This window comes from Schistocerca nitens, chromosome 3 (assembly GCF_023898315.1).
Source record: "Schistocerca nitens isolate TAMUIC-IGC-003100 chromosome 3, iqSchNite1.1, whole genome shotgun sequence".
Taxonomy (NCBI): domain Eukaryota; kingdom Metazoa; phylum Arthropoda; class Insecta; order Orthoptera; family Acrididae; genus Schistocerca; species Schistocerca nitens.
In genome coordinates, this window is record NC_064616.1 from 508,389,872 (window position 1) to 508,534,050 (window position 144,179).

Sequence of the window (144,179 nt, forward strand, 5' to 3'; positions counted from 1 at the left end):
GAACTGTTCCATTGTTAGTAAAATATACATTACTCAAAAATTATCATTAGAAATGCGCGACAAGAATTTTTATAAAATATTTCATACTAGCTAATTAAAGTTCCGTTTGATGGAAGTTACTTGTAATATTACATGATACAGTGTCTTTATTTTGTCTCCGTTGCCAGTCACTTGTATAACAACAATTTAGCGATCGATTTGAACAGCAGATTATTCAAAAAATTAATGATATGAGACATTTTGGTATGATTTATGTGTTCCGAATCCGTGTGTGTACACTTTGAATGTCGCGCTACGTTCTCTTGTCACGACTGTATTTGCTTGTTTCCCAGATAGTACGCTAGGCAGGAAGGGCTGTGCAAACCGCTGTTATCAGTGGATCTTTGTGAGGCAAAACTAACTTTATTTTTTATAAATACTTACAATGAATATTACCAGCTAAAATTCTGAGAGTGCGTTTCTTTCTTTGTATTCTACTATGCGAAAAATTTCAGTGTAGGTTTCGACGTGTTAGATTGGACCATTCCCTCGTGAGACAGAGAGCATCCCAGAGTTCTCTTTCCAGACTTCCATTTGCGTTGACGACAATTGTATACATGTAGGTAAAGAGGGAGAATTTTTCTGTCTTGTCATTTCAAATTTAGTCATCTCATTGCTGGTAAAAAAAAGGTCGATCTCTAACTTCTTACTGTGCTTAGTTAACGATTAGATTAGGCGATGGGTTTGAATTCCCGCCCAACTCAAATATTACGTCACATCATTTCAAATTTAACGTGTGTACAGTTGGTTACTTTTGACTGAAACAGGGTTTAAGATATTTCGTAATACGCTGATAGGAGCAACAGTTGCTCAATAGTAGTCCCAGAACCCAGTCGAGTACAAGAATTTTCGCTTTGTAATTTCATTTGTAATTCAATTTTTGAAATGTCATTTACTGTAATATACGTGAGTTTACAAGTGTTAAAGACTGTCATCTCAAATACCATGTTTACTGATATTTACAATGACGTGTACGCACACGGTAGCTGACTGGTCAGCGCGACAGAATGTCCCTCCTAAGGACCCGGGTTCGATTCCCGGCTGGGCCGGAGATTTTCTCCGCTTAGGGCCTGGGTGTTGTGTTGTCCTAATCATCATTAATTACTCTCCATCGACGCGCAAGTCACCGAAGTGGCGTCAAATCGAAAGACTTGCACCCGGCGAACGGTCTACCCGACGGGAGGCCACAGTCACACGACATTTACATTTTATTTTGCAATAACGTCGTACTAATTTGCATTTGGACTGATAGCCATAGAGAACAGTTTTCACTTATGATAGCCAATTTCTATAGTCAATAGACTGTACCGAAGAGAGATTAGACCAAGGTATAAAGAAAAAGGAGGAAGTCCAGTCTGGCTCCTGGCGAACAAAAAATTCCCAGCCGCCCTTGCGCGCCTTGGCCTCACTTTGACGATTCCGTGGCTGTGCATTTCGCAGAACATGGAAGTCGTGGTGCCCATCCAAAGAGAATAACTCGTTTCGTGTCAGCAATGAGGAAAGGTCACTGTGCCGGCCGAAGTGGCCGTGCGGTTAAAGGCGCTGCAGTCTGGAACCGCGACACCGCTACGGTCGCAGGTTCGAATCCTGCCTCGGGCATGGATGTTTTTGATGTCCTTAGGTTAGTTAGGTTTAACTAGTTCTAGGGGACTAATGACCTCAGCAGTTGAGTCCCATAGTGCTCAGAGCCATTTGAACCATTTGAAAGGTCACTGTAATTACGCTGTGGTACAATGCATTGACATCGCTCGAAATACAACAAACGTTATTTATCATGGTTTTCCCACCAAAAACACTGCAAGCCGGAAGCAGGGATGCAACCGGAAAGATCAGAAATCAGTACATAGATAACACTCAGAATAATTAGTACTCAAATATTACATTAAAATAAATTAATTCACATAAATTTGATACTTTTTTCCCGCAGTGCTGGAGTGCTCAACGACAGTGAATGACTCGCTATATTGTGTAGGAAATAAATAACTTATGTTGCTCAGGTTTACTTGTATTAGCTTTTGCTCCTGGGTAATACAACTTCCTTTCGCGTGGAAATAGCCGATGATTTTTTTGTTTTCTCAAGATGTGTTAACTAGTTCAGTATAAGACTACAGTACAACTTGCGACCGAACTCATCTAACTGCACTTTTCCCGTGCTCTCTAAGGCCTAACAATACGAACGTATGTAACAGCGGCTGCGTAGCTCAGTTCATCTTGATAAACGACCTGGTATCAGCTTCTCGAATTGCATTGCTGATTATGAAGAACATTCCCCCACCATTTCATCATATCAGAGATTTTTTTCCTTGAATATAGCTACGTTATGACAGATCTATCGGCTAATAAACCGGCGACAGTGAGCGACACTTATCGAATACTCACGGGATAGCGCCCCGCCAAACCTGTGGAATCACGGCATCCTACAGTCCACTGATATGGTGTACAATTCACCATACCAACCGTGACACAGAAACACGAACAACGTGGTACCTAGCAGTCAACGGTAAACAAGTCCACGCCATCACCGCGCTGTACTCACAGTTACGCCGTGTGTCAGGTTAGAGACGACGACGCGCAACGTCTTTTGCGCGGCCTCTCTTCGAAAATGTGGCATCTAGTGACGAAGATGCTTTCCTTCCTTCTTCGCGTACGACAACACGCCATTGACACTACAATTTTTCTTTTTTCCGGAAAGAACGCACTACCCGCGAGCGAAGACGAACGCGGTGACATGGATAAGAGCCGAAGCGATGCATTATCTTCTTCACGACGGCCCGAAAACTATTCTGGACTTCTGGAACCACTTGCATGAACGACATACAGAGATTGTGTGCAGCCCGAAATACCAACGATAGTTTTCTAATTTCCTGGTAGGGCGCTGCGAGATCCTCCGAGCAGCTGGAACGTCCCGGGTATGAGAAGCTGAGATTGAACACGATGAAGAGCCATACAGTGACCATGACGAAACTACTATCTCCTTCAGTTCTACGAGACGACATACCCAGAGGCAAAAGCGCTGGGAGTACCAGTCTTATCCAACAGCCGCAATTTTCTTTTCTTCTCTCTCTTCTTCTTAGTTATTCGAGAACACGTATCACTATCTCAGTGAACAGAGCCCGGTGGATAATATCATAAATAAAAAAGGTGTATTTTGTTTACTTTGAGTTATTTTATTTACAGAGTGTTTTGATTCCCTTCCTACTTTTAAAATTCGAAGACGTGCCCCATGGGATACAACAGGATAGGCGAGCGCAGCCACGAAGATGGATAAGCGCAGTTATTGTTTTGTCCCAAAAAAAGTTAATGTTTACTATCAATAAAAAAAGAAAAACAGAAAGTTCATTAAATGTGTGTATGACACGTTAAAGGTCGTGAGTTCGAAACTGTTGATTGCTTGAATTTCTATTTTTAAATTTCATCAAAGTATGCTACATTGACATTTTATCGGTTTTGTCTATTATTTATTCATTAATAATGAGAAATTAATGTAGTTGTATAGAACTTAATAAATAATTTCAGGAATAATAAAAGAAAATTCATTCCTTAGAGATCTTGAAGTCGTGCACAACGATACCGAGTAAGAAGTTTGCAAAAACGAGCTCTGACGACTTTAGAAAAAGAGAAACTCTGCGAGACAACAGCTAATAATTCGGTTCATGATTTCACTGAATTAGTGAGTAAGGATTCTATGTTTATTGAATGCTAAGTCAAACACTTCTACAGCCGAAGAGAGACTAGGAGTTTTGACATACAGCGAAATGAATGTTGATGTCGTTATACGTTACGATTTGTCGGGGGACATAGTAGTCGATCCACATTCCAATGATCAAACCTGCGTGATCCGAGCATTGTATTTTATTATGACAACACAATTATGACTAATATTTTGCTTCAGAGTATCATTAATGCAGTTGAGAAATTGGGGATAAACGTTACAATGCTACACGTGACACAGGTGCAGAAAATATAAAAGTTCGAAATAACTTTGTGTTCATACTAATAAAACATATTTCGTAAATACGGCGGAGCTACTAGCAATGCATGTGTTTTCTTCGATATTTCACATCTGTGAAAGTTACTGTGGAACCACTTCAATACGCTCCCAATGGATTCAAAATACCTAGGGCGGCTATACAAGTTTTTTAAATATAAAAAGGTAAACTAACGCTAACACACGCCATTACCGAAGCGCACTTAGATGTAACTGGGCGAGCGCACGCCTATTTTCACGACTAACAGCTTAAGCCTTGAAATATGTTCTTCACAAAGACACTGAAAATAATTTTGTTGAACTCGGTAACGACGTCTTTGATGTATTGAATTCTAGAGTTCCAAAAGATGAATGTTCATGTGGATTTGGAATGAATCTCACAATTCAGGAGAATACAATAAAGAAACTCCTAGACATTCGTTCGGCGGTGCCAGTTGGTGATAGACAGAGCTTTGACATACCTAAACCTTTTCATTTAGTGAATATAATCACTCCTTGGTCTTCTCGAACGCCTAAAACGTATGAAAGTTGTAATGTTGTTGCATTAATTTGTTATGAAAGCGGTGCTGATAGACAATAAAAGCGGGTTAAAAGCTGTGAGCTTCTGGGGGAGTTAACCTTGCATTACTGCGCAACTGTTTCACCAGGTATCCAGTCTAGCTTACCAAATTCCCAACCAGACTAACATTAATTATAATCTTTTAATAGTCATACGATAACCGGTGATATATATACACTCCTGGAAACTGAAATAAGAACACCGTGAATTCATTGTCCCAGGAAGGGGAAACTTTATTGACACATTCCTGAGGTCAGATACATCACATGATCACACTGACAGAACCACAGGCACATAGACACAGGCAACAGAGCATGCACAATGTCGGCACTAGTACAGTGTATATCCACCTTTCGCAGCAATGCAGGCTGCTATTCTCCCATGGAGACGATCGTAGAGATGCTGGATGTAGTCCTGTGGAACGGCTTGCCATGCCATTTCCACCTGGCGCCTCAGTTGGACCAGCGTTCGTGCTGGACGTGCAGACCGCGTGAGACGACGCTTCATCCAGTCCCAAACATGCTCAATGGGGGACAGATCCGGAGATCTTGCTGGCCAGGGTAGTTGACTTACACCTTCTAGAGCACGTTGGGTGGCACGGAATACATGCGGACGTGCATTGTCCTGTTGGAACAGCAAGTTCCCTTGCCTGTCTAGGAATGGTAGACCGATGGGTACGATGACAGTTTGGATGTACCGTGCACTATTCAGTGTCCCCTCGACGATCACCAGTGGTGTACGGCCAGTGTAGGAGATCGCTCCCCACACCATGATGCCGGGTGTTGGCCCTGTGTGCCTCGGTCGTATGCATTCCTGATAGTGGCGCTCACCTGCACGGCGCCAAACACGCATACGACCATCATTGGCACCAAGGCAGAAGCGACTCTCATCGCTGAAGACGACACGTCTCCATTCGTCCCTCCATTCACGCCTGTCGCGACACCACTGGAGGCGGGCTGCACGATGTTGGGGCGTGAGCGGAAGACGGCCTAACGGTGTGCGGGACCGTAGCCCAGCTTCATGGAGACGGTTGCGAATGGTCCTCGCCGATACCCCAGGAGCAACAGTGTCCCTAATTTGCTGGGAAGTGGCGGTGCGGTCCCCTACGGCACTGCGTAGGATCCTACGGTCTTGGCGTGCATCCGTGCGTCGCTGCGGTCCGGTCCCAGGTCGACGGGCACGTGCACCTTCCGCCGACCACTGGCGACAACATCGATGTACTGTGGAGACCTCACGCCCCACGTGTTGAGCAATTCGGCGGTACGTCCACCCGGCCTCCCGCATGCCCACTATACGCCCTCGCTCAAAGTCCGTCAACTGCACATACGGTTCACGTCCACGCTGTCGCGGCATGCTACCAGTGTTAAAGACTGCGATGGAGCTCCGTATGCCACGGCAAACTGGCTGACACTGACGGCGGCGGTGCACAAATGCTGCGCAGCTAGCGCCATTCGACGGCCAACACCGCGGTTCCTGGTGTGTCCGCTGTGCCGTGCGTGTGATCATTGCTTGTACAGCCCTCTCGCAGTGTCCGGAGCAAGTATGGTGGGTCTGACACACCGGTGTCAATGTGTTCTTTTTTCCATTTCCAGGAGTATATATATATATATATATATATATATATATATATATATATATATATATATATATATAATAAGAAGAAATAAATCAGCTTATATTTGGAAATTTATTTTAACGTTGATCATTGAAATTTCAGCATATTAAACTTGATTCATAACTAAACTGGTGAATTATTTAGGATTGTGAAAATGTGAGATTGTAATCTTACGGAACACATCAAATATGGAGCCAAGATTGGGAGACTGCATACAACACTGCATTCATAAAATAACACACGAAGAATGTTGAAACATATGCAAGAGGAAATTAACCACAACCAACCGATTCAATTTTCACCCTAAGAAGTTACGTTCATAGCACAATCCTGTCCGTCATGTAATTACCACACACTGGTATACTAAATTCATACTAACTCTCTGTGAAATCTTCCCGAAAAGAATAGCTGAGGGCTACTTTGATGATTACACCACATGCTTCACTTGGTCAACTTGGTTTACACAAAGAGTGTAACTCCACAATAATTTTGATAATTAAAATAAATTAGATCGAAAAGAAATTTACAAAAGAAAAACCTCGAACTGGTTACTATCGTCTTACTATTAACCTCATGGGTCAAACAATTGTATAAGCACGTGGTACTGGTCTCACAAAGGACACCCCACGTGGGTTGAACATAAAGAAAAGTAGCTATATTGAAAAATATTGTCAAGACGAGACGTTATAATCTCACGCACATTCGCATTTAAGATTGATGATCTTAGTTAGAGTTACTGATCAACATGTGGTTCCACTTTACTCACAAAGCAGTGACAAAGCAACTACTGGAAGATATTCTGAACTGTGACTCGAATTACACTGCGTTGCAATTTAAGATAACATTAGATATTTTAGAGCTAAACCTGAAATAAAGGTGATTAAATTTTCAGTTAGGCTGAACTTAAGAAATCCATTGTCCTACGGACTTAGCAGACACGCGCTTAGACGGAGATCTTACCACTTCAGACACTCGCCGCGGACAGACTGACATGGTCCCTTCCTGAGGGTGCCTCACAAATACAAACGGAAGTAGCCAGAGAGGCAGCTTCCTATACCAACATGACAAGGGATGGACAGGACAATACTAAGAATAGAAACCTCTCTGCTTTTAGAAAGCATAGCTACCTGTTCCGAAGTTGGTCCTACTGTTCTCTAGCAGACAGGCTTGTCTGCTACCCTCAAGCATGCAACTAGAAATACATTCGCTCATTCATCCTCTCACACAGAAGGGAAGGGGGATTACAGTATTTTCTCATATACAGTATATAAAAGAAAGCGGATGTAGGTTTCGTATGAGACTGTGTGACATGAATTACATATAAACTGTGTTTTAAAGTGTAGTAGTATGACAGATCGTTCTTGTTTAGGTGTAAAAGTAACACATTTCACTGCTCAGTCTCCTCCCAGATAGTCAGAAACACCACAGTGAATTTAGAAGAGGAATTTATGCCGTAAATGAAAACAGATTTAAGAAATTAACATGAAAGGAATCCAACAGAGACCTTTCATAACCCCAACGCTCCGGGAAAAGACTGTGCAGGGAATTTTCTGGCCATGCTAGGACATTCCCAAGCAGTCTTCTCACACCCAACTTAAATCAAAAATGTAAAGAAAAGGCAAAAGGTCACCAGCTACTTGCTAAAACACAATAATTTCAACAGATCTTTAGAATTTACCAATCTCAAAGAGAAAAAGAAAACAATCTGTGACACCTATTTAAAAGATAGTGTAGACCCAATTCGGTCAGCAAGTAAAAACAATGGTTCCTGTGTCATTAATATGAAAACAATTTCTGGTTGTTACCCTTATGGAGTTCAGAAGTATTTGCTTATTGCAAGAGCCAACTGATCACAGGAAAATTTATGACTGTTTATTAACAAGTAAAATTTATGAAAATAGCAAAGGTGCCACAGCAATTAAAAAAACATGAAAATAATATCAGTATTATAAAGCAGAACACTGCAATGCACAATCCGCAAAGGCAAAAAAAAAGGTAAGAGAGAAAACATGTTTTACAAAGAGGTTATCGCAAAAAAATTCTATATCTTATAAAACTAATAATTTATAGAATTAAAATAACTTTGTGGCACTAATTTAATCAATCTACTATATTTCAGTTAGTTAGCAAACAATGATCACTGTGTCATTATACTGAAACTACAATTAATTATGTGATTGTCACCCATATGGGGTTCCTCACTATAAATATGCCCCATGCAAAGGCTAATCGATCACATTCCAATGACAATAAATAGGTATCTCACTGATAAACTTAGCAATGCCACAGGAATGAATTTACGAAACAATCACAAATCTAATACATCACACAAGAACAAACATTGATCAATAAAACAGCTCTGAAAGTACAATAGTCAACGTCTAAAAAAAAACACCAATAAATAAAACACCTGCAAAATACAAGAGTCAAAGTCTAAAAACAAAACAATAAATAGAACACCTGCAAAATACAAGAGTCATTCTAATAAACACCAATAAATCGGACCCCTGCAAAACACACGAGTCAAAGTTTCTCTGACAGAAACACACATATATGCATTGGACTAAGAACCGTATAATCACTGTTCACTGACACACTCAGTAGTTCCACTGGTCCAAGGCACAAAATAAGGGGAGGGGGGGGGGGGGTTCATCGCCGCAGCTGTCAGTAGGGATTTTTTTGTCCATCTGTTGCGTGCAATCCCGCCGTCTCTGCCCTCTCATGAAGATTTTCTTGGTGGCCCGTGTCACATACATCTCGATTTGGTTCCATGTTTGTGTTGTCAAATTCGTGCGGTACCCTCGTTTGACACGCCAGGTTGATATTCCTGGGCAAGGATGACACTTAATGGCTCTTCTTTGTGCCACCCTTAGCTACCAGAGAACATCAAACTATGATTTACTGTCGCTTGACAGTGGGCATCCGCCAGGAAATGTTGATAGGCGTCGTTGAAGTCTGCCAGTTTCTGTGGACAGTATGTGTCAAAAGGCTCCACGCCCCTTGTGTTGTTACATTCTTGAGTTATCCTCAATTGGCTCGCCGGTTTGATATTCCTGGGCAAGGATGACACTTAATGGCTCTTCTTTGTGCCACCCTTATCGACCAGAGAACATCGAAACATGATTTACTGTCGCTTGACAGTGGGCATCCGTCAGGAAATGTTGATAGGCGTCGTTGCAGTCTGCCATTTTCTCTGGACAGTACGTGTCAAAAGGCTCCACGCCCCTTTATCCCCTGTCTTCTGTTGTTTCACCGCGGCCGTCTCGTCACGGTCGCGTGCGTGTGGTGCGTTGCCAGCAGATGGATTTCCGCACGGTGGACCGCTCGGCCATCTCAGGTCATCGCCTCCACGAAGGGTCGCACTGGTGCGGCCGGCCATTAGCTCCGCGTGCAAGGGAAAGTGTTTGTCCCGTCCCCTTCTTTTGTTGACGAGCGTGCTGCAGAAGTAGCCCGGCTGACAGTGTGTCCTGCTGGGAAACCCGCCAGTTTACAACTGGCCCTCCTCCTCGCTGCTCCCGCTGTCTCGTAAAAGTTTAGCCGGTTCGCTTTCACGTTCTCAACTGCATTCACAGAAATTGTTCATCATAGCTATGTGATTACAAAATGTCATACATAATACCACTTAGTATTTCCTTTCACAATTTTTAAGAACAAAAGTGAGACTTAATTTTTTTAATAAAGAAGTTAGATGAATCGACAATATAAAAATAAAAGTTAAATGACATGACAATATAAAAAAATAAAATTGAAATGACTTGACAGTATAAAAATAAAAATTAAATGAACTGACAATATAATACCTAAATCCACATCACTAATGTGGTTCACTTGCGTTGTAAGAAATCAAATGCTACTTATTAATTCACTAAAATGAATAGGATTATGCAGTGTAGGCGTATAGGTCAGGACAGCATAGGGTTCAAATGTTAGTTACACACACACATGCACACCTGTTGACTATTCTACAAACTAACTACCCATAAACATGAATTACTCAAAATTCTACTTCTATCCACTACTAGTTAATCCAACAAGCTACTTCAATGCTACTTCAACAAAGTGTTTACACCACTACAACATTGTTCTAATTCGTCCTCTTCCTGACGCTCGCCGCGTATGTCTTGTCACATGATAAATATGGAGAAACTTTCCTTAAACATGCACAATAAAAAGAACAATGGTTGAAACTTCCTGGCAGATTAAAACTGTGTGCCCGACCGAGTCTCGGTCGGGCACACAGTTTTAATCTGCCAGGAAGTTTCATATCAGCGCACACTCCGCTGCAGAGTGAAAATCTCATTCTGAGAACAATGGTTATTTACACGCCAAAACATTTCTACCAGTTGACACACCTGATAAGAGACTCGCAATTATACATTTATCATACTCATATATTCACACATAAAACAGTAAGAAAATTTCATCTAAAATTACGTTATCACAAGAATTAATCACATAGATGACTCTGAGCGGGGTAAAAATATTTTCCTTATACAGGTTATACCACATTTTCTTACCCTTTTCGTTCCTTCTTTAAATTACCTTTCGCTTCCAAATCAGTTATTTCGCCTGTGGTGGTTATTCTGGATTCATTTCTCATGAATGGCAAAATTGTGGTCTCCTCTATTCTGTAAAACCGTTTCATCTTAACATATTGAACTTACAACAGACACAAAAGATCCGAATCCTCCTGTAGTTTAAATGACAAATGTTTTGCTTCATCCCTATTACCTTAAACCAAGCTTTCCTTCGGTCCCATAACCAAAATTATTTAATCTCCCTCTACCTTCAAGAGGAAAATTCCCTCAGTACAAATCATATAGGCTGCAGTGCATCCCGCACCAGCGAAAACAGTAAGCTGTAATGCTCACAGTATCAGCAAAACACATAAACGTCGCTTTTCTAGTATTAACGCAGAATAATTTTTCAGGCTTTGGCTCAACATCAATCAAGACTACAGAAAGGATCCATATTTCTGTTCCATTCTCCATTTGCTGAAAAACTGCTCGTATTTGACTACCACAATAATATTTCAGGGCCACGTAAATTACACAAACTACAATTCTTCTTTCACCTTGAAGGTAATCGATATACTGACGAAATCCACAGACAGCACTTTACATACTCAGCTATAAAGAACAAAAAAGACATATATCATCAATATTAACATATCATCGCATCTTGGGAAGACAATGGTTAAACAATCGTATTATTGCATCCTGTTTTCAAGATTCTAAACTTACTGATTCCTTTCTCAGAGTTCTCCTATCTTAAAATATTCATACAGCATGCATACTATAGTAAGAGATCCTCATTTATACTGACAGATATAGAATAGTAATAGACAGATAGTAGCACTGAAAGCAGAAAATCGGAAACAAGGCTACTAACAGCTGGGGACCTGGGTTTGCCAGACCCATAATACCCACAGATCGGATATTCCCCTGGGTTTTGCATTAATTCAACACAGATCTTGCTTCTCTCAGGAGCGACTCTTTTCAATTTACACCAAAAAAACCATACACAGCATTTCACTCGTTCACAAAGAAACCTTTTATCTTCACATTATGAACCAACCTAAATCCTAATTGCACAAGGAAAGAAAAAAAAAACTCAAAACATCACATAGAAACATCTTTATCATTATTTTTACCAACATATTATTCAAAATGCATTTATTACAAATTAAACTAATCAATTGTTTCTCTTCACCGTCCTCTCTACTCCTCACTGTCCTTTCTACTCATTTGCCATGTAGCATATTTGTTCCGATTGGGCGCCTTCTGCGTTGATCGTTTGTCATTGCCGGTTTTGTTCATTTCCATTTGTTGGATTATGTCTAGGGTTAGCCGGCCAAATTTCAACATCATGGGGTGCTCCGCCTACAGTCCTATTCCCACCGTGTTCACCGTAGTATCGATTCTGGTTGCCCTACCTGTAGCGTTCACGATCTTGTCCACGTCCTCGATCATTTCCGTTGTTCCACCTGTGCTCACGAGTGTTACCCCAGTTTCTATACAGCCGGTCCCGATTATTGTTCCGTCCGCGTCGCGACGACCAGTTACGCCGTTGATTAGTACTACGGCCACGACTTTGGTCGCGCTGCTGTGCCCCGTAATAACTTTGTGCCTGATTAGGCGGGCATTCTGCTGTATTATATTCCAACTCCTGGAGAAGTGTCTCAAACGTTTCCACGTCCTCTTTGCATCGTCCCGCAAGAATGACGTGGCGCAAGTGCATCGGCAATTTGGTGATGCATATCCTAATTCGTTCCGCAGGCCCGTATGGGTCGTATATAAATTTATTTGCCTGCAGCATGTGGTCGAATAGGCGTGCTGGGCTGCCGAAACCAGACTGGTTCAAATTGGGCAGCATAATTATGCCATGCTTGACCATATCTTGTGCTGCTTCCGACCAATAGGCGGACAGAAAGGCTTGTCGAAACTCCCGAGTGGAGTTGCAGTGACGTGCTGCCGACCTCATGCGAATTGTCGGTTCGCCTTCCAAATAGCCACACATATATTCTATCTTATGTGAACTTGCCCAGTCGGGGGGAAGACTGAACTCAAATTGCTCGAGCCATGCTCGTGGATGTATTCCTTTTTGTGAATTTCGAAATATCTCAAACTTTCTCACCGTAAGGAAATGTTTGAAATCAAATCCCCACATTTCCTCCCGGCGAGGCCCTTGTATGTTTCTATTTTTCTCATGTCTGCCCCTCAAAATACATTCTTCCCTGTCGCCAAAATCTCCCTCGTGGCCGGAGTCCCTCTCTGCACTGTTCGTATGGCTATTTTTAGTGCTATTGGCGAGTTCGGAATCACACCCAATGCGGCTTTCCAGATGCGCCACGCGTTCTTGTAATTCGCCTGTTACAGCTTTGTGCCGCCTGTTCAATTCAAACTGTCCGTTCTGAAATCTAAGAAGCGAACGCACTTCTTCGGTCTCTGCGACCGCTACCTGTGTTGTATTGTTATCGCTCTCCATCACCTTCATCGTGCCTACGATGTCCGCTAATGCCGCAATCTTATCATGTATTTGTCTGTTGTCCTCCGCCCCAGTGTCCTTCAATTGTTCTACTTGCTGTTCGAGTGCGTGAATCGCTTGACTGTTGTCCGCTACTGTGTTGCTAACGGACGCGGGACAATGCGTTTCCGCCTCCTGGACCCTAGAGAGTACCTGCTGGCGTTCCCTTTGGCATTCTTCTCTCAGCGCTTGGAAATTCCTCTCTCTTTCGATTCTGCATCGCGACTCCGCTTGCCCTGTTCTAAGGCTTGCAGACGGTCATCGATTTGTTCAAATGTATGGCCTAATTCTTTCATAATATCACTTTTTATTTCACTTGCCAGATTGTTTATTCTTTGTGAGATATCATCGGACACTCTCTGCATCGAGTTGTCAACTTTATTTGTCTGCTGGATTAGTTTTTCGTCTATTTGTTCGCCTAGCTCACGGATCGATTTTTCAGATTTCTCTGCGTTTTCTTTATTTTGTTGCAATAAGGCTTTCATGAGTTCTGCCAAATCAGTTTGGTTAGTAGGAGGCTAATTAATTTCTGGCTCTGCTGTGAGCCCGTTCGTCCTGTTTTGCATTTCGTCTGAAGTGTTCCCCATTGCATTTTCCGAACCGTCCGACGCGTTAATATTCGAAATCAAATTATCCCCTTGGTCCATGTTGCTTAAGTTGTTGGAGCGCCTACTTTTAGCTTGGTTACGTGTCTGCATTAGTGCAATTTATACCCGGTACGCAACACACTAATCACAATAAATGTATCCCCGAAAAATTACGATAGTTACACGAAAGGTACCCAACCTAGTACGCACTTTTTCACACGCAAAACAAACTTTTACCTTTGATCGAAGCAGTGCAATTTACAAGCGAGAAAAAAAACACACACACATATAAAACACACAAATATAGAAAACAAAAGAACAAGGCAAACAACACAATGCCTCTCAACAACGCCGAGAATCATTTGAAAGTCTGCTCAGAAACAACGCAGAAGTTGTTTGAGCGCTGCAGGGAAAAAAAAATTAAGATTATACAACACTCGCAATCTAACGTTTCAGAGATTCCAGAGTCTAGCGGAATCACAGAACAGGGTCGCCATGTGCAATGTTGTTGCATTAATTTGTTATGAAAGCGGTGCTGATAGACAATAAAAGCGGGTTAAAAGCTGTAAGCTGTCTGGGGGAGTTAACCTTGCATTACTGCGCAACTGTTTCACCAGGTATCCAGTCTAGCTTACCAAATTTCCAACCAGACTAACATTAATTATAATATTTTAATAGTCATACGATAACCGGTGATATATATATATATATATATATATATATATAGGAAACCCGTCAGCAACTTTTTTGACCCCCAAGAAAATCACAGAAGGAAATGATTCCGTGTGACTCGCAAGATAGGAAATAATGTATTTGTATTTGTGTAAATTTTTTTATATGTTTCATTCCTGAAGCGACAGCAAGTGTAACTGTATTTCATTAACATTTGTGTTTAGAATAGTTAGTGTTTTTTTGTTTGTTCTGGGTTATCAAGTACATGTAACATGTTTATTAGAATATTTGGTACAATGATGCTTTAATTATTAGCCAGTGGCGTAATACTAACGCAGCGGCTCTTGTTGCATTGGTCAGTAAGGTTGTCAGAGGGGACAAGAGTTTGCATTGCACAACAAATATCGGAATTAACTGATGCATTTTGATGTCGTGGACAGTAATGATCTTGTTGGTGTGTTGACTGAAGCCACTTATTTTTATTATCACCGTGGTGATATTTCACATAAAAGTGTAACGAAGGCTAGTCGAAATGCAAGTTCTTGTCGTCTAAATGTGTGACAACAGAGAAATGAGCAGTAGAGTAAGATACGAGAGCTACTGGTGGATTCAAGCACTATTGCTAAACTATTTACTGCGTGTATTGATCAAAGTTGATGGACTGACTGGTTCAGCAGCAGGTATTTGTACTGGTGGACAAGGATAAGCTTAAACCCACAGTCGAGTAGTGGTGGCAATTGCTTAAGTGATGATAGTTAATGAGGTATGACATGATGTCTTAGGTTGACTATATTACGTAACCAGTATGTAACTTGTGGTATATTTCATTGTTTTTCTTCTCAGTTTTATTTCTCTCTAGGTTTAATGTATATTTTAGAGTACTGATATGGAGCCTGACTTCTATGTGTAACTAGTGTACGCAATTTTTTCTTTTGTTGATTTTGTTTTGTATTTAGACATTGCCGTGTAAAGATTATTACAACGCAATTTATGAATGTCAGATTACTTGTTCTGTGTTTGGACGGTGAGCTATTTAAAATTAGTATTTTTTTTATTTGTCATAGAATTAGTGAGGTTTGGATTACTCATAAAAATAACGAAGATCCCAGTAACTAAGATAATTTTTATCTCAACATTATTTTTTATTTGTATGATGTAAGGTTTTATTTGTCACGTGGATTGTTGTAAATTTGTATGTGTACGTTACTCCGGATTGTAGAGAGTACAATAATGCAACAACTGTGTCAATAATTTGGTAAAGTAACAGCATTTGGTCGTCTATTTGAGGTCACCAGGGGCTAAGGTCTCCTCCTGGTTATTTTGATGACTTGCTACGTTTGTTCTAATACAGCTTTCTTAAAAAAATGTTCAGAACTACCCTCGCATTGCAAGGATAGTACCGTGCCATTTTTTTCTGCATGGGTAGCCGGTGGTGAAAGGTTACAGTACCGCCCGACATTGAAAATAGGTACAACATACTTCATTATTTTTGTCATAACAACAGATTTTTTTCTAATAATAACTCAATTTCAATTAATACAGCGAAGCCGGATACCAGTGTGGGAAAGAATGACAATTTATTTATTTAATTGATCACATGTGCATTCCCACAAAATAAATCCCTACATCCAGTTTGGTGAGATCTGTGAAATGAATGAATGTATGGTCGTCTGCTAACCGTAGATAGTGAATGTGAATATATGATCATCTTTGAGACGATCCTTTCGCCACCTTTGGTGGGACCAAAGAGATGAAATTTACCTGAGCTTTGAGCGCCTGAAATGTGGCTGACCAATACGGTAGCAAGGTGCTCCCCCACTTCAGCAGAGGGGCGAGAGGACCTAAAGAACGGCCATGTTTCGGCACTCTGCCGCTGGATCTTGTACTGTTAAGACCTGTCTTAGGTGTACTCCGTAAAGACAAAAGAGTGGAGACATGGTATGCATGTGGAATATTTAAGAGTAGTTTGAAATAATAATTTCTCTATTTCAGGAACTTTTGTGGGGAGAATTAAATGTCAGGCAGATAATATTAATGGGATCGTAGTAATCTTCGGAAGTGACCAATGGTCACAATGAAACCACGTGTAGCAATAAGTTCAAATACTTCCGTGTGCTTAAGTTAAGCTGAATTACTAGCGTGTGTACTATAAGTTGAAATATTTAAGAAATGGCGTGTGCAGGACTTGAAATTAGAGGCGAGTACTTCCACGTGGTGAGTACTGTGTGAGTCTCAATCTGTGTATGAGACAAAGGATAAAGAGAAGTACTCGCCCATGGTATCAGTTGAGGACTCGTGTGTGTGATGAATATGTTCTTAATATTACTTTGCGAGATATGTTTCCGTGTGACGCTTGATTCAAACTATAATACTCTGAGAGAGAAACAAGGTGAGTCAGCCGTCTATCCAGCAACGCTACTTGGCTTGCATTGCACAGGAAGACGTGCATATATCTCCAGAGTTCATAGTAGGAAAGTAGAATTACGAAGTGGGGCAGTGTCGTGTGAAACTGGGATAAATATTAATTGAAGTGGGAAAGCTGAAAGTGATAATGTTGTGACTATTCTCTGTGTTGTATTTCATGTTGTAGTGTGGTGTATGTCATGTAATTTAAGTATGTGTTGTTTGCATGGGAGAGTAGCAAGGTGGTTTCAGAGGTAGTGGGTTATGCGTGTTCCTTTTGTACTGCTCGGTCTGGAGGAAAGTTTCGTGATGATGATTGTGAGAGTCGAAGTGTGAGAAATAATAAAAGATCCACCATCCTATCCAGAAAGTGCACTGTAGCGTTAAATAATTACGAGAACATAAGATAGAGATTCACCAATGTAAAGCCATGCCCACTGGGCGGAATGTGTCATGTGTTATTGTTGTAGGTTATAGAATTTTTGTGTTTAGGTTATAGAATTTATCGGAATAGTGAAAAGAAAAAGATTGGTGGCCTTTTCCTTCGAATTGTATGTTGTCATGATATCCAGAATTTATAATGTGTGCGCAATCATATTCGGTGCGATGGCCACGTGTTGATGAAAGCCGTTAAATAAAAAAAAAAAAATAAAAAAAAAGAAATGTGGTATTGCCAGTGCGTAGTGAACAGTCAGAGTTCTGTAAATTACTGATAGTCAGATGTGCGTTTCCGTTGCGTATTATTCATACAGGAGGATAATTTGTAACTTAATTGTGAGTACGAGAGTTCATGATACTCGATAAATAAGAATGAATCCACTCGCTTGGCAGACCACTCAACTTGCAGGTCTGACTGCTTGATGCCACAGTATGAGCAAGGCATGTGGGTGCCTCTCAAATTTTCACCCAAAGAAGTTACGTTCGTAGCACAATCCTGTCCGTCATGTAATTACCACACACTGGTATACTAAATTCATACTAACTCTCTGTGAAATCTTCCCGAAAAGAATAGCTGAGGGCTACTTTGATGATTACACCACATGCTTCACGTGGTCAACTTGGTTTACACAAAGAGTGTAACTCCACAATAATTTTGATAATTAAAATAAATTAGATCGAAAAGAAATTTACAAAAGAAAAACCTCGAACTGGTTACTATCGTCTTACTATTAACCTCATGGGTCAAACAATTGTATAAGCACGTGGTACTGGTCTCACTAAGGACACCCCACGTGGGTTGAACATAAAGAATAGTAGCTATATTGAAAAATATTGTCAAGACGAGACGTTATAATCTCACGCACATTCGCATTTAAGATTGATGATCTTAGTTAGAGTTACTGATCAACATGTGGTTCCACTTTACTCACAAAGTAGTGACAAAGCAACTACTGGAAGATATTCTGAACTGTGACTCGAATTACACTGCGTTGCGATTTAAGATAACATTAGATATTTTAGAACTAAACCTGAAATAAAGGTGATTAAATTTTCGGTTAGGCTGAACTTAAGAAATCCATTGTCCTACGGACTTCGCAGACACGCGCTTAGACGGAGATCTTACCACTTCAGACGCTCGCCGCGGACAGACTGACATGGTCCCTTCCTGAGGGTGCCTCACAAATACAAACGGAAGTAGCCAGAGTGGCAGCTTCCTATACCAACATGACAAGGGACGGTCAGGACAATACTAAGAACAGAAACCTCTCTGCTTTTAGAAAGCGTAGCTACCTGTTCCGACGTTGGTCCTACTGTTCTCTAGCAGACAGGCTTGTCTGCTACCCTCAAGCATGCAACTAGAAATACATTTGCTCATTCATCCTCTCACACGGAAGGGAAGGGGGATGACAGTATTTTCTCATATGCAGTATATAAAAGAAAGCGGATGTAGGTTCCGTATGAGACTGTGTGACATGAATTACATATAAACTGTGTTTTAAAGTGTAGTAGTATGACAGATCGTTCTTTTTTATGTGTAAAAGTAACACGTTTCACTGCTCAGTCCCCTCCCAGATAGTCAGAAACACCACAGTAAATTTAGAAGAGAAATTTATGCCGTAAATGACAACAGACTTAAGAAATTAACATGAAAGTCAGTTACATATTAACTTTTAGACCAAATCGAGATTGCTTGAAATTTTTTTCTAGGATACGAGGATTAGGTACATTTTATAATAATCCTACGTCATTTGAAGTGAGGACGTGTAACGAGAGTGATATTTCTTTTTCTGGAAAGACGCTTGTTATTGAAGAATTAAACTTAGAAAACACTCAATGTGACGTCGACTCAGATTCTGCGCCCCAAAGTTTCATTGCCAGTGAGCTCTGTATTGCTGATGAATCGTAATCTCGTATGTCCTTCTAGATGCGGAGAAATGCGTTGCAAGCTGTATTGCATTGAAGTGCCAAAAGAATAAATTTTTAGGTTTTCCAGCAGCAAAAATTGAAGTATTTGAAGAAGAATTTGTCGCTTTTCACGGAGTTAAATTGTGCAAACAAAAAATGTAATAACTGTGAGCTCTATTTGGAAACAAATGTTTCCTGAGGTTCATGACACAAATATTAATCTTTATGTAAGAACAAGAACATTTATAATGATTAGGTATCTGAATGAAGAAGCGATGCTGGAAGTCACGGAGAAATGTGCCATAAGAAGGAAGCAGCTATGGACTGCATCTTCGTCTCGTAAACAGCAACGGAAATCTGTATCAGCCTATATCAAAATATGCTACTTCATCAAACGAGTGAGTTGATTTTCATCTTAATCATAATTTATTTGGTCTTAACGTGTAAACATCTGTCATGTCAATTGATTTGGTTTGTCCAACTGTGTACTGAACAAAATAGGAAGTAAAATGTTCAAGTAACACGCCACAGCCTCTGTGGTGCGGAGCATTTGCCTTATAATCACACTGTTGCGGTACGCGGCCTCTCCGTGACGTCAGGGTGTTCCAGCCAGTAGCGAGCGTTTTTGCCGGAATGCCCTCCCCCTTCCCCCTGGAAAAATGAGAAAAAGGGAAAAAAGAAATCAGACTACCTGAAAAAATTACGTTATGTAGGGTGCATAAAAATCAGGTGGAACCTATTTAGTTCTTTCGGATACTTTTGAGCCTAACAGTGCACCACATTATAAATTAATTATTAGCACGTACAAGGGCAGTAGTGTACAGGTATTAAGCACATTAGGTGCAACAGATACATGAATCTCAGTCCAGGCCATGAGCCAATGTTGTAAGTATACAATGTCGTGAATATAGAATCAGTCGAACACTGAAAGCTTTCTATGAATTTGATTATATTCATGTATGGTATGTGCCTGCTTGCTAACCTACACACCGAAGAACAAAAAACATTCAAATGTTTGTGAATTTCTAAGGGACCAAACTACCGAGGTCATCGGTCCCTGGACTTACACACTATTTAAACTAACTTATACTAAGAACAACATATGCAATCATGCCCGAGGGAGGACTCAAACCTCTGGCGGGAGTAGCCGCACAATCCGTGACATGGCGCCTCAAACCGAGCGGCCGCTCCGCGCGGCAGTCGAAAAACAACAGACATCTTAAATTAGTACTTCCAGATCAGTAAAAACAGGCAACAGTTGTACCTTTGCTTAAGAAAGGTAATGCAGAAAACATAGAAAATTACCGGCCCATTTCCCTGCTGTCAGCATTTTCAAAAATAATAGAAGCAATCATGAAAGACAAAAAAATGGTTCAAATGGCTCTGAGCACTATGGGACTTAACATCTGAGGTCATCAGTCCCCTAGAACTTAGAACTAATTAAAACTAACTAATCTAAGGACATCACACACATCCATGTCCGAGGCAGGATTCGAACCTGCGACCGTAGCGGTGGCGCGGTCCCAGACTGAAGCGCCTAGAACCGTCCGAGGCAGGATTCGAACCTGCGACCGTAGCGGTGGCGCGGTCCCAGACTGAAGCGCCTAGAACCACACTGGCCGGCTATGAAAGACAGATTAATGAATAAATAAAAACCTGAGTAAATAGAATATTTCAAGCGAATCACAATTTGGTTTCTGAAGTGGCAAAAATACGGAGTCAGCCATAGTAGAATTTACAAAAGTTGTACTTGATGCTCTTGATAAAGATGAATATGTCACTGACATATTTTTGGATCTTTCTAAGGCGTTTGATATAGTCGACCACAAGATTCTATTAAATAAATTAGAAGCATTAGGAATAAGAGGGGTAGCTAATGACTGGTTTCAATCATACCTAACACATAGGGTACAAAGAGTAGAGATAACACATACTTCAAACAGATCTAAACATTTAGTAAAATACTTATCAGAACCAAAATACATTAATATAGGTGTTCCACAAGGTAGCATATTAGGATCAATACTGTTCCTGATATACATCAATGACTTTCCCAGTATTGTTACTCATGGTGAAAAAATCCTCTTCGCTGATGACAGCAATATTATAGTCACTCAAGAAACAAGAGAACTCGTTGCCGTGAAAGCGAATGAAACTCTCAAGGAAATTTATGATTGGTCAATAAGTAATAAAGTGACATTGAACAGAAAGAAAACTAATGCCATGAATTTCAGTTTGAAGAGGAAAAATGACAAAGTTAATTCAAATGTAGATGGCACTTCTATAGATTGTGTAACACATGCAAAATTTCTAGGAATGAATATTGATTCCCAATTGAAGTGGTGTGAACACACAAAGGTACTTGCAAACAGAATGTCATCAGCATATTATGCCCTTAGAATCCTATCAACAGTGTGTAACATGCAGTGTCTTTTAGTTACATATTATTCATATGTACACTCAGTTCTTAGCTATGGCATTCTTTTTTGGGGAACAAATGCAGAAAATATGAACACAATTTTCAAACTCCAGAAAAGAACCATGAAATAATAACCAAACATACTAGTCGAGCTCATAGTAAAGATTGGTTCAGAACACTGGGGATTTTAACTGCCCCTTGTGATTACATTTACCAGTCAGTCGTACACATCAAAGATAACCTTTGTAATTACTGCACAAACAGCTCTGTCCACGACCATGCAACAAGAGATAGACTCAACTTACATTTACCAAGAAAAAAAAAATAAACATAAAACTCAAAACAGCATTTTCTACCAAGGAATAAAACTGTACAATAAATTACCAAAAGAGATTAAAGAAATTGCAAAAATACACTTATTTAAAAAGGCAGGTAACGAGTACTTGTTATGCAATACATTTTATACATTGAAGAATTACTTAGCTAGAACAGAGTAGTGGTTTGATAAAAAATGTTATGCAAATAAATAATAATAATAATAATGATTATAAAATATCCAACATTCCACATAACACCTTCACTGAATGTTTATTTCCTTATTTTTTTCCTTTCTAGAAATACTTAACCCCAAGCTATGCATAGCACAATACTAACACCTCTTCCTCTTTCTGGGCTCAACATCTCACTCATTATGAAGGTATGCTGCCTCAGTTTTTTCAGGATAGCAAATGGGAAGTTGCAGTACAGAAAATGGCCCAGAGATCACCAATGTGTGTGTGTGTGTGTGTGTGTGTGTGTGTGTGTGTAGTGAGTGAAGTGTTATGAAACAATGTGTGTATGATGCGTGCAGTGACTGATTGTATTGTATTGTATTGTATGTTAACCGGGGACCTAGAAACGACGGAGAGGCTCCGTCCCCGCCGCAGCTGCAGTGGTCCACAACCCCACGACGACTACCGCAGTCCACTTCACCCCTCCTCCGCCCCACGCCGAACCCAGGGTTATTGTGCAGATCGGCCCCCGGTGGAACCGCCAGGGAACGTCTCACACCAACGAGTGCAACCCCTATGTTTGCGGGGTAGAGTAATTGTGGTGTACGCGTACGTGGAGAACTTGTTTGCGCAGCAATCGCCGACATAGTGTAACTGAGGAGGAATAAGGGGAACCAGCCTGCATTCACCGAGGCAGATGGAAAACCGCCTAAAAACCATCCACAGACTGGCCGGTTCACCGGACCTCGACACAAATCCGCCGGGCAGATTCGTGCCGAGGACCACGCGCTCCTTCCCGCCCGGAAAGCCATGCGTTAGACCGCACGGCCAACCGGGCGGGCGCAGTGACTGATAGTGAGATATGAGTGAACACTGTGGCATTACATTATTTAATAAGTTATTTGTAAAAAGTATTGTATACCAGGAGTAAATCTAATGATTGTATCTAACTAGAAGACTGTAAATATATGTGTATACGAATTAGCTTATTTTAAATTGATGTAAATTTGTAAATACTTTGACATGTCCTATATTCTTGTAAAAAGAGATCTAAGGATGAATAAAGCTGCTACGAGTAGTAGAACTTCTAACGCTCGTCAAAATGCATTACGTTGCGTTGTACTTTTTATCTCTTCAGAGAATGTATCGAAGTAGCGATTATGTTATGGTCGACGTATTCTTTGTTACTACTGTAAAAGAGCAGTGTTGACACCAGATATTAATTTCTCTTTAGTATCGCCATCAACAACACAAACATGGCAATAGTCACTGCAAGCTCTCTACTCAAGACAGTTACTTCTAAGTCATAACGCAAGAAACAGTTCGACGTGTACGAAGAGACAATTTTCCCAATTAGGCGTTTGAAGCTAATTCTAGGAGTCGACAAGCCCACAGCGTTGCGTGACGTCATTCACTATCAGAAGAGGGAAGTGCCAAAAACTGGACCACCATTTAGGTTTTCATTTTAAAATATAAAATAAAAAACATTATGTTTTAGAAAAACGTAATATTTACTTTACGTTTATATTTTACCTTTAAAAATTACAATTATGCGTTATTATAATTCTTTTTTTAGAAACCATACACTTAACACTTTTGCTTAGTGATTGCCACAATCAGACCTCTTGTGAAAATAATCAAAATAACACCAAACAAAATTAGTGAACGGTATTAAAAATGAGAAAATATAATCCAGTTTCAAAGTATAATACGAGGGTGGTTTGAAAAGTTCTCGGAACGGCATAGAAAAAAGTACTTACATCACTGAAACTTTTTTATTTTTCAATGTAGTCTCGTTGTAGATCAATGCAATTGGTCCAACGATGTTCCGGTGCCTTGATCCCATCTCGAAAATGAGTTTACTCCAGGCCTGCATAATAGTTGTCAACTGCGGTATCAATTACTCGTTTGAAGTGAATCTTCGTCCACCAAGAAAAATGTTCAGTTTTGGAAAGAGATGGAAGTCTGACGGAGCTATATCAGTTGAATAAGGCGGGTGTGGCAACAATTCTTTCCTTAGTTCGTGTAATTTTGCCGTGGCGACGACACATGCATCACTGTGGGAGGTTGGACGCGGGGATGCGAGGGATGTCGCGCAAGTCCCATGTGTAACCCAATCAGTCCACTACTGTGGATGCCCCAGGTACTGCCTGCACTGAGGTTGACTCCTCATCTGTGGTCGAATGGGAGATCATTCCAAAGTCTAGCAGGCAGCGAAAAACTTTCTGAGGGGCCGATCATAGGGCTTTCTTGGATCGTTTGGCAAACAGGTTTCAGGCGTTATCTGTGGCTGACGATGTCTCTAAGCCAGATGCAGTCGTCCACCCTGTTACAGAAGAAGCTTCTTGGCCCCCCAAGGTCTGGGCATTCACAGAGGGTGGGTTAGCTGGTAGCTGAGAGCTCCAACGTTAGGTGTGTAATGGTGCCCCTTAGGAAAATGGCTGCCAAGGAGGAGAAGGAAGCCAGTGTGCACTCCACATGCATATTGGGGGGAGTCATTCCGGATATGGAAAGGGTGCTTCCGGATGCCATGAAGAGTACAGGGTGCAGCCAACTGCAAGTGGTGGCCCACGTTGTTGCCAATGACGTGTGTCCCTTTGGATCGATTCTCTCTGGTTTCGGGCGGCTAGCGGAAATGATAAAGACTGCCAGTCTTGCTTCTGAGATTAAGGTGGAGCTCACCATCTGTAGCATCGTCGATAGAACCGACTGTGGTCCTTTCTTGCAGAGCCAAGTGGAGGGTCTGAATCAGAGTCTCAGGCGATTCTGTGACTGTGTAGTAGGCTGCAGATTCCTCGACTTGCGCCATCGGGTGGTGAGTTTCTGGGTTCCACATAATAGGTCAGGAGTCCACTACACACAGGAGGTGGCTACACGTGTAGTGGGGGTTCTGTGGAAGGGATTGGGTGGTGTTTTAGGTTAGAGGGTCTCGGGGAACCACAGATAGGGCGTCCGTCTAAAAGGGGACAGGAAAAACACAGTAAGGTAATTGTAGAAACGATCGGTATTGTAGTCGTAAATTGTCGTAGCTTGTTGGGAAAGAATCAGACCTCCAAGCCCTAATAGAAAGCACTGAAGCCACCACCTGCAGTTGGCTGTACCCAGTACCCTTCATGGAACCCGGCTAAAGATGGAAATAAGTTCAGCCGAAATTGTTTCAAACGATCTAACGGTGTTCAGGTTTTTTTTTTTATAGAGGTGGAGCCCCTCCATGCCCACGCCAGCATGATGGTCAACTCAAAAGGTCTACTGCCATCTCTACATAAGAGTTAGTTTTCACTAAAGTAAGGTGTCGCAGGATGTGGGTACTGCTATGTTTGCGTACGTCTGGTTAAGGTTTACCATTAATACGAGCTCATCTGGCGATAGATTGGATCGAAAGTCGAACGAAGGATAGCGGTTTGAAGGGCAGAGGAAAAAAGGTGCCAAGGCAAGAGCTAAGGGGAAAATACCTCTGCGATAGTTACGTCGGGTAGTAAGAGCAGTAGCGGATGTCTTGCTGCCTGTGACAGGTCATGCAAGGGTAGGCTTTGTTAATAGTGCATATCATGCATGTCGATACCTTTGACGTTGTGTGGTACTGTTACTCAGCGGCCGCCGCTTGGTGCCGGTGTTGATCTCTCGGTCAGCGTCAGCAGAACTATAACAATTAGGTTCATCATCGTTTCGTGTCCGATACACCATATATCAGATGCCCACAGTAGGGTGATGTTGGCGATTTGTTTGTGCGGCGGTGGGCGAGCTCGTCGGTTTCCCTGCTGTGGCCTGTTGGTCGGCTTTAATAGCAGCTGGCATATCCAGTCAACATTGCTGATATGCAGGGGCTTGTCGGCGTTTGCTGTTTGTTGGTGTATGTTAGCTTACCATAGGTGGTTATGCCCTAACTAGTTGGTCTAGCGGTTCTGGCGCTTCAGTCCGGAACCGCGGGACTGCTACGGTCGCAGGTTCGAATCCTGCCTCGGGCATGGGTGTGTGTGATGTCCTTAGGTTAGTTAGGTTTAAGTAGTTCTAAGTTCTAGGGGACTTATGACCTAAGATGTTGAATCCCATAGTGCTCAGAGCCAGCTGAACCAGCCCTAACTAGTAGTGTCTTTGGCAGTTTATGTTTCCACCTATCGTTGTGATCATAGTTTCCCAGAGTAAGGATGAAAGGATTGTTCGAGTTTCTCGAGTTCCTGTATAGTCGTGTGGCGTGTTTTTTGAATACTTCCTTGAGGGCTTCAAGGCGGTATTTATTGTGAAGATCCACGGTGCGTGTGTAGCGTGGAGCGTTGCTAATGATGCGTAGCACTTTGTTCTGTATGATCTGCAGGCGGCGCAGGCGTGTAGGAGCTGCATATCCCCAGACTGGAGCTGCGTACGTCATGAGAGGTCTAATCAGTGTCATGTATATGGACCTCGACACCCTCCTATTCAGTGTACTTTCCCTGCTGAGCATTGGGTAGAGTTGTCTGAGCCTCGCGTGCGCTCTGTTGGCAACGTATTCGATGTGTAAGTTTCCGGTCCAGCCATACACCAAGATATCTGACTTTCTCTCGGAAGCGTATTGGACGTGTATGTAGTGTTATCTGCCTACAGTGTTTATGTTTGCGGAGTAGTTTCGGTCTGCGTGTGAACAGAACTGCTTCGCACTTGTCGACGTTTACTTTAATACGCCATCGTTCCAATCAAGGCTCGGCAGTTCTGAGTGCCGTCTGTATTCGTGAATTAATGTTCGTCGGTTTCCAATCTTGCGCAAGGATGACTGTGTCATCCGCGTAGATGGCTAACGTCGTGTTTTGTGTTGCTGGGAAGCCATTAATGTACAGGTTGAACAAGATTGGCCCTAGGATGTTTCCCTGGGGTACTCCAGTTTGGATACCATGTTGTGTCGATTGTTTGCCCTGTTGGTCAGTGTTGAAACAGCTGTTCGTGAGATATGAGTGTATGAGACGTACGAGTCCGTCCGGGAAACCAGCTTCGCTTAGTTTGCGTATAAGGCCGTTGTGCCAGAGAAGGTCGAAAGCTTTTTCGACGTCCAGAAACACGGCCCCTGTGGCTTTGTTCATGTCGTAGCCATGCGTTCTATGTTCGACTATGCGGAGGAGTTGTTGTGTTGTTGAGTGGTGATGCTTAAAGCCGAATTGCTCCGGTCTTAAAGTGTCATTGGCGATGCAGTGCCTAGTGATGCGTTTTAGTATTACCTTCTCAACAATCTTGCTGAGCGAGCACAGCAGACTGATGGGTCGGTACTTTTGTGGTCCTCACCTGGCTTCCTGAACACCAGAACCTTGGCCGCCTTCCAAAAGTCAGGGAAGTGTTGGTGTTTTAGGATGGCATTCGTTATATGTGCAGGGTATTCTACGGCTCTGTCCGTGAATTCCTGGAGGACACGGTTTTGAATGCCATGAGGCCCAGCTGTTTCCCTAGCGTTGGTATGCTTGATATCCCACGTAATTTCATTTGTACTAGTGCGTCTAATTTCATCGAGCGTGGCCTGGGTTACAAGTCGTATAACATCCTGGTCTGTTTCAAGTGTGAATACTGGATCTGAAGGAGCCAGATTCGGCATGAAAGAAGCTGCAAGTATTGTGGCCATTAACTCTGCCTGCTCCGTCATGGAGTAAGCTGGGCCGTCTGAACCTTGTAGAGTGGGAATGTAATGTTTCTCCCTGGTGAAGTGTCTGGCTAACTTCCACGCTCCAGGTCGTGTGGTATCTAGCCCTGCGAGTTTCTGTCCCCATTGTTCGTTTCGAAATGTTTGTATTTTGTACCGTATTATACCCTGGAGTCTGTTGACGTGCAGTTTATAGAACGGGCGCCTGATACGCTGCCAGTATCTTCTGAGGCGGTTCCTCATTGAGTTAAGGCCCAGGATTCCCTGGGGCAGGGCCGTCGAGTGTTGTTTCAGTGTTGCATGTGGAATGGCGTCAGTCATTGCGTCTTGGATGGCAATAGCAAGAGGCTCCACAGCCTCATCAATTTGTTGCGTGTTATTAATTTCGTGGGTGTCCCTAATACTACTATCAAGCGTTTCCTTGAACAGTGTCCAATTCGCGCGCTTGTAGTTCAGTATCCTGCGTGGTTCTGTGTCCTGCAGTGTTTCTTCCATGTGCAGTATTACAGGCATGTGGTCTGAGTCCACATCGTTTTCAACCATAAGGTTGAGCGTGCATACAACGCCCTTGAGGAGGGCTATGTCTAGCACGTCTGGCCTGTATCGGGCCTGTGTAGGCAAGAACGTGGTGACGTCCGCTGCAAGTATAATGTAGTTTCGGCCTAGTGCGTGTTCGTATAGTTTCTTCCCGTTGGAGGTACGTATTCGTGAGATCCATTCGGGGTGTTTTGCGTTTAGATCTCCAGCGGCGATTACCAGCGGTACTATGTTGAGAACTGTGCTCGTATCGCGTGTTACTATGTTTCTAGGAGGACTGTACATCGATACCAGTGCGGTGTTGGCTCCGTTGAACTTGACCCTGACGGCCGTGGCCTCTAGTCTCTCAAGCGCAGGGAGCTCGATGTACGTATGGTCTTTGTGTGTGATGATTGCTGTGCCGCCTCCCCTCGCGCCATTCGCTCGGTCGGTACGATAAACGCAATAGACTGGGATGTGCAACTGTGTGCGAGGCGTAAGCAGTGTTTCGTTCACTAGGGCGATTCGGATACCCTTTCGCTCCATGAAGGCAACCATTTCGGCTCTTTTGTTTGCAATCCCGTTGCCATTCCAAAACAGGATCTGTGATTTTGTGTTGGCGTCTGCGTTTCGGGGCTGGTGTGGCGTATTATCCATGTATTGGTGTAAATAGTCTCGTGATAATGGCTTGTATGCTAGACCATTTGAGCGAGCCCGACATGAACAGCGTGAAGAGTTGTGAGACACACCCCATAATCTTCATGACTACTTCGGTGGTCGTGAGTCCCGGAAATAATGTCTCCATTACTCTTCGGAATGTCGAGGTAATGTTCGACGTGTCGGCCTGTGGGTTGTTGGTTGTGTTGGCGGCCGCTGGTACTTGTGTTGGTGTCTGGTGTGGGCTGGCTTGTGTGTCAGCGTTGGTGGTTGAGTATTTATTGCTGTCAGTCGGAGTTTGCCTTGTAGTGAAATTGAAGCAGATAGTTCCTGCGAAATAGTATGGGTAGAGCTTATACCTGACAATCGGACTAAATTATTAATTCGATAGTTTTATCGACCCCCGATTCAGAAGATATAGTTGCTGAACAGTTCAAAGAAAACTTGAGTCTTATTTCAAATAAGTACCTCACTCATACAATTATAGTCGGTGGTGACTTCAATCTACCCTCGATATGCTGGAAAAGTTATTCGTTTAAAGCCGGCGGAAGGCATAAAACGTCATCCGAAATTGTACTGAATGTTTTCTCAGAACATTATTTTGAACACTTAGTTCATGAGTCCACTCGAAGCGTAAATGGTTGCGCAAGCGTACTTGACCTCTTAGCAGCAAATAATCCTGGACAAATAGCGAGTATCGTGACGAATACAGGGATTAGCGACCACAAGGCAGTTGCTGCTAGGCTAAATACCGTAACACCTACAAAAATCAAAAAGAAACGCAAAGTGTATCTATTTTTTTTTTTTTTTAAAGCTGAGAGAAATGCTCTTAACGCCTTTTTAAGAGACAGTCTTCACTCCTTCCGATCTGATCATGTAAGCGTAGAAAAGTTGTGGAATGATTTCAAAGAGATAGTATCGACAGCAATTGAAAGATACGTACCACATAAATTAATAAGTGATGGTACCGATACCCCACGGTACAAAAAACGTGTGAGATCGCTGTTGCAGAAGCAGTGAAAAAACAAGTCAAATTTAAAAGAACGCAAAATCTCCAAGACTGGCAACGTTTTACAGAAGTTCGAGATATACCGCGTACTTCATGCTTTTAATAATTTTCACAACTATATTCTGGCTCGAAATCTGGCAGAAAACCCAAAGAGATTTTGGTCATACAAAAGCACAGTGGCAAGACGCAATCAATATTTTCACTGCGCATTAACAACGGTGAAGTCACTGATGACAGTGCCATTAAAGCAGAATTATTAAACACGGTTTTCCGAAACTCCTTCACCAAAGAAGACGAAGTAAATACTCCTGAATTTCAATCAAGAACAGCTGTCAAGATGAGAAACATAGAAGCAGATATCCGCGGTATCGCAAAGCAGCTTAAATCACTTAATAAAGCCGAGGCTTCTGGTTCAGCTTGTATACCAGTCAGGTTCCTCTCAGAGTATGCTGATACAATAGCTCCATATTTAGTAATTATATACAACTGCTCGCTCACAGAACGATCCGTACCTAAAGGCTGGAAAATTGCTCAAGTCACACCAATACCCAAAAAGGGAAGTAGGAGTAATCCGTTGAATTACAGACCCATATCACTAACGTAGATTTGCAGTAGGGATTTGGAACATAATACTATATTCGAACATTATGAAGTACCTCGAAGAAACCGATTTATTGACATAGTCAGCACGGATTCAGAAAATATCGTTCTTGCGAAACACAACTAGCTCTTTATATTCATCAAGTAATGAATGCTATCGCCATGGGATGTCAAATTCATTCCATATTTTTAGATTTCCAGAAGTCTTTCGACACCGTTCCTCACAAACGTCTTCTAACCAAACTGCGTGCCTATAGAGTATCAACTAGCTCTTTATATTCATCAAGTAATGAATGCTATCACCATGGGATGTCAAATTCATTCCATTCGGACATGTCCGAAAGAACAGACACCGCACATATACTAAAAAAAAATGGCAGGTTGACTATGTTGAGAGATAAGTGCGTAGACATGAAGAATAAAGACATAGAATTTTAATAACGTTTGTTTTGTTTAAAATGCCTTAAGAGTTTTCAGGCACCTTGTTGCCAGAAGGGATGAATTTTTATATACAAGTTATAACGTCTTTAGGAAGAATGTGTTATTCTCTTACTGTATTAAACGAACAGAACTTTTACTTTGTCACAATCGGTGTCATTCGTGTGCTACATTTCAAAACAAGTGTTATTAGATTTAGTCTATTGGCGAAACTGACTGTTTTAACGTGAGATGTCATTTATCTGTGTCAATTTTCGATTGAGTAACTGAATGGAGTGGATTATTTTCCTGTGTGAACAGCATATTTGATTACTTTTGGAGAAAACAGTATCGTCTCTCGCTAAATACGGTGAAGATTTGTTGGTTGGTTAATTTGGGGGACAGGACCAAACAGCGAGGTCATCGGTCCCATCGGAGCAGGGAAGCATGGGAAAGGAAGCCAGTCGTGCCTTTTCAAAGGAATCATCCGGGAATTCGCCTGAAGCGATTCAGGAAAATCACGGAAAATCTAAATCACGATGAGCGGACGCGAGTTTCAACCGTCGTCCTCCCGAAAGCGAATCCAGTGTTCTAACCACTGTACTCACTTGCTCGGTGGTGAAGATCTGTGAACGACTCCAACGATGTCTCTAGTTTTAGTGTTTACGGTAAAAATTCCACCCAACTTCCGGGCATCGTTCACTCACGTGTTTCTGTCAGCCGTTCCTACCGTGGTACACATATTTCATTCTGTTATCGAGCTTGTTACAGCCGGCGAGAAACACTCAATTAACCCTAGCGTCCTCAGCTAATGAAACATCGAACTTATCACGCAACATTTCCAAACGACACTTAGCGTTGAAAGATGCGTGTTAACGACTCATTTGCACACAGGCCATAATTTCTTCACTGTATTTAATTTCATTTTTTCGATATCTCTTTTCCACTGCAACCGGTTCTGCATCGTTTCGTGCTTTTTTTCAGGTAAGTAGAACATATAGAAGTCATTTAATTGTTTTCGATGGTGCTGAGTCACAGTCATACAGTATTTTTTGAAACAATACACTACCATTTGACTGTATTTTGCTGTATATTTCTTGCGAACATCTACATCTACATGATTACTCTGCTCTTCACAATAAAGCGCCTGGCGGAGGGATCAGTGAACCACCTTCAAGAAGTCTCTCTACCGTTCCATTTTCGAACGGCTTAAATTTTTCTCTGCGAGCCCTGATTTCTCTTATTTTACTGTGATGATCATTTCTCCCTATGTAGGTGGGTGTCAACAGAATGTTTTCGCAATCGGAGGAGAAAACTGGTGATTGAGATTTGATGAGAAGAATCCGTCGCAACAAAAACGCCTTTGTTTTAATGATTGCCACTCCACTTTACGTATCATGTCTGTCGCACAATCTGCCTTATTTCACGATGTCATCCGTCAGTCCCGCCTAATGAAGATCCCACACCGCACAGCAATACTCCAGAATAGGGCAGACAAGCGTGGTGTAAGCAGTCTCTTCAGTAGACCTGTTGGACTTTCTAAGTGTTCTGCCAGTGAATCGTAATCTTTGGCTTGCTCTACCCACAACATTATCTATGTGATCGTTCCAATTTAGATCATTTGTAATTGTAATCCATAAGTATTTAATTGAATTTACATCCTTCAAATTTGTGTGACTTATCGCGTAATCGAAATTTAGTGGATTTCTTTTAGTACTCATGTGAATAACTTCAAACTTTTATTTATTCAGGGTCAATTGGCACTTTGTGCACCATACAGATATCTTATCTAAATCATTTTTCAATTCGTTTTGGTCATCTTATGACTTAACAAGATGGTAAATGACAGCATCAAAAATGGTTCAAATGGCTCTGAGCACTATGGGACTTAACATCTGTGGTCATCAGTCCCCTAGAACTTAGAACTACTTAAACCTAACTAACCTAAGGACATCACACACATCCATGCCCGAGGCAGGATTCGAACCTGCGACTGTAGCAATCGCGCAGTTCCGGACTGAGCGCCTAGAACCGCTAGACCACCGCGGCCGGCATGACAGCATCATATGCAATCTAAGACAGCTACTAAAATTGTTTCCGATATCGTTAATATAGATCAGGAACAATAGAGAGCCTATAACACTTCCTTGGGGAACGCCGGATATTACTTTTGTTTTACACGATGACTTTCGGTCTATTACTAGGAACTGTGATCTTTCTGACAGTAAATCACCAATCCAGTCGCACAATTGAGGCGATATTCCATAGGCACGCAGTTTGGTTAGAAGACGCTTGTGAGGAATGGTGTCGAAAGGCTTCTGGAAATCTAAAAATATGAAATGAATTTGACATCCCATAGCCGATAGCATTCGTTACTTGATGAGTATAAAGAGCTAGTTGTGTTTCACAAGAACATTTTCTGAATCCGTGCTGACTATGTGTCAATAAATATTTTTGTTCGAGGTACTTCATAATGTTCGAATACAGTATATGTTCCAAAACCCTATTGCAAATCTACGTTAGTGATATGGGCCTGTAATTCAACGGATTACTCCTACTTCCCTTTTTGGGTATTGGTGTGACTTGCGCAATTTTGAAGTCTTTAGGTACGTATCTTTCTGTGAGCGAGCGGTTGTACATAATTGCTAAATATATACCTATTGTATCAGCATACTCTGGGAGGAACCTGACTGGTATACACGCTGAACCAGAAGCCTCGGCTTTATTAAGTGATTTAACCTGCTTTGCGACACCGAGGACATCTACTTCTATGTCAATTGTAATAGCAACCCACAAGGATTTATGGATACAATAAACTGAAAGGCTTACACACCAGTTGTTCATTGTCTACCCCGATAGCCTCATGTGTTATAACGCTGTTTCTGGGATTTGGGCAGGTGCACCGACTTGCGACAGAATCCGCCAGGCAGATTAATGACGATGGCCGGTGTGCTAGCCAGCCTGAAAATAGTCTATGTGGTTTTTAGGCGCCTTGCCACAACCAGCTAGATGAATACCGGTTTGGTACTGCCTCAGTTGTACTATTCCCTAACAAGCAGAAAAGATTCGCCCCCTTTTGCATGGGTAACACTACACGCAGACAGTAGGAGTACTTTTATCCCCTGGCAGTGGGGTGAGAGTAACAGAGTAGCGACATGAAGGGCATGCGTCCACCCCTCAAATTAACCGTGGCAAATCAGTTCATAATCATGCCGAACCACAAAGAGCCTGAACAAAGGCAAAAGAAAAAATACACGAATACTTCATTCATTGACAGTGTATATGAAGCAGAATAATAATAACACAACCCTAAAACTCATAGATCAATGATATTCTACCAAGGCATACAATTCCCACACTCTTTTGCGAATTCCACGAAATTGCACAATGGAAAATGGTTGATACATTCCAAATGAGCCTTTCTCAGTCAGTATACTTTGTGGGGTGTGCTGCTCAAATATGTACACTGGTGTGTAGAACTTAAGGATGAAAGCAACTTTCGCATGATGTACATAGCACGATGAAACTTGGGTCATACATAGAAACAACTGCTACAGTATAGTACAGTAGAGTATAAACGATAACTGGAAGAAATACGCAATGAAGTGAACAGAAATGGTACTTTTATTCAAAGTCACCTTGAATTATGATGGTCTCCTGGACTTTACGAAGGAAGGACATAGTTCTTGATAGTTTGTGTGATCCGCACGGACTGCATTGCAAGCTCTGGAACGTGCTCACACGCTGGCCACAAGGTAAGAAGTTCTTGAGGTAGGGCGTTCCAGTCGACCATTAGCGTGGTTGATAACAACTGGATGGTTGTTGGTGCATGTGGACCTGCTACAGTACGTCTCCCCAAAGCATTCCATACGTTCTCGGTGGCATTTAAGTCAGGGGAAAAGGCAGGCCTGTCCATTCGCCGGATATCCTGTCGTTCCAAGAGCTTCCCCACCTGCGCTGCTGGACGCGATCGCGCATTGTCATCCATAAAAATGAAGTCTGGGCCAAAGGCACCCCTAGAAAAATGCATCGGGGAAGGAGTACAGTGTCACAATAATGTTGACCAATGAGTTCACCGTGTTAAAAGATTTGGAGGTGAGCATTCCCGTGCAACACTATGCCTCCCGACACCATAACACCTAGACCACTAAAGTAAACGTGTTCGACGGTGCTGGATGCACCTTCATATAGTGAGAGGTGGGAACATGTAATGCATCCATGGACATTGTTCGTTTTACACAGAAAGTGGTTTTGAAAGCATGCATTACTGAATAGGTTTACATGCGAACGTCTAACCACTGGACTTTCTTTTAAGCTTTGATAGAATCATGTTGCTGGAAGTCTGAAAAGAAATACAGAGCGTCGCAAATTTTTTTCGTATCATTCCATTACAATGTACCTCAACGTAATCACATCAATTTCATTTCACAAGTACATGCATATGGCTACATACCTCCATTTTATGTAAAGACAAATGCGCAACATATCTGCATCTTTTCTTTTCGAATCATTGTTGACTACATGACAGAGCGTATTTTTACCCTGTGATTGTTCTGTTTCTGTTCAATACGCATATGGAGCATGGGAAGGACCACAGCCCGTACGTCATTTTATTCTCCGGAACTCTACAGGACCTATACGTAGGCGTTTGACAAAAATTTGTAATCTTTACCAAGAAAGTCAGTTCCTGGAATTTGCTAAGCAGATTCTCGTGAGATATGTCGCATCCTAGTTTGAGTGTCTGCCCGTTAAGGAATTTCAACATTTCTGTCACACACTGCCGCTAATTAAAGAAGCCTGTGGGAATTAGCATCGTCCTTCTTTCTGACGTCCGCTGTTGATACACTGATACACTTCTGCTGCAGAGACTTAGTTATATCGCATAGTGTTGGAGGATTGTGTCCTATACAGAGCCAAATTATATACTCGATCATACTGTCCTCGTTAACCCACATAGAAATGATGAAAAATTAACTCAAAGCTAAATACACATATAGTGTATAATCATATACATAGGACACAAAGGATAAAATACATTAGTGAAAGTACTGAAATAAATGCCGGAATTTGAAGTCGGCGTCGGGCGTGAACTGGATCGAATTCACCTCGCGGACTAACGTCGAGGGCTGTTGAGCCGGCCATCCTGGATGTGGTTTTTACTTGATTTCCTACTTCCCACTAGGTAAATACAGCGCCTTAGACACGAGGAATTTTCAGAAGATAAGTGTACTAGATTATCATATTTTTTTAGAAAAAGAGTACTTGAAAAAATAACAAGAAATTGTTGATAAACTGGTTGACTATTTTTCCACATAATTACCATCCCGTACAATGCATGTGGAGAGCCGTGGAAAAAGTATGTTTATGCTCTCCTCAAAGAAGTCACTCGTCAGCTCCTTCCCCATTTCAGAACCTCTTTCTGTATCTGCTAGTCGGTTGACAATTTAATTCCACTCACGTATTAAGATAGCACTGTGACCCATCTTACGCACTGTTTCCAGTATCTCAGTGTTTCTGTGAGTATTTCTTATAAGAGAGCTCAAGAGAGTTATGGAAACATTGCATAAATTTCAAACACTGTCGATCGGCTGTCTTCACAAACACTTTCTTCGAGTTTTTGCACCATCACATCACCCAGAACGGAAGATCTTCCACTCATCTATTCGTCATGAATATTTGTTCTGCCTCCAAAAAAAGTACCTACACCACTTATACACGTTCGTTCTGTTCATAACAGCTTCACCGTAAACTGTTTTGATAGTCAGTAGGTGTTATTCCTTCCACGAGGAGAAAGAAGATCACAGCACGTGACTCGCACTTGGCAGGATTTACATCGACATCTTTCACGCAACAAGACACTACAAAGTAAGTTCTTTCTGCCGCGTTCCCGCGATGCTCGCTCTGGTCATGGGATCCACCTCTACCATTCAGTGTTGCCAGTCCTCAAAAAAGAGTACACTTACTTTTTGAACATTTGGAAAATGCGCAAATATTTGGAAAATGGTCTCACACTTGCTCACGCAGACATCGGGGTACACATGCGTAGAGTCTGTCCCGTAGGATGAATACGAGACTGATGACCATATACGTGTAGTATCCTTAAACCCATAACCATTATCATCATTATCAAAAGTCCTGAACACATATTTATTGCATTATTTCCCAGTTGAACATACACTATGTGATCAAAAGTATCCGGACACCTGGCTGAAAGTGACTTACAAGTTCGTGGCGTCCTCCATCGATAATGCTGGAACTCAGTATGGTGTTGGCTTACCCTTAGCCTTGATGACAGCTTCCACTCTCACAGGCATACGTTCAATTAGGTGCTGGAAGGTTGCTTGGGGACAGTAAGGTATTCACGGAGTGCTGCACTGAGGAGAGGTATCGATGTCGGTCGGTGAGGCCTGGCACGAAGTCGGCGTTCCAAAACATCCCAGAGGTGTTCTGTAGGATTCAGGTCACGACCCTGTGCAGGCCAGTACATTACAGGGATGTTATTGTCGTGTAACCACTCCGCCACAAGTCGTGCATTATGAATAGGTGCTCGATCGTGTCGAAAGATGCAATCGCCATCCCCGAATTGCTCTTCAACAGTGGGAAGCAAGAAGATGTTTAAAACATCAATGTAGACCTGTGCCGTGATAATGTCACGCAAAACAACAAGGGGTGCAAGCCCCTTCCATGAAAAACACGGTCACACCATAACACCAACGCCTCCGAATTTTACTGTTGGTACTACACACGCTGGCAGATGACGTTCACCGGGCATTAGCTATGCCCACAGCCTGTCATCGGATCGCCACATTGTGTACCGTGAATTGTCACTCCACAAAACGTTTTTCCACTGTTCAATCGTCCAATGTTTACGCTCCTTACACCAAGCGAGACGTCGTTTGGTATTTACACCGGCGTGATTTGTGGTTTATGAGCAGCCGCTCAACCATGAAATCCAAGTCTTCTCACCTTCCGCCTAACTGTAATAGTACTTGCAGTGGGTTCTGATGCAGTTTGGAACTCCTGTGTGATGGTCTGGATAGACGTCTGCCTACTACGCATTACGACCCTCTTCAACTGTCGGCGGTCTGTCAGTCAACAGACGAGGTCGGCCTGTACGCTTCTGTGCTGTACGTGTCCCTTCACATTTCTACTTCACTATCACATCGTAACCAGTGGACATAGGGATGTTTAGGAGTGTTGAAATCTCGCGTACAGACGCATGACACAAGTGACACCAAATCACCTGACCACTTTCGAAGTCCGTGGGTTCCTGGGAGAGCCCCATCCTTCTCTCTCACGATGTGTAATGACTACTGAGGTCGCTGATATGGAGTAGGTGGCAGCACAATGCACCTAATATGAAAAACGTATGTTTTGGGGGGTGTCCGCATACTTTTGATCACATAGTGTAGTGACCGCATGATTACGAGTAATTGAGAAAGTGTTAAAAAATTGCATACAGAAAAGAGCTATTAGTACAGAAAATATACACAATCTTGATTAACATTGGCTGACATGAGCTCAGTCGGGAAACTCTGAGCTCAGACCAGACTATTTATTGGCTGGAAGAAATGGGTAACCACACAAAATGAAAAGGTATGACATTTTGCATCAAAGTGGCGTGAGGCGTCCACATTTATTTATACAAAGCCATCAGACCAGAGTACGAAAACCATTTGTTCAGCACGGCTCGATGCTCACACACTCCCCCTACACAGTGTTTCCCAGTTAGGCATATATACACTGACGGAAAAATATCGTAATACCAAAAATCGATTAATGTAGAGTAATAAAATTTCGGGAATACATTTGCCTACATACGGCTGGTCTCGGCGGAGGTTCGAGTCCTCCCTTGGGCGTGGGTGTGTGTGTTTGTCCATAGGATAATTTGGTTGGCTCAAATGGCCCTGAGCACTATGGGACTTAACTTCTGAGGTCATCAGTCCCCTAGAACTTAGAACTACTTAAACCTAACCAACCTAAGGACATCACACACATCCATGCCCGAGGTGTGCTGCTCAAATATGTACACTGGTGTGTAGAACTTAAGGATGAAAGCAACTTTCGCATGATGTACATAGCACGATGAAACTTGGGTCATACATAGAAACAACTGCTACAGTATAGTACAGTAGAGTATAAACGATAACTGGAAGAAATACGCAATGAAGTGAACAGAAATGGTACTTTTATTCAAAGTCACCTTGAATTATGATGGTCTCCTGGACTTTACGAAGGAAGGACATAGTTCTTGATAGTTTGTGTGATCCGCACGGACTGCATTGCAAGCTCTGGAACGTGCTCACACGCTGGCCACAAGGTAAGAAGTTCTTGAGGTAGGGCGTTCCAGTCGACCATTAGCGTGGTTGATAACAACTGGATGGTTGTTGGTGCATGTGGACCTGCTACAGTACGTCTCCCCAAAGCATTCCATACGTTCTCGGTGGCATTTAAGTCAGGGGAAAAGGCAGGCCTGTCCATTCGCCGGATATCCTGTCGTTCCAAGAGCTTCCCCACCTGCGCTGCTGGACGCGATCGCGCATTGTCATCCATAAAAATGAAGTCTGGGCCAAAGGCACCCCTAGAAAAATGCATCGGGGAAGGAGTACAGTGTCACAATAATGTTGACCAATGAGTTCACCGTGTTAAAAGATTTGGAGGTGAGCATTCCCGTGCAACACTATGCCTCCCGACACCATAACACCTAGACCACTAAAGTAAACGTGTTCGACGGTGCTGGATGCACCTTCATATAGTGAGAGGTGGGAACATGTAATGCATCCATGGACATTGTTCGTTTTACACAGAAAGTGGTTTTGAAAGCATGCATTACTGAATAGGTTTACATGCGAACGTCTAACCACTGGACTTTCTTTTAAGCTTTGATAGAATCATGTTGCTGGAAGTCTGAAAAGAAATACAGAGCGTCGCAAATTTTTTTCGTATCATTCCATTACAATGTACCTCAACGTAATCACATCAATTTCATTTCACAAGTACATGCATATGGCTACATACCTCCATTTTATGTAAAGACAAATGCGCAACATATCTGCATCTTTTCTTTTCGAATCATTGTTGACTACATGACAGAGCGTATTTTTACCCTGTGATTGTTCTGTTTCTGTTCAATACGCATATGGAGCATGGGAAGGACCACAGCCCGTACGTCATTTTATTCTCCGGAACTCTACAGGACCTATACGTAGGCGTTTGACAAAAATTTGTAATCTTTACCAAGAAAGTCAGTTCCTGGAATTTGCTAAGCAGATTCTCGTGAGATATGTCGCATCCTAGTTTGAGTGTCTGCCCGTTAAGGAATTTCAACATTTCTGTCACACACTGCCGCTAATTAAAGAAGCCTGTGGGAATTAGCATCGTCCTTCTTTCTGACGTCCGCTGTTGATACACTGATACACTTCTGCTGCAGAGACTTAGTTATATCGCATAGTGTTGGAGGATTGTGTCCTATACAGAGCCAAATTATATACTCGATCATACTGTCCTCGTTAACCCACATAGAAATGATGAAAAATTAACTCAAAGCTAAATACACATATAGTGTATAATCATATACATAGGACACAAAGGATAAAATACATTAGTGAAAGTACTGAAATAAATGCCGGAATTTGAAGTCGGCGTCGGGCGTGAACTGGATCGAATTCACCTCGCGGACTAACGTCGAGGGCTGTTGAGCCGGCCATCCTGGATGTGGTTTTTACTTGATTTCCTACTTCCCACTAGGTAAATACAGCGCCTTAGACACGAGGAATTTTCAGAAGATAAGTGTACTAGATTATCATATTTTTTTAGAAAAAGAGTACTTGAAAAAATAACAAGAAATTGTTGATAAACTGGTTGACTATTTTTCCACATAATTACCATCCCGTACAATGCATGTGGAGAGCCGTGGAAAAAGTATGTTTATGCTCTCCTCAAAGAAGTCACTCGTCAGCTCCTTCCCCATTTCAGAACCTCTTTCTGTATCTGCTAGTCGGTTGACAATTTAATTCCACTCACGTATTAAGATAGCACTGTGACCCATCTTACGCACTGTTTCCAGTATCTCAGTGTTTCTGTGAGTATTTCTTATAAGAGAGCTCAAGAGAGTTATGGAAACATTGCATAAATTTCAAACACTGTCGATCGGCTGTCTTCACAAACACTTTCTTCGAGTTTTTGCACCATCACATCACCCAGAACGGAAGATCTTCCACTCATCTATTCGTCATGAATATTTGTTCTGCCTCCAAAAAAAGTACCTACACCACTTATACACGTTCGTTCTGTTCATAACAGCTTCACCGTAAACTGTTTTGATAGTCAGTAGGTGTTATTCCTTCCACGAGGAGAAAGAAGATCACAGCACGTGACTCGCACTTGGCAGGATTTACATCGACATCTTTCACGCAACAAGACACTACAAAGTAAGTTCTTTCTGCCGCGTTCCCGCGATGCTCGCTCTGGTCATGGGATCCACCTCTACCATTCAGTGTTGCCAGTCCTCAAAAAAGAGTACACTTACTTTTTGAACATTTGGAAAATGCGCAAATATTTGGAAAATGGTCTCACACTTGCTCACGCAGACATCGGGGTACACATGCGTAGAGTCTGTCCCGTAGGATGAATACGAGACTGATGACCATATACGTGTAGTATCCTTAAACCCATAACCATTATCATCATTATCAAAAGTCCTGAACACATATTTATTGCATTATTTCCCAGTTGAACATACACTATGTGATCAAAAGTATCCGGACACCTGGCTGAAAGTGACTTACAAGTTCGTGGCGTCCTCCATCGATAATGCTGGAACTCAGTATGGTGTTGGCTTACCCTTAGCCTTGATGACAGCTTCCACTCTCACAGGCATACGTTCAATTAGGTGCTGGAAGGTTGCTTGGGGACAGTAAGGTATTCACGGAGTGCTGCACTGAGGAGAGGTATCGATGTCGGTCGGTGAGGCCTGGCACGAAGTCGGCGTTCCAAAACATCCCAGAGGTGTTCTGTAGGATTCAGGTCACGACCCTGTGCAGGCCAGTACACTACAGGGATGTTATTGTCGTGTAACCACTCCGCCACAAGTCGTGCATTATGAATAGGTGCTCGATCGTGTCGAAAGATGCAATCGCCATCCCCGAATTGCTCTTCAACAGTGGGAAGCAAGAAGATGTTTAAAACATCAATGTAGACCTGTGCCGTGATAATGTCACGCAAAACAACAAGGGGTGCAAGCCCCTTCCACGAAAAACACGGTCACACCATAACACCAACGCCTCCGAATTTTACTGTTGGTACTACACACGCTGGCAGATGACGTTCACCGGGCATTAGCTATGCCCACAGCCTGTCATCGGATCGCCACATTGTGTACCGTGAATTGTCACTCCACAAAACGTTTTTCCACTGTTCAATCGTCCAATGTTTACGCTCCTTACACCAAGCGAGACGTCGTTTGGTATTTACACCGGCGTGATTTGTGGTTTATGAGCAGCCGCTCAACCATGAAATCCAAGTCTTCTCACCTTCCGCCTAACTGTAATAGTACTTGCAGTGGGTTCTGATGCAGTTTGGAACTCCTGTGTGATGGTCTGGATAGACGTCTGCCTACTACGCATTACGACCCTCTTCAACTGTCGGCGGTCTGTCAGTCAACAGACGAGGTCGGCCTGTACGCTTCTGTGCTGTACGTGTCCCTTCACATTTCTACTTCACTATCACATCGTAACCAGTGGACATAGGGATGTTTAGGAGTGTTGAAATCTCGCGTACAGACGCATGACACAAGTGACACCAAATCACCTGACCACTTTCGAAGTCCGTGGGTTCCTGGGAGAGCCCCATCCTTCTCTCTCACGATGTGTAATGACTACTGAGGTCGCTGATATGGAGTAGGTGGCAGCACAATGCACCTAATATGAAAAACGTATGTTTTGGGGGGTGTCCGCATACTTTTGATCACATAGTGTAGTGACCGCATGATTACGAGTAATTGAGAAAGTGTTAAAAAATTGCATACAGAAAAGAGCTATTAGTACAGAAAATATACACAATCTTGATTAACATTGGCTGACATGAGCTCAGTCGGGAAACTCTGAGCTCAGACCAGACTATTTATTGGCTGGAAGAAATGGGTAACCACACAAAATGAAAAGGTATGACATTTTGCATCAAAGTGGCGTGAGGCGTCCACATTTATTTATACAAAGCCATCAGACCAGAGTACGAAAACCATTTGTTCAGCACGGCTCGATGCTCACACACTCCCCCTACACAGTGTTTCCCAGTTAGGCATATATACACTGACGGAAAAATATCGTAATACCAAAAATCGATTAATGTAGAGTAATAAAATTTCGGGAATACATTTGCCTACATACGGCTGGTCTCGGCGGAGGTTCGAGTCCTCCCTTGGGCGTGGGTGTGTGTGTTTGTCCATAGGATAATTTGGTTGGCTCAAATGGCCCTGAGCACTATGGGACTTAACTTCTGAGGTCATCAGTCCCCTAGAACTTAGAACTACTTAAACCTAACCAACCTAAGGACATCACACACATCCATGCCCGAGGTGTGCTGCTCAAATATGTACACTGGTGTGTAGAACTTAAGGATGAAAGCAACTTTCGCATGATGTACATAGCACGATGAAACTTGGGTCATACATAGAAACAACTGCTACAGTATAGTACAGTAGAGTATAAACGATAACTGGAAGAAATACGCAATGAAGTGAACAGAAATGGTACTTTTATTCAAAGTCACCTTGAATTATGATGGTCTCCTGGACTTTACGAAGGAAGGACATAGTTCTTGATAGTTTGTGTGATCCGCACGGACTGCATTGCAAGCTCTGGAACGTGCTCACACGCTGGCCACAAGGTAAGAAGTTCTTGAGGTAGGGCGTTCCAGTCGACCATTAGCGTGGTTGATAACAACTGGATGGTTGTTGGTGCATGTGGACCTGCTACAGTACGTCTCCCCAAAGCATTCCATACGTTCTCGGTGGCATTTAAGTCAGGGGAAAAGGCAGGCCTGTCCATTCGCCGGATATCCTGTCGTTCCAAGAGCTTCCCCACCTGCGCTGCTGGACGCGATCGCGCATTGTCATCCATAAAAATGAAGTCTGGGCCAAAGGCACCCCTAGAAAAATGCATCGGGGAAGGAGTACAGTGTCACAATAATGTTGACCAATGAGTTCACCGTGTTAAAAGATTTGGAGGTGAGCATTCCCGTGCAACACTATGCCTCCCGACACCATAACACCTAGACCACTAAAGTAAACGTGTTCGACGGTGCTGGATGCACCTTCATATAGTGAGAGGTGGGAACATGTAATGCATCCATGGACATTGTTCGTTTTACACAGAAAGTGGTTTTGAAAGCATGCATTACTGAATAGGTTTACATGCGAACGTCTAACCACTGGACTTTCTTTTAAGCTTTGATAGAATCATGTTGCTGGAAGTCTGAAAAGAAATACAGAGCGTCGCAAATTTTTTTCGTATCATTCCATTACAATGTACCTCAACGTAATCACATCAATTTCATTTCACAAGTACATGCATATGGCTACATACCTCCATTTTATGTAAAGACAAATGCGCAACATATCTGCATCTTTTCTTTTCGAATCATTGTTGACTACATGACAGAGCGTATTTTTACCCTGTGATTGTTCTGTTTCTGTTCAATACGCATATGGAGCATGGGAAGGACCACAGCCCGTACGTCATTTTATTCTCCGGAACTCTACAGGACCTATACGTAGGCGTTTGACAAAAATTTGTAATCTTTACCAAGAAAGTCAGTTCCTGGAATTTGCTAAGCAGATTCTCGTGAGATATGTCGCATCCTAGTTTGAGTGTCTGCCCGTTAAGGAATTTCAACATTTCTGTCACACACTGCCGCTAATTAAAGAAGCCTGTGGGAATTAGCATCGTCCTTCTTTCTGACGTCCGCTGTTGATACACTGATACACTTCTGCTGCAGAGACTTAGTTATATCGCATAGTGTTGGAGGATTGTGTCCTATACAGAGCCAAATTATATACTCGATCATACTGTCCTCGTTAACCCACATAGAAATAATGAAAAATTAACTCAAAGCTAAATACACATATAGTGTATAATCATATACATAGGACACAAAGGATAAAATACATTAGTGAAAGTACTGAAATAAATGCCGGAACTTGAAGTCGGCGTCGGGCGTGAACTGGATCGAATTCACCTCGCGGACTAACGTCGAGGGCTGTTGAGCCGGCCATCCTGGATGTGGTTTTTACTTGATTTCCTACTTCCCACTAGGTAAATACAGCGCCTTAGACACGAGGAATTTTCAGAAGATAAGTGTACTAGATTATCATATTTTTTTAGAAAAAGAGTACTTGAAAAAATAACAAGAAATTGTTGATAAACTGGTTGACTATTTTTCCACATAATTACCATCCCGTACAATGCATGTGGAGAGCCGTGGAAAAAGTATGTTTATGCTCTCCTCAAAGAAGTCACTCGTCAGCTCCTTCCCCATTTCAGAACCTCTTTCTGTATCTGCTAGTCGGTTGACAATTTAATTCCACTCACGTATTAAGATAGCACTGTGACCCATCTTACGCACTGTTTCCAGTATCTCAGTGTTTCTGTGAGTATTTCTTATAAGAGAGCTCAAGAGAGTTATGGAAACATTGCATAAATTTCAAACACTGTCAATCGGCTGTCTTCACAAACACTTTCTTCGAGTTTTTGCACCATCACATCACCCAGAACGGAAGATCTTCCACTCATCTATTCGTCATGAATATTTGTTCTGCCTCCAAAAAAAGTACCTACACCACTTATACACGTTCGTTCTGTTCATAACAGCTTCACCGTAAACTGTTTTGATAGTCAGTAGGTGTTATTCCTTCCACGAGGAGAAAGAAGATCACAGCACGTGACTCGCACTTGGCAGGATTTACATCGACATCTTTCACGCAACAAGACACTACAAAGTAAGTTCTTTCTGCCGCGTTCCCGCGATGCTCGCTCTGGTCATGGGATCCACCTCTACCATTCAGTGTTGCCAGTCCTCAAAAAAGAGTACACTTACTTTTTGAACATTTGGAAAATGCGCAAATATTTGGAAAATGGTCTCACACTTGCTCACGCAGACATCGGGGTACACATGCGTAGAGTCTGTCCCGTAGGATGAATACGAGACTGATGACCATATACGTGTAGTATCCTTAAACCCATAACCATTATCATCATTATCAAAAGTCCTGAACACATATTTATTGCATTATTTCCCAGTTGAACATACACTATGTGATCAAAAGTATCCGGACACCTGGCTGAAAGTGACTTACAAGTTCGTGGCGTCCTCCATCGATAATGCTGGAACTCAGTATGGTGTTGGCTTACCCTTAGCCTTGATGACAGCTTCCACTCTCACAGGCATACGTTCAATTAGGTGCTGGAAGGTTGCTTGGGGACAGTAAGGTATTCACGGAGTGCTGCACTGAGGAGAGGTATCGATGTCGGTCGGTGAGGCCTGGCACGAAGTCGGCGTTCCAAAACATCCCAGAGGTGTTCTGTAGGATTCAGGTCACGACTCTGTGCAGGCCAGTACATTACAGGGATGTTATTGTCGTGTAACCACTCCGCCACAAGTCGTGCATTATGAATAGGTGCTCGATCGTGTCGAAAGATGCAATCGCCATCCCCGAATTGCTCTTCAACAGTGGGAAGCAAGAAGATGTTTAAAACATCAATGTAGACCTGTGCCGTGATAATGTCACGCAAAACAACAAGGGGTGCAAGCCCCTTCCATGAAAAACACGGTCACACCATAACACCAACGCCTCCGAATTTTACTGTTGGTACTACACACGCTGGCAGATGACGTTCACCGGGCATTAGCTATGCCCACAGCCTGTCATCGGATCGCCACATTGTGTACCGTGAATTGTCACTCCACAAAACGTTTTTCCACTGTTCAATCGTCCAATGTTTACGCTCCTTACACCAAGCGAGACGTCGTTTGGTATTTACACCGGCGTGATTTGTGGTTTATGAGCAGCCGCTCAACCATGAAATCCAAGTCTTCTCACCTTCCGCCTAACTGTAATAGTACTTGCAGTGGGTTCTGATGCAGTTTGGAACTCCTGTGTGATGGTCTGGATAGACGTCTGCCTACTACGCATTACGACCCTCTTCAACTGTCGGCGGTCTGTCAGTCAACAGACGAGGTCGGCCTGTACGCTTCTGTGCTGTACGTGTCCCTTCACATTTCTACTTCACTATCACATCGTAACCAGTGGACATAGGGATGTTTAGGAGTGTTGAAATCTCGCGTACAGACGCATGACACAAGTGACACCAAATCACCTGACCACTTTCGAAGTCCGTGGGTTCCTGGGAGAGCCCCATCCTTCTCTCTCACGATGTGTAATGACTACTGAGGTCGCTGATATGGAGTAGGTGGCAGCACAATGCACCTAATATGAAAAACGTATGTTTTGGGGGGTGTCCGCATACTTTTGATCACATAGTGTAGTGACCGCATGATTACGAGTAATTGAGAAAGTGTTAAAAAATTGCATACAGAAAAGAGCTATTAGTACAGAAAATATACACAATCTTGATTAACATTGGCTGACATGAGCTCAGTCGGGAAACTCTGAGCTCAGACCAGACTATTTATTGGCTGGAAGAAATGGGTAACCACACAAAATGAAAAGGTATGACATTTTGCATCAAAGTGGCGTGAGGCGTCCACATTTATTTATACAAAGCCATCAGACCAGAGTACGAAAACCATTTGTTCAGCACGGCTCGATGCTCACACACTCCCCCTACACAGTGTTTCCCAGTTAGGCATATATACACTGACGGAAAAATATCGTAATACCAAAAATCGATTAATGTAGAGTAATAAAATTTCGGGAATACATTTGCCTACATACGGCTGGTCTCGGCGGAGGTTCGAGTCCTCCCTTGGGCGTGGGTGTGTGTGTTTGTCCATAGGATAATTTGGTTGGCTCAAATGGCCCTGAGCACTATGGGACTTAACTTCTGAGGTCATCAGTCCCCTAGAACTTAGAACTACTTAAACCTAACCAACCTAAGGACATCACACACATCCATGCCCGAGGTGTGCTGCTCAAATATGTACACTGGTGTGTAGAACTTAAGGATGAAAGCAACTTTCGCATGATGTACATAGCACGATGAAACTTGGGTCATACATAGAAACAACTGCTACAGTATAGTACAGTAGAGTATAAACGATAACTGGAAGAAATACGCAATGAAGTGAACAGAAATGGTACTTTTATTCAAAGTCACCTTGAATTATGATGGTCTCCTGGACTTTACGAAGGAAGGACATAGTTCTTGATAGTTTGTGTGATCCGCACGGACTGCATTGCAAGCTCTGGAACGTGCTCACACGCTGGCCACAAGGTAAGAAGTTCTTGAGGTAGGGCGTTCCAGTCGACCATTAGCGTGGTTGATAACAACTGGATGGTTGTTGGTGCATGTGGACCTGCTACAGTACGTCTCCCCAAAGCATTCCATACGTTCTCGGTGGCATTTAAGTCAGGGGAAAAGGCAGGCCTGTCCATTCGCCGGATATCCTGTCGTTCCAAGAGCTTCCCCACCTGCGCTGCTGGACGCGATCGCGCATTGTCATCCATAAAAATGAAGTCTGGGCCAAAGGCACCCCTAGAAAAATGCATCGGGGAAGGAGTACAGTGTCACAATAATGTTGACCAATGAGTTCACCGTGTTAAAAGATTTGGAGGTGAGCATTCCCGTGCAACACTATGCCTCCCGACACCATAACACCTAGACCACTAAAGTAAACGTGTTCGACGGTGCTGGATGCACCTTCATATAGTGAGAGGTGGGAACATGTAATGCATCCATGGACATTGTTCGTTTTACACAGAAAGTGGTTTTGAAAGCATGCATTACTGAATAGGTTTACATGCGAACGTCTAACCACTGGACTTTCTTTTAAGCTTTGATAGAATCATGTTGCTGGAAGTCTGAAAAGAAATACAGAGCGTCGCAAATTTTTTTCGTATCATTCCATTACAATGTACCTCAACGTAATCACATCAATTTCATTTCACAAGTACATGCATATGGCTACATACCTCCATTTTATGTAAAGACAAATGCGCAACATATCTGCATCTTTTCTTTTCGAATCATTGTTGACTACATGACAGAGCGTATTTTTACCCTGTGATTGTTCTGTTTCTGTTCAATACGCATATGGAGCATGGGAAGGACCACAGCCCGTACGTCATTTTATTCTCCGGAACTCTACAGGACCTATACGTAGGCGTTTGACAAAAATTTGTAATCTTTACCAAGAAAGTCAGTTCCTGGAATTTGCTAAGCAGATTCTCGTGAGATATGTCGCATCCTAGTTTGAGTGTCTGCCCGTTAAGGAATTTCAACATTTCTGTCACACACTGCCGCTAATTAAAGAAGCCTGTGGGAATTAGCATCGTCCTTCTTTCTGACGTCCGCTGTTGATACACTGATACACTTCTGCTGCAGAGACTTAGTTATATCGCATAGTGTTGGAGGATTGTGTCCTATACTGCGCTGCAGTCTGGAGCCGCAAGACCGCTACGGTCGCAGGTTCGAATCCTGCCTCGGGCATGGATGTTTGTGATGTCCTTAGGTTTAACTAGTTCTAGGTTCTAGGGGACTAATGACCTCAGCAGTTGAGTCCCATAGTGCTCAGAGCCATTTGAACCATTTTTTTTTTGTCCTATACAGAGCCAAATTATATACTCGATCATACTGTCCTCGTTAACCCACATAGAAATGATGAAAAATTAACTCAAAGCTAAATACACATATAGTGTATAATCATATACATAGGACACAAAGGATAAAATACATTAGTGAAAGTACTGAAATAAATGCCGGAACTTGAAGTCGGCGTCGGGCGTGAACTGGATCGAATTCACCTCGCGGACTAACGTCGAGGGCTGTTGAGCCGGCCATCCTGGATGTGGTTTTTACTTGATTTCCTACTTCCCACTAGGTAAATACAGCGCCTTAGACACGAGGAATTTTCAGAAGATAAGTGTACTAGATTATCATATTTTTTTAGAAAAAGAGTACTTGAAAAAATAACAAGAAATTGTTGATAAACTGGTTGACTATTTTTCCACATAATTACCATCCCGTACAATGCATGTGGAGAGCCGTGGAAAAAGTATGTTTATGCTCTCCTCAAAGAAGTCACTCGTCAGCTCCTTCCCCATTTCAGAACCTCTTTCTGTATCTGCTAGTCGGTTGACAATTTAATTCCACTCACGTATTAAGATAGCACTGTGACCCATCTTACGCACTGTTTCCAGTATCTCAGTGTTTCTGTGAGTATTTCTTATAAGAGAGCTCAAGAGAGTTATGGAAACATTGCATAAATTTCAAACACTGTCAATCGGCTGTCTTCACAAACACTTTCTTCGAGTTTTTGCACCATCACATCACCCAGAACGGAAGATCTTCCACTCATCTATTCGTCATGAATATTTGTTCTGCCTCCAAAAAAAGTACCTACACCACTTATACACGTTCGTTCTGTTCATAACAGCTTCACCGTAAACTGTTTTGATAGTCAGTAGGTGTTATTCCTTCCACGAGGAGAAAGAAGATCACAGCACGTGACTCGCACTTGGCAGGATTTACATCGACATCTTTCACGCAACAAGACACTACAAAGTAAGTTCTTTCTGCCGCGTTCCCGCGATGCTCGCTCTGGTCATGGGATCCACCTCTACCATTCAGTGTTGCCAGTCCTCAAAAAAGAGTACACTTACTTTTTGAACATTTGGAAAATGCGCAAATATTTGGAAAATGGTCTCACACTTGCTCACGCAGACATCGGGGTACACATGCGTAGAGTCTGTCCCGTAGGATGAATACGAGACTGATGACCATATACGTGTAGTATCCTTAAACCCATAACCATTATCATCATTATCAAAAGTCCTGAACACATATTTATTGCATTATTTCCCAGTTGAACATACACTATGTGATCAAAAGTATCCGGACACCTGGCTGAAAGTGACTTACAAGTTCGTGGCGTCCTCCATCGATAATGCTGGAACTCAGTATGGTGTTGGCTTACCCTTAGCCTTGATGACAGCTTCCACTCTCACAGGCATACGTTCAATTAGGTGCTGGAAGGTTGCTTGGGGACAGTAAGGTATTCACGGAGTGCTGCACTGAGGAGAGGTATCGATGTCGGTCGGTGAGGCCTGGCACGAAGTCGGCGTTCCAAAACATCCCAGAGGTGTTCTGTAGGATTCAGGTCACGACCCTGTGCAGGCCAGTACATTACAGGGATGTTATTGTCGTGTAACCACTCCGCCACAAGTCGTGCATTATGAATAGGTGCTCGATCGTGTCGAAAGATGCAATCGCCATCCCCGAATTGCTCTTCAACAGTGGGAAGCAAGAAGATGTTTAAAACATCAATGTAGACCTGTGCCGTGATAATGTCACGCAAAACAACAAGGGGTGCAAGCCCCTTCCATGAAAAACACGGTCACACCATAACACCAACGCCTCCGAATTTTACTGTTGGTACTACACACGCTGGCAGATGACGTTCACCGGGCATTAGCTATACCCACAGCCTGTCATCGGATCGCCACATTGTGTACCGTGAATTGTCACTCCACAAAACGTTTTTCCACTGTTCAATCGTCCAATGTTTACGCTCCTTACACCAAGCGAGACGTCGTTTGGTATTTACACCGGCGTGATTTGTGGTTTATGAGCAGCCGCTCAACCATGAAATCCAAGTCTTCTCACCTTCCGCCTAACTGTAATAGTACTTGCAGTGGGTTCTGATGCAGTTTGGAACTCCTGTGTGATGGTCTGGATAGACGTCTGCCTACTACGCATTACGACCCTCTTCAACTGTCGGCGGTCTGTCAGTCAACAGACGAGGTCGGCCTGTACGCTTCTGTGCTGTACGTGTCCCTTCACATTTCTACTTCACTATCACATCGTAACCAGTGGACATAGGGATGTTTAGGAGTGTTGAAATCTCGCGTACAGACGCATGACACAAGTGACACCAAATCACCTGACCACTTTCGAAGTCCGTGGGTTCCTGGGAGAGCCCCATCCTTCTCTCTCACGATGTGTAATGACTACTGAGGTCGCTGATATGGAGTAGGTGGCAGCACAATGCACCTAATATGAAAAACGTATGTTTTGGGGGGTGTCCGCATACTTTTGATCACATAGTGTAGTGACCGCATGATTACGAGTAATTGAGAAAGTGTTAAAAAATTGCATACAGAAAAGAGCTATTAGTACAGAAAATATACACAATCTTGATTAACATTGGCTGACATGAGCTCAGTCGGGAAACTCTGAGCTCAGACCAGACTATTTATTGGCTGGAAGAAATGGGTAACCACACAAAATGAAAAGGTATGACATTTTGCATCAAAGTGGCGTGAGGCGTCCACATTTATTTATACAAAGCCATCAGACCAGAGTACGAAAACCATTTGTTCAGCACGGCTCGATGCTCACACACTCCCCCTACACAGTGTTTCCCAGTTAGGCATATATACACTGACGGAAAAATATCGTAATACCAAAAATCGATTAATGTAGAGTAATAAAATTTCGGGAATACATTTGCCTACATACGGCTGGTCTCGGCGGAGGTTCGAGTCCTCCCTTGGGCGTGGGTGTGTGTGTTTGTCCATAGGATAATTTGGTTGGCTCAAATGGCCCTGAGCACTATGGGACTTAACTTCTGAGGTCATCAGTCCCCTAGAACTTAGAACTACTTAAACCTAACCAACCTAAGGACATCACACACATCCATGCCCGAGGTAGGATTCGAACCTGCGACCGTAGCGGTCACGCGGTTCCAGCCAGTAGCGCCTATAACCGGATAATTTGGGTTAAGTAGTGTGTAAGCTTAGGGACTGATGACCTTAGCAGATGAGTCCCACAAGATTTCACACACATTTGAACATTTGCCTACGTAATATATTTAAGTGATTAATACTGCAAGTGCACGGGTTAATGTAAGCGCGAGATAAGCCACTGTAAACGTTAAATGCTGGTACATTAATAACCCATGTAACCGCCAGAAAGCTGAATTCAAACATGCAAACGTGTATGCATTGTGTTGAACAGGGTACCGAACGTCAGGTTGTGGGATGTAGTTCCATGCCTGTTGCACTTGGCCGGTCAGTACAGGGACACTAAATGCTGTTTGTGGATACGCTGGAGTTATCGTCCGATGATGTCCCATGTGTGATCGATTGGAGACTGATCTGGCGATCGATCACGACAAGGCATCATGTCGACACTCTGTAGAGTATGTTGGGTTGCAATAGCAAATATCCTCTGAAATACTGCTCATGAATGGCAGCACAACAGGTCGAATCACCAAAGAACACAGCCTATGCCTCTGTTCAAATGGCTCTGAGCACTATGGGACTTAACATCTGAGGTCATCAGTCCCCTAGAACTTAGAACTACGTAAACCTAAATAACCTAAGGACATAGCACACATTCATGCCCGAGGCAGAATTCGAACCTGCGACCGTAGCGGGCGCGCGGTTCCAGACTGAAGCGCCTAGAACCGCTCCGCCACATCGGCTGGCGTAAGCTTCTGTTCTCAACTTATATTGAAGGGAGGACAAAACACATTCTGTATTCTATTTTCCTTCTATAATTTAAATAATTGTTGTGGTCTTCAGTCCTAAGACTGGTTTGATGCAGCTCTCCATGCTGCTCTATCCTGTGCAAGCTTCTTCATCTCCCAGTACCTACTGCAACCTACATCCTTCTGAATCTGCTTAGTGTATTCATCTCTTGGTCTCCCCCTACGATTTTTACCCTCCACGCTGCCCTCCAATACTAAATTGGTGATCCCTTGATGCCTCAGAACTTGTCCTACCAACCGATCCCTTCTTCTGGTCAAATTGTGCCACAAACTCCTCCCCAATCCTATTCAGTACCTCCTCATTAGTTATGTGATCTACCCATCTAATCTTCAGCATTCTTCTGTAGCACCACATTTCGAAAGCTTCTATTCTCTTCTTGTCCAAACTATTTACCGTCCATGTTTCACTTCCATACATGGCTACACTACATACAAATACTTTCAGAAATGACTTCCTGACACTTAAATCTATACTCGATGTTAACAAATTTATCTTCTTCAGAAACGATTTCCTTGCCATTGCCAGTCTACATTTTATAACCTCTCTACTTCGACCATCATCAGTTATTTTGCTCCCCAAATAGCAAAACTCCTTTACTACTTTAAGTGTCTCATTTCCTAATCTAATACCCTCAACATCACCCGACTTAATTCGACTACATTCCATTATCCTCGTTTTGCTTTTGTTGATGTTCATTTTATATCCTCCCTTCAAGACGCCATCCATTCCGTTCAACTGCTCTTCCAAGTCCTTTGCTGTCTCTGACAGAATTACAATGTCATCGGCAAACCTCAAAGTTTTTATTTCTTCTCCATGGATTTTAATACCTACTCCGAATTTTTCTTTTGTTTCCTTTACTGCTTGCTCAATATACAGATTGAATAACATCGGGGAGAGACTACAACCCTGTCTCACTCCCTTCCCAACCACTGCTCCCCTTTCATGTCCCTCGACTCTTATAACTGCCATCTGGTTTCTGTACAAATTGTAAATAGCCTTTCGCTCCCTGTATTGTACCCCTGCCACTTTTAGAATTTGAAAGAGAGTATTCCAGTCAACATTGTCAAAAGCTTTCTCTAAGTCTACAAATGCTAGAAACGTAGGTTTGCCTTTCCTTAATCTTTCTTCTAAGATAAGTCGTAAGGTCAGTATTGCCTCACGTGTTCCAGTATTTCTACGGAATCCTAACTGATCTTCCCCGAGGTCGGCTTCTACTAGTTTTTCCATTCGTCTGTAAAGAATTCGTGTTAGTATTTTGCAGCTGTGGCTTATTAAACTGGTTGTTCGGTAATTCTCACATCTGTCAACACCTGCTTTCTTTGGGATTGGAATTATTATATTCTTCTTGAAGTCTGAGGGTATTTCGCCTGTTTCATACATCTTGCTCACCAGATGGTAGAGTTTTGTCAGGACTGGCTCTCCCAAGGCCGTCAGTATTCCAATGGAATGTTGTCTACTCCGGGGGCCTTGTTTCGACTCAGGTATTTCAGTGCTCTGTCAAACTCTTCACGCAGTATCGTATCTCCCATTTCATCTTCATCTACATCTTCTTCCATTTCCATAATATTGTCCTCAAGTACATCGCCCTTGTATAGACCCTCTATATACTCCTTCCACCTTTCTGCTTTCCCTTCTTTGCTTAGAACTGGGTTTCCATCTGAGCTCTTGATGTTCATGCAAGTGGTTCTCTTATCTCCAAAGGTCTCTTAAATTTTCCTGTAGGCAGTATCTATCTTACCCCTAGTGAGACAAGCCTCTACATCCTTACATTTGTCCTCTAGCCATCCCTGCTTAGCCATTTTGCACTTCCTGTCGATCTCATTTTTGAGACGTTTGTATTCCTTTTAGCCTGCTTCATTTACTGCATTTTTATATTTTCTCCTTTCATCAATTAAATTCAATATTTCTTCTGTTACCCAAGGATTTCTACTAGCCCTCGTCTTTTTACCTACTTGATCCTCTGCTGTCTTCACTACTTCATCCCTCAAAGCTACCCAGTCTTCTTCTACTGTATTTCTTTCCCCCATTCCTGTCAATTGTTCCCTTATGCTGTCCCTGAAACTCTGTACAACCTCTGGTTCTTTCAGTTTATCCAGGTCCCATCTCCTTAAATTCCCACCTTTTTGCAGTTTCTTCAGTTTTAATCTACAGGTCATAACCAATAGATTGTGGTCAGAGTCCACATCTGCTCCTGGAAATGTCTTACAATTTAAAACCTGGTTCCTAAATCTCTGTCTTACCATTATATAATCTATCTGATACCTTTTAGTATCTCCAGGGTTCTTCCATGTATACAACCTTCTATCATGATTCTTAAACCAAGTGTTAGCTATGATTAAGTTGTTCTCTGTGCAAAATTCTACCAGGCGGCTTCCTCTTCCATTTCTTAGCCCCAATCCATATTCACCTAGTATGTTTCCTTCTCTCCCTTTTCCTACACTCGAATTCTAGTCACCCATGACTATTAAATTTTCGTCTCCCTTCACTCTCTGAATAATTTCTTTTATTTCATCATACATTTCTTCAATTTCTTCGTCATCTGCAGAGCTAGTTGGCATATAAACTTGCACTACTGTAGTAGGTGTGGGCTTTGTATCTATCTTGGCCACAATAATGCGTTCACTAAGCTGTTTCTAGTAGCTTACCCGCGTTCCTATTTTCCTATTCATTATTAAACCTACTCCTGCATTACCCCTATTTGACTTTGTGTTTATAACCCTGTAGTCACCTGACCAGAAGTCTTGTTCCTCCCACCACCGAACTTCACTAATTCCCACTATATCTAACTTTAACCTATCCATTTCCCTTTTCAAATTTTCTAACCTACCTGCCCGATTAAGGGACCTGACATTCCACGCTCCGATCCGTAGAACGCCAGTTTTCTTTCTCTGATAACGACATCCTCTTGAGTAGTTCCCGCCCGGAGATCCGAATGGGGGACTATTTTACCTCCGGAATATTTTACCCAAGAGGACGCCATCATCATTTAATCATACAGTAAAGCTGCATGCCCTCGGGAAAAATTACGGCCGTAGTTTCCCCTTGCTTTCAGCCGTTCGCAGTACCAGCACAGCAAGGCCGTTTTGGTTATTGTTACAAGGCCACATCAGTCAATCATCCAGACTGTTGCCCTTGCAACTACTGAAAAGGCTGCTGCCCCTCTTCAGGAACCACACGTTTTTCTGGCCTCTCAACAGATACCCCTCCGTTGCGGTTGTACCTACGGTACGGCTATCTGTATCGCTGAGGCACGCAAGCCTCCCCACCAACGGCAAGGTCCATGGTTCATGGGGGGGGGGGGGGGGGGGGGGGGGATTGAGACGTTATCAGAGAGAATTTTACTTTTTTAAAAAAGTTTTATTTGGAAAACTATTAACAACTTTTTGGAAATGATTATTAGCAATACGCCGCTTCATAAATACGTGACTTTGCTCTAGCTCACTTTTACTAGTTACTTCATTATTAAGCCTGAGAATCACGAACTTTGCCATTTTTTTTTAAACATAGCTATTATGCTCTGAAAGGCAACGTAGGATTTTAAAATAGCCACATTTTTGGCTATTTTGCAATTTACTTTATTACCTTAGATTTTGCTTTACTTAGAAATTGGAGTAACGTTTGTAAGCTCTATCTTAATATTGCTCAATTATCTTACAGCTTAGTATACTAAAGATGTTATCTGTTTGCAAGCAGTTACTTTACTCTGTTACACACATAAATAAGAAGCTTTTTTTACTGTAACATATCAATACTCTGGAATCTGCATTTTTAGCACATTCGTTTACCTCTATTGTTGTCTGTATGTGTCAACCCATGAACCATGGACCTTGCCGTTGGTGGGGAGGCTTGCATGGCTCAGCGATACAGATAGTCGTACCGTAGCTGCAACTACAACCGAGGGGTATCTGTTGCGAGGCCAGACAAACGTTTGGATCCTGAATAGGGACAGCAGCCTTTTCAGTAGTTGCAGGGGCAACAGTCTGGATGATTGACTGATCTGGCTTTGTAATATCAACCAAAATGGCCTTACGGTGATGGTACTGCGAACGGCTGAAAGCAAGCGGAACTATACCTGCAATTCTTCCCGAATGGTTAAATGATGATGGCGACCTCTTGGTTAAAATATTCCGGAGTTAAATAGTCCCCCATTCGTATCTCCGGTTAGAGGCGCCATGTCACTAATAGTGCGTCCCCTCCCGCCGGAGGTTCGAGTCCTCCCTCGGGCATGGGTGTGTGTGTTGTCCTTAGCTTTAAGTTAGTTTAAGTTAGTTTAAGTAGTGTGTAAGTCTAGGGGCCGATGTCCTCAGCTGTTTGTTCCCTTAGAAATTCACACACATTTGAACATTCTGATCTTCGGTGGTGACTAATCAGGAGGACGTCGTCATCAGGAGAATCAAAACTGGCGTTCTACGGATCGGAGCGTGGTATGTCAGATCCCTTAATCGGGCAGGTAGGTTAGAAAATTTAAAAAGGGAAATTGATAGGTTAAATTTAGATATAGTGGTAACTAGTGAAGTTCGGTGGCTGGTGGCACAAGGCTTCTAGTCAGGTGAATACTGGGTTATAAATACAAAATCAAATAACGGTAATGCAGGATTGGGTTTAATACTGAATAAAAAAGATAGGAACGGGGATTAGCTACTACTAACAGCAAAGTGAGCGTATTACTGCAGCCAAGATAGACCCGAAGCCCACGCTTACCACAGCAGTATAAGTTTATATGCCAACTAGCTCCTCGGGTGATGAAGATACTGAAGAAATGTATGCTGCGATAAAAGAAATTATTCAGATAGTTAAGGGAGACGAAAATTTAGTAGTCATGGTGGACGGGAATGCGATTGTAGGAGAAGGAAGAGAAGGAAACGTAGTAGGTGAATATGGACTGGGAGTAAGGAATGAAAGGGGAAGCCGCCTGGTGGAATTTTGTACAGAGCATAACTTAATCATTGTTGACTCTTGTATTAAGTATCATGACAGAATGTTGTATACATGGAAGAGGCCCGGTGACACTGGATTGTTTCAGATAGATTATATAATGGTAAGACAGAGATTTATGAACCAGGTTTTAAATTGTAAGACATTTCCAGGGGAAGATGTGATATCTGACCACAATTTATTGGTTATGAACTGTAGATTAAAATTGAAGAAACTGCAAAAAGGTAGGAATTTAAGGAGATGAGACCTGGATAAACGGAAAGAGCCAAAGGTTGTAGAGAGATTCAGACGGAGTATTATCGAACGATTGACAATAACAGGGGAACGAAATACAGAAGAAGAAGGAGGGGTAGCTTTGAGAGATGGAATAGTGAAGGCAGCAGAGGATCAAGTAGGTAAAGACACGCTATGCTCTATCTCGTACGGGACTTGGTAGATTAATCTGCCACGAGTAATGAGTATGAGGGGCAAACATCTATTAGGCGCACTACGAATGTAGTGGTGTGGACATGTTGGGAATGTAGGTCTCACGGGGAGCGTGAAAGGGATAAGTCCCTGCAGGGGCACTATCCTCTGTGCCCTCGGTGGCTCAGCTGGATAGAGTGTCTGCCATGTAAGCAGGAGATCCCGGGTTCGAGTACCGGTCGGGGCACACATTTTCAACATGTTCACAATGAAGTACATCAACGCCTGTCTGCAGCTAGGGTGTCCATTTAATTATCATTTAAAAGAGACGATGTCTAATAGAAATCCTTGGGTAACGGAAGAGATATTGAATTTATTTGATGAAAGGAAAAAATATAAAAATGAAATAAATAAAGCAGACGATAATGAATATAAACGCTTCAAAAATGACACCGACAGGAAGTGCAAAATGGCTAAGTAGGGATGGCTAGAGGACAAATACAAGGAGGTAGAAGCATATATCACTAGGGGTAAGATAGACACTACCTACAGGAAAATTAAAGAGACCTTTGGAGAAAAGAACCACAAATATGAATATGAAGAAACCCGTCCTAGGCAAAGAAAGGAAAGCAGATGGTGGAGCGATTATGTAGAGGATCTATACATGGGCGATGTACTTGGGGGCAATATTGGGGAAAGCGAAGAGAACGTAGATGAAGATGAAATGGGAGATATTATACTGTGTGCAGAGTCTGACAGAGCTCTGAGAGACCTAAGTCGAAGCAAAGCCCCGGGAGTAGACAACATTCCATTAGAACTACTGATAGCCTTGGGAGTCCCAGCCATGACATAAATATTCCATCTAGTGAGGAAGATGTATGAGACAGGCGAAATACTCTCCGACTTCAAGAAGAATATGATAACTCCAATTCTAAAGAAAGCAGGTGTTGACAGGTGTTAAAATTGACGAACTATCAGTTTAGTAAGTCACGGTTGCCAAATACTAACACGAATTCCTTACAGGCGAATGGAAAAACTAGTAGAAGCCGACCTCGGGGAAGATCAGTCTGGATTCCGTAGAATGTTGTAGCACGTGAGGCAATACTGACCCTACGACTTATCTTAGAAGATAGGTTGCCGGCCGGGGTGGCCGAGCTGTTCTAGGCGCTTCAGTCTGGAACCGCGCGACCGCTACGGTCGCAGATTCGAATCCTGCCTCGGGCATGGATGTGTGTGATGTCCTTAGGTTAGTTAGGTTTAAGTAGTTCTAAGTTCTAGGGGACTGATAGCCTCAGATGTTAAGTCCCACAGTGCTCAGAGCCATTTGAACCAAGATAGGTTACGGGAAGGCAAACCTACGTTGTATCATTTGTAGACTTAGAGAAAAGTTTTGACAATGTTGACTGGAATACTCTCTTTCAAATTCTGAAGGTGGCAGGGATCAAATACAGGGAGCAAAAGGCTATTTACAATTTGTACAGAAATCAGATGACAGTTGTAAGAGTCGAGGGGCATGAAAGGGAAGCAGTGGTTGGGAAGGGAGTGATACTGGGTTGTGGCCTATCCCCGATGTTATTCAATATTGAGCAAGCAGTAAAGGAAACAAAAGTAAAATTTGGAGTAGGAATTATAATCCATTTAGAAGAAATAAAAACTTTGAGATTTGCTGACAACATTGTTATTATTGCAAAGACACCAAAGGACCTAGAAGAGGAGGTGAACGGAATGGACAGTGTCTTCAAGGGAGGATATAAGATGAACATCAACAAAAGCAAATCGAGGATAATGGAATATAGCCGAATTAAATCAGATAATGCTGAGGGTATTAGATTAGAAAATGAGACATTTAACGTAGTAAATGAGTTTTGCTATTTCGGGAGTAAAATAACTGATGTAGAAAAGTAGAGAGGATATAAAATGTTGACTGGTATGGCGAGGAAAGCGATTCTGAAGAAGAGAAATTTGTTAACGTCGACTATAGATTTAAGTGTCAGGAAGTCTTTTCTGGAAGTATTTGTATGGAGTGTAGCCGTGTATGGAAGTGAAACAGGGACGATAAACAGTTTAGGCAAGAAGAGAAAAGAAGCTTTCGAAATGTGGTGCTACGGAAGAATGCTGAAGATTAGATGGGTAGATCACGTAACTAATGAGGAGGTACTGGATAGAATTGGGGAGAAGAGGAATTTCTGGCACAACTTGACTAGAAGAAGGGTACGGTTGGCAGGACACGTTCGTTCTGAGGCTTCAAAGGATCACCAGTTTAATACTGGAGGGCAGCGTGGAGGGTAAAAATTGTAGAGGAAGACCAAAAGATGAATACAGTAAGCAGATTCAGAAGGATGTAGGTTGCAGTAGTTATTCGGAGATGAAGAGGCTTGCACAGAATAAGTAGCATAGAGAGCTGCATCAAACCAGTCTCAATACTGAAGACCACAACAACAACATGTGTCAATATTTATCTGTTAATTGTCCATCTGCCTTAAGCAAGATTACATTTTTCACAACCCTTTTTATGAGATGTGAGGGGATTACATACCAATTTTCCACCATTTCACCGTAAATGCTAGCCTACTGGCTTCATTTCCCGTATTTCTTCCTTTTTTCATTTATCCATATATTTCAGTTTCCTGTATATTTCGTCACTTCTTTCTCCATTTTGTCTTGGTTAGCCTACTGAACTCATTATTTAAACATATTTTAGATGTGATCCTCACACCACTTCCACACATTTCCTATAATTAATATCAAAACGCTTTGGCTTGCTTCTATTGGCACCACATTATTACTTCCTGTTATCTACAGACAACCTTACTTCCAACATGAAAATTATTAGTTTATGGAGAGTTTATCCTTTCAGATTTCAGGAACTTTCAGGTGGAATTACTTCACTTAACGCAAAGTATCTGTATACCGTTGTTAATAATCCTTTTTGTGTATCTTATTTATTATTTCTTTACTATAGCTACTATTTTTCTATAATTTGTGCTCACGATTTACCCGTTGTCATTTTAACATTCAGAATTTACAATTGTAAACTGCTTCTCATATTCTCTTGTAAGTCGTCATTCAAATACAGTAATTTTCAGGAATCGTTGTTACTTACTAGGAAGATATTACAGACTAGTAGCACATGTACAACATGAACGCATACACACCTTACCTACTACAGATAGAACAGAAGAAGAGAATGAAACTTGAAAGGGAAATAAAGTTTCATCCAGCTGGGACATCAAAGTACGCCAATCTGTGTACTCGACAAAGAGAGGCAGGCTCCCTATAGAATCTAATTACTGTCAGTTTTGAAAGGCATCAGATCTACAATGTTTCAGAGACATAGTTTTCTCTTATTTTTCGGGTATTCCAAACGGCGTGCTTTTGCATCAGGCTTACCAATTATCATGAATGTTCCTTGATAAATATGCAAAAACTTTTTTGTTTCCGCTGAAATTTTCTTAGATTTCCACTGCAGCTGGAGTCACGAACGATGGCGGTCGATTTTAAGCTTTTTCTGTGTATCTACGTTACGCATTCTCCTGCAGACTATGAACGTTTAGTAGTGTTCTGAGCGCTCTTCTGTGGAGCATCAAACGTGACCGTAGCGAGTAACTTAACTAGTTTTTATTCAAGCTGTTGCTAGTTATCGTCGGTGATGATGGTGCTAAGCGACAGATTCTCCATAAGCGAGCGAGAGACATGATTTTCAGTATACACGCTTTCTTCAAGCGTGCAGCACGTGTATGCGCGTATCGCTACTGTCGCTTGGAACCTGCAACAAAGCAATCCCTGTCCTTGCGTCGACATGAGCGAACCGCCATCGTTCGAAACAGACTATAGTTCATAAACGTTAAAACTTGTAGAGAACATTTTGCGTCCTTTTCTGTCCAAGGCTCTTTTACGTATGTTTGACGCCCCTTTTGCTTCGCTTCAGCTATGGAGTTCTGAAATAGAACTGTAAAATCAACCATGTTTGAAAGGATGTTATGGGGTTCCTAGTTAAACATTAGTCCACAAGAAGCAAAGCCTGTTGCATCATGTTTAAGGTTATTGATGATTTATTCAAAGTTTTTGATATAATCGGCCTTAGCTGAATGTTTCTTGGCACAACAAGTTTTGCACACTCTGTTTAACTCCCGCATAATCATCTCGCTTATATTTCCCTGAGTAAAATACGCGGAGATTCTTGTATGGTGAATTACGACATTTTCTAGACGTACTTTAAACTTTTCAGCTACAAACTGGCACCACAATCCTGTAAGAGGCTCTTAGGCTTTCCAATCATTACAAAATAGTCCTTTTCCAGCTTGTCTACCAGCGTTTTGGCATTAAATCTCTTTATTGGATATAGTTTTAAATACTTGTTAAAACCGTCAGCTATCACAAAAACATGAGTACATCCTCCATTAGACGTCGGGAGGGGACCAAAAGGATCGGTTGCACATAATTTCAGTGGTTCTCTTGGTTCTACATTAATATATCTCTCTGCACTATACTATTACTTCACGTACTTTCTGGCATATAGCACAGGATGCTACTCTACGATGCACATTGTCGAAAATCGCCTTCTCAATCAACTTATCAATGCGTTTCTTGGCTCCATATTGCACATATCGCAGATTCAGGTAGTCTATCAGCAGATCTACATGCTGGGATGGAAATCATATCTTCCATTCTGCTGAATCTAACTTCCTTCTCCGGAATAGAATTCGTTTATGGAAGCCATGGCACTGCACTGTTTTTGGATAATTAAGGACTCCTAAATAGGTTTTGACTAAATCATTTTGTTTCCTTCTCTAGTTTTTACATAATTTCTTCAAGGCACTTTTCTCCTTGCCCTCATGTGTGACCAACATGCACATATCATTCTTATCTGCCAACAGAATTGTTACCCTGCATAACTCAGCATTTCTTGTTAGCCCATTTGCTGCCAGATTGTATGTATTTTATACCAAGGTCGAAATGCTGAAGGTACGTAGCCCACATTGTTAGTCTTGGATGTCTCAACTTGCAAAATGGTTCAAATGGCTCTGAGCACTATGGGACTCAACTGCTGTGGTCATAAGTCCCCTAGAACTTGGAACTACTTAAACCTAACTAACCTAAGGACATCACACACATCCATGCCCGAGGCAGGATTCGAACCTGGGACCGTAGCGGTCGTGCGGTTCCAGACTAGCGCCTTTAACCGCTCGGCCACTCCGGACGGCTCTCAACTTGCAAGTTCCTAAAAACGTATGTGCCTTGTGGCCACTATATATTATTAGCTTGTAACTTAACAAATGATACTCAGACTTTTTCGTGCCAAGCACGCTAACTCTTATTCCGAAATTTCATAATTTCGCTCAGCAGGCTGCAGTGAACGATTCGCCAACGGGATTATTTTATGTACCTCTTCGTCGACTTTTGTTTTCATCTGGAACACCTGTACTGCAATCCCATAGCCACTCGCATCAACTGACATGCAAATGGATTTCGAAAAATCTGGATGATGTAATAGCGGAGTACTCATCAAACAGTTTTTTTAATTTTTCAAAGCGGACTAGCACTCTTTAGTACAAACCCACGGGGTATTCTTCTTCAACAACTGGAATAGCCAAGGTGCATTAAACAAGTGATATTTTACAAAACGGCGGTAGAATCCGAATAAACCGAACATTGACCTGAGCTGGTTTTTATTCTTCGGCGCTTAAAACTTTTGAATAACTGATAATCTGGAAGGATCAGGTAATATATCTTTCCTGCTAATTTCATGGACCAAGAATTTTCTTTTGTCTATACTACACTCTGTCTTCTCAAACTTCAATTTCATACCATTCGTTTATCAGAAATTTGGTCTATTGACTGTACCTTAGCCACCGTGCGAGGTGTCGCAGTGGTTAGCACACTGTACTCGCATTCGAGAAGACGACGGTTCAAAGCCGCGTCCGGCCATCCAGATTTAGGTTTCCCGTGATTTCCCTAAATCGCTCCAGGCAAATGCTGGGATGGTTCCTTTGAAAAGGCACGGCTGACTTCCTTCCCTAATCCGATAGGATTGATGACCTCGCTGTTTGGTCCCTTCCCTCAAATCAACCGACCAATCAACTATACCTTCGCAACTATTTCCTCCAGGATGTAGTTCTCTTCCGCACGAGTATCTTGCACATTATTCCAGAATTCAGTATCTTCCTGCAGGTATCCCTTATTCCTCATTACTCTATTAGGCAGTTCCTATGCTTCATTATTCCTGCGCCCATAATTTCCAATGAGAGGATTCGTAATCACTCCAGGATCTGGTATGAGTTAAAACTAAGTGGTTCTGATGGGGTGAGTCTTTCCTTGATATTTAGTTAAAAGATCTGTACCAATCAACATTTCGGCATTTAAGCTGAACCGATTAAACAAGGATGATCTATTATTATGTTACCTATATGATTGGTATCAAAGTATTGTGCTACAATGGTCTAGGATCTTTCTAGTAGCACCCACTATTCTTAAATCAGTTACTTTTATGTCAATTAACTCATTCTTATTAGGAATAGAATCAAAGAATGCTTGGGACAACGCACTTGTTTTGCTGCCACTATCAAGAATACAACAGAATGCTATTCCGAGTATGTCAGTTTTTATAGTATGGTGAGTTATTCTAGTTTGATCAGGTTCCTCATTAAAGTCTCCTAATAAATCTTTTTCAGTCTGTCACCAGCAAAAGTAATTTTGTTAAGTTACAAGCACATTTACACTTAGATTCATAGGATCATCAACATCTACATCCACAGCTGCGTTTTCCAACCTGTCCACCAATTTTAAATTAAAAGCACTTGACGACTTACTCTACTTTCGTTTGTTGCACATCAGCTAAACTACTCTCTACTTCGAGCAACTGAGTCCCTATGCAACACTGTTATCTATAACACTGTCAGTAGTGGGATAAAAAGGGTGCCATCCCACACTGCATTGATGCCAAATGTATTCAAGATGGAGGATCCAAGATGACAGTCATAGATGTTCAATATCTCAGTGATGACATGGCGGGAAGTTCAAATTTGGGTGGGTAAATGGATCGCCGGCCGCGGTGGCCGTGCGGTTCTGGCGCTGCAGTCCGGAACCGCGAGGCTGCTACGGTCGCAGGTTCGAATCCTGCCTCGGGCATGGGTGTGTGTGATGTCCTTAGGTTAGTTAGGTTTAAGTAGTTCTAAGTTCTAGGGGACTTATGACCTAAGATGTTGAGTCCCATAGTGCTCAGAGCCATTTGAACCATTTTTTTGGTAAATGGATCAGTTGGGCTACCTGCACTAACATAACCCTCCTCCCCTCCCACCTCCCCTCCCCCTCCCTTCCCCTCCCCTCCCACCTCCCCTCCCCCTCCCTTCCCCTCCCCTCCCCCATCTGGAAATTGGCGGGAAAAGGACACAATCTGTGCTGGGCTGCCGGATAGGATAGGTATAGCTTTTTATTTTGTATGCACTGTTTATTTAAACAATTTGGGTTGTCATAAACAGTAACGCCATGCAGTGTGTTCACCACGAGGTCCAGAGTCCAACTGACCTAGTTCACAACACTGCCACCAGGGGGCACTCTTGGCCCTCCCCCTCTCTCCTCCCACGACATAATCTAAGATGGCTGTCTGTGAAAAAAATTATGGGAAAAGGACTCCGTCTGCGTCTAGTTACTGGACTGACAGGATGGATGTAATTGTTTACTGTGTTCAATGGATGAGATGTTTGTGCTGGAGAAGGAGGAGTTTAATGGGTATATTAGCTGTAACCACGCATCTGAGGACTGCGTCGATAGCAATGATGTTTGGTGAAGACGAATATAGTTCAACAAGTAATGAAGATGTAGCAGGATGGGGCTAAGTTGCACTTCGCAACTCATACTGATAAATGTGTGTGCTGTAACTGTAGATCATTCGATAAAAATTCAGTCAGTCTTCCGAAGCGCAAGCAGCAAGACGTTCACTCTGGTGTGCGTGCTCCGCTGGAAGAGGGGCCATGCGCTGTGCTCACGGCACGCCACGCGGTAGCTGCAGGAGCGGTCGCATACTTCCTTTCGCTTTGGAAATACTCATGGCCTTCCTCCTTCCCATTCCCAAAGCATGGCTACCCTTTATTGTTGAACATGAACTGCTTTGGGAGTTATTACATCTGGTGTTTAAGCAGTGTGCGGAATATTGTCACATACATAACTTGAAGATTGCACAGGAACTACATGTACAACTGCACGAAGAGAGAGACAGAAGCTTTGCAGATGACTTGAGAATATTAAAAAAATTATACATTTTACTCCCAGGAATACCACCTCCGCCACACTTGAACACTGACTGTACAAAAACATCGTGGAACACTTATGAAGCCATCCCAAACACTTCACACGCTTCTTTGAGAAATATCCCTGTCTTTGAGCACGATCTGCTTTAGGAGTTACTAAATCCAATTTACTAAATCTATAAATACACTTACAAAAAGGTCGCTGCATGGTAGTTTGCTTCAGTTTTGCAGTATATACCACCACACTTGAACACAGACTCTAAAAAGATCACGGTACACTTGTGAAACCTCTCAGTCCTCCTCCACTACTTTGGAACACTTACGTACATAAACAAATTAGGTAAAGTGTTTAACCCTCCGTACATTTGCAAATGTTGCTTTAAAAAAATTGTTTCAGATACACTCACGCACAAAATATAGCACTGTCTTCTCAGGAGCACATGGAACGGAAATACATTATGGTAAAATACACTCGAAAAAAATACATTACTGAAATAAACGAGCACAAATAACCCACGTCTAAAAACTGAAGAAGTTTCCGCATCAAGTAAAAAAAAAATGTTAAGTACACTATCACAGTAGTTCGCTACACGGGGTCCGCTCGTAACTAGGAACCTGCAAAGCGGTGCCGTGTACATCAGCTGCCGCAGCTTGTCACAGAGTCAAGTGCAGACCGAAGTTGGACTCGCATTCGGGAGGACGACGGTTCAATCCCGCGTCCGGCCATCCTGATTTAGGTTTTCCGTGATTTCCCTAAATCGCTCCAGGCAAATGCCGGGATGGTTCCTTTGAAAGGGCAACGCCGGCTTCCTTCTCCGTCCTTACCTAATCTAATGAGACCGATGACCTTGCAGTTTGGTCTCTTCCCCCAAACAACCCAACCGCACTAAAGTTGGTGTAAACACGCCGAGTACACGGCTTTTCCGTCTTTCGCGTCTGCGACGTTCGTCATGACTGTCTCAATGCAGGGTCGCGCTCTGCTTGTAAAGATGACTATGCACACGGCGCTCTGCACAAGTTCCGGAAACTGAAGGGTTTGAAAAAAGGCGTTTGTCCGTTGACTGCCGTTGGTCTGGAGAAAATTATTCGGAAATTCGAAAAGATGGGTTATTTTGGTGTGCACCCTGGTAGAGGGAGGAAACGAATTGATTCATCGTCAGTGGAATCAGTGGTGACAGTAATCCAGGAGGAGACGAGTGGTGGTGTGCAAACGTGTAGAGCACGGAGAACTGCCCGAACATTGGACTTACCTGTGAGCACTGTGCGTAAAATCCTTTTTTGCGATTCATTCAAAATTACCCATGTGCACGAGTTGCTTCCTGTTGACCTGCCAGCAAGATTTTGCGGACAGACGAAGCCCACTTCCATTTGACAGGATATGCCCATATACAGAATTGTCGTATATGGGCAACGAAAATCCACACGCAAATCAACCAGTACCACTTCATCCTGAAAAGGTCAGTGTGTGGTGTGGACTTGTAGCATCATTTATCACAGGGCTATATTTTTTCGAAGAGACTAGTGCTTCCGGTCCTGTTACCTGTACCATCACTGGTAAGCACTAAGAGTGTCTTTTGTGCAACCATGTCATTCCAGCTCTCCAACAGAGTGGATGTGTGGATGAGATCATTTTTATGCAAGATGGCGCACCTCCGCACATTGCAAATTCAGTTAAGCAGCTGCTGAAGTGCCATTTCGGAAATGCTAAAATCATCAGCCGCCATTTCCTTACAGCCTGGCCGTACCGATCACCTGATCTTAATCCGTGTGACTTTTGGCAGTGGGGCTATCTGAAAGATGTTGTGTTCAGTGTTCCGAATGCAAACTTAGCTGCAATGAAGGCACGCATTGTGCAACACATTCTGAACGTGGCCTCGGAAACGCATCGATCAGTTGTGGAACATGCTGTTTCTCAATTTAAACTTATTGCAGAAAACGGTGGACAGCATACTGAACATGACTTGCGCCAGTCACACGGACATTAATAATACGATTTGATTTTGACTGATGCTTGTTATGCGGTTTGGGCCTCCCGATTTTTCCCATCCCATGTGACATGACCACGCTGTGGTGGAAGGGCTTACGTAACTAACAGTATCACACCTGTGCACCCATGCACACTGAATAGTACAGTTTGTTTAACATCAAACGTACACTTTAGGCATTGTTGTATTATTCATTTGTCATTTGTAGTCGACCAAAATTAAATTGTGATGGTTACAGCGCCATCTGTTGCTACATTTTGTAACTATTTATTTTTCTTCTGCCATACGTTTCCCCCCTTCTCCGACAATATTCCTTTGCAATTTGACGTTATTCTGAGCAGTTGTGTTATTTCTACGGCAGTCTGAAAGATTAATTACAATCATTCTGTATATATTTACAGGCTACACATACGTTGCATACGAAGAAACAAATAAATATGTAAAGTGGCTAAATTTCGCACCTTACAAGCACTCATACACATACTTTGCCGTGAACTACAACCACAATTAGGTATCATTTGATAGGTTGTACATAGTATATATTAATATTTAAAGGAAACTGACATTGTCACGTACGCCTCGTAAATAATTGTTAACGCTTGTTGCATGAAATGTGACGGCGTGTATTTATTAACAGAACGGCGTAATAAATGATTGCCTATACTAGTAGAGGTTGGAACGCCAGTGGAGATGAAACGGCAAGCAGAACTCAGACTCTGGGTGGAAGGCCCGCACAGGTGTTGGCCCTGCTTAAAAACAGGAAGTATCTAGACGGACGAAGTGGCACCTGAGCTCTGAAGCGCAATAGCGTGCCGGCCGACCGCTATTGTAGGAGGACCGGAGGGATAACCGGGATCTCTACAAATCTTGGATGCAGATGAAAGAAACGAAGAAGCGGCACCTCGGAAACCACGCAGGCTGGGTTATTTCCAAGGATTTTTACTCAGAAGCGCACTATTGTACGAGAAAAAGTTTTGCCTCGCAAACTTTCCGTACTGGACGACAAAAGACTAAAATATGGTTGGTCGGCGTTCGGAAGAATCTGTAGAGAGAGAGAATATTCCGTGGTTTTGGGAATATGATTCGTTTTCGGAATTACGATGGTGGGGAGCCGAGCCTTGCTGGGAAGCCAGCAGTGGAGAGATGAGGTCGTCCGTTGTGAGCGCCCGTGTGTTACAGTCGCCCGTTATCAGCTTTGTTGGTACAGACGGACTTGCCTTCTTTGCTCTCAGGAGAGTTTATAGTTAGAACAGTTAGGCACTGTACTGCTCCGAACCTATACGATTATCGACATCACCTTCGGGTTGGAAATTGTCGTTGAGTATGCAGTGTTCAGTAATTGAGAGCACTTCTTCTGTCTATACTTACATTGAGACGTTACCTGAACTCCGTCCTTGTGGCTAGGAGTTCGCGTTTCTCGTCTGTAGAATACAGAGAGGAGAAGACATTATTAGAGTATATTAGTCAGAGGACCGCCTTCCGCCGTTCTAGTGTTTGAAAGAGTTTATTTGTGGCTGGAGTTCTCCCATCGTCGCAGACGAGTACAAGAACCACCACTTCGACGCACCGGAAGCAGTACATATGGTGACATCGCAAACTGATTCGTCTTATTAGGGCTATACAGCTAAACAGCTGTGATCACGTTAATTTATTTCCACTGAGGGTCATCACCACCGTAGATCATCTTTGAAAGTAGTGTCTTCTCGTGTTTAATACGTAGATGATGTCAGCCATTTCGCGTCATTCATATTAGACCGCGCAGTCATAATAAGGGGCAGAGTTGGGCAGTTGATTCATAATTTTTGTTAGGAAATATAGACAATTCTACTTAAAGGGCTGATTTTAATCTATAGTAAATATATACTGAACAACAACGTTTACCATTTAGTGGCATTAGTTGCCTTCATCATTCATTTATGTTTAGATTGTAATTAATTGTTAAAAAGAGTATTAAGAGATCCTAAGATCTGCTTCATGGCGTAGTCAGACAGGTCCAAATCATCATTTTTGCGCTTATTATTTGCCGTTGCTCACATTCATTTTTACGCCCTCCTGAAGTAGCATCTTGCATATGGCTTATCCTGCCATGATCCTATTTAGAGTCTTCTGATAGTAGTCATAAAGTGGTTTTAAACCTTGGAAATTTAAAAAAAAAATTTTCCCATTTAATATTTAGGTGTTATTGATAGTGATCACCAGCATGCGTGTATAGTTTGCAGTGGTAAAGTCGCGCGATAACACTAAAAAAAATTGTATATTTTATTGCATTTCTTTTCACAGGCGTTGAGCTTCAGCCCGCAGGCAGCAATTTATTGATTTTTGTAATGTTATTTATCATTGTAATTTGCTGGAATTGTAACGACACTGCTCGTTCACGACGTTGCCATTAGTTTAGCTTCTTTGTTGTAGATATTTTATGTTACATGCCCGTTACATAATAAATGTGGGTAATGTACATTGTGTACCTTTAAGAGAGAGCTGTTATCAGGGTTCAGTCCATGTTAACTAGAGCGAAAGCGCGCTTAGTAGCACAACAGAGCACTAATTGTAACAATATAGAAATGGCAGATACACACACGAGGTAGTCAAGAAAATCTATGGGATGAGAAAGAATTAGCTATATTAGCAGCACTGGTGAGGGATATACCGATCTAAGGGAATTTTGTGAGGATGATAGACACAGTCAAGCCCGTGGGAGGCAATCTGTAGCGAAGATGAGTAGCAGAGACACACTGAGGCAATCGTAAAGATACGGGACTATAATGTAGGGAGTCCAAGTGAACGCAGAACAACTATGAATTGTGGTAGATCGCCGTCAGTGACATCGTCACGAGGCTGTATATCAAGGGCACACGGTGATGATATTTTGAATACCAAGAAATGAAAAGGGAAAAGGGCAGAAGATCACCTAGGAGTAGAGAAAGTGAAAGCCACAATAGGAAAGAAGATTTAGATAACACAGGTGTGTTGGACATCCTGGCATACCTAAAAGAAATGGGAAATAAAATTCAAGAGGTCAGCTCTGAAGTGGGAGAACAAATCAAAAGGGGGAATGATGAAGTACACGCTGAATTGGCAGACCAAATAAAAAGAGGGAATCATGAAATACACTTAGAAATGGGAAGTAAAAACCAAAACGTTAGTTCTGAAATGCCGAAGGTCAGCTCAGAAATGGGAAGTAAAATTCAAAACGTTAGTGCTGAAACGGGAAGTAAAATTCAAAACCTTAGTGTCGAGATTCAGTCGATAAAACATGAAACGAGGGAAGTGAAAAATGACGTAGTGACACTCCTAAAAAGCTAGAACGAGAGATTGTGGATGTCAGAAGAACCGCGGACGAGGCACAATTACCAGCGAGGAGCGCAAAGCGGATTGCTATTGAAACATTAGAGAAGACAGAAAACACGACAAAGATAGGTAGAGGCGCGTTAACGAATTTGCAGAGGTGTGTGAAACAAGTAGAAATAACGCAGCTACAAAAGACAGAAATTGCACCAAATAAGGCATTTACCGCGGAGTTCTCCCAAGTTAAACAGAACATAGAATGCAAAATTAAGCAATTATCTCAGTAAGTCAGGTCGCAACCAAGGCAAAAATCACCTCTCAGAAAAGAAATAATAGCCGATTTGGAAACAACAGAAACCGAAAGAGTCAGTTCAATCTCTTCACGATCATGTCCAAGCCCAGGCGATGTTAGAATGTGCTCGAATGTAAGAGTTGCTCGTCAACTACAGATTGAAAGCGTATGTGCATAGCAACGAAATATCGCTAGAGATATGGGCCCGGCGTCTACACAGGGCACAACTGCGTCACAAACTGCGAATACGGAGAACAGCAATGAAATATTTCATATTCATAATTGTTACCCAATAATGCGCACCACGAAACATTTTTCCACTGATGAGAACGTCACAGGGAGTAGAAGAGAGGATGCCCAAAGTAATGGTAGACCGGAAACGTCAGCGCCAAGTGAGAATGTGATAGGCCGAACGAGAAGAAACTCAAATGAAATTTTCGGTTTTAAGCATTTTATCTCTGTACGAAAATTTCAGCATTACAAAGACGCGGGTAATGTTTTACACCCGAAAACCTTTATTGGTCAATTTGATTTATCATTACCTCCTCACTGGCCTCTGATGTACAAACTGGACTTCGTGTGTTCACATATCGAGGGAACAATTGCCGAATGCATGCGGAACATTGCAAAAACGTGCAGGTCATACGAAGAGTTTCGTGACGCATTTTTAAACCAATACTGGTCCAAGGAGACACAGGACAGGATCAAGCAGGAAATAATGATGAGCAGAGACTTGGAGAGTTCAGGATTCTGTAGTCCCGTGAAGTTTTTCGAAAACTTGACCAAGAAAAATCAGTATTTGGACGATCCATGCACACCGGCCGAGATAATAAGATTATGTTACATGAAGTTGCCAATTTCCTACCAGCAAACGCTCGTCGGTCGATGTGGAAGTGATGTAGAAGGATTCAAGGGTATCTTAAGTGAGTTGGAGTTCGCTTTCTACGAGCAGCAGGCTCGAGAAAAATATAGGCAGAGAGACGTGCAAGGTGAAAGAAGGGAGACCAACGGAGGGAATAATGGACGCCATAATAGACAAAACAATGTAAATCGTCCACCTCAGCAAAACATGGACCAGAGAGATCGTAGTGGGAATAATGGACAGTAGAGGAACTATGGCAGAGAATACAGGCAACAAAATGACCGGAGATGGGAGCCACAAAATAATGGTGCATCATAGGGCGACAATAGAGAAACTCGTCAACGGCTTGACCAAGGATGGGATGGAATGAACAACAACAGGAATCGGGAGCAATTGATTGAAATTAGACCACCTGACCCTGGGAGAGTACGCCAAAATGACATGGAAAATGAACAATGACTAGGCCAGACGACGGGCACTAGAGAAAATGCGCCCGTAAACCGTCTCGAAAGTAATAATATAAATATTATAGAATATGAGGACATGAGGGAGATATTACTTGATGAAAAGGAAACGTTACCCAAACAGGAAATCTATCCTGTGGTAAAAGTAAAAATTGTTGGAATTATGGGTACTGCTGTAATAGATAGTGGAAGCGAACTCTCAGCTATTTCAGATAGGATGTTCGCTAAATGCAAGGATTCAGTTATTGCACCTATGCTCACAGTACAAAAAACGAAGGTACGAGGTGCGTTATTTGGAAAGGGTATGGAAATATCGCAACAAACACGTCTAGACTTTCACTGCCAAGGACACCATATGACTGCAAATCTGTTCATAATACCGAATTTAACAGCTGATATAAGAAGCGGTGTAGATTTTCTTTCAGCGCAGAAAGCTATCATCGATCTAAGACGAGGAAAGTTAACGTTAGGGAAAGAGAATAAAATAAAAATCACATTTGATGACAAAACAATAAAAGCTCAAATTCCGGCGAGCTGTTTAAAACTACAGTTCACGGGCCAACATGCAGTTCAGAGTGAATAGTGTAAAAAAGATAATGAGAATAGAGTAGAGTTCAAGTCAGAACGTGAACATATTAATGAAATTAACAATAGGATTGATTCGAAACTCGAGAATCTGGATAACACAGACAATAAGGATAGAAAAGGGCTGGAGCTTGCACTCAAAAATAACGCACAGATCTTCGTACCCAAAACGGGATGCATTAAGGGGTATCAATATAAATTTGAGGTAAAGAAGCATAGCCCATTTCGGGTATCCCCTTACGCCATCCCATGGTCATACCGGGAAAGGGTTCTAAGTGAACTACGAAGAATGGAGGACGAAGGTGTAATTGAGGCTGCTAGATCTGAGTACAATAGTCCACTACGCATAGTAGACAAAAAGGACGGTGAAATTAGACTGGTGTTAGACTCATGGCAAATAAATACCATTATTGTGTCATAGACGGATCGCCCTGAAAGGCTTGAGGAGCTCCTTCAAAATTTTCACGGGGTTTCGGTCACTCTTACATGACATGAACCCCTCATCAATATATTTAAAACTCAAATCAGCGGAGTATCAAAACTGTGCAGTCCTAAAGCATCGACTGGACGCCGATCAGCGCAGTGCCGCAAAACGGCATCAACAAGGCGCTGACCCGCGCGCCAGTGGAAAGAGTGGACAGCGCCACAGCTCCCGAAGACAGAGTTCAGCGCCCCCTGTCAACGCTGATTTAACCAGCCGCTCATCGCTGATTGACTAGTTCCGTCACAGACTTCGAGAGCATCAGTACTCAGTATTAGGAAGACCACAGTTACAAGGGTAGGCCGCCAATTGTGAAATTCAGATTCGATTCATACTGCGCATAATAAAAGCTCATGGCCAGAGGTGTAATGTGGCAAAGCACCAAGATGCACTTCTCAGCCGTTGTCGAGAAAATCGACCGTTAAAAAAAACCGTTGCGGTGAAATACTCTCTACGATTAATAATTTTCTACAGCGTCGTGGCGCAGCGGTAAGCACTCGGGTTCGTAATCCGAAGGTCACCGGATCGAATCTCCCGCGATGCAACCTTTTTTTTGTATTTGTTTTTTGTAATTCAAATGTGTGTATACACACACACACACACACACACACACACACACACACACACACACATACAAAGTTGTATTTCACAAATTTTATTAATTGTCTTCATAGTGTTAACCACGTATAGTTAACGGAAGACGTAGAAACGATATTCCGAAACGAATACGTATAGCGTAAGTCAAACGTTCGAATTAGAATAGAAACTCTACGAACACAAATTTGCTGTGGCAGGTATGAAATATAAACTCCGTTACTCGCTCGTTACACTTGAAGGACAGATGTTGAATGGGCCGAAACGAGCCGCCGCATAACAGCGTAGTTGCCTGCTAACTTCGAAAGAAGGTAGATGCGGTCCCTAGCGCAAGTTATAACATCGTCGAAAATCAGTGCGGACGTGAGAGCTTTGGTACACCCTGTTAAACAAACGGAAAAATGGAGGCGGTACAATTGGAGAGCGATCCGCCTTCACCGACATGCATAAGCAATTCATTAATAGCTCGCGCTATGCAACTTTTTTTTACTATTAGTTTTTTGTATTTCAAATATATATATATATATATATATATATATATATATATATATATATATAAAGTTGCATAGCGCGAGATTCGATCCGGCGACCTTCGGATTACGAACCCGAGCGCTTACCACTGCGCCACGACGCTGTAGAAAAACTTATAATCGTAGAGAGTATTTCACCGCAACGGTTTATTTTAACTGTCGATTTTCTCGACAACGGCTGAGAGGTGCATCTTGGTGCTTTGCCACATTACACCTCAGGCCATGAGCTTTTCTTACGCGCAGTATGAATCGAATCTGAATTTCACAATTGGCGGCCTCCCCTTGTTAGCCTGCGTTCTACGAGTAGGAACAGTAAATAGTAATTGCTTGTAGGAGGCACAAGCAGCACCTCAAGTTATCTTTATTTTCTCTTTAGCAATAAGGTGTTCATTTAATCTTCATGTCACTCGTACAGATAATTTTGTATTCATGCCACCGGCCATTCCAAGTTCTCTCCTCCCTTGTTTGTGTCAGTGCTGACTCCCACAGTAGCTGAAACAACAAAAGCTTTCAACCACTAACTGACAGCTATTAAATTCACATACAACTTTCTATAACTAACAAAAAGAAGTCCATACATATATTCCCACCCACCCTCTCTCTCTCTCTCTCTCTCTCTCTCTCTCTCTCTTTTACACACACACACACACACACACATATACACGCACACACACACACACAAACACACACACAGAGAGAGAGAGAGAGAGAGAGAGAGAGAGAGACAGAGAGAAACACATATAAAGGGAACAGAAATGAAGAGAATAAACTTCATTTTTCAGCATATACTTGCCGGCCATTGTGACCGAGCGGTTCTAGGCGCTTCAGTCTGGAACCGCGTGAACGCTACGGTCGCAGGTTCGAATCCTGCCTCGGGCATGGGTGTGTGTGATGTCCTTAGGTTAGTTAGGTTTAAGTAGTTCTAAGTTCTAGGGGACTGATGACCTCAGATGTTAAGTCCCATAGTGCTCAGACCCATTTGAACCACTTTTTGAGCATATACTTCGTCGAGTTGGCAACATGTACACAAACAAACCAAATAGGAAGAGGTATAAAGTGAACACCGTAGTTACGACTTCAAATCACAGTTCTCAGTAAAATATCTACAGCTAGTGACAGAAGAATAATAGTGCTATACAGCAACTAGCGCAAATAACATATAAAATGTGAAGGAAAAAGTTCGTAAGGTGAAAAATATGTCATGTTTATTAATGATGTTATAGTGCGACCTCCGGCATGTGATCAAATGAGAGGAAACGCAGATACCAGACAAAAACTCGATTAAATGTAAGTAATTACTTAATATTTAATAAGTAAGACGTGAACTCTTTTATAATTTACAGATATCACACGTTAAAACGAAACTGTATCATTCTAGATTTCACTGAAGATGACTTAAAGTAAAAGTTAAAAATATCTGTTACAAATAAAATACATTGCAAGTAGGGAAAGATGATGGCCACGCAAAAAAAACTTGTTATTAATTATTTCAAATGCCTTGAAACATTTTGTTTATGTGCAACGTTTGGAATACTTAATATTTACATGTAACAATGGCAACTTGTCAGTTATTCCAACCTGTCTTTACAGGCAGGACATACAGCGTCTGATAAATTAGTTTTTTTTTTTTTTTCGAAAGATTGTGTACCCTGATCGCATCTTTGTTCCAAACATGTTGGCATAAAGTACCAAATATAATATTGACACGTAGAAGAAGGTGTAATTGGATGAATGACGAACACTAACTTCACTTAACGAAGGATTATTCAGCACTTGCACATTCAAGAGGGCGGAGCGATCTGCCTCTGGCCCGAACACATACAGTATGTATACAATTACAGAACATTCCAGTACAATGATCCTTGACATTCGTGGATACTTCTAGAACCTACTCGAACCGAATATAGAAAATGAAATTTTACGGTCCACATGAGTTTCTAACTCACGACCCGCCATAATACAATTTAGCATCATAACCACTACACCACTGTGCTCCCTAGCTGCTCCCTCCTTAAGGGAACAGTGTTTCTGTGTTACGCCCTCCTAGTCCGAGAACGAGTCATCGCTCCTGCATACTCCGACTCCCGATGACTGGTGCTCGTCTTGGCAGTGATCGTCTTAGAACTTCTTTTGTCACTACGCTCTTCGTCACCTTTCCGCTTGTTGCCTGTCGCTAAAGCTTCAAATTTACCCTACGTTGCAGGATACTTATTGGGCTTCATTCGAAGGACGTGGACAGAATCTCTGACCTTTCGTCATTTTGTGTCAGGGTCGAAATCTTCAACTTCATGAGCTTTTCAGAGAGACCAACGAACAGGAGTGAAGATCCAGACGAGGTCACCAGGCTGATAGACAACAGAGCTGTGGCTCGCGTCATACCTACGGCGATCGTTTTCTTGAGCCTGCAGCGTGCGGAGTCGAGCCAACTGCCGAGCTTCCTAAGCTCTGGTTAACACCTGGCTAATGTAGTCATCGTCCACGTCTTCAGGATGTACCGGAAGCACAGTGTCCATCGTCGCAGGCGCCTCACGCCCATGCACCACGAGAAAGGGCGTAAATCCTGTGGTGTCTTGTTTGGCGGTGTTGTAGGCAAACGTCACGAAAGGGAGCACCTCATCCAAGTTGCTCTGCTCAACATTGACGAACACTGATAGCATGTCGGCCAAGGCCTTATTAAGGCGTTCAGTAATCCCGTTAGTTTGCGGGTGGTAGGCAGTCGTCACGTGATGAGTTATGTTGCACCGACGGTTTATCTCTGTCACAAGATTCGACTGAAAAACTTTCCCTCGATCCGTAATTAATGACCTTGGGGTACCGTGTTTTATTATAATGTCTTCCACGATGAATTTCGCTGCCTCGCATACTTCGGCTGTTTTCACGGCTTCTGTAATGGCGTAGCGTGTTAGATAATCAGTGAAAACAATAATACATCTATTGCCACTAACAGACGTTGGAAATCGTCCGAGGAGGTCAATCCCAACACGCTGGAAAGGCGTTTCGGCTGGTGGAATTGGTATGAGTCAGCCAGGTGGTTTCTGAGGAACTGCCTTTCTCCTCTTTCACTCTCGACAGTGCAACACATAGTGACGGACACTCCTAAATAAACCTGGCCAGAAAAATCTGTTGTGGATTCTGTCGTATGTCTTAATAAATCCTAAATGTCCGCCCTCAGGTGTGTCATGGAATTTCTGTAGAACATCTATGTATTTAGAAATCACTGGTAGCAACCTCTTTCCAAACAGATCAAAGTTTTCTTGCAAAGTAATTCATTAACTACCTTAAATTGTCCTTTCACATCCTCTGACCGATTTAAGGCAAGCATAATTTGAGATATTTTGGAGTCCTTCTTCTGCTCAGCAGAGAGATCCTAGAGCGCAGAGAGACAGTTACTATCTTCATCAAAGTCGTGATGGTCTTGCATAGGGTTTCTTGAGAGACAGTCGGCATCTTGGTGTTTTCTTCCACTTTTGTACACTATGGTAATATCATACTCTAGAAGACGTAGTGCCCACCTGGCGAGTCGTCCTGTTGGATCCTCAAGACCTGTCAACCAACAACGTGCATGATGGTCTGTAACAATTGCAAATGGCCTTCCATAGAGATACTGTCGAAATTTGCACATGGCCAGATCACAGCAAGACATTGTCGTTCTGTAGTTGAGTAGTTTCTCTCGGCTTTTGTGTCATAGAAGCATGGGTTTTAACCTTCTCTTTTCCATCCGAAATATGCTCCAGAACAGCACCGATCCCATACCCACTGGCATCTGTGAGCAGTTCTGTAGGCGCTCTCTCACCATACAGACCAAGTACAGGGTCAGTCGTCAGAGGTTTCCGCAGCACATCGAAAGAATCTTGTTGAGCACAACCCCAGATGATTTAGTATCAGCTTTTAACAACTCTAGGAGTGGCCTAGCTTTAATGCAAAAGTCTTTGAAAAAACGGCGGTAATAAGAACATAATCTGAGGAAGCTTCTCACTTCTCTATTACCTATAGGAATAGGAAATTCTGTTTTAACTCTCACCTTGTCTGGGTCTGGCCGCACACCTTCGTTAGACACAAAGTGTCCAAGTATTTTGATTTCTTTTGCTCCAAAGAGACACTTTCTTGGATTAAGTTTCAGTCCGCCTTGTTGGGGACACTTAAAAATGGCCCTCAGTCTTTTTATATGTTCATCAAAGGTCTCTGAGAACACTATAATGTCATCTAAATAACAAAGACACATCGTCCACTTCAGGTGACTTAGATTATCCATCATTCGTTCAAAGGCTGCTGGTGCATTACACAAACCAAATGGCATTACCTAAAACTCATACAGGCCCTCAGGGGTGATGAATGTAGTTTTCTCCCGATCAGCCTCATCTACTTCGATTTGCCAGTATCCCGAGTACAACTCCATGGTTGAGAAAAACTTAGCCCCCTTCAGAGAATCTAGTATATCGTCAATTCGTGGAAGAGGGTAAACGTCCTTTTTAGTTATCTGATTAAGCTTCCTGTAATCAACACAAAAGTGTCAACTGCCATCCTTCTTCCTCACGAGAACCACTGGTGACGACCATAGACTCTGCGAAGGTTGAATGGTGTCATTCTTTCTCATTTTCTCTATCTCGTCGCAAATTATCCAACGTCCCGTTGCTGACACACGGTATGCTCTCTGGCTTATTGGTTGATGGTCTGCAGTGCTAATCCTGTGCTTCACCGTCGATTTTTCTAATTTGCTCTTCACCTGTGGATTGAAGCATTCAGATAACTCTTGAAGAATGGCAAGTAGCTTCTTCTGTTGTTCCTTAGTCGAGCTAGAAGATATTGTCTCGTAGTGCTAGCGCTCGTTTCGCTCACAGACTCGGCAAGGGAGGTTTCTATGACGCTAAGCTGTTCTTTCATTAACGGCTCAGCGTTTGCTACACACATGCGTCTTGGAAGGATCTGTGGTTCTCGACAACAATTAACTATACACAGTTCACCGAATCCGTTCTTAAAAGAGATGACAGAGGCTGGGGTGACCTAGTTACTCTTCAGTGGTATGCTTCTCTTACATTCCACTACAAGATCCATGGGTTGATGCATGGCATGACACATGACAGTTACCTTTCTAGGGCTGACTGCGGGAATGATCACTTCATCCAGCACACATAGTCTCCACACACACGGATGCACATCTTCCTGTGCACAGTATCTCATCTCGTCTAGCATAATCTTCGAGTGACCACAATCTATAATTGCCTGAGAAGCTTTCATAAAGTCCCATCCGAGAATGACGTCATGACCACAATATTGTAAGACAATGAATTCTAAGGGCTGTGTATGGCCACTTACACCCACACGAATGATTCATCTTCCTGTAGATTTTACATATTTCCGCATTGGCCACCTTCAGCATGAATGTTTCTCTGTCGGCGAACACGGTTTTCCGCAACTCGTGACGGTACTTCCACGAAATGACTGAATATGACGCTCCAGAGTCCACAAGAGTTTGGGCTGGTCTGCCATCCCTGAGGATATCGACGTTGTTTCCTATCTCTTTTGTAGTGATCGACGACGAAGGATTTTTCTCTTCAGCGGCCGCACCTCCAAGGAAGGTGGTACCGTTTAGTTTTCCAGGTTGCGGCGACTAGGTGATCGGCTGGAGCTTCTGAACGGCGATGGAGACCTTGATCGGCGTGTTGGTGAGCGTTCTCTCCAGCGGCCACCTTGCGGCGATGGTGACCTACGTCGTCCTGCACCGACATCTTCTTGTTCGTCTTCGTCGTACTTGAACTGGCGTCGGCTAAGATCGGTCTGCTGTCTTCTGACACGGACGTCATCAAATATCCGCCGCCTTTCTCGACAATAGCGCACCACATGTCCCAGTCGTTCGCGGTGGAAACATACTGGTTCGTTATCCAGGGTTCTCCAGACGTCAGTTGCCTTGGTACCCAAACAGGTTCCTCATGCGGCATTGTAGGAACGTAACTTAGCCTGGGTCTCGACTTTTTCACCGTTTTGAAGGGAAGTAAAGGACGAGAGATTGGGTTCAATGTCTGTTCCACTTCCTCCCTTATGACCTCTTGAAGCGTCTCGGTTTTCTGGCCGCCGTGCAATCCAAGTGCCTTCTGAACTTCCTCTCTCACTATCTGACGAAGAACACTTGTGAAATCAGTTTCTTCCTCCATCACAGACATCGATACGACGTTTGGAAGCCGTTCAAACTTCTTACATGTAATTATTTTTTGATGCATTGTCTCGATATACTGGCACTATTTTATGAAGTCGTCTGCTGTCGAAACCTCCTTCAGGAGTAGGGCTTGATACACGTCCTCAGCAACACCCTTCATGAAATGTGTAACCTTATCTTCCTCCTTCATTCTAGGATCCACTTTTTTACACAGCTCCAAGATGTCTTGAATGTAGGATGCTGTAGTTTCTCCTGGACGCTGTGCCCTACACTTCAATTTAGCTTCAGCTTTGTACTTCTGACGTTGTGTGTCGCCGAAATACTTGCGCAGTTCCGCCTGGAATACTTCCCAGCTTGTGGACTTCTCCTCGTTGTTCTCATACCATTGCTTGGCAGTGCCCTCCAAGTAGAAAAATACGTTAGCCAAACACACGGTGTCATCCCATTAGTTAAATTTGGCTATACGCTCATATACACTTGTTTGGATCTTGGCCATCGTCACCAGAGAAACCTGAAGGATGTGGTGGCACACAGTTGCAGTCATCGTAACGTCCTCTTCTTCTTCGGTATCCGATTGATTGCGATCTGTTGAAACTCGGGTTTCTCGCCACGTGAACGACAGCTCTGTCGTGGCCTGATGGGAGCCAATGTGTAGTCGATAATGTGCGCTATCACAAATTCAAATACCCGGCGCCTCCACCAGAATAATTTCACGTAGAAGAAGGTGTAATTGGATGAATGACGAACACTAACTTCACATAACGAAGGTTCGTTCAGCACTTGCACATACAAGAGTGCGGGGCGCACTGCCTCCGGCCCGAACACATACAGTATATCTACAGTTACAGAACATTCAGGTGCAATGATTCTTGACATTCGCGGATACTTCTAGAACGTACTTGAACCGTATATATAAATTAAAATTTTACAATCCTGATGAGTTCTGAACTCACGACACTCCATGCAACAGTTTCGTATTAGAACCACTACACGCCTGTGCTACTTAGCTTCTTCTGTGATAATATTCTGTGCATCGTCTTCAATATCCATAAGCTCTGGAGGACAATAGATACTTAATGAGTAATCTGAGCCCAATCTTGCAGGTAGTTGTGAAGGACGAGTCTCAATAATTAGCTTCACTGTTACCACTTCAGCTTTATGATACAATGGTCGGTTCGATATTTGGTTGTTAAAATTCCCAATTTATTTTTGATTAACCTGCTTCCCTGGCACAAACGGTAATTCAAAATAGTTTCATACGATCATAACATGTAAGCTTTCACGGTCGGCGTCTTCATTAATTAAAACTTCCGGGCTAAATTGCCGTGGTCCATATACAAAACTGCTTCTCTTTCCTGACGTTTTGTTGCCTACTGCGGGCAACATCTGAGGTGAGTCCGCGACTGGCTGCTAGGCCAGGAAGGAGAAGCAGTTTTATATATGGACCACGGCAATTCAGCCCCGAAGTTTTAATAGGCCTGAGAATGGTCACATGATATTTGAAATCAGCGGAAAACCCTCCTCTCCAAAAAACACGTATGGAAGCATATGCAGAACTGCATTACGATATATTTACCATCGATGAATTCTACACAGTTTGAGAAGTTCCAGTAAATTCAGAAGTCATGGGTAATACACGATAAGTCATTGGTTGTTGGTTCCTGAAGGAATACATGTCTTACGAAAAAGTCACAAACTGCAGATTTGCCAAGACAGTAATTCAACCTTTCAAATGGTTCAAATGGCTCTGAGCACTATGGGACTCAACTGCTGAGGTCATTAGTCCCCTAGAACTTAGAACTACTTAAACCTAACTAACCTAAGGACATCACAAACATCCATGCCCGAGGCAGGATTCGAACCTGCGACCGTAGCGGTCTTGCGGTTCCAGACTGCAGCGCCTTTAACCGCACGGCCACTTCGGCCGGCAATTCAACCTTTCCGTTTGCCGACAGCCGTCATAAGAAAACTGCATTCAGGTTATAACTTTTTTCTCATATAAGGCACTTTGTAGTGAGCAATAGAGATGTATACACAAATGCATCACAAGTGATATTGAAAGGTGGCTACACTGAGCCACAGCGCCAGAGATCGCGCTAGAGAGTATTGTTCCGCCGCCTCCACTGGCAGTGATTATTGAGATGTCGTAGTGGGCAGTGGTTGTTGAGAACTCGTAGTAGTCAGTGCTTGTTAAGAACTCGTAGCAGAGAGTGTTTGTTGAGATGTGCTAGTAGAGAGTGCTTGCTGAGATGTGATACTGAAAAGTTCTTGTTGAGATGTGGTAATAGCGAGTCGGTGTGGAGATATATTGTAATGATTAGAGTGATTTTGGTCAATATATGAAGGTAACGAAACTTGATTTATTTTTCATTATTTAATGTCGTAAATAATGCTTCATTACAGGTTCAGTCAACAAAGCATCTGGCTTGTGTTCTTGGATTAGAGTGTAATTCTGGTTTTCTTGAGTAATTATGGTATTTTTATTTTTTTCTTTAATTAATTCAGTATAAATGATATTTAAAAAATTCTTGTGTTATTGAAGAAGAACCGTGCCAGATGCGTACGTTGAGTCATACTTCCACACACAGAACAGTTATACTTGTGCTTTGGTTTCGTAGGTTTTATAGTTGCTGGGGACTTAATTAATTAATTGTGTTAATGAAAATTTCCATTTCATTCTTTGTTGTTGTTCCATGCAGTCAGATTGCGTAATAATACTAGTCAGGGCCAACCGTTTACGAGACTTCGTAATCGAACAGACAGCTACTGAAGCAAAAAATTAAAATTATTTGCATTCTATTTTAATTAAGCCCCCATGCACGTGGCGACCGCTGCTTCGGATCGTCCCTTGGAATTCTTCTGATTGTAGAAATAGTAGACAGTAGGATTGTTGTAGTAATTTGTAGTTTAGTAATTGTAGTCTATGTTGCATGTGTAGATTTGGTAATTGTCATTCTTCTAATGGTATTTTTTTTGCAAAATTTCATTTCTGTTGTCTTGTCTACGGGTTTGACAATTAGTGCAATTATTTCAATTGTTCGATTAATCGTGTTTGAGGGAAACATTTCGTGTGAATGGCATTGTTGGAGATAAAGTGTCATTGTGTGTAATTTTCATATAGTGACGAGTTTTGTATTTTTTGGTAAATGATTACGCGATCGATGAAAAAGGCAAAAATGATGGATAGTCAGAATGACGAAATTGTTGACATGGCGAACTCGCCAACACAGGACAACAGTATGATGAATAATGGAGTTGAAAACAATGTAATAAGTCGGGAAAATAGTCCAGAACCATTTCAAAATTTTTCTCAATCAGAAAATTCACAGAATACGAGATTAACGACAGAAGATATGGAGCAGTTGATGAGTGCTATATTAAATTTGGGATCTGAATTAAAAACACGGTTAGACTCACGAGGATCTGAATTAAGAGCAGCGATAAGAGGGTTAGGCTCACAAATAGGAACAATTAAAACAGAGATGAAAGCAATGACAACACGGTTATGCTCACAAATAGGAACAATTAAAACCGAGATGAAAGCAGTGGGATCACATTTACGATCTGGATTAGAAACTGATATGGGAACAATGGAAACACAGTTAGGCTCACGAACAGGGACATGTTTCAAATACATGAAAGACGAATCAAATAAAGAAATTAGAGAAGAAGTACAACCGATTTTGAAGGCTCACAATAATAGCTCAATTTCAACAGAAATCAGACAAGAGGAACAGGGTAGGGAACAGGAAGAAAAAGATCGCGTGATAGTACAGAAATTTTCAGAGTTAAATTTACAATGTGCACATGATAAGGAAGAAATACTTGAGATAATCGAGGAGTCCGTATCAAATGACAGATTAAATGACAGAACACAACAATATAAACAGTTAACTACCAAATGTGTCAATACTGAAACCCGAGTCGCGACACTTACAGAAGACGTAAATAAACAGAAAGAACAATTAAGTGACTCATTGGAAAGAGTTGAGGAGATCTCAGATAAATTGACAAGTGTTAGTTTGGCAGAAGGGTTTGAAGAAAATAATTTGTTTCATTTACGGGATGCAACAAGGGAGCGCCAGGCGCGCGAACTTGACAATAATCGACATTCAAACTGGGACAGACGCGGTAGGTCTTTGTCGCCACGAGGCGAAAACTTTGACTATAAACACTTTTTGACTGTTCGGAAATTTAAGATCTTCCGCAATTCTAGGAATGACATACGTCCATGTTCATGGTTAGATCAATTTACGTACGCACTTCTGCCAAGTTTGCCACAAAGTCACAAACTGGAAATTATGTGCAGCTATTAATGTCCTCAGGGGATTCACTACACTAAGTGAATATGTGCCGTAGCGTTCACAGGGCCCCGAGCTGTAGTGGTGCTATTTCCCTTTTAGTTTTCTGCACCGCTGCCTACTCTTTCACTATTCTTTGCATCTAAAAAAAAAACAACTCTTTAACTATCCATCTATCTAGACAGTAGGTAAAGAATAACCGGATTTGACTGTTTTACCCAAAAGTGACTTTGGAAATTACCGTTTGGACTTGCTATATTTTCTGCAGCATTCATTCGTAGTGTAAAAGAAATTTTACCTGTTTATATTCGTGACAATATTACTTCATATATTGACGACATTCTTATTGCTAAACATTCTTGGACTGAGCACAACAAAATTTTGGATTCATTATTACGTATCTTTGCAAGAGTTCGCATTACAGAGAACTTGGAAAAATCTGAATTTGGTCGTTCTCAGGTGAAATTTCTCGGTCACATTATTTCTACAGAAGGTATTCTTCCTGATCCAGAGTAACTAGATGCTATTCGTAATTATGCTGTTCCTTCCACAAAAAGGGATGTTCGTAGTTTCCTTGGTGTCTGTAAATTTCTTAGACGCTTTGTTAGATTGGATGATTTGGCCACACCTCGTTTACACATTTCAGTTACGCGCACTTTGGTCCCAGAAAATGCTTTCATAAATTACGAGAAAATTGCTACTTCAGTAATATGGAAAAACGTATTCGATCTGTTCTTGCCAAATGCAAATTATGTTAAAAGGCTAAGCCGCCAATTATTTCTCACAGAGCACCGTTGTTTCCTATCATTCCAGCGAAATTAAAGGACATGGCTGCAGTCGATTTGTTCGGTCCAGTGGTTCGTTCTACTAATGGTTTTGCGTACATTTTCGTAGCAGTGGAATTGACATCAAAATATGTGTGTTTTACACCGTTACGCAAGGCAACAGCTCGTTCAGTATCTAACGCTTTCATCAAACATTTTCTTAAATAAGTTGGTCATGTTGATAAGGTTATATCAGATAATGGATCACAGTTTCGCTCTAAAATTTGGCTTCGTACTCTACGGCGTCGTAATATTAAACCAATTTTCATTTCACTTTTTCACTCTCAGTCTAATGCTTCAGAGAGATGGATGAAGGAAATCAATAAATTGTGCCGTCTTTATTGTCATCAGAATCACAGAACTTGGGATCAGTATCTTCATATTTTTCAAAACATTATGAATGAACTTCCTAATGACTCAACTTCTTTACCGCCTCTATTGATATTACAAAACAAAGCACCGTCAAATAGCATTTCTGAAATCGTTCCTTTTCCGCCTTCACGGAAACTGCGGCATTCTGAAGTTGTCAACCTGGCTCTACGAAATATTGCGTCTGCGGCTGCAAGAAGAGAGAAATCAGCTAAGCGTCCTGGTCGTTTAAAAACTTTGTCAGTTGGTCAGAAGGTATTAATTAAGTCTCATCGTTTGTCTCACAAAGGAAAAGGCTTATGTCGCAAATTTTTTCTGCTTTATAACGGTCCATATAGAGTTCGCAAAATTATTCATGATAACACTATTGAAGTAGAAACTCTTAAATCTCGACGCTCTAAGGGAATACATCATATATCGAACGTAAAAATTTTTGTGGAATGACATACTTTTGAGACATCAACGGTTGTACGTAAACACACGGAGAATGCAAGGATACCGCGCTGTGTTCTGGCGGCGGCGCGTACTCAAAGCAACAGTGAAGTCTGCGCGCCGCACAAGGCAGTCGTTGACCGCAAACAACCACTTTCTACGTCACGCGTCTACAGCTGACCGAGCGCTCAGTGCGAATGCACTGACAGACGTAAACAAATACACAGTCTAATTTCTCGAACTAAATTCTGTATAAAGCTATGGTGACTTTATAAATTATGTTATTAACGTTCAGTATTTTTCAGGATACGGTTGTGTAAAATATTTAAGACCTTTAGGTAAATTCTGTGCGTGTCCGACGTTAAGACGCCTTGCTATGGAGAAAATTTCAGGTAGAATGTAATTTCGAAAAAAAAAGTAATAAACTAAAAAAGGTAACTGTTAATTGAGTTTATTTTTCAGGTAACATATTTCCACTTAGGTACGTACTTTAGACGTAATTTGCTGCTTGCGATTACGTGACTCATACTTTGTGCTAAATTTCATGTTCTATGAATTTACCTGTGAAGCGACGTGCTTGCGTACATTAACTGATTTTGACAATGTTTTATTAATGAACAGTGTTATTACTTGCGTATATTACGCATCGCTTGGCTGCACTGCCTTTTCACTGATGTCATGTTGTTTATTATGTGCCTGCTGTGCTTATTTATTTAAATTGTAATTGTCAACTGATTAATTGTGCTGACTGTGGTTATGTATGTAAGTTATACTTTGTGATTTATCTGCTTGCGCCTTCATATTTACTTATTAAGGTTACATATGAACATTTATTTGCTTATGCTGATATGATGCTAATGACCTGTTTATTACGTAAGATATATGTTTGCTGCTGTGCGTATGGATTGCATATTTACACATTTCTGTTTTTTTTTGTCATAACTACTCTTTAATTTGGTGTATAGAAATGCTGATATACTGTGTACGAACATAGAGTTTAGGTCACACTATGGTATTAATTATAGATTGTTCGCTTGGCAGAGCCTCGTTGTAGGGATTGTGCTGCATCCACTTGTTGACATTCTGTTCTCTACTGGTATATTTACTCGCTATTGCTTGTTTTGCTTATGCTCAGTGCCTTATATTTTTAAGATAAGAAAATGAACTGCAGTAATTCGACGAACGACATTAGTACAAGAAACTTCATAGAAGTCACATGAGCTGGAGGTTTTATGGAAGCTGTATAAATTTATGTTACTAGGAAGGAAGCTAACGACATGACACACCAACATTAGGTTTAGACCATTGACAGTTATTACACTGCATTCTTCGTGAGCAATTGAAATAGGAAGTGACACTCGACACAAGAAATACTCCACATGTTTGCTTCTGTTTGCCATAATTTTTGAAGTGGTGCACACACTGAAATATCACGATCATTAACACATCGTAATCGTACTTACTTACTGAAAGTTATTCAAACTAAAGGCTGTTAGAGGTCAAGTATGCATTTCTTTTATTTAATGATGGACAAGGAACCAAAATGTATCTTATAATTTATAATGAGTAGAAGATTTGGGTCAGATGGATTATACAGAGGTTGTGTGTTGACATTGTGTCTTCGGATTGTATGAGATGATGAATTGAGGTTTGCATTAGGATTTTATCTGTACTTGTTCGAGGAGACTGACTAGAGGAAAGAGTTGTTATGGAAGTGAAACGATATTGGTGCTAAGGTTTATATGTTTCGACGTATTGAAGAGGTATTATTGAGATTATGTGAAGTTGATGATTATTGGAGTTTTCGTGGACAAGAGGTAAGGTAAATGATATTGATGATAAGGTTTATATGTATCGACGTATTGAAGAGGTATTAGTGAAGTATTGAGATTATGTGATGCTGAGGATTATTGGAGTTCTGGTGGATAAGAGGTGAAGTAAGTGAGGAGCATATTTTTTTTGTTGGTCTATATGGAACAATGAGGATGAAGATGGCAGACTAGAACACTCAAGTAGAAGGAAGATTGTCTACACACACACTTTGTCAAATCACTAAGCAGTATATACTTGTTTTGAAGAGAGGTAGTATTTGCATATCTTGGCTCACTGACAGTTGTTCAGCAACCGTACATTTTGATCTGGCTTGGCAAACATTGGTCTTGACATGATGACTATGACGTTGACTAACTATTATTGACTGTTATACATTGCTGCCACTACTACTTGATACACAAGTTGAACATAAAATTTTGACAGAATTCCATTTACACAGTTAACACTATTCAACTACACATTAGCACTAAATGTGGATGAAAGATGAGTGAGTGTGTTTTGTGTGTTTTCCTTTTATAATCCCAGAGAAGTGATCCCAACCTATCTCCTAAATATTATTTTACTTGTTTGTTATGGCTTGCACTGACGCCCATAAATATTATAGGTTTACTGTTATTGTGTACTGTAATAGTTAATATGACAATTATCTGATATCATTTGTGTGTTTATTATGATTTGTATGTTTAGTGTAAAAGCATTGTATGTGTATTCAAACTATTGTTCATGCCTGAACTGTCTGATTAGTGATGGTGCTGCACTTTTCAACATGATGTGTGACATTTAGTCATGTTTAATTTCTGCTGATGAATAGTGTGATTAGTGAAAGTGAATATTATGGACTGCGGTCAGCACCTGTTCAACATTGCTGGGTGCCACTGATGGACTGCTTCTACCGAAATGATGTCATTTGTTGGTGTCTGCACCTGTTCAACATTGCTGGGTGCCAGTGATGGACTGCTTCTACTGAAAAGATGTCACCTGTTGATGTGTGCACCTGCTCAACATTGCTGGTGCCACTAATGGAACGGCTTATACTGAAATGGTGTTACTTGTTGATGTCTGCACCTACTCAACATTGCTGGGTGCCACTAATGGAACTGCTTATACTGAAATGGTGTTACTTGTTGGTGTCTGCACCTGTTTAACATTGCTGGGTGCCACTGATGGACTGCTTCTACTGAAAAGATGTCACCTGTTGCTGTGTGCACCTGCTCAACATTGCTGGTGCCACTAATGGAACTGCTTATACTGAAATGGTGTTACTTGTTGGTGTCTGCACCTATTCAACATTACTGGATGCCACTGATGGACTGCTTCTACTGAAAAGATGTTACTTGTGGGTGTCTGCACCTGTTCAACATTGCTGGTGCCACTAATGGAACTGCTTATACTGAAATGGTGTTACTTGTTGGTGTCTGCACCTATTCAACATTACTGGGTGCCACTGATGGACTGTTTCTACTGAAAAAATGTCACTTGTTGGTTTTTGCACCTGTTGACCATTGCTGGGTGCTACTGCTGGAACTGTCAACTACTTGTTTCTTGGGCTATGGAAAGCGTTTGTGTGAATATTTGTATAAACTGATTTTTTGTGTATTACTGTTTGTGAAAAGTTATGAGACTCTTACCTGCACATATTCGTCATTGCTGACGCTATTGATTGAACTGTTTAACCACATAATACTTGTGTAAACTATTATGTAAAGTCACATGTATGAAAGAATTTGTATTGCTTACTGTATTTTATATATTAGGTTATTGAAAGGTCAGTGCAAAGCCAAAATTTTATCTAGTTATATGATATTTATGCATTAATATTATCTTTTATTTTTGTCTGTAGTTTTTTGACGAATTTGGTGGTATTTTCACCACCAATGCTGGCAAAAATACCATCAAATTCTAGCCCGTGGAGGAAGGGCATATGAAAGGTGGCTACACTGAGCCACAGCGCCAGAGATCGCGCTAGAGAGTATTGTTCCGCCGCCTCCACTGGCAGTGATTATTGAGATGTCGTAGTGGGCAGTGGTTGTTGAGAACTCGTAGTAGTCAGTGCTTGTTAAGAACTCGTAGCAGAGAGTGTTTGTTGAGATGTGCTAGTAGAGAGTGCTTGCTGAGATGTGATACTGAAAAGTTCTTGTTGAGATGTGGTAATAGCGAGTCGGTGTGGAGATATATTGTAATGATTAGAGTGATTTTGGTCAATATATGAAGGTAACGAAACTTGATTTATTTTTCATTATTTAATGTCGTAAATAATGCTTCATTACAGGTTCAGTCAACAAAGCATCTGGCTTGTGTTCTTGGATTAGAGTGTAATTCTGGTTTTCTTGAGTAATTATGGTATTTTTATTTTTTTCTTTAATTAATTCAGTATAAATGATATTTAAAAAATTCTTGTGTTATTGAAGAAGAACCGTGCCAGATGCGTACGTTGAGTCATACTTCCACACACAGAACAGTTATACTTGTGCTTTGGTTTCGTAGGTTTTATAGTTGCTGGGGACTTAATTAATTAATTGTGTTAATGAAAATTTCCATTTCATTCTTTGTTGTTGTTCCATGCAGTCAGATTGCGTAATAATACTAGTCAGGGCCAACCGTTTACGAGACTTCGTAATCGAACAGACAGCTACTAAAACAAAAAATTAAAATTATTTGCATTTTATTTTAATTAAGCCCCCATGCAATATGTGCTACAGTCTCTACTGAACAATTGTTCTGATAATAAATACGTAACTGACCAAGCTAATGAAAGGTATTGCGAGTTGCTCCTGGGATGGGATGCTTTAACAAGAAATACAATTCATCTCACTATTTGTTTGCTGTAGCCTTCAGCTAAAACACTGCATTGATGTAGCGCTCCACAATAGCCTATACTGTGTAAGCCTCTTCAACTCTACATAACAACTGCATCCTGCATCCATTCGAATGTGCTTACCGTTGTTAAGCCTTGGTCTCCCTCTTCAATTTTGTCTCCATTATGAAACTTACGATTCCGTGATGCTTCATAACATGTCCTGCAAACCAGTCTCCTCTTTCAGACAAGTAGGGTCACAATTTCCTTTTTCTTCCCAGTTTAATTCAGTATCTCTTCGGCAGTTATACGATGTACACATCTGATCTTCAGCATTCTTCTGTAGCACCACATTTCAAACGCATCCATGGTCTTCTTGACAGAACTGTTTATTGTCCAGGTTTCATTTACATACAAGGCTATACTTCACACAAATGTCTTCATAAAATACTTCCCAATATTTAAATTTATAGTCAGTGTCAACAAATTTTCCTTCTTCAGAAACGCTTTTCTTTCTGTTGCCCGTCTGCATTTTAAATCTTCTATACTTCTGCCTTCTCCACTACTGCGCCCCTTCCAAACCCTTGAACTCTTAAATTGCAGTCTGGTTTCTGTGCAAGTTTCAGATAATACTGTGTCCCTGTGTTTTATCCCTGATACCTCCAGAGCTTCAAAGAGCGTATTTCACTCAAGATTATCAAAAGCTTTCTTCAAATCTGCAACTGCTATAAACACAGGTTGAGAAGTGGCATGCCTTTCCGATGCACACAGTAGCCTGCCCCTCTCATGTTTACAGCAATCATCTTACTCTTAGTAATTCGATTTGGGGAGGTATAGCCGAGAATGGTCATTAAAATGCTAGTATTGAGAACTCGGAAGATATGAATGTTTTCCTCTCTAATTGCAGCGGCAAAGAGTTGCTATTCCTTCCTACGCGGCGTCTCTCGTCGCCTAGGTGGTCTGGAAAGACAGGAAGGTTCTGATGGTCAAGAAAGGATTACGCTGGCTGGTGTGAGGGACTGGCTGAATAGGGTGGATGCTGCCCCGACGCTGAGATTGTCAAAAGAGCGGGACGACACGCCCACGGTGGGTTCTGAGGGAGATATTCAGTTTCTTCGAGGATATTCGGTACACACACCTTCTGGTGGGCTACGAGCGAGGCGTGAGAACGACTTGAGTTCCCAGGCAGTTTTCGCGGGCAAATTCCCGCGTTTTCTGTAAAAGATTACCTATGATTGGCTTTCTCAGGGAAAATCTCCATGACGTAGAAAATCGGAGCAGAAATTGTCGCCAAGTATCTCCATTGGTGTAGTAGAAGTGCTTCGGCAATAGAGTGGAATTTTCCACCAGTTATCAAGTTGCTGACTGGCACATTTAACCACGGCCATTGTTGTGGGGTGGTAATGCACTGGGTTCGGCTTGAACGAGTCCTCTGTGAGGGAGTCTAGTCTCGCCTTTCGGTCTGAGTAGATTACAAGACTGAGCACTCGCTGCTCTTTACAGTCTGCCTTCCGTTGGCTGTCTATTATACTTTTGTTTAATAGTATCTGTTTGCCGAAGTTAGTGCAGTTTCGGCTTTAACGTAACTTTCCGAGTACAGTTGGCAATTGAGCGTTCTGCGTACAAACGGCCTATATTGTCCGTCTTGAGCAGTTTTGGCTAAAGTTGACTGTATCGGAGTCTGTGCGACTTCGCTTGTTAAAATCAATCACTGACGGTACAGTGTGGCGAGCTTTCTTCGTCTCCCTCAATGGCGCATTTGAACTGCTAGGAAGTCTTTAGTCTGGAGCAACCAGGCCAGGATAATTAGTATCGGGCTATACTCGCGGCATTATCATCACCACAACGGGTCGTCGAAGCAACCATCCATCGCTACCGATACGCGAGGTCGCGTTCTTGCAGTAAAGAAGACAGCGTGGTAATGTATGTCCGCAGCACCAGCAGATTAGGGAACTCTGCTACGTAGTAATTAGAGCTCAGCAGAGCGCACCTGTTTCCGTTCTTTCTATCTTCGTTCTGTCTTGGGTTTTGATTGTCTGAGTTCTCACTACTGTTGCAGCGCAATTAATGTCGGGTTTGCTGGGTGATTTTCTTAAGTTTTGAATTGCAAGTAATTGGCTCCACATACCACTTGGTCATAAATGTCACAAGCTCGTTTAGGGACAACTTCACCTTGACAGCAATTATCTGTGTATTAAATCGACGTATTGTGGATGTTTCATGTGTTTTTCACTTTGAATTTAGTCAGAATAAATACAATTGTTATCTTGAACGGAACTTTCATTCTGTAGTTAGGTAGAGCAACCATTTCATCTGTAATTACATTAATTAAACTTTCCACTGTCAAATTAATTTTTACCAAATTAAATTATTGCAGTTTCCAAACATTTCTCTACTCTACTTGCAGGGTCGATTACCATCAGTTTGTGTTTCTTTTTTTACTCTATGTGCAACAACAAAAAGTCGGAGTTAGGAAATGGGGGGCTTAGGGCATCATTTTCATATGCAAATTCTAGCTGAATTTAGTGCTAAACACACTGCTAGCCCCGGCACCCTGCAAGGTTTGCTGTTCTTCATTCTTATCTGCTACAATATGTGTAGGACATTTCACAGCAATCTAACGTGGTGCCCACGTTAGAGTGTATAGCCTCTCCTCCCTCTCCCCTCTACATATTCCTTCCACCTTCCAGCTTCCTTCTCATTGCTTAGTTCTGGATTGCCATCTGAGCTCTTGATATTCGTAGAGTTGCTTCTCTTTGCTCCAAAGTTTTCTTTTAATTTTTATTTTCTTATATGCGCCATCTATGTTTTCCAAGTGCAAAATCGCAAAGCAAGAATGCCTAGAAGGAAAATTCAAGGCTGTTGAAAGAATCTTGAATGTTCCTCCTATATCACCTTGATGTGCAATTTTGGACTTTCTGTCAATGCTATTTTTAGATATCTGTGTTCCCTATGGCCTACCTGATACATTTTTATATTTTCCCATGTTGTCAATAAAATTCAGTCTATCCTGTGTAATACAAGGATTTCTACTCTACCTTTTTCCCAATTTCATCCTCTGTGCTTTCACTACTTCTTCTTTCGAAGGTATCCATTCGTCTCGTAATGGATTCATTCCTCAGTTTCAATCAGTCGTTGCTTAATGATCACTTAAAGATAACCGAAAAACTCCGGGTCTTAACGTATGAAGGTTCCATCTCCTTTTGCCACCTCTTTAGTTGTAATCTGCAGTTCATAACCAATATATTATCGTCTGTCTGCATCAGCACCTGGAAATGTCTTGCAGTTTAATATCTGGTTTCTAAAACTATATTCCACATATGAAGGGTCAGAGAAACAGAACCAGGAAAATCAATTCTTATGAAACTCGAGAAGAAGCAATTTTAAAGTTTGAACTGTGATTACACTAATATATAAAGACATGCAGCACTTATTATTTCATAAATTAAGCATCTTGGGTGCATCGAATGTGTTAGTGGTATGCTGAGTGTTCCCAGAATGAAGTTATTTCCCAAAATACAGTGAAACGGCACGTTGTAAGAGGAAAGAAAAGGATAATTCAAGCAAAACAGACCCAGTTATTCTATAATAATCACGAATAAATGGATTTCTGGTTTTAATTAGAACAGAAAAACTTAATCAGTCTTTGCAATTTTTATACCATATAATGAAAGTGTTGTGCGACATACCTAACGAAAGTTGGTAGGCCAGTTACTACATCTGGAAGTGATATATGTTAAAATCAGACTGGATATCTTGAGTTGATGGTAGTCAAGAATGCCTAAAGGTGATAAAAACACCATTATCAACACACCACTGTCCGCCCCCGGTAGCTGTGTGGTCATGGCGACAGAATGTCAGTCCTAAGGCTCTGGCTCTGAGCACTATGGGACTCAACTGCTGAGGTCATTAGCCCCCTAGAACTTAGAACTAGTTAAACCTAACTAACCTAAGGACATCACACACATCCATGCCCGAGGCAGGATTCGAACCTGCGACCGTAGCGGTCTCGCGGTTCCGGACTGTAGCGCCAGAACCGCGCGGCCACTTCGGCCGGCGTCAATCCTAAGGGCCCGGGTTCGATTCCCGGCTGGGTCGGAGATTTTCTCCTCTCAGGGACTGGGTCTTGTGTTGTCCTAATCACAATCATTTCATCCCCATTGACGTGCAAGTCGCCGAAGTAAGGTCAAATAGAAAGACTTGCACCCGGCGAACGGTCTACCCGACAGGAGGCCCTAGTCATACGACATTTTTAACACACCACTGAGTTTTAACGAGGCCGTGTAACAGGACTACGAAAGCTCGATGTTGCGTCTGCGATACTACAGGAAGACTTTGCAGGAATGTAGCCACTGTACATGATTGCTGGCTGAGGAAGTCACAGCAACGTACGTTCGCAAGAAGATTGGGCTCCAGATGGCCACATAGCACTACTGACAGGGAAGATCATAAAGTTCGGCGTATGGCTCTGGTGACTCGAACTGCATCTGCAGCAGCAATTTGAGCAGCAGTTAGTGCCACAGTGACACAATGAACTGTTACAAACCCGGTTACTTCGAGGACAGCTACAAGCCAGACACCCTGTGTAGTGCATTTCATTGAGTCCAAACCACTGCCGTTTGCGACTTAAGTGATGTCAAGCAAGAGTTCATTGGAGGGCAAGATGGAGGTCTGTTGTGTTTTCTGACGAAAGCTGGTTCTGCCTCAGGACGACTTAGGGCCGTGTGTAGCTTAGGAGGAGATCAGGCCTGCAACCTACCTGCCTGCGTGCCACACACACTGGACCTACACCTGGAGCTATTATCTGGGGTGCGATTTCGTATGACAGCAGGAGCATTCTCGTGGGTATCCCACGCACCCTGACTGCTAATTTGTGCGTCAGTCTGATGATTAGACCTGTTGTGCTGCAATTCATGAACAGCATTCCAAGAGGCATTTTCCAACACGATAACGCTCGCCCACATACCGCTTTTCCAACCCAAAATGCTATACAGAGTGTCGACTTGTTGTCTTGGCCTGCTCGATCACCAGATTTGTCTCCAATTGAGCCAATATGAAACATCATTCGGCAACAACTCCAGAGTCATTCTTAAACAGGATTAACCATCACTGTATTGAGCGACCAAGTGCAACAGGCATGGAATGCTGTGCCACAGACTCACATCTAGCATCTGTACTACACAATGCATGCACGTTTGCATGCTTGCATTCAACATACTGGCAGTCACACCGGTTGTTAATGCATCACAATTTCACATTTTCAATGGCTCATCTCGCGCTTACATTAATCTGTTTTCTAGTTATGTTAATCACTTACATATGTTACCTAGATAAATTTATCCAAGAAATTTCATTACTCTGCATTATTTATTCTTTTGGTGTTGTGTTATTTTCCGTCAGTGTATTGTATACTCGAAATTGGAAGGAGATCCTAAATAAAGAACGGAGTTTTTCAAAAAATGGTTCAAATAGCTCTGAGCACTATGCGACTTAACTTCTGAGGTCATCAGTCCCCTAGTACTTAGAACTAATTAAACCTAACTAACCTAAGGACATCACACACATCCATGCCCGAGGCAGGATTCGAACCTGCGACCGTAGTGGTCGCTCGGCTCCAGACAGTAGCGCCTAGAACCGCACGGTCACTCCGACCAGCGGAATTTTTCAAATCAAATTACTGCGAACAGTAGATAACGGCAAATCTATTGTGCATTAAACAAGCAAAGAGTTCTGAGGTTAAACATACCTTTATAAGCAGATATTGGCAGTCCAAAGCCATCCATTGGCTGACAATGTCATGACGTCCTTGTGGTGCCAGTTTGCATTCCTCCATGATAAGTTATTTGATATTTCAGCATACGGCAGTGGCTGCATTCGGATGATATTGTCTTAATAGGCTGAGGTTTGAAAAGTCATTTTGATGCGTACTTTAAGTCCAACAGTGTTTTCCATTTCTTGAGTAACGCTGACCACAGTCAAACGAGATAGCTAATATCTGGTTGCTTTGATTGTTTCCTTCAAATGTTCAGGTGTTACCCTCAGTGCCTTTGCGTTCCATAATCCAATACTTTCATCACAGTCTAGTTACGAATGGCTACGCACAAGGACTGTAACTTTTATGTACTGCAAGCAACTAATTTGATTGAGACTTACATAATTAGTAAAGAGGAAGCTAGTGAAGTTCTAGTTTGACCACCAATAGAATCACAAAATGTACATGAAGTCCCAGGTGGAATGATCAGTATTCAATGATATGACGGGAACGATCCTTCGAATCGAAAAGGCCTAGTACACACGGGCCCTAAAATGCATACGCTAAAAGCTATGGGCGCTTCATCTGCTATAACGTGAAAGAAAGCTCTTCTGCTGCAAGCCTTTTGCTTTCCATATTTTGAGCTGTGACGATCTGGACCATAACAAGAAAAAAATTCCAGTGAACATGGGCTCTAAGGTGCATACCTTAAGAGGTGTGAGCACTTGTTCATCTTCGCTATGTGAAACACATCTCATCTAGTGAACAAGTACTCATAGCTCTTAAGGTATGCATTTTAGAGTCTATGGTTACTAGACTTTTTTGCTTTGAATTATCTTTCCTGTTACTTCCCTGAATATTGACCATTCCCGCCAGGACAATTTGTATACAGATCTTCAGTGTCCTCATCCAAGGCGTGAGTGATGAAGTAAAAACGGAATGACCTCACTTCAATTGCGAACTTTTTCACTAAGCACTCAGGATAAACATAAAAAAAGAATTCGTCTGTTCCAAGAACATGGATATTGAAAGACTACATAAAAAAGTTTCCATATAAAGTAAACGTTGTTAGCTGCTATATTATGCAGGGATACTTTTCTGCAAAGTATTCCAAATGTCCACCTTCTTCTTTTTCCTTGCCTCCAATGTATTCAGAGGGAGAGATTGCATGAGAATTCTTTTTGCTCTGCCCTTTCGGGGCTGGATGAGTCTCCACTGACTTTCCTTCTTCTTTCCGCTGAAAAATTGACTTGCCTGGTTCTTTCCCCATACAGCAAGACTTCGAATGCTTATATCTTTGGAATCACCTGTTTCTTTCCCGTTTTAGCCTCTCAGCTGATGCCTATTATCAGTCTGAAACGAGCTGTAGCAATAACTCAATTTTGAAAAAAAAAGTGACTTAAATGTTTTTTTCCCCTAACCGTTCATATGCATGCCTCATTCATGAGTCTTAAGTAAAGTGTTAGTGATGATTAAATTATGTTCTCTGCAAAATTCTACCAGATGGCTTCCCCTTTCATACCTTTGCCTGAGCCCACATTCTCCTACCATTTTTTCTTCCTATTCCTGCTACTGATTTCCAGTCTTTCATGACATTTTATATTTTTGTCTCTCTTAACTGAATAATTTCTTTGACCTTATTGTACATTCTAGCAATCTGTTCATTATCTGTGGTGCTGGTAGGCATGTTGACTTGTGCCACTGTGGTGGGTGGCTGTTGGCTTTATGTCTGTCTCGGCTATGATAATGTTAATAGTAGTTTAGAAATGGAGTTGAGTATTGCTATACTACTCCACTGACTGTTTCAGTTACTAACATTCACAGAGTGGTCAACATACATGATCATAATATACCAAATACTGAGGATCGACTGTCGGACATTTTCAGTTATAAATAAATGCCTGCTTCGTAAAAGGTAATGCACTATCATTATAGAAAACTGCGTTTACGTACTGCAAATTCCAATACTAAAGGTTGTTATGAGAGTCACAGCAAGTACTGTTCTGAAGCGATTGGTTTTTAAAATGATGTCGACCATATAATGAGATAGGGAACAATCATGAACAGTAATTCATCAAATCTGAAACAAAAAACATGAGTAATGAAATATGTGAGAGAATGTTTTGTAAAAAAAATTGGTATGTCTTCACCCAACTGCGTGTTTCTTTCGTATAGATTCGTGGTACAGTTAATCAAATTTAGAACTTATTTCTTTGAGTCCCCACCCATACCTCAGTGGCGGTCCTATTGGCTACTGCTAGCGTCTGCCGCTTCCAGTTCCACGTGTCTCCTCGGGAAACACTTGCCGCTGCCGCTGCCGCTCCCACGTAGTGCAGTGCCTCTCTCTGATCAGAAAAGGCCTTTAAAAGTGATGGCGCATTAGTGCGGCCATGCCCAGGACCAACGGCTGGCGGTGGTCGCAGCTATTGCAACCAGGACTGCAGCTGGCCGGCACGGCTGGCAGTCGGTCGGCCGTAGCTCAGAGTATTGTTTTTAGCTATTACTTTGTAGATCAAGGCGATTTGCATTCGAGCTGGATTAGTTATTTGAATTATATATACATGTTGTGTTAATAAAATATAAAAACAGGTAAAAGGGCTTACATGGTGTGCGTTGTTCATGTGATGTAGAACATTGGCTACTACCGAACATAATATTCATTTCCTTCCACATTTTATATTTCAGGCATTTACCTGCATGTTCTTTGGATGACAAGTCCCACAAAGAATGCCGCTTTCAAAACTTTATAACAACTATTCCCATATCGAAGTCCATTATGACAGAAAGGTCCTTTCACAGAAATGCAACGACAAAGTAATACTCCAATGTAAAAAATCCACACAGCTGGAACAGCATCGACAGATCGCCTCACACTGTCAGTCTAGCTTGGGCACTGTCCCATATGGATGAGGCTGGCCACATGACGAGACGGTCAGCTGTCTGCCAACAGCAGCGTGTGCACTGCACGGTCCGTTTCCATGTAGAATTGGTCACATTGGACCAGCCTCAAGTCTGGCCATGTCCATAGCCACACTAGTGCGCCGTCACCCTAATGACAAGGGCTGGAGTGACGGCCAGTCTGTATGTGCTTTCTAGATGGTTACTCACATCCGACTGTGTGCACACTGGTCTGGTACACACATCCTGTCTCAGTTACTCGATTCGCTAACATTTCGAAAACTTTGACACATATTCACATAGGATAACACAAGAAAAAGACAGATGGGTAGGGGAATAGGGAGAGGACGGGGGAGTGGTGAAAGGGGGGGGGGATGAGGAGGATGGGGAGTTAGGGGTGGGAGAAACGGAGACAGGGAGGGCACTTCGTCGCCCTCTACCACTAACACTGCTAAATTAAGATTAATATACCAACCGGGTGAACACACAGCATAAGACCAGTAAAATGAAGAAGAATAATGAGAAAAAAACATTAAATCATTTTAACATGTTAAGCATCTCAACGTAATAAGTGTTTTACTGTATGCCTGTAAATACACAGATGACAAAAAAAAGGAAATAGAAAAAAATCGCAAATCAAGAATGAGTTGTGCGACATAAACGAAAGTAGGCAGTTGTGTTTCTACATCTGATGTCCAATTAAATTTCGTGTCTGTCACATAATAGTGATGCTACTAGCACACTGGACTGGCATTCGGAAGGACGACTGTTCAAACCCGCGTCCGGCCATCCAGATTTAGGTTTTCCGCGATTTCCCTAAATAGCTTCAGGCAAATGCCGGGATGGTTCCTTTGAATGGGCGCGGCCGATTTCCTTCCTCATCCTTCCCTAATCCGAGCTTGTCTCTAATGACCTCGTTGTCCACGGGACGTTAAACTTTAATCTCGTCCTTCTCCCTAAGAGTGGCGTTAGTAGCGCCACTATGAGGATGCAAATCCGGTTTGCTTTAAATACACACTGGTACGGTCGTGAGCGTTAGTTACCTTTTAGACTGGATATGGTGAGTTGCTATTAGCCAAGAACGCCTTTAAGGCGACAAAGACACTGTTATCAACATCTCACTGAGTTTGAACAAGGTCTTGTAATAGAGCTACAAGAAGCTCAATGTTCCTTCTGCGATACTGCAGAAAGAGTTTGCAGGAATGTAGCCACTGTACATGATTGCTGGCAGAGGTGATCCCGGCAATGTACGGTCGAAAGAAGGCTGGGCTCCGGACGGCCATGTGGCGTGGGAAGACCATCGCCGTGGTCAGCGTATGGCTCTGGCGAATCGTACTGCATCTGGAGCAGCAATCTGAGCAGCAGTTGGCACCACTGTTACAAACTGGTTACACAAGGACAGCTGTAAACCAGACGCCCTGCAGCTTGCATTACACGGACCCCAAACGACCGCCATTTGCAACTTCTGTGATGTCAAACGAGAGATCACTGTAGAGCAGGGTGGTGGTCTGTTGTATTTTGCGATGAAAACTAGTGCTGCCTCAGAGCTAGTGAGGGCCGTGTGTTGGTTATAAAGAGGCCAGTTGAGGACCTGCACCCAACCTGCACCCAACCTGTCTGTGGTCTAGACAAACTGGTCCTACACATTCAGTTACGGTTTGGAGGGCAATTTCGTATGACTCTTGTATTATCCCTCGTACACTGACTGCAAAATTGTATGCCAATCTGGTGATTCGACTTGTTGTGCTGCCATTCATGAACAGCAATCCAAGGGTCTTTTCCAACACGATAACGCTCGCCCACATATCGCTCTTCTAATCCAACATGCTCTACAGAGTGTCGAGATGTTGCCTTGGCCTACTTGATCACCAAGTCTTTCTCCAGTCGAGCATATGTGGCACATTATCGGAAGGCAACTCCAGCGTCATCCACAACCATCATTAACCATCGCTGTTTGACCAACCAAGTGCAACAGATGTGGAACTCCATCCCACAAACTGATATCCAGCAACTGTACAACACAATGAGTTCATGTATGCAAGCTTGCATTCAACAGACTGACAGTTTCACCTGTTATTAATGTCAGGATTTCACATTTGCAATGGCTTATCTTGCGCTTACGTTAACCTGTGATCTTGCAATGTTGATCACTCGAATATGTTACCTAGATAAATGTATTCCAAAAATTTTATCACTCTGCATTAATTATTTTTTGGTGTTTGTGTTCTTTCCATCAGAGTACATTTAGAGAAAGCTACATGAATGCATGGTGCCTGTCAGTGCCCGAAAGGACACACGTCACACATTTATATAATTGATTCGCCTCTATGGGCAATGAATTCACACCCTGAACTGTGGATGCAAAATACATTCGACCTCTTTCGGGAATTTCAAAGTATTGAGTATGGAAGGCATGGACAGGATCTGTGGATGGGTAGCACTAGGTAGGAATGTGTGTTAGCCGAGAGACTTGCTTAGACAGTCTACACAATACGCACTTTGTCCGTGTGGCACAGTGGTTAATGCAACTGCCCAGTAAGCAATAGATCCTTGGTTCAAATCATGGTTCGGCACACATTTTCACTCATCAGTGGTCCCAATACAGCTGACGTCAATAGTTCCTTCCCTTTCCTTTCCTGTCTCGCCAGTCCACCAGTTTACATAATAATTTAGAAAAAAATTCGGAGATGTACCATTTCTATACTGGACATTGATTCACATACGAAACACAAACAGGAGTCAGAAGGTGGAGTGATGGTTCCAAACGATGGAGTGCCCTAAGAGAGCGTTGTTGTCGCTTTGTGGCAGCTTTCAGATACGACAGCTGTTAAAGCAAACAAAATGGGAATAACTCAGATATAGGTACAACTACTAATACGATGGGAACAGAATATGCGTCTAATTGTACATAAGAACAGGACATGCATCAATGTTTAGCCTCTACATATATCAAAAACACATTTGCCCTCTTCAGGATACTTTTCCTTCCACCCATCATACAGACACTCCATCCCGAATGTGTAATAATAGTGACTTAATGTATAACAATTACTAGTACTGATTCTATGTAATTTAAATAGGCTAGAATCTTAATATTGACAATATTGCATATATACTCGCAGCATGCACTTTTATATGCAAAGTCGTTATTACTACCGATGTCACCGGATGTCCACATCTGTGGAGACCTCTACATATACTAAGGGCTAAATACAAAATTTTCCTGCATATCTAAATACAGTGCAGTACTTTTTTGTGAGTAAAACTGTAGATCATTTAATACAAGTCTTTATTTATAGCCTTCTGCTGAAACGACATTTACGTACTATCTACACAGTGTTATTGACAAAATATGCAAAAGGTTCAGACTCATTCAGAAAATTTATTTCCTTATCAAGCATACTGCAGTTCACAAAATATGCACAAGGTTCCAAGACTCATTAGGATAATTTATATCCTTATCTCGTTTATTACATTTCAGTAACTTTAATGCCAATCACGATGGTTACTATAATCTGAAACTGTGATTAAGATAACACAATTTCAGCGTAATGTATTTTCCAGCACGGTAATTAGGGGAATGGGTGGGGTCAATGGCACACACTTAACGTTGACTCTCTGTTAACACCTGTGTGCTCATTTATAACTGAACCAGTAGTCCCATTAGAAGTATGGCGGGAACTAGCTGCCCTGCAGTCTGCGTGAACCCACCCAGAACACAGAATGCATCGAGAACACAGTTTTCCATTATGACCAAATTTTCCACGGAACAGGCGCACCTCAGATGTCTCATTTATCTGAGACGAACTGCAGACCAGTTCATAGGTGTCAACATCATGCAAGTCGTCAACCTGGCACAGTTCTACTTTGTCATCAATTTCATCTGACGAACTACTATCGTCTTAAAAGAGTCCCTTATTCTTCTTATTCCTTTGTTTCTCCTTGAAAACGTCCTGCTGCTTTACAAAACATTTCTTATTGTCCTTCTTCACTTTCGCTTCTCCCAAAATCATTGTCCTTGGAGTGGACGATATTATTTCTGAATGTTTTTAGGCCTTGACTTGCTTGATTATAATGTGTTTGTTGCCATCCTAGGTATTGGAGAAACGTTTAGAATTGACGCCATGCTCCCTTGCAACGGGGTTCATCATCAGCGTTTGAGTTATCTCTTCTCTCATCTTTGTGAGTTCTGCACCTCCAGAAGTCATTCATTCGTTGGAATGAAGTCCAACTCTGAGAATACATATGGGTTAAGAGGAAAGATTTCAGTCTCTTTAAAGCCAGATATAGTTTTATCAGTTCCTGCATTCTTGATGTAAGTAACATTAAGAAAACAGAGACGTCTGCACTGCAGATCCTTTGATATCGATGACTTCTCATAAACAGTGTGTATTTTTTGTTGTTAGCAGTCTTAAGCGGTCTGTAGAAAGAAACATCTAATGGCAGTCATGAAAGGAAGTGTTCAGTGGCAAGGACAGCAGGATAATGCAATTTTTTTTTGCAGAAATTGTCACTCATTAGGGATTTGTGGTATGAATGACTGCCCATAATCAGAAGTGTTGGAGTATCCGGTGAAGACTATGTCTGTCTTACGGAATGTGCCAGTCATCTCAGAAGCAATTCATTAGCGATCCACCCTGACTTTGAAAAACAATAAATGCTTCCTGCAGGTCATTCGTGTGTTAATGCAGTCGAAGTTCTCACGAGAGGAAAAATAAACATGGGTGGTGTAAACATGCCAATGCACTCATTACACAACCCACATTTACGTTTCAGCCACGTTCCAAACTTTTAACAGTTCCTCATTGTTTCTGACTGATGAAGGTTTCTGTACTGTAGAAATTACCGTCTTGTCCACATTGTAAATATGTGATGATGGAAATTTACACATCTTAGTAACTGTCACGATATTGTCATTAAACAGTCGTATATCTTGTTTATTAAAAGCCAGAATTCTGTTCACACTTGTTGGATCTGGTTTCTGCACGCTTAGATTTGGATTCCACCTCAAAAATTCTTGTACCCAATTTTTCCCAGCCAGTTTAGTTTCAGCGACGAAACAGTTTCTAACTTGTTTCCTTCTGTAAATTCGTAAGCAATTCTTAGTTCTGACAAACTCACACAATAAAACAATTTTGTCAATATCAGAAAATGGTCAGTAAGTTCTTTTTTCTTTGTTCGCTAAACACTACTTATGTGCTCATTTTCAGAACACCTGTAACACCCATCTTCAAACTTTTCTGATTTGTAGCCTCATGAATACCAAACCGTCGTCCAGCTTCTCTAGTTTTCTTTCCGTTTCTAACAGCTGTCAGGCTGCAGCTACTTGTTCTTCAGTCTATGAACGTTACAAGTTTTTCGGGCATAGTTCCAAACTATCTGGAAATAAAATAAATCTATTACTAAAAGCATCTTAAATTTCAGATATTGGTTATCTTAAAAACGTCCATAAAAACCAAACAGCTGTTAATTACAGGAGGTGTAATAGTACACAGCCCAGAGTATCACGTCTCGACCTGCGTTCCAAACCCCGTCTTGTGCCACTTTATTTCGATCACTTCACTTGGAAACGGTGCATAAGCAGTAGGGTAAATTTCGTTATGGTGCACTTTTGATATCAAATTAATTATGCAAGTTAATTAAATTGATCAATTAATTATCCCCAACCACCTGATGTTATGGGTTTCCGCCAGCCGGCTTGTTGGTCCCTTCCCCCTTCCCTCCACTCCTTCCCCATCCCCATTCCCACCTCGTGGGAAATTCAAATTTATTGGTGGTGTTATCAAATTTGTGAGTTCAGCTTGAGGTTCAGAGACCACCTGACCTAGTTCACAACACCACCACCACCAGAGGGTGCAGTCGACGCTCCCTACCCCCTCCTCCCCTCCCCCATTTGGAAACTGGCGGGAAAGGGACTTAGTCTGTGCTGGACTGCTGCATAGGATGGACATAAGTCTTTGTTATGTATGCAGTGTGGTATTATTGTTTATTTAAAAAATTTGAGTTGCCACTGATCGAGCACTAGACAGTAGCTTGTAATGGTTCCGCCTTAGTCGTAGATATTGCTAATTGCTGTAATCGCACTATTTCACTCCCATTTACGGAGCTTGTTAGCACTTGATGTTAGGTTGGCGCCATTACAATGTATTGTATTGTAGTAATCGCTGCTGCTTGCTGGATCGCTGCTGTGTCTCGATGCTGATGCTGGCTCTAAATCTGGTTGTCTAGGGTTAAAAAAACATGAGGTCCCGTGTTTTTCATGTGCTTTTGATGATAAAGAACGAGCGAAACCAACACGTATGTAGACATCAAATATTTATTACTTTAGTGGCCATATTAATTCCACTGTCCACCAAAGACCATAACACAACACAAAGTAGTACTTCCTTTACATGTTCTTTGCCTTGTTTTGCCAAACAATAACACAGAAACACACTTCACCAAAGTGACATTCCGACTGCCCCTCGACTGCCTCCGACTGCTTGTATTTATAACATTGTCAAAGAACTACTAAAAAGAGATATAGTTTATAAGTCACATGTACATCTGTTATCATAATTTGTGCAGAAAAGTTATTAATTTGCATTGAGTGACATAATTTAACATGTTATTAAAATGACAGACAGATTTGTTGACTTGACAGAATAATTCTTTGTTACAAAAAGGCCGTTTTTTAGAAGTTTGTCAACTGACTTCTCTAATTTGCATAAATAAGTAAGTAACATGAATTATTAAGAATTACATTGGTTTTCGTCTAAAATAGGATTGATTACGTGAATACTGAGTGAAAACGCTCCTAGTGAACAAATAGGTTTCACTGGGTGATTTTTATTTAAGGAGATCCAAAATACTTAAGTTGGCCACTATTTTTAATTAATTAATTATTTAAGATAAACTTAGTGTTTTTCATGATGACATTTGCTGTATCAGTGATCAAGTGATATAAACTTTTGTGTGGGTCAGTTATTCAGTATAATTTAATGGGTTGACTGTTTATGGAGACATGTTGTGCAATCATTGTTAACATACACAATAACTTTTCTATAATCATAAATACTCGTTAAACTGGTTGAATTTGGAAGGGATCGCATACTTCATTAAAGTAAAGCCTTTAATATGTTCCGTTACAAGCTCCATCCAGTTTCGTCAATAACTGTTGGATATGGAGTGGCTATTTTTGCTATTAGTCTAGCACAACGAAGTTGCTGCAGCCAGTTTACCCAATAGCCCTACACGAGAATGATGGGTAGTAATGATACCACAGCAAGCTATCACTGAAGTACAGGGGAGTAGCCTCCTGCCAACCTACAAGTGAATAGCTGCTGCTGGGAGAAACATAAGGATGGGTAATAATAATATTGGAACAGTAACCCACTGTCCCACTGCGCCTTTTTTTTCTTAATTACACACTGTAAGTCGAAGTGCCGTCGTATACGACGATCCAGACTGCACGGTGGAAGGTAATTAGGTGCCTGGGTTCACTTCATTATAAATAAACATTTGGGATCAACTTCGTAGGGCCTGTATATCAGTCCGTAAGATACTGCCTGTTTAGTGGAATGGGTTAGGATGTCATAGTACCGAGTAATGTGGTACCTTATACCGACGCCATGGGAGGAATATTGTCCTGCCCAGAGTTTCTGTGTGGTCCACATAGTTACGCAAAGTGTCTACTTGGTTGTGGAAGGTCGTCATCCGTTTGAGAACTGCTTCTAGCGCTGTATCCATATGGATGGCAGCGTGCAAGTCAAAGCTGTGAGTATAGAGGCTGGTACGAAGCATCCATCTGAGTACCATATTTTTTAAAACTTGTAGACGGCTAGTTTGTGTTAGACCGGCAAGACCCCAGACTCAGCTGCCATACAGGATCTTAGAGAGCTCCGTCGCCTTATATAATCGAAGCTTTGCTATGGTACTCAGGTCAGTACTCTTGAAAAAAGGGAAGAGTTTCTTGGCCATACCAAAAGCTTTGTTCTTGACAAGGTGAACATGTTTATGGAGAAAGAAGTGTTTGTCCAAAGTGACCCTACGCAAGTCACCGTTGCCACACAAGAAACTGCCGGTCGCCAGAGGCCAGGCTAATCCGCGACTTCGTGTCGCTGCCCGACCCCTTCGTTATTCCCGCCGCTGACCGCGGCACAGTGCAAGTCAAGCACCAGCAGGTTGGATATATACAACAGTTCCATCCTTGACAGTCCGCAGCTCGTGGTCTAGTGGCTAGCGTAGCTGCCTCTAGATCCCGGGGTCTGTGGTTCGATTCCCGGCCGGATTGGGGACTTTCTCTGTCCGGGGACTGGGTGTTTGTGCTGTCCTCATCATTTCATCATCATCATCATTCGTGACAGTGGCTAAATTGGACTGAGTAAAGAAATTAGATTGCGTGAAAAATTGGGACTTTATGGGTGCTGATGACCGCACAGTTGAGAGCCCAACAAGACCAAAACATCATCCCTGACATAGACTCCTTTGTTTAAAAAAATCTGAGACTTGGATGTTGTTCACAGTACATCTCGAATTCATCACACGAACTGTAAATTTCTCCCTTTTATACGAGTTAATTTCGAAGATAGAAGAAAGCTGACCACACACGCGTTGTCACATCGCTAAAGTATCCTTGTTGTGAGAATCCTGTACAGCACTATGGTATAGGCTACACTCCGTGGGTATTTCCAATACCAAGAGTGCACCAGAACCCACACACAAAAGCGCGCGAAACCAGCACCAAACATTCCCGTGTGCTCAGATCAGCAGATGAGGGAGGAGACATGCTGTACTCCTATTGGCTCCCTTGGGTGAAATGGTGGGTGGATGGGGTAGAGGTTATATGAGCCCTTGTCATGGTGCAGTCGCTCGCATTCAGCTATCGTCAGTTCGTCTGTGTCGTTGCTTTTTTTTTTAATGAAGTGCACCAACAGTAGCATCAGCGGCAAGCGACGTAGACTTGAAGACTACGAGGAACCACGTAAGTGAATAATAATTTGTTTTTGTAGATATGTGGCCATGATGTAGAAATCGTGAAAAAATGTCGTGTGTTAAAGAAATTCTCATGAGCAATTCCATTTTTTCCCTTGTTACGGAGCACCTCCAGGATTTTATCCTGGAATGCAGTGAAAGACGGGAGGAGGAGGAGTGAACTCTCCCTGTGAATAGCCCGCAACCAGAACCTCTACAAATCTTATGTCGGAATCATCCTGCGGTTTCGCTGCTCACTGAGCTCGAAAAACTTTCGTGGGAGGTTGATAAGCTTCACAGCGACAACGTTCCCATGACCAAATGGAAGGAGAATGAATATCTGTACAATAACGCGTCTGACTGTCATATTTGTGGGCTGCCGCCAGATAAAAAAGTGAAAACTCCTCGTAGGGACCACTGTCATCTTATGGGGAAGTTCCGTGGCGCAGCCCACAATATACGAAATTGGAAATTTGTGGTAAGTTCTATGGGACCGAAATGCTGAGGTCATCGGTCCCTAGGCTTACACACTACTTAATCTACCTTAAACTATTAAACTAACTATCACTAAGGACAACACACACACACACACACATGCATGATGGAGGATTCGAACCTCCGACGGGGGAGGGGGGGGGGGGGAAGCCGCGCGAACCATGGTGAGGCTCCTTAAACCGCACGGATACCCCGCGTGACATACATGAAATCTGAATTACCAGTTACCAAGGCACATAACCGTTTACTTCCATAGTTTGAGTCGGTATGACGCTCAGTTTCTTATTTAGCACTTGGCTGATTTCGGCTGGGAGAAAAATCAGGTCAGTGTCCTACCTGAGAGCATCAAGAACTATATTTCATTCTCCAAATGTTGCCAAGAGTTACGCTCCACTTCCTTGACTCGTTACGTTTTATGCGGGCGCCACTCCAGAAACTCGCTGAAACTACACCTCGGGAAGATATGCACATCACACTCTTGCTGCATTTTCCGACAAGGAAAAGTTTCAACTTGTAACTAGGAAGGAGGTATTCTGATTCGAGTATATGGATACTATGGTAAAACTCAGCGAAACAAGACTACCCAACGTAACCACAATCTCCAGCAACCTTTCAGGAGATGCCATAACTGATGCAGAGTATGAGCGTGCCATGAATGTCTGGCGGAAATTGAACATCTCCACTTCAGGAGAGCACACACGGCTTTACATCGATACAGACGTGTGGTTGCTTGCGCGACGTTTTCGAGAAATTCCGGAGTATACTAGCCTGATCACATATTCTTTTATTACACTGCAACTGGGTTGTCTTGGGACGCAATGCTCAAGAAAACGAAGCGCAGCATAGAATTATCGACCGATGCTCACATGCTTCTTTTCTGTAGTGAGGGATCCGTGGAGGACTTTGCTAGTTTGTCCATAGGCACACCGAGGCAAATAATCCACAGATCGGTGACAGGTTCAACGTTTCCTTGATTCAAGTTACATCATGCCAAGCAACAATCACTGCCACTTGGCGAGTTTCGATGGGAGTCCGAATACGAATGCCGGGGATTAGGTGGAAAAACCAAGGAGGATATGACGACTGATTCTGATGTGGGGTATGTGGTGTAGGCAAAACTCACTTATCCTATTGGTCTTCATGATGCACATACCATCTTGCCATTGTGTCCAGAGCAACTAGTTCCGAGAGGAGGCTCCTCCCCAAAACTGATAACAACGCTGGAGAATAAGAGAAGGTATGTTATTCACTATTGTAATCTCCAGCAATGTCTCAGCTTGGAGACTGCAAATGTACCGCTTTCATTATGAGTATGGGAAAACTCATGTCAAATGTGTGTGAAATCCTGTGGGACTTAACTGCTAAGGTCATCAGTTCCTAAGCTTACACACTACTTAATCTAAATTATCCTAAGGACAAACACACACAGACCCATGCCCGAGTGAGGACTCGAACCTCCGCCGGGACCAGCAGGACAGTCCATGACTGCAGCGCCTGAGACCGCTCTGCTAATCCCGCGCGGCAAAAACTCATGTCGCAGGTCTTAAATTACTTTACATGGATACAGATAGCTTTATCTATTGGGTGAGGAACTGTGTCCCATAAGAAGTAATGAGGTACCACGGTAATGAATTCGACACTTCCTCATACATGGTCGACAATCCTTGTGGTATTGTTCCACTGAACAAGAAGCTTATCGGCTTCATGAAAGACGAGGCGAATGCAGTGCCCGTTGTGGACTTTGTTGATCTGTGATCAAAAATGTATGTGTATTGTACAGTGGAAGGTGCCACCCAGAGGCGGGTTAAGGGTGTGTGTCGTATGGCATCGAGAGCCCTCTCTATCAAACATAACTTATTTGCAGTGCCCGTACAGCGGTGTTCACGGCGCTCCACCACAACTGCCGCATATGGTATGGCAAACTAGCATTCTGTCAAGAGGACACAAGATGTACACTGTGCTGCCGTCTAAAATCGGCCTGTCTCCTCATGATGATAAAACAGTCATATGTGATGACGGAATCGAAACTTGCCCATACTCATATTATTTGATTGTAGCGAGAGAAGGGGTGGGGGGACTCTGATTGAGTGGGAGAGAGAGAGATAGAATGATTAAGAGAGAGAGAGAGAGAAAGGAAGAGAGAGAGAGCGTGTTTGTGTGTGTGCATGTGCCGAATAGTATGGCGCCTTCACCACAGTGTAAATAATTGTGTACGTGTGTGTGCGTGTGCGTGATATATATATACCAAGTGAGTGAAAAAAGTTAAAATAGAGTTAAAGAATGTAAAGAAAAGCATAACAAAACAAAACAAATATACTCACACACACCTTGTGAGTACTGAGTACTGTGTAAATACATATATTTATGCACCAGTGTGTCAGTTTTTAAGTTGCACGTGCCTCTAGCTGTCCAAGACTGGTTAGTTTCTAAGTGTACACTATCCATCCAAATTATTGTAGTTGTTCAACCCATGGTACAGGGGCTGTATAATTTAGTAGTAAAAGTATCGCTGCTTTACTTTTATCGCAGATTTATATATCTGTAAACACTGTCACTGCTTATTAGTAAGTTAAAAGTATCTGAAATGCAGTTCAGAATTATTGATTTAGTTGTAAAATATTCTGAATGTTTATTTGTATATCTGCATTGAAATGTCAGAATCAAATTGCAGTTCTGATTTATTGTTTCCTGTAAAATATTCTCACTGAAATATCAGACCTATATTGTAATCTCAAGAACTGAATTGTGCTCTCAATAATCGAATTACCTCTGTGAGGATTGAATAAATGAAGGAATACGTCTTTGTTGTTATCTCACACATCCCTACCTTCACAAATATATATACGATTTGTGCAAGACGCACAAGGTATTAATTACAAGCCTGAGAGAGATGACGCCTGAGATGGAGAAAAACAGAATACATGAAATGGTGACATGCGAATTAGCCTATCGCGCTGTCGTATTGGGTTATGAGGACCATGTCTGTTTCCACAGATGTATAGTAAACATGTCTAAAATTATATTGCCAGTGCTTGAGGAAAATCACAGGCAGGCGCAGTATCTTGGCTAAACTACATGGATTTCTCTGCCTCGTGATGACTGGGTGTTGTGTGATGTCCTTAGGTTAGTTAGGTTTAAGTAGTTCTAAGTTCTAGGGGACTGACGACCATAGATGTTAAGTCCCATAGTGCTCAGAGCCATAAACTACATGGATTAGTGTGGAATCAGTAAAAAACTAGTACACACATATTACGAGGTAAAAATTAATTTATTTCTCATCCAACACAAAAGTAATTTTACGTATTCATAAGCAGAAAAAAAGGATTTTCGCAGAATTTTTTCTTGAGTCATTGGAGAGCAGGACAACTGTAGAATTCCAGGTCTTTAATAGCAGGAAACTTGAAGATTCGAGGCATCCATGCTACCTTCTCCTTCCCCTTCACGCAGATGACGGTATCCGTGTGGTCGAATAATCGAAACGACATCACTATATCTTTATAAGTTATGCAAGGATCATCCTAGTGAATTCCATGATTGAAATGTGTTAATCACTTTGCACTACTCCGTGATTTAACACACTTCACATCCTTGAAAGACCTCAGTAATGCAATGTTTGCTAAGAGTGTCTGTATTATCGTGCATCTTCTGGGTACACTACTAATGAAACATTTTTAAATATGAACTGTCTACGCTCCTCATCATAGAAACACTGGGTGTCTGCAATGATATTCACACCGTGAGATGCCGTTGTAAAATGCTGTGGGTGTGGCGCAGCACCTGTTCTCACAGGATCATGTAGAAGTAGAGCATACGCTGCAGTGAGTTCCAGGAAATTTGCCAAAGATTCATATTCAGTTCGTACGTCTATAGGTCCAGATTCAGTTATTTAGTCCTGCTCTGAGCAGTCTTTTACGATGGCTGTCCGTACCTCCCTGAATTTCCGTGGACTGAGTAGACATTCTTCCTCTTCAGAGCATGAAGCATGGAACCTTGCATACATGTCATACCCTAGAACGTATACATTTTCATCCAAACTGTAGGTGTAAATTACCGTACAGGTAGAATTCCGAGTTCAGGTTGACTACGGCATTAGTTAATCTGGTGGACTTACTTGGTACATTCCCTCTTCTATTGGTCTGAAATGCAAGTATGATGAGCCAGGGTGTCTCCAGCTGTCAGGAGGTTTTAATAGACCGCGTTTATCTGCTTACTGCCGCAGTGGTTACACCGGTTCCCGTGAGACCACCGAAGTTAAGCGCTGTCGGGCGTGATCGGCACTTGGCTGGGTGACCAACCAGGCCGCCATGCGCTGTTGCCATTTTTCGGGGTGCACTCAGCCTTGTGATGCCAATTGAGGAGCTACTCGACCGAATAATAGCGGCTTCGGTCAAGAATACCATCATAACGACCAGGAGAGTGGTGTGCTGACCCCATGCCCCTCCTATCCGCATCCCCCACTGAGGATGACACGGCGGTCGGATGGTCCCTGTAGGCCACTCATGGCCAGAAGACGGAGTGCTAAGATATTTGTCTGCTTCCAGTCGGTAGCACTGGGAACTCGAAAACCTCCAGTGAACAGAAAGATAATGATAGAAGTACACTGGCATTCAGAAATTTTAAAACCTTCTAACGCTGCTCATCCGATACTGTGATGTGTGGCATTTTCCATATTATTTTATTGATGGTGATCTCATTCTCCTCTTGAGCTCCTTGAATGTACGAGTTGCTATCCATTGAAGTCCATACTATAATATGTTCCTGTTTAGCATTCCGAACAATTCACCACATGTCCTTAAAATATCCCATAAGCAATTTTAAAAGGTATACAGGCAGTAATTATCTTGTACTCTTCCACTGTTCTATCCACTGGCTCGTCTATGGACCACCCAGCATTTTCTAAATCATTCAAATCTTAGGGAGAAGCAGAAACATATGTTATGCTTACGTTGGGTGTGTGGTCAATTCGAAACCCGTTAAGTTCATATCGAATCTCATGAAACAGAAACGCTAAAGCATTACGAGTAAGGTTCAATGCCACTGTAGCAGTACCATCCCTTGCCGTAAATGATCCATCAAGATATATGAAACTCTTGCATGGGAGGGTTAAAGCGTCTTGGTATTGGATGACTATCCCCATTTCATGATTCGTGTTAAATATGACTGATGCATAAGGTTTATGCAAGAAGTTTTCCCGGCGTGTAATACACTCGACATATTCCACCAGACTAGTTATATTGAACGACGTCATTGAACAGCTTTAAAAAAAAGAAAACTCACAGTTTGCACGTGTTATAACCTCGCTGTTCTGTTGTGATGTGCTGTGCTGCGCGTTTTGCACGTTCATTTTATACTTTATACCCACTGTTGATTCCGCTTTAGATGTAGCCGTACACTGATTTCCTCGCAGCGAAAATCAGCAAGTTGGTTACCCTGGTCCACGATACGCAGCTCCAGGTAGTCCAGAACAAGGACTGCTACTGGGAGGTAAATAGGCTTGGTATACCCACTGACGGGAAGAATAAGTAGATTGTATGAATCAATCTGTTGTTGAGATAAAAGTTTGTTGCAATGTTACACTAGACACAGATTGTACTGCCAGGGAGTATGTCCACTGACTGATCGGATTTGTAGAATTTATTAGGATCCTCCTTGAAAACCTCCTTTTGTGAAACTCTGTAGTCATCCTATTCATCCTTTCTGGTTAAAGCCAATCGTTGCACTCATTGTCTTTATTTCAGATTTAAGTGTATTGATGTTTGCACGTAGCGCAATCCCTTTTCCCGACCGTTTTAAAACTTCGTTGAAATCATCAGTGTCGTACGCTCCGCCGAGTGGTTCTAGGCGTTTCAGTCTGTAACGGCGCGACCGCTATGGTCGCAGGTTCGAATCCTGCCTCGGGCATGGATGTGTGTGATGTCCTTAGGTTAGTTAGGTTTAATTAGTTCTAAGTTCTAGGGGACTGATGACCTGTTAAGTCCCATAGTCCTCAGAGCCATTTGAACCGTTTGTCGTACGCTCCAGGTTCTGTTTCCACAGTTTCTTTTCCACCATTAATTTCCAGATGAAGTTTATTGTTAGTCTCTGTGATACGGAATGCTGTTGTAAGTCTCCAGTTCAATCACCGCAATTCTCCACTCCCCGTTGCTAAAATCAATTAGTGGGAAGTTATTTGCGCGTAATACTGACGATCCTTGTTTTAAAGTCAGAGCATACGGCGAGTGGATACATGCTTCTTCATAAACGTTAGGAGAAACATGATGCACAGATGCCCGCATAAGTAGGTATTTAAGTCTTGGTAGCTATGAAAATTGGAGAACACACGTCTTGTGTCGGTCAAGTACCGTTTTAACTCTTCTGGCGGCTGCAAGTTTTCAAATGAGTCGCAATAGTAGACGTTATTTGTATTTTTCTTAACATACGTCACCCAGTTGGTTCTCGGTCTCTCAGAAACATCTTAATTCACGATTCCACATTCTCCGGATTTCCACATAATCTTCGGTAATGTATCTCGCATTAACACACCACAGATTCTTAGAATGCTGAATTTTTTCCTGACAACTTAAGCAGGTCTGTATTTGTAAGCCATCTATCTGGTAGGTTACCTAATGGGCTTTTTTTTACTTGTGAAGAGACCTAGTCTTGTCTCGTATGGTGTCAAGTATAGTTCTTTTCCGATGGTTGCTGCTTCCATCATGTAGCTAAATATTCTTGTTTCCTCTAGATGCTCCTGACAGTTCTGTACATTCTCCACTGTTTTGGCAACGGCGCAGCACCATCAGCCAGTTACCCATCGCTGAGAGACCTGCGAGGCCAGAGATGAGAAAGGGAATAATTCCACCTGAAGTCTTGGGTATCGGCAGAACTCTGGGAGCTTCAGCTGGTCCTTTATGCTTCAGGGCACTTTTAGCTGCATACATCACTGTCAGGATTCATTCAGTGCTTGACGTGCAGCGTTCATATCTTGCTTCAAATTCACACCCAAGCCCAAATTAATTTTACCACGCATGGTTTCATCAACTACAAATGCAGCCGTGCACTGTCCTATATCAATATCCTTTCTCACACGTATTGTCTTGGCTTTATCAGCTAAAATTCGATCTGCAGCGTGACGTCCTGGGAGATCTTTATGTTATACGTATGCAGTGTCGTGTTCCAAACACGCATCGTGAAACAGGATAATCCCCTTATCACCATGAGCCAAATGTTTTTGAAGCTTTGTACCAGGCGCGCAGTAATTATACGCTGGAATGTATATTTCGATGGGAAGGTTGTCGAGAATACTACCACCTCCCATAATGCATCTCTTATCACGCATGTTATGCTACTGTGCTATTTGTGTTCTGTGCACCCCATTATACAGCAGATCATCAGCGTCAATCCAGCTGTGTTTTGTTGCAGGAAGACCAAGTCATTTAACTAGTGTTCTATTCCCTTGACGTCTTATGACACGCTCTATGAGAAACACATGTGGTTCTGAGCTCTTCTGCATTTCCTCGGTGTAAAAGCATCCTGAAATTGCAGTGCCACTGCTATCCTTTAAGATGCATGTTATGAGATTTGTTCTCTGCAGTTTGGAAACTGAATATCTCACTTGACCAGTATGGGAGGTATGACTTCTCAAATGCTGTCTTGTGCTATGAGATATGCACTAAATCACCCACATTAAATTTCTGTTTACATGGATTGAGCATTTTAGTACAATAGTACAATCTATCCATGAGTCCATTATCACAAAAATCAATTGGTCTCAATGTTATTGTGATATTTTGGTTCGATTATACTGGGCAGTTATTTATAGAAGGATATCTGTCCATTTGTGAGAGCTGAAAAGATTAAAACGCATCCAGATTTGACCTCTTATTGTTCTGTTCAGACATTCCACGAGACTCGACTTCAGGTGGATAAATGTTGAGTAGTGATGTATTTCACACCACTACATCACAGTCATCAAATACCTATTGTAAAACTCTTCACTGTGATCGGTCTGTAGTTTATCAGAGTATGCAACAACTGCTCAAATATATTGGAGCCATTTCTCCCCAATTTTGTTTTAACATGTAATAATGCCCAGGTAAATTTTTAGTATGTATCAATAACCGTTAAAATATATCTGATTCCACTACTCTCATGTGAATATTCCCTCATATCTATAAGATCATCCCGCCACAAGTCATCCAAACATTTAGTCATAGCATGCCTACATGGGTATGTTTTGCGTGTTGGTTTGTGCAGTTGTCGAACTACTGTGTCCATACTCATTCGATAACATCAGTCTGTCTCTAAGCTCTGAAATTACTGAGATAACCTCATATGAATGCCGGCCGAAGTGGCCGCGCGGTTCTGGCGCTGCAGTCTGGAACCGCGAGACCGCTACGGTCGCAGGTTCGAATCCTGCCTCGGGCATGGATGTGTGTGATGTCCTTAGGTTAGTTAGGTTTAACTAGTTCTAAGTTCTAGGGGACTAATCACCTCAGCAGTTGAGTCCCATAGTGCTCAGAGCCATTTTGAACCTCATATGAATGAGCAGTATTGCCTGCAGCAGCTGATGCCATGAACAGTCGAAGTCGACTTATTATCTCGCTGGGGTCATCGTAGTATATATACTGAGGGGCTTGACTGCTGACTCTTTTATGTTGGATGTCAATACCATCACTACTGCTGTACCGACCATCTAATAACAATGGTTTTATAATATGACTATATTTTGCTCTGTGTTAGTTTCCTGCTTTCCTGTGTAAATCGGTCAATTGTAGTATTTCGCCATACATCTCCAGATCTATGGGTGAAAATTTTACTGTCTTTGAGGGTTTTAAAAAAATGAAGTTCTGTAGACCTTGTGTTCTTTAAAATTCTGTACTCTGTACCTATATTGTTTTTCGTTTAAATTTACAGGCTTTGTGCTAACGATATATGATTCTTTACCACTGACACTGAATGTTTTGTTTATCTTAGTGATGGTTAGTGAAACTGGCAATAGCATCATCGTCATTGTTGTGTAATTTCGCTGAGAGTTCACTGAGAGATTCAGTAACTGGTTTAAATGTTTCTCGCACTGTCTGTTCTCGATCCAAATATCCTAATCTTAGCAAATGTAACTTACCTTAAACGACCTTCCGTGCAGTGACGACCTTATGCTTGGTTGACATCTTTCTGTGTACTAAGCAGGCTGCTTCATAGGCTGCACCTTATATATATTTCGCTGAACCTTTACAGTTAAGTCGTGTACTTCCTTCTGCGGATGTACATCTCTAGTTCCTTAACCTCACGAATCAGTCTCCGAAGAGTCTGGACATACGTCTGTAGCTCCCTAACTTTACGCTAGAGAGACTGAAATTTTCCATCCATGTACAAATGCATTGTCTGTCTATGCACATTTATCCTCTCCGGCTGAGTGCCTAACATGCATGCAAACTTGTCCATGGTATGATGTGTACTATCATACTCGTCACTTTTTTCATAGCTGTATATATATATATATATATATATATATATATATATATATATATATATAAACTTCTGGAAGTTCTGTCTGTACCTGCCGTCATTCAGTTTTCTTGATTTATCAATAACGAGAAATCCATACTGCGTGTGATTCCTGCATTCTGTGCATATCTTTACAAAGTCATTGAATGACGTGTCGTTTCCTACATGTGCCTGGTAAATGTGTTTCGGATTCGAATTGTCTCGTTTGAAAGCTGTAAAGAGATTGAAAAGTTGGTTGAATGGACATTGCAATCACATATGGAAGGTTAGTTTTATGGCTGTAAGCTTCCCCATTTTGCTCGCTTTTCAGAAATTGGCAACAGTCATTAGAACATAGGCCATGTTGAGATGTAGTGTTTGTCGACAAGTAATAAAACCGAATGGCGCATACTGCCTTTCTCATACTATCCAAATATGTGAGGTTATTTCTAATTGTTGCACCATAATAGACTTGCAGGCTGTCAGTTCTCTTCTTTTTAAGTCTGTTTTTACCTCCCAGTGGCTGCCCATCCTTTAGTAGCTTGCCTGTATTGTCTGCAGCAAGTCTTTTAAGCTGTCCACCCATCCTCCTCTGAATATGGCCTAGGCACTCAAGTTTTTCAATAGTGCTGTCTTTTCCATAGGGCTGACATTCAGCTACATTCCTGAAAGCACTAGGGTCTCATCTCCTAAATACTGTGTGTATCTGTAAATTTTTCCTCCACTCAATACCTTGAAAAGGGGGCAGGACGCATTACACTACTTACGGTTTAAATTTTTTTGTACCATTTGTAGTTCGAATTTCAAAGAAAAAAATTGGTAAAATTATCTCAATTCTATTTACTTTCAATTAAGCAAATAAAAAAATCTTACCTGATACCTTAACACCTCTGGCAATTTTAGAAATGGTAGGCAGTTCCAGCACAAGCATCTATCTGTCTGAGTTCTGAAATGCATCTTCATCCCATCCCACTACATCGGCATTATTTGTAAAATGTATTCACCCTACACTCATCCATTATCTTGTCTTCCCAGTCTGTGTGTAGCAGGTTGTGGGAGCAGTCCTCAGTTTCACACTTTCAGGTATTGCACTTATTAAACTCGTCTCTGTTGGTAACCAATATCTCCTCAATTGAACACATTGTGCACACATGGGTGTTTGCATCGGAATGGGTAAAGATCTTGCCTCTTGAGCTTCAGAAGACTGGCTGGGCTTTTCTCAAATGATCTACTGTTTCAGCAGACATTTATCCGCATGAGTTGCGAAGTGTAACTCAACCCCATCCTGCTGCATCTTCATCATTTGATAAAGCATAATCGTGTTCTTCATACACTCATTCACTATCATTAGCTAATATAACTGTTAAACCCCTCCTTGAGCAACATAGACATTTCATCCATTGAACACATAGTAAAAAATAAGGACTTACGTCAGCCTGTCACAGACTTGGGCTTCCTCACGAGTGGAGGAGGAAAGGAGGAGAGGGGGAGTGGGGGAGATGGGAGTGGGGAGGACCAGTAGCACCATTTCATTTCGGCATAGTGAACTAGGTCGGTTGACCTCCGAACCTCAAGGTAAACACACAAAATTTAATATTCGCTCCAATAAATTTGAATTTACCGTCATTTCTAGGGATCGGTGTGGAGAGGGTATTGGGGAGAGGGAGGAGTAGGGGAGGGAAGGGGAAAGGGATCCATGTACTGGCTGGGGAAAACACGTGATGTCATCGGGGGGTTTGGGTAATTAATTGACAAATTTCATTAATTCGTATAATTGATTTGATATCAATTTGATATCAAAAGTGCACGTTACTACTAACATTTAACTAATGAAGCAAAGTAAGAATTTTGTGCCTGGAGTTCACAGAATATCATTAGGAACTTCCGCTGCACATTGAAACAGTATATTCCTACTTGCCTTGGTTAGAATCTCGATACCTTCTTAGAATAGTTCGTAGCAAAACAACAATCCATCCATTGCTCAAACATCTCTCACTGAAGCAACTCCGACTTACTACCTCTAGCTTGGAGAAGCTGTCACTAGATGTCACAGTACTCAATTACTCCTATAGACTGGAGCCAACTGACTTTTCATAAGCATCCCATTCCCCACTGCAAGCTATTACCCTAGTCTCCCCTATGTTATATATTTTCTTCTCTTTTCTGGCTTTATCCCATGCTGTCACGTGGTCGACGTGTTACTCTGGATTTGGCAGTGTTCGTCTCATAGGGTAGCTAGATGCCCTTCCAGTCTACATCCTCGACGCCATTCATGATTAGTCAATGCTTCCCGGTCATGGCACCACTCCTAACACAGTCGTTTGCGTTGTAGTGTAATAGAGGCCTATGCATGTAACAGTTATTCCCTAGTCCAGCTACTGCTAGCCTCACATCAGTGATGTGGGATGACATAGAATGTTGCACGGATTCCTTTACTTGTTATCAGATGGAATTTGCATGGGTGAAGGGGTTACAGTGCTGCATAATATGACGATCCACCCACGCGGTCGTCAGACATGGTCTACTGGAACCTTGGCGACAGATATACTTGCCATTATGTTCTCATGCAGCATCTCTGTCTCCTTCACAGTAATCATTCAACATATGACGGCAATTCATGAACCTTATTTACCGTACTAGATTTGATAATAACATTGAACATGAACAACACTAATTCACAGTAGTGCCCGTTCTACCTGTCATAGAAAAATGCTACTCTAATTATTTACATACACACACATGGCTCATATTTATACAAAGTTACGTGGACATCTGACCATGCCATATGGGTGCTTCACTTTTTTATCAAACAGTCTATTTATGTAGTCATTTAAACCGACTAACCTGACATGAAGTCAGAACTGTGGATTATGAGAATTAAGGAGGAGGGGGGTTGACGTTGTTGTATAATTTGTTGCAGTTCTCCGCCCTACAGTATTCTGTGCAAGTCTCTACGTGGCTGTATAACCATTGGGACCTACATCCGTTTGAGCATATATACAATATTCAAGCCTTGGTCTCCCTCTTCAAATTTAACCTTCCTTTCATTACCAATTTACTACCGCGCTGCTGCTACTGTCGCAGATTCGAATCCTGCCTCGGGCATGGATGTGTGTGATATCCTTAGGTTAGTTAGGTTTAAGTAGTTCTAAGTCTAGAGGACTGATGACCTCAGATGTTAAGTCCCAAAGTGCTTAGAACCATTTGAACCATTTTCGAACCAATTTAATTATTGTTTGATAGCTCACTATGTGCCCTATCAATGAAACCTTTCTTTTGATCAAATTGTGTCACAGAGATTCATCATTATTCTGTCATATCACATTTCAAAAGCTTCTGTTCTCTTCTTGTCTATACGGTTCGTCGCCCATGTTTCACTTCCACATAGCGCTGCAAATAAATTCCGGTAAGATTTCCTAATTTCCTAACAATTAAATTTACGTTCTATGTTGATGTATTCATATTTTTCAGTCAAGATTTTCGTGCCATCTTCAGTCTATACTTTGTATCTGTTTTACTTAAACTATGTTCTGTTATTTTGCTTCCAAATCACGAAACTCATCAACTGCTTTCAGAATGTGATTTCTTTATCTAATTTCCGCTGCATCACCTGACTTAGATGAAGTATACTAGATTCCTTGAGTTGTCCTTTTGTTGATTTTCAAGGTAGAAACTGTTTACGAGACATTACCCATTCCGTTTGATTAGTTTTCCAAGTTATTTGGCATCTCTGATAGAATTTTAATGTCATCGAAAAACTTCACAATTTTATTTCATCACCCAGAAATGCATTAATTCCGTTCACAAATATCTTCTTCGGTTCATTTACAGTCTTCTCTGTATATGACATTAGAGGGGAATGGGACGGCCACTACAACCCTGTCTCACTTCCTTTTCAATTATTTCTTTCTTTATGTCCTATGACTCTTATAATTGCAGTGTTGTACCAGCACAAGTTGTTGTAAACCTTTCAAATCTTGTATTTCTACAGTAATTGCTTCTATGAACCATGAACCTTGCCGTTGGTGGAGAGGCTTGCGTGCCTCCGCGACACAGATAGGCGAATTGCAACCACAGCGGAGGGGTATCTGTTGAGAGGCCAGACAAACGTGTGGTTTCTGAAGAGGGGCAGCAGCTTTTCAGTAGTTACAGAGGCGACAGTCTGGATGATTGATTGATCTGGCCTTGTAGCATTAACCAAAAAGGTCTTGCTGTGCTGCTGCTGCGAACGGCTGAAAGCAAGGGGAAACTACAGCCGTAATTTTTCCCGACGGCAGGCAGCTTTACTGTATGGTTAAATGATGGTTCAAATGGTTCAAATGGCTCTGAGCACTATGGGACTCAACTGCTGTGGTCATAAGTCCCCTAGAACTTAGAACTACTTAAACCTAACTAACCTAAGGACATCACACACATCCATGCCCGAGGCAGAATTAGAACCTGCGACCGTAGTGGTCGTGCGGTTCCAGACTGTAGCGCCTTTAACCGCTCGGCCACTCCGGCCGGCGGTTAAATGATGATGGCGTACTTTTATATAAAATATTCCGGAGATAAAATAGTCCCCCAATCGGATCTTCTGGTGGGGACTACTCAAGAGGACATCGTTATCACGAGGAAGAAAACAGGCGTTCTACGGATCAGGGCGTTGAGGGCTTTCATAAAAAATTAACGGTGGCTCTCATCTACGTACCCTCAAACTTATAGTTGAAATATTAAAAGTTTTGGGTGGTTTCGTTGTCTAGGGCCTGGGATACGTAGTTGCTGCATTAAAAGCCAAATACTGCTGAGTCTACAGTATACAGTATGAATATACACATGAATCGAATGGTCGAAGGTTCCTATCACTCGGCAGTTGCAAATTTTGAATGTAACATAAAAATTTATAAATGAAAGACTGCAATTAAATAAAATCTGCAGCTACTACTTTTAACGACTTTAAATGTTGAGTCTGATAGCCGAAGTACCTTTAAGAATGCCGTTTATTACTACAAAACACATACTGGTGTCGACGGTCCAGAAAATTAAATAAAATATAAGTTGAATAACAGGGAAACAATAGATTCCTACTCCAAGTAATTAGTTATTAACAACGACAAAGCTTGCAAGATATTCAGTGCTAAACGCCTGCTATGTCTTCTCTTCACTGCAGAAGCCATGGAAATATTACAAGTGCCAAAGTGAGCACTACGAAATATTTCTATCTATCGCGACCACACGCAAACTTCTCAACCCTCTCCAAGTATTTCATGTGACCCTCCGTCACGCCTTCCTGTCCAGCACTCCCTTGTGTCCTGTGCCACCCGAGGCTCCTCCCCCACTTCATTACAGTCTCTCCATTGCCTTCGGTCGGCGCCTACCGTAGTAATGAGCACTGTGATTGACTAAAGCACTCCCGTCATGTCTCCAAGCCAACGCACACACACAAACATATTGAAACACATACGAAATAGTGGATTTACATTTAAACTAAACAAATATTCCTACGGCTGGACCATAAACACTCTCTTACACTCATTATTAATACTTGAACAAATTACATAAACCTTATCAAAGGAATAAAAACAAAAGTAGGCCAGTAGCCTAATGTCTCTGTGCTTTCTAAAACACAGTAAATATTTGACCAATTTCTTCATGAATAGTATACAGGGTGTCCCAGCTATCTTGTCCACCCAAAATATCTCTGGAGCAATAACAGCTACTGGAAAACGACTTTCACCGGTATCAATGTAGGGCTGGGGCCCATGAATGTACATATTTGGAAACATTCTAAAACGAAAGCATATGTGGTTTTTAAAACAAACTTGTGTTTTTTTAAATGGACCTCCTGTATTTTTTCTTCAGCAATCCATAGCATGACAAAGCACATACACAATGGCGTTGATGGCATCGCAATATCCCCATTACATCCAGAGATATTAAGACGCGAAGTTGACGCTTGAAACACATGACATGCGCTGCTACCGCACGTCCTGAGGCTCAGGCGTGAACCCCATGCTGCCCGTAATCGCTATGTGATTGACATGCGTAATCACACTTCCATACTTATCAAGAGGTCCGAAACGAATAATACGGTCTGCTGCCATCAACTCTCATAAGCACATAATGGTTTCCCTCTTGCACGTCTTACGTATCTACGTACACAATATGAACCAGTACCGATTGGTGTATACCCGTCAGGTTGTCTTATTTATCATGCACACCCAAAATAAGGTTTATCTAATGCGTTATATGACCCATTGTGCCTGTCGCGCAGGGCCTGGCTCTACCTAGTCAAGTGTCCAACGTAGTTCCCACTACTGCCACAGTTACCACTTCGCCTTGTTTATGATTTGCGACCCATGCAAACTCCTGTACTCCACCACCCTCCGAGCATCCCATTTGCTGTTGCTTTGGCGTGCAGTACACCGCTTGCCAGTGTAGTCGTGCATCAGAGTAATCTAGTGACGGCACGGAGGTAGTACACATTGTGAATAAACGTTGTGTTGTGGAACTTATACTGTACAGTATAATGTACACACATGAAGATATGGTAGAAATGCTGCTGATCTATGGAGAATGTACGTTGACGGGAAATACGTTATGAGATTGCTTGTTTGTTGATAGTACTGTTAGCGATATGGTAGAAATGCTGCTGATCTATGGAGAATGTACGTTGACGGGAAATACGTTATGAGATTGCTTGTTTGTTGATAGTACTGTTAGCGAAAATTATGATTATTAAGTTAATATGTCTGTTTTCTACCCTACTCTACATACCTGTACTGTACCCTGTTGTAGGTGGACGAAATGCTGTTCAGGCAGAACGATTGTACAGAAGACGATTCCCTGACAAGCCATCGCCTTCGCGCCGGATGTTTGGTCGTCTCACATCTCGTCTACGTGAAACGGGAAGCTTGAATCCAAGACCTCGACATCGTCCTAGAACACGCACAGATGAACGTGCTGAAGTTGCTGTGCTCGCTACCGTAGCTGTGAATCCTCAAATCAGCACACGTCAAATTGAACGTGAAATTGGTGTGTGAAATCAAGTGCACAGCGTATTCTTAAACGTCATAAATTTCATCCTTACCATGTTCATTTACACCAGGATCTTCATGGAAATGACTTCCGCAATAGGGTAACATTTTGTCGGTGGGCTCAGCAAAAACTTCTGACTAATCCAAATTTTTTTGCAGATGTTCTCTTTACCGTCGAGGCATCATTCGCCAACAAAGGAATTGTCAATATGAGGAATATGCATTATTGGTCCGCAGACAATCCAAAATGGCTCCGTCAGGTAGAGCATCAACGTCCGTGGAAAGTTAATGTTTGGTGTGGGATTATTGGAGATACCATTATCGGACCTTTCTTTATAAATGGCACCCAAAATGGCAGACAATACTCCATATTTATAGGACACAATCTTCCTGTTCTCTTGGACACCGTACCTCTGAACCGGAGAATATTCATGTGGTATCAGCATGACGGATGCCCTGCACATAACGCCTTACGAGCACGACTTCTGAACCGTAAGTTCCCTGGTAGGTGGATTGGACGAGGTGGTCCAGTTAGGTGGCCTGCCCGATCTCCGGACCTTACACCGCTGGATTATTTTCTTTGGGGAGCAGTGAAGGATGCTATTTACCAACATGAACCAACAACACCAGAGGACATGAAGCAACGCATTGTTGATGCTTGTACAGCCATCAAAGAGGAAACAGTAGCACGAAGTAGGGCATCCTTCATCCGCAGAGCGACCCTATGTATGCAAGCCAATGGGCATCACTTTGAGCATGAGATGTGAGCGCTATGTTTAGTATGTAGTGCTGGTATCACACTGGAAGTTTCTACAAAGGGCCATTTTACCCAGTGATGTTAAGAAACATTTGTTTGCAACAATTTGTCATTTAACGCATTAGATAAACGTAACAATGATAATTATGCCCTGAGGCATCAAGGAATCATCAATTTAGTATTGGAGGGCAGCGTGCAGGGTAAAAATCGTAGAGGGAGACCAAGAGATGAATACACTAAGCAGATTCAGAAGGATGTAGGTTGCAGTAGGTACTGGGAGATGAAGGAGCTTGCACAAGATAGATTAGCATGGAGAGCTGCATCAAACCAGACTCAGGACTGAAGACCACAACAACAACAACAAAACTAATTGGTTAAACATGTTTACATTCATCTTCTATGTCCTACCTGAACTTCCCAAATCAAAACATTTTTACCTAAACAACGGTAAAACTTTTAGTCCACTTGCTCGTTTCACTAAAACCATCAACATGAATTTTACTATTACGAGTGAATGATTAACTGTCACTTGCGCTAGATCTACAGTAAAGTAAAGTTTTAACGTTGAACGGCATTACCTTTTTAGTAACGGATTAACGATAAGAGAAGTTAACTTTGTGACTAACGTTGCGGTACACAGATATGTTACAGAACAGCATCACACCTATGGGATAAATACCTGTTGGAATGTACGACGTTAATGCAGGATGGCAGCAGACCGTATTATTCGTTTCGGACCTCTTGATAAGTATGGAAGTGTGATTACGCATGTCAATCACATAGCGATTACGGGCAGCATGGGGTTCACGCCTGAGCCTCAGGACGTGCGGTAGCAGCGCATGTCATGTGTTTCAAGCGTCAACTTCGCGTCTTAATATCTCTGGATGTAATGGGGATATTGCGATGCCATCAACGCCATTGTGTATGTGCTTTGTCATGCTATGGATTGCTGAAGAAAAAATTTAGGAGGTCCATTTAAAAAAAACTTAAGTTTAGGGTAAAAACCACATATGCTTTCGTTTTAGAATGTTTCCAAATATGTACATTCATGGGCCCCAACCCTACATTGATACCGGTGAAAGTCGTTTTCCAATAGCTGTTAATGTTCCAGAGATATTTTGGGTGGACAAGATAGCTGGGACACCCTGTATATCGGATATAAACAAAGACATAGGCGGATAAATATATACTCGTATATATGCATGCTGCTACCGTTTTTTCGTGTAACCGTGGAGTACTAATGGCCTGACGCTACCAATAGTAATCGGGCATTCTGACCTCCAATAACTCATGTACTATTCAAGTTACATTCCTGTAATTCATACCAATTTAGGTTTACACTGATATCTCTCTAAAGACACGTCGATTGACAAAATCGGATGAACTGTTTAGATTTTGGATATTCGTTATTTGGTGTTACTTGTATAATTTAAAGTCAGATACTAAACTTTAAACTAATAAAGATACTGAAAATCTAATTACAACGTCAGCATTGTCGTGCAAATAATTATTAATTTCTACATGAACTGTGAAATGTCTGCCATAATGGTTTTACGAAGTCCGCCATCTTTGGCACTCCTGGCATACAAATCTCCTTCGTCGACACAAAGCACAGTCCTCGACACAGTGTCAACACGGAATTCCCAGCCACGCGGCGAGTCTGGATCACGCACTTTTTTTACATAAAAACATTTATTAAAAAAAAAACAGTGTTACACATTCCATATACATACTAAGTTCATGTACTAACCATGGACACTTGTTATACATGAAGTTATTTAAACAAAAACAGTTTGATCATTTCAGTTATGCTGATGTTAAAGAAAGACAACAGAAGATTGTGTTACTCCCTGAATTACCAGAAGGAATTAAATTAAACATCTTGAAAAGTTTTTTTAAAGACATTCAAACTTCAACATGTAGAAATAGAATCTGCACTTTAAATTACATGAGCTCCAATCTTTACAGAAGCATAAATAGTTCTTTATGATGGATATCAGCAAGTTGGTGGGATTATTTTAAATATAAAACAATTTAATAATCATATTAGACAATTTCTGAAATACTTGAGAATGGCGGAAAGGAGATATATAATAAAGTTGACTAGCCTTCCAACTACACTTTCTGGACATTAATTGAATGTTAAGTATCTAAAGTGATCAGACCTATATAACAAGTCTTTCACTGCCAATCTGACTTAAACATCACAGTGCAAAAATGAACAGGGCAATGTGCCAGCCATTAAATATTACATTATCAGATAGAATCTTATGGTTTTAACCAATCGATAAGGACCTTTCCATAAAAACTGTCTATTTCCAGATTTCTAATATAAGTCAATAATGCACCTTTAATGTTTTGTATTTTGACACTATTAGACACATAATCTCACTGTCACATAAGTTCTGTACATTAGCTTATAAATTTCAAAAACTACTCTGAAGTAGAAAAAGCACACACCAAAAATATAATGTAAAATTTTAAATAATATCCTTAAGGTAACTACAATACATCACTGTCAACCCAGTCTTCTTTTTTTTATTAACCACTGCCCATTCTTTCAAATACAATTTTTAACATATTACCGAACTTTTTCTTGTGATTCGAATACCTTCTAATTTTGTGGAATTCACTCAGCATGTGTACCTTGAACTCTACGATGTTATCGGATCCTAATTTGTTAAGGACGTAATTAACAAAATTTCCCAGCAACCAGAACACAGCGTTACTTTTTGCTTCTGGGAAATAGCGTGCTTCAGGCCTGTGAATCAGTGACAGCGATATATACTCAGGGGATGTTCTTGTAATCAGAGTTATTTGCTCCCGGATCCACTTCCAACTATTCATGTGACCACTGCAAGTATATCTATGAATTATTGTGTCAACTAGATGGCATTTTTGACATAAATTAGTTTCACAGAGTCCGATTGCGTGCAGTCTTTCATTGGTGCAAACTATGTTGTTAACTGTCTTGTACCATGACGTTTTTATATTAGACGTGAGCACATTAGAACTAATGTTTTTCCAAATCTCAGTCCACTCAATGTTTGGAAACTGTCGTTCTATTTTGTTCCTTCCTTCGCTTTTCTTTCAATCCCTCATTGTGTCTCGATGTTAAGTGTCGTGACTGCCTGAGTTCGACACTGATATAACTAAACTCAACATAGAAAATCCTCACATGCTGTAAGCGACTGTTGATATATTGCATGTCAGTCGGGGGAAGCAGGCTTCGAGGTTTAATGGTCTCGAAAAGTTGGCTGGTTATGCTATCTCGTGTCTCTCTTATTAAATTAACTTACCTTTTGATAAAAAGTGGAGAGGCTTTATCCGTTATATCAGTTAATCCTAGTCCATTTTTAGGATCTAAAGTGGCTACTTTAGCAGGTACTCTGAACACTTCACCTCTCCACAAAAAGTTGGTGATTTTGGACATTATTCTCCTCGCTATCATTCTCGGTATTGGAAACAGCTGGGCAGTATAATAATCTTTAGCAAGGATGCATGAGTTGATATACTGTGTTCTTTGAACTTGGTTCATATATCGAGTTAAATTCTTTGTAATGGCTCCTTGCACTTTATCTGCTGCAACTTTCCAATTTAAAGCCGTCATTTTCATAGGGCATGCTGTCAGGGTGATCCCAAGTGTTTTATGTTGTCGCACTAATTTTGCCCACTCGACGTTGATATTATCAAAACCTCTGAGATTTAAGATCTTACTTTTTCTTTCGTTTGCATTGGCTCCAGATGCTCTACAGTACGAATCAATCACTGTTGCTAGCGTGGTTACCTCGTCATCATTCCTAATAATGACCCCTATATCGTCAGCATAGGCTCTTATAACTGTTTTACTTCCTGATGATGTTAAGCCTTTTAATCTAGCATGGACATGTCGGAGGAAAGGTTCCAGCGAAATGGCGAAAAGCGATATGGACAGAGGACTTCCCTGAGGAACACCTAGTTGTATTTGCATCGGCCTGGATTGTTGACAATTCACCGCTATTTTAGCATTTATTCCAGTTGCTATGTTCTTAATCAACTGTATGACCCTATCGTTGAAACCCATTTTCTTCAGTGTCTGTAGAAGATACTCATGATTTACTACATCGAACGCTTTATAAAACTCTAAAAACAATAAAGCACACAATTAGTCAATCTTTCGACCAACTTTGTTGTATGGGAGCGAAAGCTGGGTGGATTCAGGATACCTTATCAATAAGGTTGAGGTTACGGATATGAAAGTAGCTAGGATGATTGCAGGTACTAATAGATGGGAACAATGGCAGGAGGGTGTGCACAATGAGGAAATCAAAGAAAAACTGGGAATGAACTCTATAGATGTAGCAGTCAGGGCGAACAGGCTTAGATGGTGGGATCATGTTACACGTATGGAAAAAGGAAGGTTACCCAAGAGACTCATGGGTTCAGCAGTAGAGGGTAGGAGGAGTCGGGGCAGACCAAGGAGAAGGTACTTGGATTCGGTTAAGAATGATTTTGAAGTAATAGGCTTAACATCAGAAGAGGCACCAATGTTAGCACTGAATAGGGGATCATGGAGGAATTTTATAAGGGGGACTATGCTCCAGACTGAACGCTGAAAGGCATAATCAGTCTTAAATGATGATGATGATGATTAAATGATGATGAATAAAGCACACTTTAAGTTTGTTACAGAAGTTATTGCGATGATATCCATGAATTCCGCGAGATTTTGAAAAATGGTTCTGCCTTGTACGCAGTTCTGATGTTGACTAATAATTTTTTTGTAAGGCATGAAATTCTCTTGTTTACTATTCTAGTTATTAATTTATAATCAGAATTCAGCAGTGAAATTGGACGAAAATTATTTAAATCTTTGTTTCCATTATTTTTTGGCACCAGAATAATTTTACTATCCTTAAACTGAGACGAAATCATTTTACCCTGAATAATTTCATTTATAATGTCCGTGATTTTTGCACCCACTATTGGCCAGTAACGGATGTAAAACTCTGCTGGCAGACTATCCAGTCCTGGGGAAATTTTTGGTGGTGAGGCGCACAGAGTCTCATACACGTCTTCTTCACTGACAACCTCGAGAAAAGTTTCGTTGCCATTTTCTGTCAGCTGTGGGGCAAGGATGTCAAGGAATTCTTCCAAGGAAGCATCACTACTTTGATGTACAGAATATAGCTCGCAATAATAGCGGTAAATCTCGTCCATGATACCCTGCTGGGTTCTGAGAATTGTACCGTGTTTGGTTCGAATTTCGTCAATAAAAGTCCTCCCGCTCTTCGTTGTTGTTGTTGTGGTCTTCAGTCCTGAGACTGGTTTGATGCAGCTCTCCATGCTACTCTATCCTGTGCAAGCTTCTTCATTTCTATTCTCTTCTTGTCCAAACTGGTTATCGTCCATGTTTCACTTCCATACATGGCTACACTCCATATAAATACTTTCAGAAACGACTTCCTGACACTTAAATCTATACTCGATGTTAACAAATTTCTCTTCTTCAGAAACGATTTCCTTGCCATTGCCAGTCTACATTTTATATCCTCTCTACTTCGACCATCATCAGTTATTTTACTCCCCAAATAGCAAAACTCCTTTACTATATTAAGTGTCTCATTTCCTAATCTAATCCCCTCAGCATCACCCCATTTAATTTGACTACATTCCATTATCCTCGTTTTGCTTTTGTTGATGTTCATCTTATATCCCCCTTTCAAGACACTGTCCATTCGGTTCAACTGCTCTTCCAAGTCCTTTGCTGTCTCTGAATTTTAATACCTACTCCGAATTTTTCTTTTGTTTCCTTTACTGCTTGCTCAATATACAGATTGAATAACATCGGGGAGAGGCTACAACCCTGTCTCACTCCTTTCCCAACCACTGCTTCCCTTTCATGCCCCTCGACTCTTATAACTGCCATCTGGTTTCTGTACAAATTGTAAATAGCCTTTCGCTCCCTGTATTTTACCCCTGCCACCTTCAGAATTTGAAAGAGAGTATTCCAGTTAACGTTGTCAAAAGCTTTCTCTAAGTCTACAAATGCTAGAAACGTAGGTTTGCCTTTCCTTAATCTTTCTTCTAAGATAAGTCGTAAGGTTAGTATTGCCTCACGTGTTCCAACATTTCTACGGAATCCAAACTGATCTTCCCCGAGGTCCGCTTCTACCAGTTTTTCCATTCGTCTGTAAAGAATTCGCGTTAGTATTTTGCAGCTGTGACTTATTAAACTGATAGTTCGGTAATTTTCACATCTGTCAACACCTGCTTTCTTTGGTATTGGAATTATTATATTCTTCTTGAAGTCTGTGGGTATCTCGCCTGTCTCATACATCTTGCTCACCAGATGGTAGAGTTTTGTCATGACTGGCTCTCCCAAGGCCATCAGTAGTTCTAATGGAATGTTGTCTACTCCCGGGGCCTTGTTTCGACTCAGGTCTTACAGTGCTCTGTCAAACTCTTCACGCAGTATCTTATTTCCCATTTCATCTTCATCTACATCCTCTTCCATTTCCATAATACTGTCCTCAAGTACATCGCCCTTGTATAAACCCTCTATATACTCCTTCCACCTTTCTGCCTTCCCTTCTTTGCCTAGAACTGGGTTGCCATCTGAGCTCTTGATATTCATACAAGTGGTTCTCTTCTCTCCAAAGGTCTCTTTAATTTTCCTGTAGGCAGTTTCTATCTTACCCCTAGTGAGACAAGCCTCTACATCCTTACATTTGTCCTCTAGCCATCCCTGCTTAGCCATTTTGCACTTTCTGTCGATCTCATTTTTGAGACGTTTGTATTCCCTTTTGCCTGCTTCATTTACTGCATTTTTATATTTTCTCCTTTCATCAATTAAATTCAATATTTCTTCTGTTACCAAAGGATTTCTATTAGCCCTCGTCTTTTTACCTACTTGATCCTCTGCTGCCTTCACTACTTCATCCCTCAGAGCTACCCAGTCTTCTTCTACTGTATTTCTTTCCCCCATTCCTGTCAATTGTTCCCTTATGCTGTCCCTGAAACTCTGTACAACCTCTGGTTCTTTCAGTTTATCCAGGTCCCATCTCCTTAAATTCCCACCTTTTTGCAGTTTCTTCAGTTTCAATCTGCAGTTCATAACCAATAGATTGTGGTCAGAATCCACATCTGCCCCTGGAAATGTCTTACAATTTAAAACCTGGTTCCTAAATCTCTGTCTTACCATTATATAATCCATCTGATACCTATTAGTATCTCCAGGATTCTTCCAGGTATACAACCTTCTTTTATGATTCTTGAACCAAGTGTTAGCTATGATTAAGTTATGCTCTATGCAAAATTCTACAAGGCGGCTTCCTCTTTCATTTCTTCCCCCCCAATCCATATTCACCTACTATGTTTCCTTCTCTCCCTTTTCCTATTGACGAATTCCAGTCACCCATGACTATTAAATTTTCGTCTCCCTTCACTACCTGAATAATTTCTTTTATCTCGTCATACATGTCACGGCACCAGTCAATAGCAGTGGCATATTGCCCATATTTCTTTAATCAGGTCTTCTAAATCATGATTTACTAACAAGGAAATGTTCAAATTTCACTGATTCTTGAACCGGTGAACCTGTTGTCTTGTTAGATTTATGCAAGCTAAGACACTTAAATGGTCTGAAAAGTACGTAGGAATGGTTTCTACTTTTGTCACGGAAGTTTCAAGATTTTTAGAAACATATAGTCTATCAATCCTGCTACGTGATGTTGCCGTGACATAAGTGGACTCAACAATGGAGGGGTATTTGATTTCCCATATATCCTTTAATTCTAAACCAGTAACTAGTTATTTTAGTTCACTTGAGAAATTAAAATTAGGTAACTGATCTTTTCGATTTAGAACACAAGTAAAATCACCTCCAAGTAATAACTGTCTTGGAGTTTCCCACCAGTCAATAGCAGTGGCATATTGCCCATATTTCTTTAATCAGGTCTTCTAAATCATGATTTGCTAACAAGGAAGTGTTCAATTTTCACTGATTCTTGAACCGGTGAACCTGTTGTCTTGTTCTTCGTATGCTTCACTAAATGATATAGGGAAGTAGTTTCATCTTCTGACACCGAATTTGCCTTCGATTTTATTTTCAACCCTTCCATTTGACTTCTCTTGATATTAAGTAACTTGGCTTTGACTTTTTTTATGTCTGCTATCCAAAGTGAGGAACCTGCTGAGACTTGATCATATACATCTCTCAAAACGGAATAGTAATACTCTACAGTGCATTTCATTTCCCTTGCGTTCTGGGCACTGTATTGAATAATAACCTTCCTTAACTTTGGCTTTGCCATTTTAACCCACCAGTCAATAGCAGTGGCATATTGCCCATATTTCTTCAATCAGGTCTTCTAAATCATGATTTACTAACAAGGAAATGTTCAAATTTCACTGATTCTTGAACCGGTGAACCTGTTGTCTTGTTAGATTTATGCAAACTAAGACACTTAAATGGTCTGAAAAGTACGTAGGAATGGTTTCTACTTTTGTCACGGAAGTTTCAAGATTTTTATAAACATATAGTCTATCAATCCTGCTACGTGATGTTGCCGTGACATAAGTGGACTAAACAATGGAGGGGTATTTGATTTCCCATATATCCTTTAATTCTAAACCAGTAACTAGTTGTTCTAGTTCACTTGAGAAATTAAAATTAGGTAACTGATCTTTTCGATTTAGAACACAAGTAAAATCACCTCCAAGTAATAACTGTCTTGGAGTTTTCCTTAACAAGTATATCAGGTCATCTTTGAAGAAACGTGCCCTGTGAGCTCGGTGAGAACTTCCTGAAGGGGCGTACAAGTTGATGATAGTCACATCATAGATTTTTAGTCCTATTCGCTTTCCGGATTCCAGTCGTTCCACCTCGCTTACTGTAATCCCTTCTCTCACCAAAACAGCTGTTCCGACACTTGTTTCGGGAGACACATTTATGAAACTGACAAAACCGGGAATTACTAAATCCGAAATTAGAACTTCTTGTAACAGGGCAACATCAGTCGCGGATTCGTACAGAAATTCTTTAAGGGCCGATAATTTCAAACCGGTCGTAATTTTATTTATATTTATAGTGGTGACAGAATAAGATTGCGTCATTGTGCTGTCACTATGTAGTTGTTTTGATGAACTAATTTAGTTTCCTGTGGTTCAGGGTTCAGTTAAGCTATAACAGTTTTCTCGGAAGACTGAACATGGAATAACACTTCAATCAGTTTATTAGTTACTGTCCCGTTTTTTTTCTACTTCTGATGTTTTCTCTTGTACCGCAAGCAGACTGATTTCCTGGTGAACTTTCTGATTTTTCCTCCTGTGATTCGTATAAGACCGTTTCGGACCGAACATTCTTTGGGCTTGGGTCGCCCCTACCGGATTTTCCCTTCCCTCGGTTACGAGCTACATTCTCATTTGGTTGCGTCGGTATTTTACTTCGCGGTTTATCTGGAGCAGCAGTAGACGCTTTCGCAATTTCGGTTGCCGGCGCCTGCCCTGAGGTGTTGACCGTGATTTCAGTTTGGCCACCACTTCCTCGTTCTTTATTAATTTCACTCACTTCCTGATCGAGGGAAACAAATGGAGAGTGCAGTTTTGCAACCTCTCCATGAATTTGTTTATTAACAGATAGCTGCTGATCTTTGCAATCGGCTACTGCACCTGTTGGTGTTTTGCAAGTTAACGCTGATTACACCCCCTTCATTTTCTGGTACCGTATGTGTATTATCTTTCTGTTCATCAGTATCTATTCGCATTTTGCCTTCAGGTTCCTCTGCCTCCTCATCGCACTGTTTTTGCTTGCGAAGTGAGGGAGTGGGACAAGACAGCTCGTCCTCTGAACAACTATCAGTTATCTCCAGAGGTCGTTTTTTCGGTTGCATTTCAGTTTCACGAGTAGTGGTAACAGGGTTTCCCCTTCTTGTTAACGGGGGAAATTGACTGTTATCGTGATGGGGACATCTGCTTGGCCTGCTGCGTTAACATCCTCAAACAGTTGATCCGGGCTATTCTTTGGCTTGCTAGTAGCACCCTTCAGTTCATACAAGTACATATAAAACAAATTACAATGAACAGTATTAAATGGTTTAAACGCCAGACCAATAGTGTTTACAAAAAATTTGTGGTGGTGTGGGAGCAGCATGAATTTCGAAAATAAACTTAAACTAACACAAATTATGAACGAAACCGCATATTAAGTAAACGCCTGCATTTCAGTTATGCATAAACGATTTTTTTACAAGAAATAAAATTTTTTAAATGCATATTCACTTATGTGCGATTTTGTAAGCACTTCTTGTGCCACTCACTCAGCGCTAAGGCGCCTTCTTACACTTGTTTTTCCGTCGCACAACACACGTTCACATGGATTTTAGCAGGAAGTATTGACCAACTCATATCAGTCTTTTGACCAAGTGCCTCGCAGAAACCGTTTCTGCCTCTGAATTCCGAGCTCCACCGTTTATCGTGACAAATCTGTCTACAACGAAAACCAAAAGTAGAAACCCGTCAACAAACCATTTCCCTAATCCAACCAGGATCCTCGCTAAAGGCTCCCTCAAGCGGAAAACGATACTTTAGGAACAAAGTCACAAGGCAAACGACTGAATCACAGTAAGCTCAAATCCCCACAAGTTCTATTTAATTGACTTTAATAAATCCTTCCTACCTCCACGCACCAAAAAATGCATGCACGTACAATTTTAATACCCTTCAAATCGACCACTAAATTATTTGCCACCCTCTTATACGAGGCACAAATCCATACATATTTTACTTAAATCCACGAGGCCACTGACCTCCACGCACCCTCAGTGCCTAAACTTCCCTCTCTTGCACACGTCCAGTGCCACAATAAACTAACAAATTACTAATGAATCCCCAAGTAAGACATATAAAATATTCCTACAAAATTACTAACACTAATTACAAATTAGAACAGCTTTTCATTTCTCCCCTTTCTCTATATACAGCCTCAACTCCGTCACGTTTCTTAGACCCACAGGTTTTCCTGAGACAGGGTATTTTAAACGGTATGCTTTTTGGTAAGGGCACTCTGCCACAACAAATGGTCCACAGTATAACTCGAATAATTTCCTAATCTCCCCGTCCACTACGCTGGAACGCCCTTTGGTGCGTACAAGCACTTTGTCCCCCACTTTGTACTTCATCAATTTGTATCGCCCATCGTGTCACCTTTTCCTTTCAGCGGATAACGTTTTCATTCGGGCCGATACCTCCTGCTGTCTTCAGCAGCCAGTTCAGCTTTTCGCGGCGGGAATTCTACCGTTTCTGTGTGTAGGAACTTTGGTTTCACCTCGGTCATGACTTCCAAAGGTGAGTACCCCGTAGCCTTACTTTTTACACTGTTGAGTACATCCTCAAACGCGCTCACGTACTCCACCCACTTGGAATGACGATTGCGCACATACGTCCTACATGAACGTCCTACTTCCCGCATGTACCGCCGGCCGAAGTGGCCGAGAGGTTCTAGGCGCTACAGTCTGGAGCCGAGCGACCGCTTCGGTCGCAGGTTCGAATCCTGCCTCGGGCATGGATGTGTGTGAAGTCCTTAGGTTAGTTAGGTTTATATAGTTCTAAGTTCTGAGGGACTGATGACCTCAGAAGTTAAGTCCCATAGTGCTCAGAGCCATTTTTGAACCGCATGTACCGTTCACACGAGTTGCTTGCTGGATGGTAGCCTGATATACGGATATGTTGCACACCCTGGTCGTTCATGAACGTGTTCCAATCGTTCGAAGTAAACTGTTATCCGTTGTCAGACAACAGCTTTACTGGTTTTACAATATTCTTGAAGAAATCCTTCTCCAGTTTAGCGATCAAAGTTTTTGTATTCGCTTTCGTATCGGATATAGTTTAATAAACTTAGAGGACACGTCCTCCACAAGAAAGATGTACTTCATGCCGGCGCGTCCTGTGGGTAGTGGGCCAAAATTGTCCACAGCCAGTAACTCGCCCATTTTAGTAGGTATAATGCTTTGCATTTCCCCCTGTTTAGCGGTCGTGCAGTATCTGACCCGTTGTCCACGGCCGAACTCCGCCAGCTGCTCGCGGTCCCGTCTGGCCAGGTTACTGACGTGGGGGTATTGCTCGATGATTTCAGTGCATGTTTCGGCCCCGTAATGTCTGTGACTTAAATGGACGTAGTCTATAAACTGTTTCACATGCCCATTGGGAAAACACAGTCTCCATTTGTCCGTCTCTTCATCTTACCGCTGGAATAACACTCCCTTGTATATCTTAAAATATTTGGGTACTTTCTCGTATCCCTTGCTGTCGAAATTCACCTTGATGTGTTTCAGTTCAGGGTCGTCGTTTTGCGCACGCCGCATATCTTTGCACACCGCACGAATTTCTTTCTCCCCCACTACCCCCTTCATATACAGTAGCTTAAATTCCTTCGACGTCTCCCTTCCAACGTCTTCCGCCCCCACTGGTAATCTGGACAGAGCAACACAATTTTCTGTACCCTTGATGTAGCGTATTTCGTATTCGAATTGCTGCATGAACATTGCCCAACGCAGATAACTCAGCTCCTTGTGGTCCGACAACACTCACTTTTCTGCTCTCTAAATACATGCGGAATATCTTAAATCCGCGCACGATCGCTAGCGTATCGTTCTCCGATATGCTGTATCCCTGATCGTGCTTATTTAGCTTGCGGCTGGAGAATGCCACACTACGGTGTTAAACTTTCCATCGACTATCTTTTCCTGAAATAGCTCACAACCTGTTCCATAATCCGACCTGTCCGACGCTAAACAGAAAGGGAGATTCACATCTGGGTAGTACAACATCTTACTATTGCACACTTTATGCTTTATACCCTGGAATTCCGTTTCACATTCCTCGGTCCACCTCCAAGCTGCATTTTTATTCAACAATTTACCTAAATTCGGAATATTCATTCCTCCCTCCCCCAAAAATTTTCTGCAGGAACCGCACAAGACCAAGTATGACTTCAATTGTTTCGTACTTTTGGGTCTATTACATTCGGCAATGGACTTTAATTTTTCTGAACTAGGTAAAATTCCTTCCGAAGTATGTATATGCTCCAGGAATTGAATTTCTGCTCGAACAAACTCACATTTTGCGAGCTTTAAAGTCATTCCACCTTGTCTCAGAGACATGAGTGCCTCCTCCAAACCTCGACAATGCTCATTCCACATTTCTGTAGCGATCAATATATCATCTACGTATGTCACGAGTTTGCTCATTAGAGTCTGCCCAGGACATGACTCAACGCTCTTACAAAAACTGCCACAGAAATTGTAAGTCCGAATTGTACTAGCCCCTAAACCGGTAGCTTCGCCCTTCAAAAAGGAAAGAAGTGTACCGTCTGCTTTCCTCTGCCAACGGCATCTGCCAAAATCCCGAGGTCAGATCAACACTGGAAATTAAACTGATGTAATTAAAAGCCGGCCGAAGTGGCCGTGCGGTTAAAGGCGCTGCAGTCTGGAACCGCAAGACCGCTACGGTCGCAGGTTCGAATCCTGCCTCGGACATGGATGTTTGTGATGTCCTTAGGTTAGTTAGGTTTAACTAGTTCTAAGTTCTAGGGGACTAATAACCTCAGCAGTTGAGTCCCATAGTGCTCAGAGCCATTTGAACCATTTTTTGTAATTAAAATTCTGCAGCAGTTCCTCCATATTGTCAGGGTGGTCTAATTCCCTGACAACTATTTTATTTATTTTTCTTGCATCTAATACAATTCTGACCGAGTTATCACGTTTCTTAACAATTACGATAGGATCTGCAGTAATCGCTCCAACATTGTTCGACTGTACCCCAACCCAACATATGTTTTAATCGTACTCTGACGGCATCCCGATCAGTTATAGGTATTACATACGGTTTGCACTTTATTGGTTGGTGAGGTTTCACTTTTATAGAGTACTCGAAATTGGTAAGTTTACCAGGTCGATCCGAGAATACGTCCTCGTAGCGGTACAACAACTCACACAACTCTTTCTTTTCCCATTATGATATACCTTCGACTTCATCAATCACTTCCTTAATTCTATTATGAATATCGACTTCCTCACTCCAACCCTCAGTAACTATGACATGAGCAATCTGATTTTCCCCTGTTAAAAGTCTTTTTAAATTTTACTTGCCCTTTTCTGAAATTCAAATTATAGATATTTCCCTACGCAATTAAGCGAAGTATTGTATGTTCACAGGAAGTCAGTTCCTAAAATTACCTCCTTTACTAGACCACTCACTACAAAACATTCTATCTCGAATTTATTTTCTCCACATGTAAATTCTAAAACTATTTGTTGTCTTATTGGCTTACTCATACCACCAACTGCCGTTTTAATCTGAACGCTAGTGACTAGGAAGATTACTAGTTTCCCATTTTTAATCATGTTCAAAAAACTTTCCGACGCCTCTGACACATTGCTGCCTGAATCCAGAAGTGCATCTACCCTTTCTTTGCCAACTTTAATTTCAATAATTGGCTGTACATTTACCGTTTCCTTTCGTTCTAAATATTTCTCCCTTAATAAACCATTTTCTACGTCTCGTCCCTTTTCTTCCGATTCTAGCGTTCACACATCCTGTTCTATCCATCCCTCAATCTCATGTTCATCCCAAAATAATTCATTAAATATTTCCTTAACCCCAAATTCATTCATTCCTTTTTCTAAGCCTCTAGCAGTATTAAACTTCTCTCGTTTCCACATATGCGGCAGTAACAGCCCTAACGTTCTACCGTACCAACACCAATCATTCACACTAAAATTATACTCCTCCTTCATATACCAATTCATACGAACATCATTACACAAACTATCCCCATTCACACTATTTACTTCAGCCCTCTCTAAATTTTCTGTTAGTTCTTACACACCTTTCCCAGATTCACTACCCACAGCATGCACAACTTTACTGTTTTTCCCTCCAAAATATGGACACTTGCAGCTTCAACAAAATTACACATCAATTCGCTGTTAAGCACTTTATCTTCCTGAAATAATACATCGATGCCTAAGCCATCATCACCATAAATATTCCTCTCAGCAACCTTATCTGCTGATACACCATTTAAATCACTACATAAATTCACATCAGAAACCTTGCTTTCTTACATCGACATATTAACTTTACGTGTATCGTACACAGCTTTGTCCTCCGCCACTACATTACACAAATTGCTGCTACCTTGTCGTACAAATTTGGGACTTCCAGACTTGCTACATTCCGCTGTGATGGGACAAAAATCAGCACCCACTGCCATTTCTACACACTTTTTATCCTACTTTACATAATTCTCACATTCATCAATTAGTTTCGTTTCGCCTTCATTCGTGACTAAAAACATGTAAATTCCTTCCTCCGAAGTATCAATACCAGTAGCTTTTACATCATTACGTAAATTACCATTACTCTGTTCCTTTAAACAGAAATCATCTACCTCCACTGGTACATTTTTAACTTCAACTGCAGGCGAGACCAAGGCTAAGCCTCCCTTAGTAACATTGACGCTTTCCACCGAAACACAATCTCTCACTTTGGCGAGACCAAAGTTACGGCGCCATCACTAACATCGAAGCTTTTCGCCGATTCACAAATGCTTGCTATTACAACACCTTCCTTACTGTAATTGCCACTGTGTGCTAATACCTCTTCACAACTCTCCACACAATTTGCTTTCACAAAATTCATCTCCTCTTTAACTTCTTTTTGAACCACTGTATCTTTCCATTCATCACGATTCACACACTCATTCATTACACATTCATAACTTACATCATTCCCCGCAAATTTATTTCCATTACTTTTACTTAAATCTCT